Raw genomic sequence first — 144,179 nt, 5'->3', positions numbered from 1 at the left:
TCGCTCTCCTTTTTTAACCCTGTCAGTCTCTCTCTCTCTGTCTTTCTCTCTTCCTCTAACCCTCCCTCTCCCTGTCTCCCTGTGTTTCTCTCTCTCTCTCTCTTAAAACATCTCCAACGTCTTCTCTTTTCTGTAACATACTGTACTGTCATTTTTTTCAACAGCATCACCAGAGACCGTACCCCCACCCAGCCCCAGCGACAGTTTGTGTAAGTACAGTGCATTGTTCTCTCTATCTCTTTTCATTCTCTCTCTCTGTCTCTCTCCATCTTTCTTTCTCTCCTTCCCTATCCCCCTCTCTCTCCCCCTCCCTCTCTCTTTTTCTCCCTCTGTCTGTGTTTGTTTTGTGTTGTTATAGAGGCTCTGTTCAAGATTTATGGTGCGTACACACTAGGCGATAAAGTGGACGACTCAGGGAGCATATCGTGTAGTGTGTACGCACCATTACACAGTTTATGTGTTTCCAAATGGTTTTGATGGAAACTGTTCTTTGTCCACAGTCATTCCACTGCCAACAATGGTGGCAACACCACCACCACCACCCCCACCGACTCGCGTCTCCATGCTGTGTATGTAAAGTACACCACATTGTTTTGTACAGCACTGTATCGCTCTCCTTTTTTAACCTTGTCAGTCTCTCTCTCTCTCTATCTCTCTCTCTCTCTGTCTTTACCTCTTCCTCTAACCCTCCCTCTCCCTGTGTTTCTCTCTCTCTCTCTCTCTTAAAACATCTCCAACATCTTTTCTCATTTCTGTAACATACTGTACTGTCATTTTTTTCAACAGCATCACCAGAGACCGTACCCCCACCCAGCCCCAGCGACAGTTTGCGTAAGTACAGTGCATTGTTCTCTCTATCTCTTTTCATTCTCTCTCTCTGTCTCTCTCCCTCTTTCTTTCTCTCCTTCCCTATCCCCCTCTCTCTCCCCCTCCCGCTCTCTTTTTCTCCCTCTGTCTGTGTTTGTTTTTTGTTGTTATAGAGGCTCTGTTCAAGATTTATGGTCCTTACACACTAGGCGATAAAGTGGACGACTCAGGGAGCATATCGTGTAGTGTGTACACACCATTACACAGTTTATGTGTTTCCAAATGGTTTTGATGGAAACTGTTCTTTGTCCACAGTCATTCCACCGCCAACAATGGTGGCAACACCACCACCACCACCCCCACCGACTCGCGTCTCCATGCCGCGTAAGTAAAGTACACCACATTGTTTTGTACAGCACTGTATCGCTCTCCTTTTTTAACCTTGTCAGTCTCTCTCTCTCTGTCTTTCTCTCTTCCTCTAACCGTCCCTCTCCCTGTCTCCCTGTGTTTCTCTCTCTCTCTCTCTTAAAACATCTCCAACGTCTTCTCTCTTTTCTGTAACATACTGTACTGTCATTTTTTTCAACAGCATCACCAGAGACCGTACCCCCACCCAGCCCCAGCGACAGTTTGCGTAAGTACAGTGCATTGTTCTCTCTATCTCTTTTCATTCTCTCTCTCTGTCTCTCTCCCTCTTTCTTTCTCTCCTTCCCTATCCCCCTCTCTCTCCCCCTCCCTCTCTCTTTTTCTCCCTCTGTCTGTGTTTGTTTTTTGTTGTTATAGAGGCTCTGTTCAAGATTTATGGTCCTTACACACTAGGCGATAAAGTGGACGACTCAGGGAGCATATCGTGTAGTGTGTACGCACCATTACACAGTTTAAGAGTTTCCAAATGGTTTTGATGGAAACTGTTCTTTGTCCACAGTCATTCCACTGCCAACAATGGTGGCAACACCACCACCACCACCCCCACCGCCTCGCGTCTCCATGCCATGTAAGTAAAGTACACCACATTGTTTTGTACAGCACTGTATCGCTCTCCTTTTTTAACCTTGTCAGTCTCTCTCTCTCTCTCTCTCTCTGTCTTTCTCTCTTCCTCTAACCCTCCCTCTCCCTGTGTTTCTCTCTCTCTCTTAAAACATCTCCAATGTCTTCTCTCTTTTCTGTAACATACTTTACTGTCATTTATTTCAACAGCATCACCAGAGACCGTACCCCCACCCAGCCCCAGCGACAGTTTGCGTAAGTTCAGTGCATTGTTCTCTCTATCTCTTTTCATTCTCTCTCTCTGTCTCTCTCCCTCTTTCTTTCTCTCCTTCCCTATCCCCCTCTCTCTCCCCCTCCCTCTCTCTTTTTCTCCCTCTGTCTGTGTTTGTTTTTTGTTGTTATAGAGGCTCTGTTCAAGATTTATGGTGTGTACACACTAGGCGATAAAGTGGACGACTCAGGGAGCATATCGTGTAGTATGTACGCACCATTACACAGTTTATGTGTTTCCAAATGGTTTTGATGGAAACTGTTCTTTGTCCACAGTCATTCCACTGCCAACAATGGTGGCAACACCACCACCACCACCCCCACCGACTCGCGTCTCCATGCTGTGTAAGTAAAGTACACCACATTGTTTTGTACAGCACTGTATCGCTCTCCTTTTTTAACCTTGTCAGTCTCTCTCTCTCTCTGTCTTTACCTCTTCCTCTAACCCTCCCTCTCCCTGTGTTTCTCTCTCTCTCTCTCTTAAAACATCTCCAATGTCTTTTCTCATTTCTGTAACATACTGTACTGTAATTTTTTTCAACAGCATCACCAGAGACCGTACCCCCACCCAGCCCCAGCGACAGTTTGCATAAGTACAGTGCTTTGTTCTCTCTATCTCTTTTCATTCTCTCTCTCTGTCTCTCTCCCTCTTTCTTTCTCTCCTTCCCTATCCCCCTCTCTCTCCCCCTCCCTCTCTCTTTTTCTCCCTCTGTCTGTGTTTGTTTTTTGTTGTTATAGAGGCTCTGTTCAAGATTTATGGTGTGTACACACTAGGCGATAAAGTGGATGACTCATGGAGCATATCGTGTAGTGTGTACGCACCATTACACAGTTTATGTGTTTCCAAATGGTTTTGATGGAAACTGTTCTTTGTCAACAGTCATTCCACCGCCAACAATGGTGGCAACACCACCACCACCACCCCCACTGACTCGCGTCTCCATGCCACGTAAGTAAAGTACACCACATTGTTTTGTACAGCACTGTATCGCTCTCCTTTTTTAACCTTGTCAGTCTCTCTCTCTCTCTCTCTCTGTCTTTCTCTCTTCCTATAACCCTCCCTCTCCCTGTCTCCCTGTGTTTCTCTCTCTCTCTCTCTTAAAACATCTCCAACGTCTTCTCTCTTTTCTGTAACATACTGTACTGTCATTTTTTTCAACAGCATCACCAGAGACCATACCCCCACCCAGCCCCAGCGACAGTTTGCATAAGTACAGTGCATTGTTCTCTCTATCTCTTTTCATTCTCTCTCTCTGTCTCTCTCCCTCTTTCTTTCTCTCCTTCCCTATCCCCCTCTCTCTCCCCCTCCCTCTCTCTTTTTCTCCCTCTGTCTGTGTTTGTTTTTTGTTGTTATAGAGGCTCTGTTCAAGATTTATGGTGCGTACACACTAGGCGATAAAGTGGACGACTCAGGGAGCATATCGTGTAGTGTGTACGCACCATTACACAGTTTATGTGTTTCCAAATGGTTTTGATGGAAACTGTTCTTTGTCCACAGTCATTCCACTGCCAACAATGGTGGCAACACCACCACCACCACCCCCACCGACTCGCGTCTCCATGCTTTGTAAGTAAAGTACACCACATTGTTTTGTACAGCACTGTATCGCTCTCCTTTTTTAACCTTGTCAGTCTCTCTCTCTCTCTCTCTCTCTGTCTTTACCTCTTCCTCTAACCCTCCCTCTCCCTGTGTTTCTCTCTCTCTCTCTCTGAAAACATCTCCAACTTCTTTTCTCAATTCTGTAACATACTGTACTGTCATTTTTTTCAACAGCATCACCAGAGACCGTACCCCCACCCAGCCTCAGCGACAGTTTGCGTAAGTACAGTGCATTGTTCTCTCTATCTCTTTTCATTCTCTCTCTCTGTCTCTCTCCCTCTTTCTTTCTCTCCTTCCCTATCCCCCTCTCTCTTCCCCTCCCTCTCTCTTTTTCTCCCTCTGTCTGTGTTTTTTTTTTGTTGTTATAGAGGCTCTGTTCAAGATTTATGGTCCGTACACACTAGGCGATAAAGTGCACGACTCAGGGAGCATATCGTGTAGTGTGTACGCACCATTACACAGTTTATGTGTTTCCAAATGGTTTTGATGGAAACTGTTCTTTGTCCACAGTCATTCCACCGCCAACAATGGTGGAAACACCACCACCACCACCCCCACCGACTCGCGTCTCCATACCGCGTAAGTAAAGTACACCACATTGTTTTGTACAGCACTGTATCACTCTCCTTTTTTAACCTTGTCAGTCTCTCTCTCTCTCTCTGTCTTTCTCTCTTCCTCTAACCCTCCCTCTCCCTGTCTCCCTGTGTTTCTCTCTCTCTCTCTCTCTTAAAACATCTCCAACGTCTTCTCTCTTTTCTGTAACATACTGTACTGTCATTTTTTTCAACAGCATCACCAGAGGCCGTACCCCCACCCAGCCCCAGCGACAGTTTGCGTAAGTACAGTGCATTGTTCTCTCTATCTCTTTTCATTCTCTCTCTCTGTCTCTCTCCCTCTTTCTTTCTCTCCTTCCCTATCCCCCTCTCTCTCCCCCTCCCTCTCTCTTTTTCTCCCCCTGTCTGTGTTTGTTTTTTGTTGTTATAGAGGCTCTGTTCAAGATTTATGGTGCGTACACACTTGGCGATAAAGTGGACGACTCAGGGAGCATATCGTGTAGTGTGTACGCACCATTACACAGTTTATGTGTTTCCAAATGGTTTTGATGGAAACTGTTCTTTGTCCAGAGTCATTCCACCGCCAACAAAGGTGGCAACACAACCACCACCACCCCCAACAACTCGCATCTCCATGCCGCGTAAGTAAAGTACACCACATTGTTTTGTACTGCACTGTATCGCTCTCCTTTTTTAACCTTTCCAGTCTCTCTCTCTCTCTATCTTTCTCTCTTCCTCTAACCCTCCCTCTCCCTGTCTCCCTGTGTTTCTCTCTCTCTCTCTTAAAACATCTCCAACGTCTTCTCTCTTTTCTGTAACATACTGTACTGTCATTTTTCTCAACAGCATCACCAGAGACCGTACCCCCACCCAGCCCCAGCGACAGTTTGCGTAAGTACAGTGCATTGTTCTCTCTATCTCTTTTCATTCTCTCTCTCTGTCTCTCTCCCTCTTTCTTTCTCTCCTTCCCTATCCCCCTCTCTCTCCCCCTCCCTCTCTCTTTTTCTCCCTCTGTCTGTGTTTGTTTTTTGTTGTTATAGAGGCTCTGTTCAAGATTTATGGTGCGTACACACTAGGCGATAAAGTGGACGACTCAGGGAGCATATCGTGTAGTGTGTACGCACCATTACACAGTTTATGTGTTTCCAAATGGTTTTGATGGAAACTGTTCTTTGTCCACAGTCATTCCACTGCCAACAATGGTGGCAACACCACCACCACCACCCCCACCGACTCGCGTCTCCATGCTGTGTAAGTAAAGTACACCACATTGTTTTGTACAGCACTGTATCGCTCTCCTTTTTTAACCTTGTCAGTCTCTCTCTCTCTCTCTCTGTCTTTACCTCTTCCTCTAACCCTCCCTCTCCCTGTGTTTCTCTCTCTCTCTCTCTTAAATCATCTCCAAAGTCTTTTCTCATTTCTGTAACATACTGTACTGTCGTTTTTTTCAACAGCATCAGCAGAGACCGTACCCCCACCCAGCCCCAGCGACAGTTTGCGTAAGTACAGTGCATTGTTCTCTCTATCTCTTTTCATTCTCTCTCTCTGTCTCTCTCCCTCTTTCTTTCTCTCCTTCCCTATCCCACTCTCTCTCCCCCTCCCTCTCTCTTTTTCTCCCTCTGTCTGTGTTTGTTTTTTTTGTTATAGAGGCTCTGTTCAAGATTTATGGTCCGTACACACTAGGCGATAATGTGGACGACTCATGGAGCATATCGTGTAGTGTGTATGCACCATTACACAGTTTATGTGTTTCCAAATGGTTTTGATGGAAACTGTTCTTTGTCCACAGTCATTCCACTGCCAACAATGGTGGCAACACCACCAACACCACCCCCACCGCCTCGCGTCTCCATGCCGTGTAAGTAAAGTACACCACATTGTTTTGTACAGCACTGTATCGCTCTCCTTTTTTAACCTTGTCAGTCTCTCTCTCTCTCTCTCTCTCTGTCTTTCTCTCTTCCTCTAACCCTCCCTCTCCCTGTGTTTCTCTCTCTCTCTCTCTTAAAACATCTCCAACGTCTTCTCTCTTTTCTGTAACATACTTTACTGTCATTTTTTTCAACAGCATCACCAGAGACCGTACCCCCACCCAGCCCCAGCGACAGTTTGCATAAGTACAGTGCATTGTTCTCTCTATCTCTTTTCATTCTCTCTCTCTGTCTCTCTCCCTCTTTCTTTCTCTCCTTCCCTATCCCCCTCTCTCTCCCCCTCCCTCTCTCTTTTTCTCCCCCTGTCTGTGTTTGTTTTTTGTTGTTATAGAGGCTCTGTTCAAGATTTATGGTGCGTACACACTTGGCGATAAAGTGGACGACTCAGGGAGCATATCGTGTAGTGTGTACGCACCATTACACAGTTTATGTGTTTCCAAATGGTTTTGATGGAAACTGTTCTTTGTCCAGAGTCATTCCACCGCCAACAAAGGTGGCAACACCACCACCACCACCCCCAACAACTCGCATCTCCATGCCGCGTAAGTAAAGTACACCACATTGTTTTGTACTGCACTGTATCGCTCTCCTTTTTTAACCTTTCCAGTCTCTCTCTCTCTCTATCTTTCTCTCTTCCTCTAACCCTCCCTCTCCCTGTCTCCCTGTGTTTCTCTCTCTCTCTCTCTCTTAAAACATCTCCAACGTCTTCTCTCTTTTCTGTAACATACTGTACTGTCATTTTTCTCAACAGCATCACCAGAGACCGTACCCCCACCCAGCCCCAGCGACAGTTTGCGTAAGTACAGTGCATTGTTCTCTCTATCTCTTTTCATTCTCTCTCTCTGTCTCTCTCCCTCTTTCTTTCTCTCCTTCCCTATCCCCCTCTCTCTCCCCCTCCCTCTCTCTTTTTCTCCCTCTGTCTGTGTTTGTTTTTTGTTGTTATAGAGGCTCTGTTCAAGATTTATGGTGCGTACACACTAGGCGATAAAGTGGACGACTCAGGGAGCATATCGTGTAGTGTGTACGCACCATTACACAGTTTATGTGTTTCCAAATGGTTTTGATGGAAACTGTTCTTTGTCCACAGTCATTCCACTGCCAACAATGGTGGCAACACCACCACCACCACCCCCACCGACTCGCGTCTCCATGCTGTGTAAGTAAAGTACACCACATTGTTTTGTACAGCACTGTATCGCTCTCCTTTTTTAACCTTGTCAGTCTCTCTCTCTCTCTCTCTCTGTCTTTACCTCTTCCTCTAACCCTCCCTCTCCCTGTGTTTCTCTCTCTCTCTCTCTTAAAACATCTCCAAAGTCTTTTCTCATTTCTGTAACATACTGTACTGTCGTTTTTTTCAACAGCATCAGCAGAGACCGTACCCCCACCCAGCCCCAGCGACAGTTTGCGTAAGTACAGTGCATTGTTCTCTCTATCTCTTTTCATTCTCTCTCTCTGTCTCTCTCCCTCTTTCTTTCTCTCCTTCCCTATCCCACTCTCTCTCCCCCTCCCTCTCTCTTTTTCTCCCTCTGTCTGTGTTTGTTTTTTTTGTTATAGAGGCTCTGTTCAAGATTTATGGTCCGTACACACTAGGCAATAATGTGGACGACTCATGGAGCATATCGTGTAGTGTGTATGCACCATTACACAGTTTATGTGTTTCCAAATGGTTTTGATGGAAACTGTTCTTTGTCCACAGTCATTCCACTGCCAACAATGGTGGCAACACCACCAACACCACCCCCACCGACTCGCGTCTCCATGCCGCGTAAGTAAAGTACACCACATTGTTTTGTACTGCACTGTATCGCTCTCCTTTTTTAACCTTGTCAGTCTCTCTCTCTCTCTCTGTCTTTCTCTCTTCCTCTAACCCTCCCTCTCCCTGTCTCCCTGTGTTTCTCTCTCTCTCTCTTAAAACATCTCCAACGTCTTCTCTCTTTTCTGTAACATACTGTACTGTCATTTTTTTCAACAGCATCACCAGAGACCGTACCCCCACCCAGCCCCAGCGACAGTTTGCGTAAGTACAGTGCATTGTTCTCTCTATCTCTTTTCATTCTCTCTCTCTGTCTCTCTCCCTCTTTCTTTCTCTCCTTCCCTATCCCCCTCTCTCTCCCCCTCCCTCTCTCTTTTTCTCCCTCTGTCTGTGTTTGTTTTTTGTTGTTATAGAGGCTCTGTTCAAGATTTATGGTGCGTACACACTAGGCGATAAAGTGGACGACTCAGGGAGCATATCGTGTAGTGTGTACGCACCATTACACAGTTTATGTGTTTCCAAATGGTTTTGATGGAAACTGTTCTTTGTCCACAGTCATTCCACCGCCAACAATGGTGGCAACACCACCACCACCACCCCCACCGCCTCGCGTCTCCATGCCGTGTAAGTAAAGTACACCACATTGTTTTGTACAGCACTGTATCGCTCTCCTTTTTTAACCTTGTCAGTCTCTCTCTCTCTCTCTCTCTCTGTCTTTCTCTCTTCCTCTAACCCTCCCTCTCCCTGTGTTTCTCTCTCTCTCTCTCTTAAAACATCTCCAACGTCTTCTCTCTTTTCTGTAACATACTTTACTGTCATTTTTTTCAACAGCATCACCAGAGACCGTACCCCCACCCAGCCCCAGTGACAGTTTGCATAAGTACAGTGCATTGTTCTCTCTATCTCTTTTCATTCTCTCTCTCTGTCTCTCTCCCTCTTTCTTTCTCTCCTTCCCTATCCCCCTCTCTCTCCCCCTCCCTCTCTCTTTTTCTCCCTCTGTCTGTGTTTGTTTTTTGTTGTTATAGAGGCTCTGTTCAAGATTTATGGTGCGTACACACTAGGCGATAAAGTGGACGACTCAGGGAGCATATCGTGTAGTGTGTACGCACCATTACACAGTTTATGTGTTTCCAAATGGTTTTGATGGAAACTGTTCTTTGTCCACAGTTATTCCACTGCCAACAATGGTGGCAACACCAACACCACCACCCCCACCGACTCGCGTCTCCATGCTGTGTAAGTAAAGTACACCACATTGTTTTGTACAGCACTGTATCGCTCTCCTTTTTTAACCTTGTCAGTCTCTCTCTCTCTCTCTCTCTGTCTTTACCTCTTCCTCTAACCCTCCCTCTCCCTGTGTTTCTCTCTCTCTCTCTCTTAAAACATCTCCAACGTCTTTTCTCATTTCTGTAACATACTGTACTGTCGTTTTTTTCAACAGCATCAGAAGAGACCGTACCCCCACCCAGCCCCAGCGACAGTTTGCGTAAGTACAGTGCATTGTTCTCTCTATCTCTTTTCATTCTCTCTCTCTGTCTCTCTCCCTCTTTCTTTCTCTCCTTCCCTATCCCCCTCTCTCTCCCCCTCCCTCTCTCTTTTTCTCCCTCTGTCTGTGTTTGTTTTTTTTGTTATAGAGGCTCTGTTCAAGATTTATGGTCCGTACACACTAGGCGATAATGTGGACGACTCATGGAGCATATCGTGTAGTGTGTATGCACCATTACACAGTTTATGTGTTTCCAAATGGTTTTGATGGAAACTGTTCTTTGTCCACAGTCATTCCACTGCCAACAATGGTGGCAACACCACCAACACCACCCCCACCGACTCGCGTCTCCAAGCCGCGTAAGTAAAGTACACCACATTGTTTTGTACTGCACTGTATCGCTCTCCTTTTTTAACCTTGTCAGTCTCTCTCTCTCTCTCTGTCTTTCTCTCTTCCTCTAACCCTCCCTCTCCCTGTCTCCCTGTGTTTCTCTCTCTCTCTCTCTTAAAACATCTCCAACGTCTTCTCTCTTTTCTGTAACATACTTTACTGTCATTTTTTTCAACAGCATCACCAGAGACCGTCCCCCCACCCAGCCCCAGCGACAGTTTGCGTAAGTACAGTGCATTGTTCTCTCTATCTCTTTTCATTCTCTCTCTCTGTCTCTCTCCCTCTTTCTTTCTCTCCTTCCCTATCCCCCTCTCTCTCCCCCTCCCTCTCTCTTTTTCTCCCTCTGTCTGTGTTTGTTTTTTGTTGTTATAGAGGCTCTGTTCAAGATTTATGGTGTGTACACACTAGGCGATAAAGTGGACGGCTCAGGGAGCATATCGTGTAGTATGTACGCACCATTACACAGTTTATGTGTTTCCAAATGGTTTTGATGGAAACTGTTCTTTGTCCACAGTCATTCCACTGCCAACAATGGTGGCAACACCACCACCACCCCCCCCACCGACTCGCGTCTCCATGCTGTGTAAGTAAAGTACACCACATTGTTTTGTACAGCACTGTATCGCTCTCATTTTTTAACCTTGTCAGTCTCTCTCTCTCTCTCTGTCTTTACCTCTTCCTCTAACCCTCCCTCTCCCTGTGTTTCTCTCTCTCTCTCTCTTAAAACATCTCCAACGTCTTTTCTCATTTCTGTAACATACTGTACTGTCATTTTTTTCAACAGCATCACCAGAGACCGTACCCCCACCCAGCCCCAGCGACAGTTTGCATAAGTACAGTGCATTGTTCTCTCTATCTCTTTTCATTCTCTCTCTCTGTCTCTCTCCCTCTTTCTTTCTCTCCTTCCCTATCCCCCTCTCCCTCCCCCTCCCTCTCTCTTTTTCTCCCTCTGTCTGTGTTTGTTTTTTGTTGTTATAGAGGCTCTGTTCAAGATTTATGGTACGTACACACTAGGCGATAAAGTGGACGACTCATGCAGCATATCGTGTAGTGTGTACGCACCATTACACAGTTTATGTGTTTCCAAATGGTTTTGATGGAAACTGTTCTTTGTCAACAGTCATTCCACCGCCAACAATGGTGGCAACAGCACCACCACCACCCCCACTGACTCGCGTCTCCATGCCGCATAAGTAAAGTACACCACATTGTTTTGTACAGCACTGTATCGCTCTCCTTTTTTAACCTTGTCAGTCTCTCTCTCTCTCTCTGTCTTTCTCTCTTCCTCTAACCCTCCCTCTCCCTGTCTCCCTGTGTTTCTCTCTCTCTCTCTCTTAAAACATCTCCAACGTCTTCTCTCTTTTCTGTAACATACTGTACTGTCATTTTTTTCAACAGCATCACCAGAGACCGTACCCCCACCCAGCCCCAGCGACAGTTTGCGTAAGTACAGTGCATTGTTCTCTCTATCTCTTTTCATTCTCTCTCTCTGTCTCTCTCCATCTTTCTTTCTCTCCTTCCCTATCCCCCTCTCTCTCCCCCTCCCTCTCTCTTTTTCTCCCTCTGTCTGTGTTTGTTTTTGTTGTTATAGAGGCTCTGTTCAAGATTTATGGTGCGTACACACTAGGCGATAAAGTGGACGACTCAGGGAGCATATCGTGTAGTGTGTACGCACCATTACACAGTTTATGTGTTTCCAAATGGTATTGATGGAAACTGTTCTTTGTCCACAGTCATTCCACTGCCAACAATGGTGGCAACACCACCACCACCACCCACACCGACTCGCGTCTCCATGCTGTGTATGTAAAGTACACCACATTGTTTTGTACAGCACTGTATCGCTCTCCTTTTTTAACCTTGTCAGTCTCTCTCTCTCTCTCTCTCTCTCTCTCTGTCTTTACCTCTTCCTCTAACCCTCCCTCTCCCTGTGTTTCTCTCTCTCTCTCTCTTAAAACATCTCCAACGTCTTTTCTCATTTCTGTAACATACTGTACTGTCATTTTTTTCAACAGCATCACCAGAGACCGTACCCCCACCCAGCCCCAGCGACAGTTTGCGTAAGTACAGTGCATTGTTCTCTCTATCTCTTTTCATTCTCTCTCTCTGTCTCTCTCCCTCTTTCTTTCTCTCCTTCCCTATCCCCCTCTCTCTCCCCCTCCCTCTCTCTTTTTCTCCCTCTGTCTGTGTTTGTTTTTTGTTGTTATAGAGGCTCTGTTCAAGATTTATGGTCCTTACACACTAGGCGATAAAGTGGACGACTCAGGGAGCATATCGTGTAGTGTGTACACACCATTACACAGTTTATGTGTTTCCAAATGGTTTTGATGGAAACAGTTCTTTGTCCACAGTCATTCCACCGCCAACAATGGTGGCAACACCACCACCACCACCCCCACCGACTCGCATCTCCATGCCGCGTAAGTAAAGTACACCACATTGTTTTGTACAGCACTGTATCGCTCTCCTTTTTTAACTTTTCCAGTCTCTCTCTCTCTCTGTCTTTCTCTCTTCCTCTAACCCTCCCTCTCCCTGTCTCCCTGTGTTTCTCTCTCTCAATCTTAAAACATCTCCAACGTCTTCTCTCTATTCTGTAACATACTGTACTGTCATTTTTCTCAACAGCATCACCAGAGACCGTACCCCCACCCAGCCCCAGCGACAGTTTGCGTAAGTACATTGCATTGTTCTCTCTATCTCTTTTCATTCTCTCTCTCTGTCTCTCTCCCTCTTTCTTTCTCTCCTTCCCTATCCCCCTCTCTCTCCCCCTCCCTCTCTCTTTTTCTCCCTCTGTCTGTGTTTGTTTTTTGTTGTTATAGAGGCTCTGTTCAAGATTTATGGTACGTACACACTAGGCGATAAAGTGGACGACTCATGCAGCATATCGTGTAGTGTGTACGCACCATTACACAGTTTATGTGTTTCCAAATGGTTTTGATGGAAACTGTTCTTTGTCCACAGTCATTCCACTGCCAACAATGGTGGCAACACCACCACCCCCACTGACTCGCGTCTCCATGCCGCGTAAGTAAAGTACACCACATTGTTTTGTACAGCACTGTATCGCTCTCCTTTTTTAACCTTGTCAGTCTCTCTCTCTCTCTCTGTCTTTCTCTCTTCCTATAACCCTCCCTCTCCCTGTCTCCCTGTGTTTCTCTCTCTCTCTCTCTTAAAACATCTCCAACGTCTTCTCTCTTTTCTGTAACATACTGTACTGTCATTTTTTTCAACAGCATCACCAGAGACCGTACCCCCACCCAGCCCCAGCGACAGTTTGCATAAGTACAGTGCATTGTTCTCTCTATCTCTTTTCATTCTCTCTCTCTGTCTCTCTCCCTCTTTCTTTCTCTCCTTCCCTATCCCCCTCTCTCTCCCCCTCCCTCTCTCTTTTTCTCCCTCTGTCTGTGTTTGTTTTTTGTTGATATAGAGGATCTGTTCAAGATTTATGGTGCGTACACACTAGGCGATAAAGTGGACGACTCAGGGAGCATATCGTGTAGTGTGTACGCACCATTACACAGTTTATGTGTTTCCAAATGGTTTTGATGGAAACTGTTCTTTGTCCACAGTCATTCCACTGCCAACAATGGTGGCAACACCACCACCACCACCCCCACCGACTCGCGTCTCCATGCTGTGTAAGTAAAGTACACCACATTGTTTTGTACAGCACTGTATCGCTCTCCTTTTTTAACCTTGTCAGTCTCTCTCTCTCTCTCTCTCTCTCTCTCTCTCTCTGTCTTTACCTCTTCCTCTAACCCTCCCTCTCCCTGTGTTTCTCTCTCTCTCTCTCTTAAAACATCTCCAACGTCTTTTCTCATTTCTGTAACATACTGTACTGTCATTTTTTTCAACAGCATCACCAGAGACCGTACCCCCACCCAGCCTCAGCGACAGTTTGCGTAAGTACAGTGCATTGTTCTCTCTATCTCTTTTCATTCTCTCTCTCTGTCTCTCTCCCTCTTTCTTTCTCTCCTTCCCTATCCCCCTCTCTCTTCCCCTCCCTCTCTCTTTTTCTCCCTCTGTCTGTGTTTGTTTTTTGTTGTTATAGAGGCTCTGTTCAAGATTTATGGTCCGTACACACTAGGCGATAAAGTGGACGACTCAGGGAGCATATCGTGTAGTGTGTACGCACCATTACACAGTTTATGTGTTTCCAAATGGTTTTGATGGAAACTGTTCTTTGTCCACAGTCATTCCACCGCCAACAATGGTGGCAACACCACCACCACCACCCCCACCGACTCGCGTCTCCATGCCGCGTAAGTAAAGTACACCACATTGTTTTGTACAGCACTGTATCGCTCTCCTTTTTTAACCTTGTCAGTCTCTCTCTCTCTCTCTGTCTTTCTCTCTTCCTCTAACCCTCCCTCTCCCTGTCTCCCTGTGTTTCTCTCTCTCTCTCTCTTAAAACATCTCCAACGTCTTCTCTCTTTTCTGTAACATACTGTACTGTCATTTTTTTCAACAGCATCACCAGAGACCGTACCCCCACCCAGCCCCAGCGACAGTTTGCGTAAGTACAGTGCATTGTTCTCTCTATCTCTTTTCATTCTCTCTCTCTGTCTCTCTCCCTCTTTCTTTCTCTCCTTCCCTATCCCCCTCTCTCTCCCCCTCCCTCTCTCTTTTTCTCCCCCTGTCTGTGTTTGTTTTTTGTTGTTATAGAGGCTCTGTTCAAGATTTATGGTGCGTACACACTTGGCGATAAAGTGGACGACTCAGGGAGCATATCGTGTAGTGTGTACGCACCATTACACAGTTTATGTGTTTCCAAATGGTTTTGATGGAAACTGTTCTTTGTCCAGAGTCATTCCACCGCCAACAAAGGTGGCAACACCACCACCACCACCCCCACCGACTCGCATCTCCATGCCGCGTAAGTAAAGTACACCACATTGTTTTGTACTGCACTGTATCGCTCTCCTTTTTTAACCTTTCCAGTCTCTCTCTCTCTGTCTTTCTCTCTTCCTCTAACCCTCCCTCTCCCTGTCTCCCTGTGTTTCTCTCTCTCTCTCTTAAAACATCTCCAACGTCTTCTCTCTTTTCTGTAACATACTGTACTGTCATTTTTCTCAACAGCATCACCAGAGACCATACCCCCACCCAGCCCCAGCGACAGTTTGCGTAAGTACAGTGCATTGTTCTCTCTATCTCTTTTCATTCTCTCTCTCTGTCTCTCTCCCTCTTTCTTTCTCTCCTTCCCTATCCCCCTCTCTCTCCCCCTCCCTCTCTCTTTTTCTCCCTCTGTCTGTGTTTGTTTTTTGTTGTTATAGAGGCTCTGTTCAAGATTTATGGTGCGTACACACTAGGCGATAAAGTGGACGACTCAGGGAGCATATCATGTAGTGTGTACGCACCATTACACAGTTTATGTGTTTCCAAATGGTTTTGATGGAAACTGTTCTTTGTCCACAGTCATTCCACTGCCAACAATGGTGGCAACACCACCACCACCACCCCCACCGACTCGCGTCTCCATGCTGTGTAAGTAAAGTACACCACATTGTTTTGTACAGCACTGTATCGCTCTCCTTTTTTAACCTTGTCAGTCTCTCTCTCTCTCTCTCTCTCTCTCTGTCTTTACCTCTTCCTCTAACCCTCCCTCTCCCTGTGTTTCTCTCTCTCTCTCTCTTAAAACATCTCCAACGTCTTTTCTCATTTCTGTAACATACTGTACTGTCGTTTTTTTCAACAGCATCAGCAGAGACCGTACCCCCACCCAGCCCCAGCGACAGTTTGCGTAAGTACAGTGCATTGTTCTCTCTATCTCTTTTCATTCTCTCTCTCTGTCTCTCTCCCTCTTTCTTTCTCTCCTTCCCTATCCCCCTCTCTCTCCCCCTCCCTCTCTCTTTTTCTCCCTCTGTCTGTGTTTGTTTTTTTTGTTATAGAGGCTCTGTTCAAGATTTATGGTCCGTACACACTAGGCGATAATGTGGACGACTCATGGAGCATATCGTGTAGTGTGTATGCACCATTACACAGTTTATGTGTTTCCAAATGGTTTTGATGGAAACTGTTCTTTGTCCACAGTCATTCCACTGCCAACAATGGTGGCAACACCACCAACACCACCCCCACCGACTCGCGTCTCCATGCCGCGTAAGTAAAGTACACCACATTGTTTTGTACAGCACTGTATCGCTCTCCTTTTTTAACCTTGTCAGTCTCTCTCTCTCTCTCTCTCTCTGTCTTTCTCTCTTCCTCTAACCCTCCCTCTCCCTGTGTTTCTCTCTCTCTCTCTCTTAAAACATCTCCAACGTCTTCTCTCTTTTCTGTAACATACTTTACTGTCATTTTTTTCAACAGCATCACCAGAGACCGTACCCCCACCCAGCCCCAGCGACAGTTTGCGTAAGTACAGTGCATTGTTCTCTCTATCTCTTTTCATTCTCTCTCTCTGTCTCTCTCCCTCTTTCTTTCTCTCCTTCCCTATCCCCCTCTCTCTCCCCCTCCCTCTCTCTTTTTCTCCCTCTGTCTGTGTTTGTTTTTTGTTGTTATAGAGGCTCTGTTCAAGATTTATGGTGTGTACACACTAGGCGATAAAGTGGACGGCTCAGGGAGCATATCGTGTAGTATGTACGCACCATTACACAGTTTATGTGTTTCCAAATGGTTTTGATGGAAACTGTTCTTTGTCAACAGTCATTCCACCGCCAACAATGGTGGCAACACCACCACCACCACCCCCACTGACTCGCGTCTCCATGCCGCATAAGTAAAGTACACCACATTGTTTTGTACAGCACTGTATTGCTCTCCTTTTTTAACCTTGTCAGTCTCTCTCTCTCTCTCTGTCTTTCTCTCTTCCTCTAACCCTCCCTCTCCCTGTCTCCCTGTGTTTCTCTCTCTCTCTCTCTTAAAACATCTCCAACGTCTTCTCTCTTTTCTGTAACATACTGTACTGTCATTTTTTTCAACAGCATCACCAGAGACCGTACCCCCACCCAGCCCCAGCGACAGTTTGCGTAAGTACAGTGCATTGTTCTCTCTATCTCTTTTCATTCTCTCTCTCTGTCTCTCTCCATCTTTCTTTCTCTCCTTCCCTATCCCCCTCTCTCTCCCCCTCCCTCTCTCTTTTTCTCCCTCTGTCTGTGTTTGTTTTTTGTTGTTATAGAGGCTCTGTTCAAGATTTATGGTGCGTACACACTAGGCGATAAAGTGGACGACTCAGGGAGCATATCGTGTAGTGTGTACGCACCATTACACAGTTTATGTGTTTCCAAATGGTTTTGATGGAAACTGTTCTTTGTCCACAGTCATTCCACTGCCAACAATGGTGGCAACACCACCACCACCACCCACACCGACTCGCGTCTCCATGCTGTGTATGTAAAGTACACCACATTGTTTTGTACAGCACTGTATCGCTCTCCTTTTTTAACCTTGTCAGTCTCTCTCTCTCTCTCTCTCTCTCTCTCTCTCTGTCTTTACCTCTTCCTCTAACCCTCCCTCTCCCTGTGTTTCTCTCTCTCTCTCTCTTAAAACATCTCCAACGTCTTTTCTCATTTCTGTAACATACTGTACTGTCATTTTTTTCAACAGCATCACCAGAGACCGTACCCCCACCCAGCCCCAGCGACAGTTTGCGTAAGTACAGTGCATTGTTCTCTCTATCTCTTTTCATTCTCTCTCTCTGTCTCTCTCCCTCTTTCTTTCTCTCCTTCCCTATCCCCCTCTCTCTCCCCCTCCCTCTCTCTTTTTCTCCCTCTGTTTGTGTTTGTTTTTTGTTGTTATAGAGGCTCTGTTCAAGATTTATGGTCCTTACACACTAGGCGATAAAGTGGACGACTCAGGGAGCATATCGTGTAGTGTGTACACACCATTACACAGTTTATGTGTTTCCAAATGGTTTTGATGGAAACAGTTCTTTGTCCACAGTCATTCCACCGCCAACAATGGTGGCAACACCACCACCACCACCCCCACCGACTCGCATCTCCATGCCGCGTAAGTAAAGTACACCACATTGTTTTGTACAGCACTGTATCGCTCTCCTTTTTTAACCTTTCCAGTCTCTCTCTCTCTCTGTCTTTCTCTCTTCCTCTATCCCTCCCTCTCCCTGTCTCCCTGTGTTTCTCTCTCTCTCTCTTAAAACATCTCCAACGTCTTCTCTCTATTCTGTAACATACTGTACTGTCATTTTTCTCAACAGCATCACCAGAGACCGTACCCCCACCCAGCCCCAGCGACAGTTTGCGTAAGTACATTGCATTGTTCTCTCTATCTCTTTTCATTCTCTCTCTCTGTCTCTCTCCCTCTTTCTTTCTCTCCTTCCCTATCCCCCTCTCTCTCCCCCTCCCTCTCTCTTTTTCTCCCTCTGTCTATGTTTGTTTTTTGTTGTTATAGAGGCTCTGTTCAAGATTTATGGTGCGTACACACTAGGCGATAAAGTGGACGACTCAGGGAGCATATCGTGTAGTGTGTACGCACCATTACACAGTTTATGTGTTTCCAAATGGTTTTGATGGAAACTGTTCTTTGTCCACAGTCATTCCACTGCCAACAATGGTGGCAACACCACCACCACCACCCCCACCGACTCGCGTCTCCATGCTGTGTAAGTAAAGTACACCACATTGTTTTGTACAGCACTGTATCGCTCTCCTTTTTTAACCTTGTCAGTCTCTCTCTCTCTCTCTCTCTCTCTCTCTGTCTTTACCTCTTCCTCTAACCCTCCCTCTCCCTGTGTTTCTCTCTCTCTCTCTCTTAAAACATCTCCAACGTCTTTTCTCATTTCTGTAACATACTGTACTGTCGTTTATTTTCAACAGCATCACCAGAGACCGTACCCCCACCCAGCCCCAGCGACAGTTTGCGTAAGTACAGTGCATTGTTCTCTCTATCTCTTTTCATTCTCTCTCTCTGTCTCTCTCCCTCTTTCTTTCTCTCCTTCCCTATCCCCCTCTCTCTCCCCCTCCCTCTCTCTTTTTCTCCCTCTGTCTGTCTTTGTTTTTTTTGTTATAGAGGCTCTGTTCAAGATTTATGGTCCGTACACACTAGGCGATAAAGTGGACGACTCATGGAGCATATCGTGTAGTGTGTATGCACCATTACACAGTTTATGTGTTTCCAAATGGTTTTGATGGAAACTGTTCTTTGTCCACAGTCATTCCACTGCCAACAATGGTGGCAACACCACCAACACCACCCCCACCGACTCGCGTCTCCATGCCGCGTAAGTAAAGTACACCACATTGTTTTGTACAGCACTGTATCGCTCTCCTTTTTTAACCTTGTCAGTCTCTCTCTCTCTCTCTCTGTCTTTCTCTCTTCCTCTAACCCTCCCTCTCCCTGTGTTTCTCTCTCTCTCTCTCTTAAAACATCTCCAACTTCTTTTCTCTTTTCTGTAACATACTTTACTGTCATTTTTTTCAACAGCATCACCAGAGACCGTACCCCCACCCAGCCCCAGCGACAGTTTGCGTAAGTACAGTGCATTGTTCTCTCTATCTCTTTTCATTCTCTCTCTCTGTCTCTCTCCCTCTTTCTTTCTCTCCTTCCCTATCCCCCTCTCTCTCCCCCTCCCTCTCTCTTTTTCTCCCTCTGTCTGTGTTTGTTTTTTGTTGTTATAGAGGCTCTGTTCAAGATTTATGGTGTGTACACACTAGGCGATAAAGTGGACGGCTCAGGGAGCATATCGTGTAGTATGTACGCACCATTACACAGTTTATGTGTTTCCAAATGGTTTTGATGGAAACTGTTCTTTGTCCACAGTCATTCCACTGCCAACAATGGTGGCAACACCACCACCACCACCCCCACCGACTCGCGTCTCCATGCTGTGTAAGTAAAGTACACCACATTGTTTTGTACAGCACTGTATCGCTCTCCTTTTTTAACCTTGTCAGTCTCTCTCTCTCTCTCTGTCTTTACCTCTTCCTCTAACCCTCCCTCTCCCTGTGTTTCTCTCTCTCTCTCTCTTAAAACATCTCCAACGTCTTTTCTCATTTCTGTAACATACTGTACTGTCATTTTTTTCAACAGCATCACCAGAGACCGTACCCCCACCCAGCCCCAGCGACAGTTTGCATAAGTACAGTGCATTGTTCTCTCTATCTCTTTTCATTCTCTCTCTCTGTCTCTCTCCCTCTTTCTTTCTCTCCTTCCCTATCCCCCTCTCCCTCCCCCTCCCTCTCTCTTTTTCTCCCTCTGTCTGTGTTTGTTTTTTGTTGTTATAGAGGCTCTGTTCAAGATTTATGGTAAGTACACACTAGGCGATAAAGTGGACGACTCATGCAGCATATCGTGTAGTGTGTACGCACCATTACACAGTTTATGTGTTTCCAAATGGTTTTGATGGAAACTGTTCTTTGTCCACAGTCATTCCACTGCCAACAATGGTGGCAACACCACCAACACCACCCCCACCGACTCGCGTCTCCATGCCGCGTAAGTAAAGTACACCACATTGTTTTGTACAGCACTGTATCGCTCTCCTTTTTTAACCTTGTCAGTCTCTCTCTCTCTCTCTGTCTTTCTCTCTTCCTCTAACCCTCCCTCTCCCTGTCTCCCTGTGTTTCTCTCTCTCTCTCTCTTAAAACATCTCCAACGTCTTCTCTCTTTTCTGTAACATACTGTACTGTCATTTTTTTCAACAGCATCACCAGAGACCGTACCCCCACCCAGCCCCAGCGACAGTTTGCGTAAGTACAGTGCATTGTTCTCTCTATCTCTTTTCATTCTCTCTCTCTGTCTCTCTCCCTCTTTCTTTCTCTCCTTCCCTATCCCCCTCTCTCTCCCCCTCCCTCTCTCTTTTTCTCCCTCTGTCTGTGTTTGTTTTTTGTTGTTATAGAGGCTCTGTTCAAGATTTATGGTGCGTACACACTAGGCGATAAAGTGGACGACTCAGGGAGCATATCGTGTAGTGTGTACGCACCATTACACAGTTTATGTGTTTCCAAATGGTTTTGATGGAAACTGTTCTTTGTCCACAGTCATTCCACCGCCAACAATGGTGGCAACACCACCACCACCACCCCCACCGCCTCGCGTCTCCATGCCGTGTAAGTAAAGTACACCACATTGTTTTGTACAGCACTGTATCGCTCTCCTTTTTTAACCTTGTCAGTCTCTCTCTCTCTCTCTCTCTCTGTCTTTATCTCTTCCTCTAACCCTCCCTCTCCCTGTGTTTCTCTCTCTCTCTCTCTTAAAACATCTCCAACGTCTTCTCTCTTTTCTGTAACATACTTTACTGTCATTTTTTTCAACAGCATCACCAGAGACCGTACCCCCACCCAGCCCCAGCGACAGTTTGCATAAGTACAGTGCATTGTTCTCTCTATCTCTTTTCATTCTCTCTCTCTGTCTCTCTCCCTCTTTCTTTCTCTCCTTCCCTATCCCCCTCTCCCTCCCCCTCCCTCTCTCTTTTTCTCCCTCTGTCTGTGTTTGTTTTTTGTTGTTATAGAGGCTCTGTTCAAGATTTATGGTAAGTACACACTAGGCGATAAAGTGGACGACTCATGCAGCATATCGTGTAGTGTGTACGCACCATTACACAGTTTATGTGTTTCCAAATGGTTTTGATGGAAACTGTTCTTTGTCCACAGTCATTCCACTGCCAACAATGGTGGCAACACCACCAACACCACCCCCACCGACTCGCGTCTCCATGCCGCGTAAGTAAAGTACACCACATTGTTTTGTACAGCACTGTATCGCTCTCCTTTTTTAACCTTGTCAGTCTCTCTCTCTCTCTCTGTCTTTCTCTCTTCCTCTAACCCTCCCTCTCCCTGTCTCCCTGTGTTTCTCTCTCTCTCTCTCTCTCTTAAAACATCTCCAACGTCTTCTCTCTTTTCTGTAACATACTGTACTGTCATTTTTTTCAACAGCATCACCAGAGACCGTACCCCCACCCAGCCCCAGCGACAGTTTGCGTAAGTACAGTGCATTGTTCTCTCTATCTCTTTTCATTCTCTCTCTCTGTCTCTCTCCCTCTTTCTTTCTCTCCTTCCCTATCCCCCTCTCTCTCCCCCTCCCTCTCTCTTTTTCTCCCTCTGTCTGTGTTTGTTTTTTGTTGTTATAGAGGCTCTGTTCAAGATTTATGGTGCGTACACACTAGGCGATAAAGTGGACGACTCAGGGAGCATATCGTGTAGTGTGTACGCACCATTACACAGTTTATGTGTTTCCAAATGGTTTTGATGGAAACTGTTCTTTGTCCACAGTCATTCCACCGCCAACAATGGTGGCAACACCACCACCACCACCCCCACCGCCTCGCGTCTCCATGCCGTGTAAGTAAAGTACACCACATTGTTTTGTACAGCACTGTATCGCTCTCCTTTTTTAACCTTGTCAGTCTCTCTCTCTCTCTCTCTCTCTCTGTCTTTCTCTCTTCCTCTAACCCTCCCTCTCCCTGTGTTTCTCTCTCTCTCTCTCTTAAAACATCTCCAACGTCTTCTCTCTTTTCTGTAACATACTTTACTGTCATTTTTTTCAACAGCATCACCAGAGACCGTACCCCCACCCAGCCCCAGCGACAGTTTGCATAAGTACAGTGCATTGTTCTCTCTATCTCTTTTCATTCTCTCTCTCTGTCTCTCTCCCTCTTTCTTTCTCTCCTTCCCTATCCCCCTCTCCCTCCCCCTCCCTCTCTCTTTTTCTCCCTCTGTCTGTGTTTGTTTTTTGTTGTTATAGAGGCTCTGTTCAAGATTTATGGTAAGTACACACTAGGCGATAAAGTGGACGACTCATGCAGCATATCGTGTAGTGTGTACGCACCATTACACAGTTTATGTGTTTCCAAATGGTTTTGATGGAAACTGTTCTTTGTCCACAGTCATTCCACTGCCAACAATGGTGGCAACACCACCAACACCACCCCCACCGACTCGCGTCTCCATGCCGCGTAAGTAAAGTACACCACATTGTTTTGTACAGCACTGTATCGCTCTCCTTTTTTAACCTTGTCAGTCTCTCTCTCTCTCTCTGTCTTTCTCTCTTCCTCTAACCCTCCCTCTCCCTGTCTCCCTGTGTTTCTCTCTCTCTCTCTCTTAAAACATCTCCAACGTCTTCTCTCTTTTCTGTAACATACTGTACTGTCATTTTTTTCAACAGCATCACCAGAGACCGTACCCCCACCCAGCCCCAGCGACAGTTTGCGTAAGTACAGTGCATTGTTCTCTCTATCTCTTTTCATTCTCTCTCTCTGTCTCTCTCCCTCTTTCTTTCTCTCCTTCCCTATCCCCCTCTCTCTCCCCCTCCCTCTCTCTTTTTCTCCCTCTGTCTGTGTTTGTTTTTTGTTGTTATAGAGGCTCTGTTCAAGATTTATGGTGCGTACACACTAGGCGATAAAGTGGACGACTCAGGGAGCATATCGTGTAGTGTGTACGCACCATTACACAGTTTATGTGTTTCCAAATGGTTTTGATGGAAACTGTTCTTTGTCCACAGTCATTCCACCGCCAACAATGGTGGCAACACCACCACCACCACCCCCACCGCCTCGCGTCTCCATGCCGTGTAAGTAAAGTACACCACATTGTTTTGTACAGCACTGTATCGCTCTCCTTTTTTAACCTTGTCAGTCTCTCTCTCTCTCTCTCTCTCTGTCTTTCTCTCTTCCTCTAACCCTCCCTCTCCCTGTGTTTCTCTCTCTCTCTTAAAACATCTCCAACGTCTTTTCTCATTTCTGTAACATACTGTACTGTCATTTTTTTCAACAGCATCACCAGAGACCGTACCCCCACCCAGCCCCAGCGACAGTTTGCATAAGTACAGTGCATTGTTCTCTCTATCTCTTTTCATTCTCTCTCTCTGTCTCTCTCCCTCTTTCTTTCTCTCCTTCCCTATCCCCCTCTCCCTCCCCCTCCCTCTCTCTTTTTCTCCCTCTGTCTGTGTTTGTTTTTTGTTGTTATAGAGGCTCTGTTCAAGATTTATGGTACGTACACACTAGGCGATAAAGTGGACGACTCATGCAGCATATCGTGTAGTGTGTACGCACCATTACACAGTTTATGTGTTTCCAAATGGTTTTGATGGAAACTGTTCTTTGTCAACAGTCATTCCACCGCCAACAATGGTGGCAACACCACCACCACCACCCCCACTGACTCGCGTCTCCATGCCGCATAAGTAAAGTACACCACATTGTTTTGTACAGCACTGTATTGCTCTCCTTTTTTAACCTTGTCAGTCTCTCTCTCTCTCTCTCTCTGTCTTTCTCTCTTCCTCTAACCCTCCCTCTCCCTGTCTCCCTGTGTTTCTCTCTCTCTCTCTCTTAAAACATCTCCAACGTCTTCTCTCTTTTCTGTAACATACTGTACTGTCATTTTTTTCAACAGCATCACCAGAGACCGTACCCCCACCCAGCCCCAGCGACAGTTTGCGTAAGTACAGTGCATTGTTCTCTCTATCTCTTTTCATTCTCTCTCTCTGTCTCTCTCCATCTTTCTTTCTCTCCTTCCCTATCCCCCTCTCTCTCCCCCTCCCTCTCTCTTTTTCTCCCTCTGTCTGTGTTTGTTTTTTGTTGTTATAGAGGCTCTGTTCAAGATTTATGGTGCGTACACACTAGGCGATAAAGTGGACGACTCAGGGAGCATATCGTGTAGTGTGTACGCACCATTACACAGTTTATGTGTTTCCAAATGGTTTTGATGGAAACTGTTCTTTGTCCACAGTCATTCCACTGCCAACAATGGTGGCAACACCACCACCACCACCCACACCGACTCGCGTCTCCATGCTGTGTATGTAAAGTACACCACATTGTTTTGTACAGCACTGTATCGCTCTCCTTTTTTAACCTTGTCAGTCTCTCTCTCTCTCTCTCTCTCTCTCTCTGTCTTTACCTCTTCCTCTAACCCTCCCTCTCCCTGTGTTTCTCTCTCTCTCTCTCTTAAAACATCTCCAACGTCTTTTCTCATTTCTGTAACATACTGTACTGTCATTTTTTTCAACAGCATCACCAGAGACCGTACCCCCACCCAGCCCCAGCGACAGTTTGCGTAAGTACAGTGCATTGTTCTCTCTATCTCTTTTCATTCTCTCTCTGTCTCTCTCCCTCTTTCTTTCTCTCCTTCCCTATCCCCCTCTCTCTCCCCCTCCCTCTCTCTTTTTCTCCCTCTGTTTGTGTTTGTTTTTTGTTGTTATAGAGGCTCTGTTCAAGATTTATGGTCCTTACACACTAGGCGATAAAGTGGACGACTCAGGGAGCATATCGTGTAGTGTGTACACACGATTACACAGTTTATGTGTTTCCAAATGGTTTTGATGGAAACAGTTCTTTGTCCACAGTCATTCCACCGCCAACAATGGTGGCAACACCACCACCACCACCCCCACCGACTCGCATCTCCATGCCGCGTAAGTAAAGTACACCACATTGTTTTGTACAGCACTGTATCGCTCTCCTTTTTTAACCTTTCCAGTCTCTCTCTCTCTCTGTCTTTCTCTCTTCCTCTATCCCTCCCTCTCCCTGTCTCCCTGTGTTTCTCTCTCTCTCTCTTAAAACATCTCCAACGTCTTCTCTCTATTCTGTAACATACTGTACTGTCATTTTTCTCAACAGCATCACCAGAGACCGTACCCCCACCCAGCCCCAGCGACAGTTTGCGTAAGTACATTGCATTGTTCTCTCTATCTCTTTTCATTCTCTCTCTCTGTCTCTCTCCCTCTTTCTTTCTCTCCTTCCCTATCCCCCTCTCTCTCCCCCTCCCTCTCTCTTTTTCTCCCTCTGTCTGTGTTTGTTTTTTGTTGTTATAGAGGCTCTGTTCAAGATTTATGGTGCGTACACACTAGGCGATAAAGTGGACGACTCAGGGAGCATATCGTGTAGTGTGTACGCACCATTACACAGTTTATGTGTTTCCAAATGGTTTTGATGGAAACTGTTCTTTGTCCACAGTCATTCCACCGCCAACAATGGTGGCAACACCACCACCACCACCCCCACCGCCTCGCGTCTCCATACCGTGTAAGTAAAGTACACCACATTGTTTTGTACAGCACTGTATCGCTCTCCTTTTTTAACCTTGTCAGTCTCTCTCTCTCTCTCTCTCTCTGTCTTTCTCTCTTCCTCTAACCCTCCCTCTCCCTGTGTTTCTCTCTCTCTCTCTCTTAAAACATCTCCAACGTCTTCTCTCTTTTCTGTAACATACTTTACTGTCATTTTTTTCAACAGCATCACCAGAGACCGTACCCCCACCCAGCCCCAGCGACAGTTTGCATAAGTACAGTGCATTGTTCTCTCTATCTCTTTTCATTCTCTCTCTCTGTCTCTCTCCCTCTTTCTTTCTCTCCTTCCCTATCCCCCTCTCCCTCCCCCTCCCTCTCTCTTTTTCTCCCTCTGTCTGTGTTTGTTTTTTGTTGTTATAGAGGCTCTGTTCAAGATTTATGGTAAGTACACACTAGGCGATAAAGTGGACGACTCATGCAGCATATCGTGTAGTGTGTACGCACCATTACACAGTTTATGTGTTTCCAAATGGTTTTGATGGAAACTGTTCTTTGTCCACAGTCATTCCACTGCCAACAATGGTGGCAACACCACCAACACCACCCCCACCGACTCGCGTCTCCATGCCGCGTAAGTAAAGTACACCACATTGTTTTGTACAGCACTGTATCGCTCTCCTTTTTTAACCTTGTCAGTCTCTCTCTCTCTCTCTGTCTTTCTCTCTTCCTCTAACCCTCCCTCTCCCTGTCTCCCTGTGTTTCTCTCTCTCTCTCTCTTAAAACATCTCCAACGTCTTCTCTCTTTTCTGTAACATACTGTACTGTCATTTTTTTCAACAGCATCACCAGAGACCGTACCCCCACCCAGCCCCAGCGACAGTTTGCGTAAGTACAGTGCATTGTTCTCTCTATCTCTTTTCATTCTCTCTCTCTGTCTCTCTCCCTCTTTCTTTCTCTCCTTCCCTATCCCCCTCTCTCTCCCCCTCCCTCTCTCTTTTTCTCCCTCTGTCTGTGTTTGTTTTTTGTTGTTATAGAGGCTCTGTTCAAGATTTATGGTGCGTACACACTAGGCGATAAAGTGGACGACTCAGGGAGCATATCGTGTAGTGTGTACGCACCATTACACAGTTTATGTGTTTCCAAATGGTTTTGATGGAAACTGTTCTTTGTCCACAGTCATTCCACCGCCAACAATGGTGGCAACACCACCACCACCACCCCCACCGCCTCGCGTCTCCATGCCGTGTAAGTAAAGTACACCACATTGTTTTGTACAGCACTGTATCGCTCTCCTTTTTTAACCTTGTCAGTCTCTCTCTCTCTCTCTCTCTCTGTCTTTCTCTCTTCCTCTAACCCTCCCTCTCCCTGTGTTTCTCTCTCTCTCTTAAAACATCTCCAACGTCTTTTCTCATTTCTGTAACATACTGTACTGTCATTTTTTTCAACAGCATCACCAGAGACCGTACCCCCACCCAGCCCCAGCGACAGTTTGCATAAGTACAGTGCATTGTTCTCTCTATCTCTTTTCATTCTCTCTCTCTGTCTCTCTCCCTCTTTCTTTCTCTCCTTCCCTATCCCCCTCTCCCTCCCCCTCCCTCTCTCTTTTTCTCCCTCTGTCTGTGTTTGTTTTTTGTTGTTATAGAGGCTCTGTTCAAGATTTATGGTACGTACACACTAGGCGATAAAGTGGACGACTCATGCAGCATATCGTGTAGTGTGTACGCACCATTACACAGTTTATGTGTTTCCAAATGGTTTTGATGGAAACTGTTCTTTGTCAACAGTCATTCCACCGCCAACAATGGTGGCAACACCACCACCACCACCCCCACTGACTCGCGTCTCCATGCCGCATAAGTAAAGTACACCACATTGTTTTGTACAGCACTGTATTGCTCTCCTTTTTTAACCTTGTCAGTCTCTCTCTCTCTCTCTCTCTGTCTTTCTCTCTTCCTCTAACCCTCCCTCTCCCTGTCTCCCTGTGTTTCTCTCTCTCTCTCTCTTAAAACATCTCCAACGTCTTCTCTCTTTTCTGTAACATACTGTACTGTCATTTTTTTCAACAGCATCACCAGAGACCGTACCCCCACCCAGCCCCAGCGACAGTTTGCGTAAGTACAGTGCATTGTTCTCTCTATCTCTTTTCATTCTCTCTCTCTGTCTCTCTCCATCTTTCTTTCTCTCCTTCCCTATCCCCCTCTCTCTCCCCCTCCCTCTCTCTTTTTCTCCCTCTGTCTGTGTTTGTTTTTTGTTGTTATAGAGGCTCTGTTCAAGATTTATGGTGCGTACACACTAGGCGATAAAGTGGACGACTCAGGGAGCATATCGTGTAGTGTGTACGCACCATTACACAGTTTATGTGTTTCCAAATGGTTTTGATGGAAACTGTTCTTTGTCCACAGTCATTCCACTGCCAACAATGGTGGCAACACCACCACCACCACCCACACCGACTCGCGTCTCCATGCTGTGTATGTAAAGTACACCACATTGTTTTGTACAGCACTGTATCGCTCTCCTTTTTTAACCTTGTCAGTCTCTCTCTCTCTCTCTCTCTCTCTCTCTCTCTGTCTTTACCTCTTCCTCTAACCCTCCCTCTCCCTGTGTTTCTCTCTCTCTCTCTCTTAAAACATCTCCAACGTCTTTTCTCATTTCTGTAACATACTGTACTGTCATTTTTTTCAACAGCATCACCAGAGACCGTACCCCCACCCAGCCCCAGCGACAGTTTGCGTAAGTACAGTGCATTGTTCTCTCTATCTCTTTTCATTCTCTCTCTGTCTCTCTCCCTCTTTCTTTCTCTCCTTCCCTATCCCCCTCTCTCTCCCCCTCCCTCTCTCTTTTTCTCCCTCTGTTTGTGTTTGTTTTTTGTTGTTATAGAGGCTCTGTTCAAGATTTATGGTCCTTACACACTAGGCGATAAAGTGGACGACTCAGGGAGCATATCGTGTAGTGTGTACACACGATTACACAGTTTATGTGTTTCCAAATGGTTTTGATGGAAACAGTTCTTTGTCCACAGTCATTCCACCGCCAACAATGGTGGCAACACCACCACCACCACCCCCACCGACTCGCATCTCCATGCCGCGTAAGTAAAGTACACCACATTGTTTTGTACAGCACTGTATCGCTCTCCTTTTTTAACCTTTCCAGTCTCTCTCTCTCTCTGTCTTTCTCTCTTCCTCTATCCCTCCCTCTCCCTGTCTCCCTGTGTCTCTCTCTCTCTCTCTTAAAACATCTCCAACGTCTTCTCTCTATTCTGTAACATACTGTACTGTCATTTTTCTCAACAGCATCACCAGAGACCGTACCCCCACCCAGCCCCAGCGACAGTTTGCGTAAGTACATTGCATTGTTCTCTCTATCTCTTTTCATTCTCTCTCTCTGTCTCTCTCCCTCTTTCTTTCTCTCCTTCCCTATCCCCCTCTCTCTCCCCCTCCCTCTCTCTTTTTCTCCCTCTGTCTATGTTTGTTTTTTGTTGTTATAGAGGCTCTGTTCAAGATTTATGGTGCGTACACACTAGGCGATAAAGTGGACGACTCAGGGAGCATATCGTGTAGTGTGTACGCACCATTACACAGTTTATGTGTTTCCAAATGGTTTTGATGGAAACTGTTCTTTGTCCACAGTCATTCCACTGCCAACAATGGTGGCAACACCACCACCACCACCCCCACCGACTCGCGTCTCCATGCTGTGTAAGTAAAGTACACCACATTGTTTTGTACAGCACTGTATCGCTCTCCTTTTTTAACCTTGTCAGTCTCTCTCTCTCTCTCTGTCTTTACCTCTTCCTCTAACCCTCCCTCTCCCTGTGTTTCTCTCTCTCTCTCTCTTAAAACATCTCCAACGTCTTTTCTCATTTCTGTAACATACTGTACTGTCGTTTATTTTCAACAGCATCACCAGAGACCGTACCCCCACCCAGCCCCAGCGACAGTTTGCGTAAGTACAGTGCATTGTTCTCTCTATCTCTTTTCATTCTCTCTCTCTGTCTCTCTCCCTCTTTCTTTCTCTCCTTCCCTATCCCCCTCTCTCTCCCCCTCCCTCTCTCTTTTTCTCCCTCTGTCTGTCTTTGTTTTTTTTGTTATAGAGGCTCTGTTCAAGATTTATGGTGTGTACACACTAGGCGATAAAGTGGACGGCTCAGGGAGCATATCGTGTAGTATGTACGCACCATTACACAGTTTATGTGTTTCCAAATGGTTTTGATGGAAACTGTTCTTTGTCCACAGTCATTCCACTGCCAACAATGGTGGCAACACCACCACCACCACCCCCACCGACTCGCGTCTCCATGCTGTGTAAGTAAAGTACACCACATTGTTTTGTACAGCACTGTATCGCTCTCCTTTTTTAACCTTGTCAGTCTCTCTCTCTCTCTCTGTCTTTACCTCTTCCTCTAACCCTCCCTCTCCCTGTGTTTCTCTCTCTCTCTCTCTTAAAACATCTCCAACGTCTTTTCTCATTTCTGTAACATACTGTACTGTCATTTTTTTCAACAGCATCACCAGAGACCGTACCCCCACCCAGCCCCAGCGACAGTTTGCATAAGTACAGTGCATTGTTCTCTCTATCTCTTTTCATTCTCTCTCTCTGTCTCTCTCCCTCTTTCTTTCTCTCCTTCCCTATCCCCCTCTCCCTCCCCCTCCCTCTCTCTTTTTCTCCCTCTGTCTGTGTTTGTTTTTTGTTGTTATAGAGGCTCTGTTCAAGATTTATGGTAAGTACACACTAGGCGATAAAGTGGACGACTCATGCAGCATATCGTGTAGTGTGTACGCACCATTACACAGTTTATGTGTTTCCAAATGGTTTTGATGGAAACTGTTCTTTGTCAACAGTCATTCCACCGCCAACAATGGTGGCAACACCACCACCACCACCCCCACTGACTCGCGTCTCCATGCCGCGTAAGTAAAGTACCCCACATTGTTTTGTACAGCACTGTATCGCTCTCCTTTTTTAACCTTGTCAGTCTCTCTATCTCTCTCTGTCTTTCTCTCTTCCTCTAACCCTCCCTCTCCCTGTCTCCCTGTGTTTCTCTCTCTTTCTCTCTTAAAACATCTCCAACGTCTTCTCTCTTTTCTGTAACATACTGTACTGTCATTTTTTTCAACAGCATCACCAGAGACCGTACCCCCACCCAGCCCCAGTGACAGTTTGCGTAAGTACAGTGCATTGTTCTCTCTATCTCTTTTCATTCTCTCTCTCTGTCTCTCTCCATCTTTCTTTCTCTCCTTCCCTATCCCCCTCTCTCTCCCCCTCCCTCTCTCTTTTTCTCCCTCTGTCTGTGTTTGTTTTTTGTTGTTATAGAGGCTCTGTTCAAGATTTATGTGCGTACACACTAGGCGATAAAGTGGACGACTCAGGGAGCATATCGTGTAGTGTGTACGCACCATTACACAGTTTATGTGTTTCCAAATGGTTTTGATGGAAACTGTTCTTTGTCCACAGTCATTCCACTGCCAACAATGGTGGCAACACCACCACCACCACCCCCACCGACTCGCGTCTCCATGCTGTGTATGTAAAGTACACCACATTGTTTTGTACAGCACTGTATCGCTCTCCTTTTTTAACCTTGTCAGTCTCTCTCTCTCTCTCTCTCTCTCTCTCTGTCTTTACCTCTTCCTCTAACCCTCCCTCTCCCTGTGTTTCTCTCTCTCTCTCTTAAAACATCTCCAACGTCTTTTCTCATTTCTGTAACATACTGTACTGTCATTTTTTTCAACAGCATCACCAGAGACCGTACCCCCACCCAGCCCCAGCGACAGTTTGCGTAAGTACAGTGCATTGTTCTCTCTATCTCTTTTCATTCTCTCTCTCTGTCTCTCTCCCTCTTTCTTTCTCTCCTTCCCTATAACCCTCTCTCTCACCCTCCCTCTCTCTTTTTCTCCCTCTGTCTGTGTTTGTTTTTTGTTGTTATAGAGGCTCTGTTCAAGATTTATGGTCCTTACACACTAGGCGATAAAGTGGATGACTCAGGGAGCATATCGTGTAGTGTGTACACACCATTACACAGTTTATGTGTTTCCAAATGGTTTTGATGGAAACAGTTCTTTGTCCACAGTCATTCCACCGCCAACAATGGTGGCAACACCACCACCACCACCCCCACCGACTCGCATCTCCATGCCCGGTAAGTAAAGTACACCACATTGTTTTGTACAGCACTGTATCGCTCTCCTTTTTTAACCTTTCCAGTCTCTCTCTCTCTCTGTCTTTCTCTCTTCCTCTAACCCTCCCTCTCCCTGTCTCCCTGTGTTTCTCTCTCTCTCTCTTAAAACATCTCCAACGTCTTCTCTCTTTTCTGTAACATACTGTACTGTCATTTTTCTCAACAGCATCACCAGAGACCGTACCCCCACCCAGCCCCAGCGACAGTTTGCGTAAGTACATTGCATTGTTCTCTCTATCTCTTTTCATTCTCTCTCTCTGTCTCTCTCCCTCTTTCTTTCTCTCCTTCCCTATCCCCCTCTCTCTCCCCCTCCCTCTCTCTTTTTCTCCCTCTGTCTGTGTTTGTTTTTTGTTGTTATAGAGGCTCTGTTCAAGATTTATGGTGCGTACACACTAGGCGATAAAGTGGACGACTCAGGGAGCATATCGTGTAGTGTGTACGCACCATTACACAGTTTATGTGTTTCCAAATGGTTTTGATGGAAACTGTTCTTTGTCCACAGTCATTCCACTGCCAACAATGGTGGCAACACCACCACCACCACCCCCACCGACTCGCATCTCCATGCTGTGTAAGTAAAGTACACCACATTGTTTTGTACAGCACTGTATCGCTCTCCTTTTTTAACCTTGTCAGTCTCTCTCTCTCTCTCTCTCTCTGTCTTTACCTCTTCCTCTAACCCTCCCTCTCACTGTGTTTCTCTCTCTCTCTCTCTTAAAACATCTCCAACGTCTTTTCTCATTTCTGTAACATACTGTACTGTCGTTTATTTTCAACAGCATCACCAGAGACCGTACCCCCACCCAGCCCCAGCGACAGTTTGCGTAAGTTCAGTGCATTGTTCTCTCTATCTCTTTTCATTCTCTCTCTCTGTCTCTCTCCCTCTTTCTTTCTCTCCTTCCCTATCCCCCTCTCTCTCCCCCTCCCTCTCTCTTTTTCTCCCTCTGTCTGTGTTTGTTTTTTTTGTTATAGAGGCTCTGTTCAAGATTTATGGTCCGTACACACTAGGCGATAAAGTGGACGACTCATGGAGCATATCGTGTAGTGTGTATGCACCATTACACAGTTTATGTGTTTCCAAATGGTTTTGATGGAAACTGTTCTTTGTCCACAGTCTTTCCACTGCCAACAATGGTGGCAACACCACCAACACCACCCCCACCGACTCGCGTCTCCATGCCGTGTAAGTAAAGTACACCACATTGTTTTGTACAGCACTGTATCGCTCTCCTTTTTTAACCTTGTCAGTCTCTCTCTCTCTCTCTGTCTTTCTCTCTTCCTCTAACCCTCCCTCTCCCTGTCTCCCTGTGTTTCTCTCTCTCTCTCTCTTAAAACATCTCCAACGTCTTCTCTCTTTTCTGTAACATACTGTACTGCCATTTTTTTCAACAGCATCACCAGAGACCGTACCCCCACCCAGCCCCAGCGACAGTTTGCGTAAGTACAGTGCATTGTTCTCTCTATCTCTTTTCATTCTCTCTCTCTGTCTCTCTCCCTCTTTCTTTCTCCCCTTCCCTATCCCCCTCTCTCTCCCCCTCCCTCTCTCTTTTTCTCCCTCTGTCTGTGTTTGTTTTTTGTTGTTATAGAGGCTCTGTTCAAGATTTATGGTGCGTACACACTAGGCGATAAAGTGGACGACTCAGGGAGCATATCGTGTAGTGTGTACGCACCATTACACAGTTTCTGTGTTTCCAAATGGTTTTGATGGAAACTGTTCTTTGTCCACAGTCATTCCACTGCCAACAATGGTGGCAACACCACCACCACCACCCCCACCGCCTCGCGTCTCCATGCCGTGTAAGTAAAGTACACCACATTGTTTTGTACAGCACTGTTTCGCTCTCCTTTTTTAACCTTGTCAGTCTCTATCTCTCTCTCTCTGTCTTTCTCTCTTCCTCTAACCCTCCCTCTCCCTGTGTTTCTCTCTCTCTCTCTCTTAAAACATCTCCAACATCTTCTCTCTTTTCTGTAACATACTTTACTGTCATTTTTTTCAACAGCATCACCAGAGACCGTACCCCCACCCAGCCCCAGCGACAGTTTGCGTAAGTACAGTGCATTGTTCTCTCTATCTCTTTTCATTCTCTCTCTCTGTCTCTCTCCCTCTTTCTTTCTCTCCTTCCCTATCCCCCTCTCTCTCCCCCTCCCTCTCTTTTTTTCTCCCTCTGTCTGTGTTTGTTTTTTGTTGTTATAGAGGCTCTGTTCAAGATTTATGGTGTGTACACACTAGGCGATAAAGTGGACGACTCAGGGAGCATATCGTGTAGTATGTACGCACCATTACACAGTTTATGTGTTTCCAAATGGTTTTGATGGAAACTGTTCTTTGTCCACAGTCATTCCACTGCCAACAATGGTGGCAACTCCACCACCACCACCCCCACCGACTCGCGTCTCCATGCTGTGTAAGTAAAGTACACCACATTGTTTTGTGCAGCACTGTATCGCTCTCCTTTTTTAACCTTGTCAGTCTCTCTCTCTCTCTCTGTCTTTACCTCTTCCTCTAACCCTCCCTCTCACTGTGTTTCTCTCTCTCTCTCTCTTAAAACATCTCCAACGTATTTTCTCATTTCTGTAACATACTGTACTGTCATTTTTTTCAACAGCATCACCAGAGACCGTACCCCCACCCAGCCCCAGCGACAGTTTGCATAAGTACAGTGCATTGTTCTCTCTATCTCTTTTCATTCTCTCTCTCTGTCTCTCTCCATCTTTCTTTCTCTCCTTCCCTATCCCCCTCTCTCTCCCCCTCCCTCTCTCTTTTTCTCCATCTGTCTGTGTTTGTTTTTTGTTGTTATAGAGGCTCTGTTCAAGATTTATGGTGCGTACACACTAGGCGATAAAGTGGACGACTCAGGGAGCATATCGTGTAGTGTGTACGCACCATTACACAGTTTATGTGTTTCCAAATGGTTTTGATGGAAACTGTTCTTTGTCCACAGTCATTCCACTGCCAACAATGGTGGCAACACCACCACCACCACCCCCACCGACTCGCGTCTCCATGCTGTGTATGTAAAGTACACCACATTGTTTTGTACAGCACTGTATCGCTCTCCTTTTTTAACCTTGTCAGTCTCTCTCTCTCTCTCTCTCTCTCTCACTCTGTCTTTACCTCTTCCTCTAACCCTCCCTCTCCCTGTGTTTCTCTCTCTCTCTCTCTTAAAACATCTCCAACGTCTTTTCTCATTTCTGTAACATACTGTACTGTAATTTTTTTCAACAGCATCACCAGAGACCGTACCCCCACCCAGCCCCAGTGACAGTTTGCGTAAGTACAGTGCATTGTTCTCTCTATCTCTTTTCATTCTCTCTCTCTGTCTCTCTCCCTCTTTCTTTCTCTCCTTCCCTATCCCCCTCTCCCTCCCCCTCCCTCTCTCTTTTTCTCCCTCTGTCTGTGTTTGTTTTTTGTTGTTATAGAGGCTCTGTTCAAGATTTATGGTAAGTACACACTAGGCGATAAAGTGGACGACTCATGCAGCATATCGTGTAGTGTGTACGCACCATTACACAGTTTATGTGTTTCCAAATGGTTTTGATGGAAACTGTTCTTTGTCAACAGTCATTCCACCGCCAACAATGGTGGCAACACCACCACCACCACCCCCACTGACTCGCGTCTCCATGCCGCGTAAGTAAAGTACCCCACATTGTTTTGTACAGCACTGTATCGCTCTCCTTTTTTAACCTTGTCAGTCTCTCTCTCTCTCTCTGTCTTTCTCTCTTCCTCTAACCCTCCCTCTCCCTGTCTCCCTGTGTTTCTCTCTCTTTCTCTCTTAAAACATCTCCAACGTCTTATCTCTTTTCTGTAACATACTGTACTGTCATTTTTTTCAACAGCATCACCAGAGACCGTACCCCCACCCAGCCCCAGCGACAGTTTGCGTAAGTACATTGCATTGTTCTCTCTATCTCTTTTCATTCTCTCTCTCTGTCTCTCTCCATCTTTCTTTCTCTCCTTCCCTATCCCCCTCTCTCTCCCCCTCCCTCTCTCTTTTTCTCCCTCTGTCTGTGTTTGTTTTTTGTTGTTATAGAGGCTCTGTTCAAGATTTATGTGCGTACACACTAGGCGATAAAGTGGACGACTCAGGGAGCATATCGTGTAGTGTGTACGCACCATTACACAGTTTATGTGTTTCCAAATGGTTTTGATGGAAACTGTTCTTTGTCCACAGTCATTCCACTGCCAACAATGGTGGCAACACCACCACCACCACCCCCACCGACTCGCGTCTCCATGCTGTGTATGTAAAGTACACCACATTGTTTTGTACAGCACTGTATCGCTCTCCTTTTTTAACCTTGTCAGTCTCTCTCTCTCTCTCTCTCTCTCTCTCTCTCTGTCTTTACCTCTTCCTCTAACCCTCCCTCTCCCTGTGTTTCTCTCTCTCTCTCTTAAAACATCTCCAACGTCTTTTCTCATTTCTGTAACATACTGTACTGTCATTTTTTTCAACAGCATCACCAGAGACCGTACCCCCACCCAGCCCCAGCGACAGTTTGCGTAAGTACAGTGCATTGTTCTCTCTATCTCTTTTCATTCTCTCTCTATGTCTCTCTCCCTCTTTCTTTCTCTCCTTCCCTATAACCCTCTCTCTCACCCTCCCTCTCTCTTTTTCTCCCTCTGTCTGTGTTTGTTTTTTGTTGTTATAGAGGCTCTGTTCAAGATTTATGGTCCTTACACACTAGGCGATAAAGTGGATGACTCAGGGAGCATATCGTGTAGTGTGTACACACCATTACACAGTTTATGTGTTTCCAAATGGTTTTGATGGAAACAGTTCTTTGTCCACAGTCATTCCACCGCCAACAATGGTGGCAACACCACCACCACCACCCCCACCGACTCGCATCTCCATGCCCGGTAAGTAAAGTACACCACATTGTTTTGTACAGCACTGTATCGCTCTCCTTTTTTAACCTTTCCAGTCTCTCTCTCTCTCTGTCTTTCTCTCTTCCTCTAACCCTCCCTCTCCCTGTCTCCCTGTGTTTCTCTCTCTCTCTCTTAAAACATCTCCAACGTCTTCTCTCTTTTCTGTAACATACTGTACTGTCATTTTTTTCAACAGCATCACCAGAGACCGTACCCCCACCCAGCCCCAGCGACAGTTTGCGTAAGTACAGTGCATTGTTCTCTCTATCTCTTTTCATTCTCTCTCTCTGTCTCTCTCCATCTTTCTTTCTCTCCTTCCCTATCCCCCTCTCTCTCCCCCTCCCTCTCTCTTTTTCTCCCTCTGTCTGTGTTTGTTTTTTGTTGTTATAGAGGCTCTGTTCAAGATTTATGTGCGTACACACTAGGCGATAAAGTGGACGACTCAGGGAGCATATCGTGTAGTGTGTACGCACCATTACACAGTTTATGTGTTTCCAAATGGTTTTGATGGAAACTGTTCTTTGTCCACAGTCATTCCACTGCCAACAATGGTGGCAACACCACCACCACCACCCCCACCGACTCGCGTCTCCATGCTGTGTATGTAAAGTACACCACATTGTTTTGTACAGCACTGTATCGCTCTCCTTTTTTAACCTTGTCAGTCTCTCTCTCTCTCTCTCTCTCTCTCTCTCTCTCTGTCTTTACCTCTTCCTCTAACCCTCCCTCTCCCTGTGTTTCTCTCTCTCTCTCTTAAAACATCTCCAACGTCTTTTCTCATTTCTGTAACATACTGTACTGTCATTTTTTTCAACAGCATCACCAGAGACCGTACCCCCACCCAGCCCCAGTGACAGTTTGCGTAAGTACAGTGCATTGTTCTCTCTATCTCTTTTCATTCTCTCTCTCTGTCTCTCTCCCTCTTTCTTTCTCTCCTTCCCTATAACCCTCTCTCTCACCCTCCCTCTCTCTTTTTCTCCCTCTGTCTGTGTTTGTTTTTTGTTGTTATAGAGGCTCTGTTCAAGATTTATGGTCCTTACACACTAGGCGATAAAGTGGATGACTCAGGGAGCATATCGTGTAGTGTGTACACACCATTACACAGTTTATGTGTTTCCAAATGGTTTTGATGGAAACAGTTCTTTGTCCACAGTCATTCCACCGCCAACAATGGTGGCAACACCACCACCACCACCCCCACCGACTCGCATCTCCATGCCCGGTAAGTAAAGTACACCACATTGTTTTGTACAGCACTGTATCGCTCTCCTTTTTTAACCTTTCCAGTCTCTCTCTCTCTCTGTCTTTCTCTCTTCCTCTAACCCTCCCTCTCCCTGTCTCCCTGTGTTTCTCTCTCTCTCTCTTAAAACATCTCCAACGTCTTCTCTCTTTTCTGTAACATACTGTACTGTCATTTTTCTCAACAGCATCACCAGAGACCGTACCCCCACCCAGCCCCAGCGACAGTTTGCGTAAGTACATTGCATTGTTCTCTCTATCTCTTTTCATTCTCTCTCTCTGTCTCTCTCCCTCTTTCTTTCTCTCCTTCCCTATCCCCCTCTCTCTCCCCCTCCCTCTCTCTTTTTCTCCCTCTGTCTGTGTTTGTTTTTTGTTGTTATAGAGGCTCTGTTCAAGATTTATGGTGCGTACACACTAGGCGATAAAGTGGACGACTCAGGGAGCATATCGTGTAGTGTGTACGCACCATTACACAGTTTATGTGTTTCCAAATGGTTTTGATGGAAACTGTTCTTTGTCCACAGTCATTCCACTGCCAACAATGGTGGCAACACCACCACCACCACCCCCACCGACTCGCGTCTCCATGCTGTGTAAGTAAAGTACACCACATTGTTTTGTACAGCACTGTATCGCTCTCCTTTTTTAACCTTGTCAGTCTCTCTCTCTCTCTCTCTCTGTCTTTACCTCTTCCTCTAACCCTCCCTCTCACTGTGTTTCTCTCTCTCTCTCTCTTAAAACATCTCCAACGTCTTTTCTCATTTCTGTAACATACTGTACTGTCGTTTATTTTCAACAGCATCACCAGAGACCGTACCCCCACCCAGCCCCAGCGACAGTTTGCGTAAGTTCAGTGCATTGTTCTCTCTATCTCTTTTCATTCTCTCTCTCTGTCTCTCTCCCTCTTTCTTTCTCTCCTTCCCTATCCCCCTCTCTCTCCCCCTCCCTCTCTCTTTTTCTCCCTCTGTCTGTGTTTGTTTTTTTTGTTATAGAGGCTCTGTTCAAGATTTATGGTCCGTACACACTAGGCGATAAAGTGGACGACTCATGGAGCATATCGTGTAGTGTGTATGCACCATTACACAGTTTATGTGTTTCCAAATGGTTTTGATGGAAACTGTTCTTTGTCCACAGTCTTTCCACTGCCAACAATGGTGGCAACACCACCAACACCACCCCCACCGACTCGCGTCTCCATGCCGTGTAAGTAAAGTACACCACATTGTTTTGTACAGCACTGTATCGCTCTCCTTTTTTAACCTTGTCAGTCTCTCTCTCTCTCTCTGTCTTTCTCTCTTCCTCTAACCCTCCCTCTCCCTGTCTCCCTGTGTTTCTCTCTCTCTCTCTCTTAAAACATCTCCAACGTCTTCTCTCTTTTCTGTAACATACTGTACTGCCATTTTTTTCAACAGCATCACCAGAGACCGTACCCCCACCCAGCCCCAGCGACAGTTTGCGTAAGTACAGTGCATTGTTCTCTCTATCTCTTTTCATTCTCTCTCTCTGTCTCTCTCCCTCTTTCTTTCTCCCCTTCCCTATCCCCCTCTCTCTCCCCCTCCCTCTCTCTTTTTCTCCCTCTGTCTGTGTTTGTTTTTTGTTGTTATAGAGGCTCTGTTCAAGATTTATGGTGCGTACACACTAGGCGATAAAGTGGACGACTCAGGGAGCATATCGTGTAGTGTGTACGCACCATTACACAGTTTCTGTGTTTCCAAATGGTTTTGATGGAAACTGTTCTTTGTCCACAGTCATTCCACTGCCAACAATGGTGGCAACACCACCACCACCACCCCCACCGCCTCGCGTCTCCATGCCGTGTAAGTAAAGTACACCACATTGTTTTGTACAGCACTGTTTCGCTCTCCTTTTTTAACCTTGTCAGTCTCTATCTCTCTCTCTCTGTCTTTCTCTCTTCCTCTAACCCTCCCTCTCCCTGTGTTTCTCTCTCTCTCTCTCTTAAAACATCTCCAACATCTTCTCTCTTTTCTGTAACATACTTTACTGTCATTTTTTTCAACAGCATCACCAGAGACCGTACCCCCACCCAGCCCCAGCGACAGTTTGCGTAAGTACAGTGCATTGTTCTCTCTATCTCTTTTCATTCTCTCTCTCTGTCTCTCTCCCTCTTTCTTTCTCTCCTTCCCTATCCCCCTCTCTCTCCCCCTCCCTCTCTCTTTTTCTCCCTCTGTCTGTGTTTGTTTTTTGTTGTTATAGAGGCTCTGTTCAAGATTTATGGTGTGTACACACTAGGCGATAAAGTGGACGACTCAGGGAGCATATCGTGTAGTATGTACGCACCATTACACAGTTTATGTGTTTCCAAATGGTTTTGATGGAAACTGTTCTTTGTCCACAGTCATTCCACTGCCAACAATGGTGGCAACTCCACCACCACCACCCCCACCGACTCGCGTCTCCATGCTGTGTAAGTAAAGTACACCACATTGTTTTGTGCAGCACTGTATCGCTCTCCTTTTTTAACCTTGTCAGTCTCTCTCTCTCTCTCTGTCTTTACCTCTTCCTCTAACCCTCCCTCTCACTGTGTTTCTCTCTCTCTCTCTCTTAAAACATCTCCAACGTATTTTCTCATTTCTGTAACATACTGTACTGTCATTTTTTTCAACAGCATCACCAGAGACCGTACCCCCACCCAGCCCCAGCGACAGTTTGCATAAGTACAGTGCATTGTTCTCTCTATCTCTTTTCATTCTCTCTCTCTGTCTCTCTCCATCTTTCTTTCTCTCCTTCCCTATCCCCCTCTCTCTCCCCCTCCCTCTCTCTTTTTCTCCATCTGTCTGTGTTTGTTTTTTGTTGTTATAGAGGCTCTGTTCAAGATTTATGGTGCGTACACACTAGGCGATAAAGTGGACGACTCAGGGAGCATATCGTGTAGTGTGTACGCACCATTACACAGTTTATGTGTTTCCAAATGGTTTTGATGGAAACTGTTCTTTGTCCACAGTCATTCCACTGCCAACAATGGTGGCAACACCACCACCACCACCCCCACCGACTCGCGTCTCCATGCTGTGTATGTAAAGTACACCACATTGTTTTGTACAGCACTGTATCGCTCTCCTTTTTTAACCTTGTCAGTCTATTCTCTCTCTCTCTCTCTCTCTCTCTCACTCTGTCTTTACCTCTTCCTCTAACCCTCCCTCTCCCTGTGTTTCTCTCTCTCTCTCTCTTAAAACATCTCCAACGTCTTTTCTCATTTCTGTAACATACTGTACTGTAATTTTTTTCAACAGCATCACCAGAGACCGTACCCCCACCCAGCCCCAGTGACAGTTTGCGTAAGTACAGTGCATTGTTCTCTCTATCTCTTTTCATTCTCTCTCTCTGTCTCTCTCCCTCTTTCTTTCTCTCCTTCCCTATCCCCCTCTCCCTCCCCCTCCCTCTCTCTTTTTCTCCCTCTGTCTGTGTTTGTTTTTTGTTGTTATAGAGGCTCTGTTCAAGATTTATGGTAAGTACACACTAGGCAATAAAGTGGACGACTCATGCAGCATATCGTGTAGTGTGTACGCACCATTACACAGTTTATGTGTTTCCAAATGGTTTTGATGGAAACTGTTCTTTGTCAACAGTCATTCCACCGCCAACAATGGTGGCAACACCACCACCACCACCCCCACTGACTCGCGTCTCCATGCCGCGTAAGTAAAGTACCCCACATTGTTTTGTACAGCACTGTATCGCTCTCCTTTTTTAACCTTGTCAGTCTCTCTCTCTCTCTCTGTCTTTCTCTCTTCCTCTAACCCTCCCTCTCCCTGTCTCCCTGTGTTTCTCTCTCTTTCTCTCTTAAAACATCTCCAACGTCTTCTCTCTTTTCTGTAACATACTGTACTGTCATTTTTTTCAACAGCATCACCAGAGACCGTACCCCCACCCAGCCCCAGCGACAGTTTGCGTAAGTACAGTGCATTGTTCTCTCTATCTCTTTTCATTCTCTCTCTCTGTCTCTCTCCATCTTTCTTTCTCTCCTTCCCTATCCCCCTCTCTCTCCCCCTCCCTCTCTCTTTTTCTCCCTCTGTCTGTGTTTGTTTTTTGTTGTTATAGAGGCTCTGTTCAAGATTTATGTGCGTACACACTAGGCGATAAAGTGGACGACTCAGGGAGCATATCGTGTAGTGTGTACGCACCATTACACAGTTTATGTGTTTCCAAATGGTTTTGATGGAAACTGTTCTTTGTCCACAGTCATTCCACTGCCAACAATGGTGGCAACACCACCACCACCACCCCCACCGACTCGCGTCTCCATGCTGTGTATGTAAAGTACACCACATTGTTTTGTATAGCACTGTATCGCTCTCCTTTTTTAACCTTGTCAGTCTCTCTCTCTCTCTCTCTCTCTCTCTCTCTCTCTCTCTGTCTTTACCTCTTCCTCTAACCCTCCCTCTCCCTGTGTTTCTCTCTCTCTCTCTTAAAACATCTCCAACGTCTTTTCTCATTTCTGTAACATACTGTACTGTCATTTTTTTCAACAGCATCACCAGAGACCGTACCCCCACCCAGCCCCAGCGACAGTTTGCGTAAGTACAGTGCATTGTTCTCTCTATCTCTTTTCATTCTCTCTCTCTGTCTCTCTCCCTCTTTCTTTCTCTCCTTCCCTATAACCCTCTCTCTCACCCTCCCTCTCTCTTTTTCTCCCTCTGTCTGTGTTTGTTTTTTGTTGTTATAGAGGCTCTGTTCAAGATTTATGGTCCTTACACACTAGGCGATAAAGTGGATGACTCAGGGAGCATATCGTGTAGTGTGTACACACCATTACACAGTTTATGTGTTTCCAAATGGTTTTGATGGAAACAGTTCTTTGTCCACAGTCATTCCACCGCCAACAATGGTGGCAACACCACCACCACCACCCCCACCGACTCGCATCTCCATGCCCGGTAAGTAAAGTACACCACATTGTTTTGTACAGCACTGTATCGCTCTCCTTTTTTAACCTTTCCAGTCTCTCTCTCTCTCTGTCTTTCTCTCTTCCTCTAACCCTCCCTCTCCCTGTCTCCCTGTGTTTCTCTCTCTCTCTCTTAAAACATCTCCAACGTCTTCTCTCTTTTCTGTAACATACTGTACTGTCATTTTTCTCAACAGCATCACCAGAGACCGTACCCCCACCCAGCCCCAGCGACAGTTTGCGTAAGTACATTGCATTGTTCTCTCTATCTCTTTTCATTCTCTCTCTCTGTCTCTCTCCCTCTTTCTTTCTCTCCTTCCCTATCCCCCTCTCTCTCCCCCTCCCTCTCTCTTTTTCTCCCTCTGTCTGTGTTTGTTTTTTGTTGTTATAGAGGCTCTGTTCAAGATTTATGGTGCGTACACACTAGGCGATAAAGTGGACGACTCAGGGAGCATATCGTGTAGTGTGTACGCACCATTACACAGTTTATGTGTTTCCAAATGGTTTTGATGGAAACTGTTCTTTGTCCACAGTCATTCCACTGCCAACAATGGTGGCAACACCACCACCACCACCCCCACCGACTCGCGTCTCCATGCTGTGTAAGTAAAGTACACCACATTGTTTTGTACAGCACTGTATCGCTCTCCTTTTTTAACCTTGTCAGTCTCTCTCTCTCTCTCTCTCTGTCTTTACCTCTTCCTCTAACCCTCCCTCTCACTGTGTTTCTCTCTCTCTCTCTCTTAAAACATCTCCAACGTCTTTTCTCATTTCTGTAACATACTGTACTGTCGTTTATTTTCAACAGCATCACCAGAGACCGTACCCCCACCCAGCCCCAGCGACAGTTTGCGTAAGTTCAGTGCATTGTTCTCTCTATCTCTTTTCATTCTCTCTCTCTGTCTCTCTCCCTCTTTCTTTCTCTCCTTCCCTATCCCCCTCTCTCTCCCCCTCCCTCTCTCTTTTTCTCCCTCTGTCTGTGTTTGTTTTTTTTTGTTATAGAGGCTCTGTTCAAGATTTATGGTCCGTACACACTAGGCGATAAAGTGGACGACTCATGGAGCATATCGTGTAGTGTGTATGCACCATTACACAGTTTATGTGTTTCCAAATGGTTTTGATGGAAACTGTTCTTTGTCCACAGTCTTTCCACTGCCAACAATGGTGGCAACACCACCAACACCACCCCCACCGACTCGCGTCTCCATGCCGTGTAAGTAAAGTACACCACATTGTTTTGTACAGCACTGTATCGCTCTCCTTTTTTAACCTTGTCAGTCTCTCTCTCTCTCTCTGTCTTTCTCTCTTCCTCTAACCCTCCCTCTCCCTGTCTCCCTGTGTTTCTCTCTCTCTCTCTCTTAAAACATCTCCAACGTCTTCTCTCTTTTCTGTAACATACTGTACTGCCATTTTTTTCAACAGCATCACCAGAGACCGTACCCCCACCCAGCCCCAGCGACAGTTTGCGTAAGTACAGTGCATTGTTCTCTCTATCTCTTTTCATTCTCTCTCTCTGTCTCTCTCCCTCTTTCTTTCTCCCCTTCCCTATCCCCCTCTCTCTCCCCCTCCCTCTCTCTTTTTCTCCCTCTGTCTGTGTTTGTTTTTTGTTGTTATAGAGGCTCTGTTCAAGATTTATGGTGCGTACACACTAGGCGATAAAGTGGACGACTCAGGGAGCATATCGTGTAGTGTGTACGCACCATTACACAGTTTCTGTGTTTCCAAATGGTTTTGATGGAAACTGTTCTTTGTCCACAGTCATTCCACTGCCAACAATGGTGGCAACACCACCACCACCACCCCCACCGCCTCGCGTCTCCATGCCGTGTAAGTAAAGTACACCACATTGTTTTGTACAGCACTGTTTCGCTCTCCTTTTTTAACCTTGTCAGTCTCTATCTCTCTCTCTCTGTCTTTCTCTCTTCCTCTAACCCTCCCTCTCCCTGTGTTTCTCTCTCTCTCTCTCTTAAAACATCTCCAACATCTTCTCTCTTTTCTGTAACATACTTTACTGTCATTTTTTTCAACAGCATCACCAGAGACCGTACCCCCACCCAGCCCCAGCGACAGTTTGCGTAAGTACAGTGGATTGTTCTCTCTATCTCTTTTCATTCTCTCTCTCTGTCTCTCTCCCTCTTTCTTTCTCTCCTTCCCTATCCCCCTCTCTCTCCCCCTCCCTCTCTCTTTTTCTCCCTCTGTCTGTGTTTGTTTTTTGTTGTTATAGAGGCTCTGTTCAAGATTTATGGTGTGTACACACTAGGCGATAAAGTGGACGACTCAGGGAGCATATCGTGTAGTATGTACGCACCATTACACAGTTTATGTGTTTCCAAATGGTTTTGATGGAAACTGTTCTTTGTCCACAGTCATTCCACTGCCAACAATGGTGGCAACTCCACCACCACCACCCCCACCGACTCGCGTCTCCATGCTGTGTAAGTAAAGTACACCACATTGTTTTGTGCAGCACTGTATCGCTCTCCTTTTTTAACCTTGTCAGTCTCTCTCTCTCTCTCTCTCTGTCTTTACCTCTTCCTCTAACCCTCCCTCTCACTGTGTTTCTCTCTCTCTCTCTCTTAAAACATCTCCAACGTATTTTCTCATTTCTGTAACATACTGTACTGTCATTTTTTTCAACAGCATCACCAGAGACCGTACCCCCACCCAGCCCCAGCGACAGTTTGCATAAGTACAGTGCATTGTTCTCTCTATCTCTTTTCATTCTCTCTCTCTGTCTCTCTCCATCTTTCTTTCTCTCCTTCCCTATCCCCCTCTCTCTCCCCCTCCCTCTCTCTTTTTCTCCATCTGTCTGTGTTTGTTTTTTGTTGTTATAGAGGCTCTGTTCAAGATTTATGGTGCGTACACACTAGGCGATAAAGTGGACGACTCAGGGAGCATATCGTGTAGTGTGTACGCACCATTACACAGTTTATGTGTTTCCAAATGGTTTTGATGGAAACTGTTCTTTGTCCACAGTCATTCCACTGCCAACAATGGTGGCAACACCACCACCACCACCCCCACCGACTCGCGTCTCCATGCTGTGTATGTAAAGTACACCACATTGTTTTGTACAGCACTGTATCGCTCTCCTTTTTTAACCTTGTCAGTCTCTCTCTCTCTCTCTCTCTCTCTCTCTCACTCTGTCTTTACCTCTTCCTCTAACCCTCCCTCTCCCTGTGTTTCTCTCTCTCTCTCTCTTAAAACATCTCCAACGTCTTTTCTCATTTCTGTAACATACTGTACTGTAATTTTTTTCAACAGCATCACCAGAGACCGTACCCCCACCCAGCCCCAGTGACAGTTTGCGTAAGTACAGTGCATTGTTCTCTCTATCTCTTTTCATTCTCTCTCTCTGTCTCTCTCCCTCTTTCTTTCTCTCCTTCCCTATCCCCCTCTCCCTCCCCCTCCCTCTCTCTTTTTCTCCCTCTGTCTGTGTTTGTTTTTTGTTGTTATAGAGGCTCTGTTCAAGATTTATGGTAAGTACACACTAGGCAATAAAGTGGACGACTCATGCAGCATATCGTGTAGTGTGTACGCACCATTACACAGTTTATGTGTTTCCAAATGGTTTTGATGGAAACTGTTCTTTGTCAACAGTCATTCCACCGCCAACAATGGTGGCAACACCACCACCACCACCCCCACTGACTCGCGTCTCCATGCCGCGTAAGTAAAGTACCCCACATTGTTTTGTACAGCACTGTATCGCTCTCCTTTTTTAACCTTGTCAGTCTCTCTCTCTCTCTCTGTCTTTCTCTCTTCCTCTAACCCTCCCTCTCCCTGTCTCCCTGTGTTTCTCTCTCTTTCTCTCTTAAAACATCTCCAACGTCTTCTCTCTTTTCTGTAACATACTGTACTGTCATTTTTTTCAACAGCATCACCAGAGACCGTACCCCCACCCAGCCCCAGCGACAGTTTGCGTAAGTACAGTGCATTGTTCTCTCTATCTCTTTTCATTCTCTCTCTCTGTCTCTCTCCATCTTTCTTTCTCTCCTTCCCTATCCCCCTCTCTCTCCCCCTCCCTCTCTCTTTTTCTCCCTCTGTCTGTGTTTGTTTTTTGTTGTTATAGAGGCTCTGTTCAAGATTTATGTGCGTACACACTAGGCGATAAAGTGGACGACTCAGGGAGCATATCGTGTAGTGTGTACGCACCATTACACAGTTTATGTGTTTCCAAATGGTTTTGATGGAAACTGTTCTTTGTCCACAGTCATTCCACTGCCAACAATGGTGGCAACACCACCACCACCACCCCCACCGACTCGCGTCTCCATGCTGTGTATGTAAAGTACACCACATTGTTTTGTATAGCACTGTATCGCTCTCCTTTTTTAACCTTGTCAGTCTCTCTCTCTCTCTCTCTCTCTCTCTCTCTCTCTCTGTCTTTACCTCTTCCTCTAACCCTCCCTCTCCCTGTGTTTCTCTCTCTCTCTCTTAAAACATCTCCAACGTCTTTTCTCATTTCTGTAACATACTGTACTGTCATTTTTTTCAACAGCATCACCAGAGACCGTACCCCCACCCAGCCCCAGCGACAGTTTGCGTAAGTACAGTGCATTGTTCTCTCTATCTCTTTTCATTCTCTCTCTCTGTCTCTCTCCCTCTTTCTTTCTCTCCTTCCCTATAACCCTCTCTCTCACCCTCCCTCTCTCTTTTTCTCCCTCTGTCTGTGTTTGTTTTTTGTTGTTATAGAGGCTCTGTTCAAGATTTATGGTCCTTACACACTAGGCGATAAAGTGGATGACTCAGGGAGCATATCGTGTAGTGTGTACACACCATTACACAGTTTATGTGTTTCCAAATGGTTTTGATGGAAACAGTTCTTTGTCCACAGTCATTCCACCGCCAACAATGGTGGCAACACCACCACCACCACCCCCACCGACTCGCATCTCCATGCCCGGTAAGTAAAGTACACCACATTGTTTTGTACAGCACTGTATCGCTCTCCTTTTTTAACCTTTCCAGTCTCTCTCTCTCTCTGTCTTTCTCTCTTCCTCTAACCCTCCCTCTCCCTGTCTCCCTGTGTTTCTCTCTCTCTCTCTTAAAACATCTCCAACGTCTTCTCTCTTTTCTGTAACATACTGTACTGTCATTTTTCTCAACAGCATCACCAGAGACCGTACCCCCACCCAGCCCCAGCGACAGTTTGCGTAAGTACATTGCATTGTTCTCTCTATCTCTTTTCATTCTCTCTCTCTGTCTCTCTCCCTCTTTCTTTCTCTCCTTCCCTATCCCCCTCTCTCTCCCCCTCCCTCTCTCTTTTTCTCCCTCTGTCTGTGTTTGTTTTTTGTTGTTATAGAGGCTCTGTTCAAGATTTATGGTGCGTACACACTAGGCGATAAAGTGGACGACTCAGGGAGCATATCGTGTAGTGTGTACGCACCATTACACAGTTTATGTGTTTCCAAATGGTTTTGATGGAAACTGTTCTTTGTCCACAGTCATTCCACTGCCAACAATGGTGGCAACACCACCACCACCACCCCCACCGACTCGCGTCTCCATGCTGTGTAAGTAAAGTACACCACATTGTTTTGTACAGCACTGTATCGCTCTCCTTTTTTAACCTTGTCAGTCTCTCTCTCTCTCTCTCTCTCTGTCTTTACCTCTTCCTCTAACCCTCCCTCTCCCTGTGTTTCTCTCTCTCTCTCTCTTAAAACATCTCCAACGTCTTTTCTCATTTCTGTAACATACTGTACTGTCGTTTATTTTCAACAGCATCACCAGAGACCGTACCCCCACCCAGCCCCAGCGACAGTTTGCGTAAGTTCAGTGCATTGTTCTCTCTATCTCTTTTCATTCTCTCTCTCTGTCTCTCTCCCTCTTTCTTTCTCTCCTTCCCTATCCCCCTCTCTCTCCCCCTCCCTCTCTCTTTTTCTCCCTCTGTCTGTGTTTGTTTTTTTTGTTATAGAGGCTCTGTTCAAGATTTATGGTCCGTACACACTAGGCGATAAAGTGGACGACTCATGGAGCATATCGTGTAGTGTGTATGCACCATTACACAGTTTATGTGTTTCCAAATGGTTTTGATGGAAACTGTTCTTTGTCCACAGTCTTTCCACTGCCAACAATGGTGGCAACACCACCAACACCACCCCCACCGACTCGCGTCTCCATGCCGTGTAAGTAAAGTACACCACATTGTTTTGTACAGCACTGTATCGCTCTCCTTTTTTAACCTTGTCAGTCTCTCTCTCTCTCTCTGTCTTTCTCTCTTCCTCTAACCCTCCCTCTCCCTGTCTCCCTGTGTTTCTCTCTCTCTCTCTCTTAAAACATCTCCAACGTCTTCTCTCTTTTCTGTAACATACTGTACTGTCATTTTTTTCAACAGCATCACCAGAGACCGTACCCCCACCCAGCCCCAGCGACAGTTTGCGTAAGTACAGTGCATTGTTCTCTCTATCTCTTTTCATTCTCTCTCTCTGTCTCTCTCCCTCTTTCTTTCTCCCCTTCCCTATCCCCCTCTCTCTCCCCCTCCCTCTCTCTTTTTCTCCCTCTGTCTGTGTTTGTTTTTTGTTGTTATAGAGGCTCTGTTCAAGATTTATGGTGCGTACACACTAGGCGATAAAGTGGACGACTCAGGGAGCATATCGTGTAGTGTGTACGCACCATTACACAGTTTCTGTGTTTCCAAATGGTTTTGATGGAAACTGTTCTTTGTCCACAGTCATTCCACTGCCAACAATGGTGGCAACACCACCACCACCACCCCCACCGCCTCGCGTCTCCATGCCGTGTAAGTAAAGTACACCACATTGTTTTGTACAGCACTGTTTCGCTCTCCTTTTTTAACCTTGTCAGTCTCTATCTCTCTCTCTCTGTCTTTCTCTCTTCCTCTAACCCTCCCTCTCCCTGTGTTTCTCTCTCTCTCTCTCTTAAAACATCTCCAACATCTTCTCTCTTTTCTGTAACATACTTTACTGTCATTTTTTTCAACAGCATCACCAGAGACCGTACCCCCACCCAGCCCCAGCGACAGTTTGCGTAAGTACAGTGCATTGTTCTCTCTATCTCTTTTCATTCTCTCTCTCTGTCTCTCTCCCTCTTTCTTTCTCTCCTTCCCTATCCCCCTCTCTCTCCCCCTCCCTCTCTCTTTTTCTCCCTCTGTCTGTGTTTGTTTTTTGTTGTTATAGAGGCTCTGTTCAAGATTTATTGTGTACACACTAGGCGATAAAGTGGACGACTCAGGGAGCATATCGTGTAGTATGTACGCACCATTACACAGTATATGTGTTTCCAAATGGTTTTGATGGAAACTGTTCTTTGTCCACAGTCATTCCACTGCCAACAATGGTGGCAACTCCACCACCACCACCCCCACCGACTCGCGTCTCCATGCTGTGTAAGTAAAGTACACCACATTGTTTTGTGCAGCACTGTATCGCTCTCCTTTTTTAACCTTGTCAGTCTCTCTCTCTCTCTCTGTCTTTACCTCTTCCTCTAACCCTCCCTCTCCCTGTGTTTCTCTCTCTCTCTCTCTTAAAACATCTCCAACGTATTTTCTCATTTCTGTAACATACTGTACTGTCATTTTTTTCAACAGCATCACCAGAGACCGTACCCCCACCCAGCCCCAGCGACAGTTTGCATAAGTACAGTGCATTGTTCTCTCTATCTCTTTTCATTCTCTCTCTCTGTCTCTCTCCATCTTTCTTTCTCTCCTTCCCTATCCCCCTCTCTCTCCCCCTCCCTCTCTCTTTTTCTCCATCTGTCTGTGTTTGTTTTTTGTTGTTATAGAGGCTCTGTTCAAGATTTATGGTGCGTACACACTAGGCGATAAAGTGGACGACTCAGGGAGCATATCGTGTAGTGTGTACGCACCATTACACAGTTTATGTGTTTCCAAATGGTTTTGATGGAAACTGTTCTTTGTCCACAGTCATTCCACTGCCAACAATGGTGGCAACACCACCACCACCACCCCCACCGACTCGCGTCTCCATGCTGTGTATGTAAAGTACACCACATTGTTTTGTACAGCACTGTATCGCTCTCCTTTTTTAACCTTGTCAGTCTCTCTCTCTCTCTCTCTCTCTCTCACTCTGTCTTTACCTCTTCCTCTAACCCTCCCTCTCCCTGTGTTTCTCTCTCTCTCTCTCTTAAAACATCTCCAACGTCTTTTCTCATTTCTGTAACATACTGTACTGTAATTTTTTTCAACAGCATCACCAGAGACCGTACCCCCACCCAGCCCCAGTGACAGTTTGCGTAAGTACAGTGCATTGTTCTCTCTATCTCTTTTCATTCTCTCTCTCTGTCTCTCTCCCTCTTTCTTTCTCTCCTTCCCTATCCCCCTCTCTCTCCCCCTCCCTCTCTCTTTTTCTCCCTCTGTCTGTGTTTGTTTTTTGTTGTTATAGAGGCTCTGTTCAAGATTTATGGTCCTTACACACTAGGCGATAAAGTGGACGACTCAGGGAGCATATCGTGTAGTGTGTATACACCATTACACAGTTTATGTGTTTCCAAATGGTTTTGATGGAAACTGTTCTTTGTCCACAGTCATTCCACTGCCAACAATGGTGGCAACACCACCACCACCACCCCCACCGACTCGCGTCTCCATGCCGCGTAAGTAAAGTACACCACATTGTTTTGTACAGCACTGTATCGCTCTCCTTTTTTAACCTTGTCAGTCTCTCTCTCTCTCTCTCTCTGTCTTTCTCTCTTCCTCTAACCCTCCCTCTCCCTGTCTCCCTGTGTTTCTCTCACTCTCTCTCTTAAAACATCTCCAACGTCTTCTCTCTTTTCTGTAACATACTGTACTGTCATTTTTTTCAACAGCATCACCAGAGACCGTACCCCCACCCAGCCCCAGCGACAGTTTGCGTAAGTACAGTGCATTGTTCTCTCTATCTCTTTTCATTCTCTCTCTCTGTCTCTCTCCATCTTTCTTTCTCTCCTTCCCTATCCCCCTCTCTCTCCCCCTCCCTCTCTCTTTTTCTCCCTCTGTCTGTGTTTGTTTTTTTTGTTATAGAGGCTCTGTTCAAGATTTATGGTCCGTACACACTAGGCGATAAAGTGGACGACTCATGGAGCATATCGTGTAGTGTGTATGCACCATTACACAGTTTATGTGTTTCCAAATGGTTTTGATGGAAACTGTTCTTTGTCCACAGTCTTTCCACTGCCAACAATGGTGGCAACACCACCAAGACCACCCCCACCGACTCGCGTCTCCATGCCGTGTAAGTAAAGTACACCACATTGTTTTGTACAGCACTGTATCGCTCTCCTTTTTTAACCTTGTCAGTCTCTCTCTCTCTCTCTGTCTTTCTCTCTTCCTCTAACCCTCCCTCTCCCTGTCTCCCTGTGTTTCTCTCTCTCTCTCTCTTAAAACATCTCCAACGTCTTCTCTCTTTTCTGTAACATACTGTACTGTCATTTTTTTCAACAGCATCACCAGAGACCGTACCCCCACCCAGCCCCAGCGACAGTTTGCGTAAGTACAGTGCATTGTTCTCTCTATCTCTTTTCATTCTCTCTCTCTGTCTCTCTCCCTCTTTCTTTCTCCCCTTCCCTATCCCCCTCTCTCTCCCCCTCCCTCTCTCTTTTTCTCCCTCTGTCTGTGTTTGTTTTTTGTTGTTATAGAGGCTCTGTTCAAGATTTATGGTGCGTACACACTAGGCGATAAAGTGGACGACTCAGGGAGCATATCGTGTAGTGTGTACGCACCATTACACAGTTTCTGTGTTTCCAAATGGTTTTGATGGAAACTGTTCTTTGTCCACAGTCATTCCACTGCCAACAATGGTGGCAACACCACCACCACCACCCCCACCGCCTCGCGTCTCCATGCCGTGTAAGTAAAGTACACCACATTGTTTTGTACAGCACTGTTTCGCTCTCCTTTTTTAACCTTGTCAGTCTCTATCTCTCACTCTCTGTCTTTCTCTCTTCCTCTAACCCTCCCTCTCCCTGTGTTTCTCTCTCTCTCTCTCTTAAAACATCTCCAACATCTTCTCTCTTTTCTGTAACATACTTTACTGTCATTTTTTTCAACAGCATCACCAGAGACCGTACCCCCACCCAGCCCCAGCGACAGTTTGCGTAAGTACAGTGCATTGTTCTCTCTATCTCTTTTCATTCTCTCTCTCTGTCTCTCTCCCTCTTTCTTTCTCTCCTTCCCTATCCCCCTCTCTCTCCCCCTCCCTCTCTCTTTTTCTCCCTCTGTCTGTGTTTGTTTTTTGTTGTTATAGAGGCTCTGTTCAAGATTTATTGTGTACACACTAGGCGATAAAGTGGACGACTCAGGGAGCATATCGTGTAGTATGTACGCACCATTACACAGTTTATGTGTTTCCAAATGGTTTTGATGGAAACTGTTCTTTGTCCACAGTCATTCCACTGCCAACAATGGTGGCAACTCCACCACCACCACCCCCACCGACTCGCGTCTCCATGCTGTGTAAGTAAAGTACACCACATTGTTTTGTGCAGCACTGTATCGCTCTCCTATTTTAACCTTGTCAGTCTCTCTCTCTCTCTCTGTCTTTACCTCTTCCTCTAACCCTCCCTCTCCCTGTGTTTCTCTCTCTCTCTCTCTTAAAACATCTCCAACGTATTTTCTCATTTCTGTAACATACTGTACTGTCATTTTTTTCAACAGCATCACCAGAGACCGTACCCCCACCCAGCCCCAGCGACAGTTTGCATAAGTACAGTGCATTGTTCTCTCTATCTCTTTTCATTCTCTCTCTCTGTCTCTCTCCATCTTTCTTTCTCTCCTTCCCTATCCCCCTCTCTCTCCCCCTCCCTCTCTCTTTTTCTCCATCTGTCTGTGTTTGTTTTTTGTTGTTATAGAGGCTCTGTTCAAGATTTATGGTGCGTACACACTAGGCGATAAAGTGGACGACTCAGGGAGCATATCGTGTAGTGTGTACGCACCATTACACAGTTTATGTGTTTCCAAATGGTTTTGATGGAAACTGTTCTTTGTCCACAGTCATTCCACTGCCAACAATGGTGGCAACACCACCACCACCACCCCCACCGACTCGCGTCTCCATGCTGTGTATGTAAAGTACACCACATTGTTTTGTACAGCACTGTATCGCTCTCCTTTTTTAACCTTGTCAGTCTCTCTCTCTCTCTCTCTCTCTCTCTCACTCTGTCTTTACCTCTTCCTCTAACCCTCCCTCTCCCTGTGTTTCTCTCTCTCTCTCTCTTAAAACATCTCCAACGTCTTTTCTCATTTCTGTAACATACTGTACTGTAATTTTTTTCAACAGCATCACCAGAGACCGTACCCCCACCCAGCCCCAGTGACAGTTTGCGTAAGTACAGTGCATTGTTCTCTCTATCTCTTTTCATTCTCTCTCTCTGTCTCTCTCCCTCTTTCTTTCTCTCCTTCCCTATCCCCCTCTCTCTCCCCCTCCCTCTCTCTTTTTCTCCCTCTGTCTGTGTTTGTTTTTTGTTGTTATAGAGGCTCTGTTCAAGATTTATGGTCCTTACACACTAGGCGATAAAGTGGACGACTCAGGGAGCATATCGTGTAGTGTGTATACACCATTACACAGTTTATGTGTTTCCAAATGGTTTTGATGGAAACTGTTCTTTGTCCACAGTCATTCCACTGCCAACAATGGTGGCAACACCACCACCACCACCCCCACCGACTCGCGTCTCCATGCCGCGTAAGTAAAGTACACCACATTGTTTTGTACAGCACTGTATCGCTCTCCTTTTTTAACCTTGTCAGTCTCTCTCTCTCTCTCTGTCTTTCTCTCTTCCTCTAACCCTCCCTCTCCCTGTCTCCCTGTGTTTCTCTCACTCTCTCTCTTAAAACATCTCCAACGTCTTCTCTCTTTTCTGTAACATACTGTACTGTCATTTTTTTCAACAGCATCACCAGAGACCGTACCCCCACCCAGCCCCAGCGACAGTTTGCGTAAGTACAGTGCATTGTTCTCTCTATCTCTTTTCATTCTCTCTCTCTGTCTCTCTCCATCTTTCTTTCTCTCCTTCCCTATCCCCCTCTCTCTCCCCCTCCCTCTCTCTTTTTCTCCCTCTGTCTGTGTTTGTTTTGTGTTGTTATAGAGGCTCTGTTCAAGATTTATGGTGCGTACACACTAGGCGATAAAGTGGACGACTCAGGGAGCATATCGTGTAGTGTGTACGCACCATTACACAGTTTATGTGTTTCCAAATGGTTTTGAAGGAAACTGTTCTTTGTCCACAGTCATTCCACTGCCAACAATGGTGGCAACACCACCACCACCCCCACCGACTCGCGTCTCCATGCTGTGTATGTAAAGTACACCACATTGTTTTGTACAGCACTGTATCGCTTTCCTTTTTTAACCTTGTCAGTCTCTCTCTCTCTCTCTCTCTCTCTCTCTCTGTCTTTACCTCTTCCTCTAACCCTCCCTCTCCCTGTGTTTCTCTCTCTCTCTCTCTTAAAACATCTCCAACGTCTTTTCTCATTTCTGTAACATACTGTACTGTCATTATTTTCAACAGCATCACCAGAGACCGTACCCCCACCCAGCCCCAGCGACAGTTTGCGTAAGTACAGTGCATTGTTCTCTCTATCTCTTTTCATTCTCTCTCTCTGTCTCTCTCCCTCTTTCTTTCTCTCCTTCCCTATCCCCCTCTCTCTCCCCCTCCCTCTCTCTTTTTCTCCCTCTGTCTGTGTTTGTTTTTTGTTGTTATAGAGGCTCTGTTCAAGATTTATGGTCCTTACACACTAGGCGATAAAGTGGACGACTCAGGGAGCATATCGTGTAGTGTGTACACACCATTACACAGTTTATGTGTTTCCAAATGGTTTTGATGGAAACAGTTCTTTGTCCACAGTCATTCCACCGCCAACAATGGTGGCAACACCACCACCACCACCCCCACCGACTCGCATCTCCATGCCGCGTAAGTAAAGTACACCACATTGTTTTGTACAGCACTGTATCGCTCTCCTTTTTTAACCTTTCCAGTCTCTCTCTCTCTCTGTCTTTCTCTCTTCCTCTAACCCTCCCTCTCCCTGTCTCCCTGTGTTTCTCTCTCTCTCTCTTAAAACATCTCCAACGTCTTCTCTCTTTTCTGTAACATACTGTACTGTCATTTTTCTCAACAGCATCACCAGAGACCGTACCCCCACCCAGCCCCAGCGACAGTTTGCGTAAGTACATTGCATTGTTCTCTCTATCTCTTTTCATTCTCTCTCTCTGTCTCTCTCCCTCTTTCTTTCTCTCCTTCCCTATCCCCCTCTCTCTCCCCCTCCCTCTCTCTTTTTCTCCCTCTGTCTGTGTTTGTTTTTTGTTGTTATAGAGGCTCTGTTCAAGATTTATGGTGCATACACACTAGGCGATAAAGTGGACGACTCAGGGAGCATATCGTGTAGTGTGTACGCACCATTACACAGTTTATGTGTTTCCAAATGGTTTTGATGGAAACTGTTCTTTGTCCACAGTCATTCCACTTCCAACAATGGTGGCAACACCACCACCACCACCCCCACCGACTCGCGTCTCCATGCTGTGTAAGTAAAGTACACCACATTGTTTTGTACAGCACTGTATCGCTCTCCTTTTTTAACCTTGTCAGTCTCTCTCTCTCTCTCTCTCTCTGTCTTTACCTCTTCCTCTAACCCTCCCTCTCCCTGTGTTTCTCTCTCTCTCTCTCTTAAAACATCTCCAACGTCTTTTCTCATTTCTGTAACATACTGTACTGTAATTTTTTTCAACAGCATCACCAGAGACCGTACCCCCACCCAGCCCCAGCGACAGTTTGCGTAAGTACAGTGCATTGTTCTCTCTATCTCTTTTCATTCTCTCTCTCTGTCTCTCTCCCTCTTTCTTTCTCTCCTTCCCTATCCCCCTCTCTCTCCCCCTCCCTCTCTCTTTTTCTCCCTCTGTCTGTGTTTGTTTTTTTTGTTATAGAGGCTCTGTTCAAGATTTATGGTCCGTACACACTAGGCGATAAAGTGGACGACTCATGGAGCATATCGTGTAGTGTGTATGCACCATTACACAGTTTATGTGTTTCCAAATGGTTTTGATGGAAACTGTTCTTTGTCCACAGTCATTCCACTGCCAACAATGGTGGCAACACCACCAACACCACCCCCACCGACTCGCGTCTCCATGCCGCGTAAGTAAAGTACACCACATTGTTTTGTACAGCACTGTATCGCTCTCCTTTTTTAACCTTGTCAGTCTCTCTCTCTCTCTCTGTCTTTCTCTCTTCCTCTAACCCTCCCTCTCCCTGTCTCCCTGTGTTTCTCTCTCTCTCTCTCTTAAAACATCTCCAACGTCTTCTCTCTTTTCTGTAACATACTGTACTGTCATTTTTTTCAACAGCATCACCAGAGACCGTACCCCCACCCAGCCCCAGCGACAGTTTGCGTAAGTACAGTGCATTGTTCTCTCTATCTCTTTTCATTCTCTCTCTCTGTCTCTCTCCCTCTTTCTTTCTCTCCTTCCCTATCCCCCTCTCTCTCCCCCTCCCTCTCTCTTTTTCTCCCTCTGTCTGTGTTTGTTTTTTGTTGTTATAGAGGCTCTGTTCAAGATTTATGGTGCGTACACACTAGGCGATAAAGTGGACGACTCAGGGAGCATATCGTGTAGTGTGTACGCACCATTACACAGTTTATGTGTTTCCAAATGGTTTTGATGGAAACTGTTCTTTGTCCACAGTCATTCCACTGCCAACAATGGTGGCAACACCACCAGCACCACCCCCACCGCCTCGCGTCTCCATGCCGTGTAAGTAAAGTACACCACATTGTTTTGTACAGCACTGTATCGCTCTCCTTTTTTAACCTTGTCAGTCTCTCTCTCTCTCTCTCTGTCTTTCTCTCTTCCTCTAACCCTCCCTCTCCCTGTGTTTCTCTCTCTCTCTCTCTCTTAAAACATCTCCAACGTCTTCTCTCTTTTCTGTAACATACTTTACTGTCATTTTTTTCAACAGCATAACCAGAGACCGTACCCCCACCCAGCCCCAGCGACAGTTTGCGTAAGTACAGTGCATTGTTCTCTCTATCTCTTTTCATTATCTCTCTCTGTCTCTCTCCCTCTTTCTTTCTCTCCTTCCCTATCACCCTCTCTCTCCCCCTCCCTCTCTCTTTTTCTCCCTCTGTCTGTGTTTGTTTTTTGTTGTTATAGAGGCTCTGTTCAAGATTTATGGTGTGTACACACTAGGCGATAAAGTGGACGGCTCAGGGAGCATATCGTGTAGTATGTACGCACCATTACACAGTTTATGTGTTTCCAAATGGTTTTGATGGAAACTGTTCTTTGTCCACAGTCATTCCACTGCCAACAATGGTGGCAACACCACCACCACCACCCCCACCGACTCGCGTCTCCATGCTGTGTAAGTAAAGTACACCACATTGTTTTGTACAGCACTGTATCACTCTCCTTTTTTAACCTTGTCAGTCTCTCTCTCTCTGTCTTTACCTCTTCCTCTAACCCTCCCTCTCCCTGTGTTTCTCTCTCTCTCTCTCTTAAAACATCTCCAACGTCTTTTCTCATTTCTGTAACATACTGTACTGTCATTTTTTTCAACAGCATCACCAGAGACCGTACCCCCACCCAGCCCCAGCGACAGTTTGCATAAGTACAGTGCATTGTTCTCTCTATCTCTTTTCATTCTCTCTCTCTGTCTCTCTCCCTCTTTCTTTCTCTCCTTCCCTATCCCCCTCTCTCTCCCCCTCCCTCTCTCTTTTTCTCCCTCTGTCTGTGTTTGTTTTTTTTGTTATAGAGGCTCTGTTCAAGATTTATGGTCCGTACACACTAGGCGATAAAGTGGACGACTCATGGAGCATATCGTGTAGTGTGTATGCACCATTACACAGTTTATGTGTTTCCAAATGGTTTTGATGGAAACTGTTCTTTGTCCACAGTCATTCCACTGCCAACAATGGTGGCAACACCACCAACACCACCCCCACCGACTCGCGTCTCCATGCCGCGTAAGTAAAGTACACCACATTGTTTTGTACAGCACTGTATCGCTCTCCTTTTTTAACCTTGTCAGTCTCTCTCTCTCTCTCTGTCTTTCTCTCTTCCTCTAACCCTCCCTCTCCCTGTCTCCCTGTGTTTCTCTCTCTCTCTCTCTTAAAACATCTCCAACGTCTTCTCTCTTTTCTGTAACATACTGTACTGTCATTTTTTTCAACAGCATCACCAGAGACCGTACCCCCACCCAGCCCCAGCGACAGTTTGCGTAAGTACAGTGCATTGTTCTCTCTATCTCTTTTCATTCTCTCTCTCTGTCTCTCTCCCTCTTTCTTTCTCTCCTTCCCTATCCCCCTCTCTCTCCCCCTCCCTCTCTCTTTTTCTCCCTCTGTCTGTGTTTGTTTTTTGTTGTTATAGAGGCTCTGTTCAAGATTTATGGTCCTTACACACTAGGCGATAAAGTGGACGACTCAGGGAGCATATCGTGTAGTGTGTACGCACCATTACACAGTTTATGTGTTTCCAAATGGTTTTGATGGAAACTGTTCTTTGTCCACAGTCATTCCACTTCCAACAATGGTGGCAACACCACCACCACCACCCCCACCGACTCGCGTCTCCATGCTGTGTAAGTAAAGTACACCACATTGTTTTGTACAGCACTGTATCGCTCTCCTTTTTTAACCTTGTCAGTCTCTCTCTCTCTCTCTCTCTCTCTCTGTCTTTACCTCTTCCTCTAACCCTCCCTCTCCCTGTGTTTCTCTCTCTCTCTCTCTTAAAACATCTCCAACGTCTTTTCTCATTTCTGTAACATACTGTACTGTAATTTTTTTCAACAGCATCACCAGAGACCGTACCCCCACCCAGCCCCAGCGACAGTTTGCGTAAGTACAGTGCATTGTTCTCTCTATCTCTTTTCATTCTCTCTCTCTGTCTCTCTCCCTCTTTCTTTCTCTCCTTCCCTATCCCCCTCTCTCTCCCCCTCCCTCTCTCTTTTTCTCCCTCTGTCTGTGTTTGTTTTTTTTGTTATAGAGGCTCTGTTCAAGATTTATGGTCCGTACACACTAGGCGATAAAGTGGACGACTCATGGAGCATATCGTGTAGTGTGTATGCACCATTACACAGTTTATGTGTTTCCAAATGGTTTTGATGGAAACTGTTCTTTGTCCACAGTCATTCCACTGCCAACAATGGTGGCAACACCACCAACACCACCCCCACCGACTCGCGTCTCCATGCCGCGTAAGTAAAGTACACCACATTGTTTTGTACAGCACTGTATCGCTCTCCTTTTTTAACCTTGTCAGTCTCTCTCTCTCTCTCTGTCTTTCTCTCTTCCTCTAACCCTCCCTCTCCCTGTCTCCCTGTGTTTCTCTCTCTCTCTCTCTTAAAACATCTCCAACGTCTTCTCTCTTTTCTGTAACATACTGTACTTTCATTTTTTTCAACAGCATCACCAGAGACCGTACCCCCACCCAGCCCCAGCGACAGTTTGCGTAAGTACAGTGCATTGTTCTCTCTATCTCTTTTCATTCTCTCTCTCTGTCTCTCTCCCTCTTTCTTTCTCTCCTTCCCTATCCCCCTCTCTCTCCCCCTCCCTCTCTCTTTTTCTCCCTCTGTCTGTGTTTGTTTTTTGTTGTTATAGAGGCTCTGTTCAAGATTTATGGTGCGTACACACTAGGCGATAAAGTGGACGACTCAGGGAGCATATCGTGTAGTGTGTACGCACCATTACACAGTTTATGTGTTTCCAAATGGTTTTGATGGAAACTGTTCTTTGTCCACAGTCATTCCACTGCCAACAATGGTGGCAACACCACCAGCACCACCCCCACCGCCTCACGTCTCCATGCCGTGTAAGTAAAGTACACCACATTGTTTTGTACAGCACTGTATCGCTCTCCTTTTTTAACCTTGTCAGTCTCTCTCTCTCTCTCTCTGTCTTTCTCTCTTCCTCTAACCCTCCCTCTCCCTGTGTTTCTCTCTCTCTCTCTCTCTTAAAACATCTCCAACGTCTTCTCTCTTTTCTGTAACATACTTTACTGTCATTTTTTTCAACAGCATAACCAGAGACCGTACCCCCACCCAGCCCCAGCGACAGTTTGCGTAAGTACAGTGCATTGTTCTCTCTATCTCTTTTCATTCTCTCTCTCTGTCTCTCTCCCTCTTTCTTTATCTCCTTCCCTATCCCCCTCTCTCTCCCCCTCCCTCTCTCTTTTTCTCCCTCTGTCTGTGTTTGTTTTTTGTTGTTATAGAGGCTCTGTTCAAGATTTATGGTGTGTACACACTAGGCGATAAAGTGGACGGCTCAGGGAGCATATCGTGTAGTATGTACGCACCATTACACAGTTTATGTGTTTCCAAATGGTTTTGATGGAAACTGTTCTTTGTCCACAGTCATTCCACTGCCAACAATGGTGGCAACACCACCACCACCACCCCCACCGACTCGCGTCTCCATGCTGTGTAAGTAAAGTACACCACATTGTTTTGTACAGCACTGTATCACTCTCCTTTTTTAACCTTGTCAGTCTCTCTCTCTCTGTCTTTACCTCTTCCTCTAACCCTCCCTCTCCCTGTGTTTCTCTCTCTCTCTCTCTTAAAACATCTCCAACGTCTTTTCTCATTTCTGTAACATACTGTACTGTCATTTTTTTCAACAGCATCACCAGAGACCGTACCCCCACCCAGCCCCAGCGACAGTTTGCATAAGTACAGTGCATTGTTCTCTCTATCTCTTTTCATTCTCTCTCTCTGTCTCTCTCCCTCTTTCTTTCTCTCCTTCCCTATCCCCCTCTCTCTCCCCCTCCCTCTCTCTTTTTCTCCCTCTGTCTGTGTTTGTTTTTTTTGTTATAGAGGCTCTGTTCAAGATTTATGGTCCGTACACACTAGGCGATAAAGTGGACGACTCATGGAGCATATCGTGTAGTGTGTATGCACCATTACACAGTTTATGTGTTTCCAAATGGTTTTGATGGAAACTGTTCTTTGTCCACAGTCATTCCACTGCCAACAATGGTGGCAACACCACCAACACCACCCCCACCGACTCGCGTCTCCATGCCGCGTAAGTAAAGTACACCACATTGTTTTGTACAGCACTGTATCGCTCTCCTTTTTTAACCTTGTCAGTCTCTCTCTCTCTCTCTGTCTTTCTCTCTTCCTCTAACCCTCCCTCTCCCTGTCTCCCTGTGTTTCTCTCTCTCTCTCTCTTAAAACATCTCCAACGTCTTCTCTCTTTTCTGTAACATACTGTACTGTCATTTTTTTCAACAGCATCACCAGAGACCGTACCCCCACCCAGCCCCAGCGACAGTTTGCGTAAGTACAGTGCATTGTTCTCTCTATCTCTTTTCATTCTCTCTCTCTGTCTCTCTCCCTCTTTCTTTCTCTCCTTCCCTATCCCCCTCTCTCTCCCCCTCCCTCTCTCTTTTTCTCCCTCTGTCTGTGTTTGTTTTTTGTTGTTATAGAGGCTCTGTTCAAGATTTATGGTGCGTACACACTAGGCGATAAAGTGGACGACTCAGGGAGCATATCGTGTAGTGTGTACGCACCATTACACAGTTTATGTGTTTCCAAATGGTTTTGATGGAAACTGTTCTTTGTCCACAGTCATTCCACTGCCAACAATGGTGGCAACACCACCAGCACCACCCCCACCGCCTCACGTCTCCATGCCGTGTAAGTAAAGTACACCACATTGTTTTGTACAGCACTGTATCGCTCTCCTTTTTTAACCTTGTCAGTCTCTCTCTCTCTCTCTCTGTCTTTCTCTCTTCCTCTAACCCTCCCTCTCCCTGTGTTTCTCTCTCTCTCTCTCTCTTAAAACATCTCCAACGTCTTCTCTCTTTTCTGTAACATACTTTACTGTCATTTTTTTCAACAGCATAACCAGAGACCGTACCCCCACCCAGCCCCAGCGACAGTTTGCGTAAGTACAGTGCATTGTTCTCTCTATCTCTTTTCATTCTCTCTCTCTGTCTCTCTCCCTCTTTCTTTCTCTCCTTCCCTATCCCCCTCTCTCTCCCCCTCCCTCTCTCTTTTTCTCCCTCTGTCTGTGTTTGTTTTTTGTTGTTATAGAGGCTCTGTTCAAGATTTATGGTGTGTACACACTAGGCGATAAAGTGGACGGCTCAGGGAGCATATCGTGTAGTATGTACGCACCATTACACAGTTTATGTGTTTCCAAATGGTTTTGATGGAAACTGTTCTTTGTCCACAGTCATTCCACTGCCAACAATGGTGGCAACACCACCACCACCACCCCCACCGACTCGCGTCTCCATGCTGTGTAAGTAAAGTACACCACATTGTTTTGTACAGCACTGTATCACTCTCCTTTTTTAACCTTGTCAGTCTCTCTCTCTCTGTCTTTACCTCTTCCTCTAACCCTCCCTCTCCCTGTGTTTCTCTCTCTCTCTCTCTTAAAACATCTCCAACGTCTTTTCTCATTTCTGTAACATACTGTACTGTCATTTTTTTCAACAGCATCACCAGAGACCGTACCCCCACCCAGCCCCAGCGACAGTTTGCATAAGTACAGTGCATTGTTCTCTCTATCTCTTTTCATTCTCTCTCTCTGTCTCTCTCCCTCTTTCTTTCTCTCCTTCCCTATCCCCCTCTCTCTCCCCCTCCCTCTCTCTTTTTCTCCCTCTGTCTGTGTTTGTTTTTTTTGTTATAGAGGCTCTGTTCAAGATTTATGGTCCGTACACACTAGGCGATAAAGTGGACGACTCATGGAGCATATCGTGTAGTGTGTATGCACCATTACACAGTTTATGTGTTTCCAAATGGTTTTGATGGAAACTGTTCTTTGTCCACAGTCATTCCACTGCCAACAATGGTGGCAACACCACCAACACCACCCCCACCGACTCGCGTCTCCATGCCGCGTAAGTAAAGTACACCACATTGTTTTGTACAGCACTGTATCGCTCTCCTTTTTTAACCTTGTCAGTCTCTCTCTCTCTCTCTGTCTTTCTCTCTTCCTCTAACCCTCCCTCTCCCTGTCTCCCTGTGTTTCTCTCTCTCTCTCTCTTAAAACATCTCCAACGTCTTCTCTCTTTTCTGTAACATACTGTACTGTCATTTTTTTCAACAGCATCACCAGAGACCGTACCCCCACCCAGCCCCAGCGACAGTTTGCGTAAGTACAGTGCATTGTTCTCTCTATCTCTTTTCATTCTCTCTCTCTGTCTCTCTCCCTCTTTCTTTCTCTCCTTCCCTATCCCCCTCTCTCTCCCCCTCCCTCTCTCTTTTTCTCCCTCTGTCTGTGTTTGTTTTTTGTTGTTATAGAGGCTCTGTTCAAGATTTATGGTCCTTACACACTAGGCGATAAAGTGGACGACTCAGGGAGCATATCGTGTAGTGTGTACGCACCATTACACAGTTTATGTGTTTCCAAATGGTTTTGATGGAAACTGTTCTTTGTCCACAGTCATTCCACTTCCAACAATGGTGGCAACACCACCACCACCACCCCCACCGACTCGCGTCTCCATGCTGTGTAAGTAAAGTACACCACATTGTTTTGTACAGCACTGTATCGCTCTCCTTTTTTAACCTTGTCAGTCTCTCTCTCTCTCTCTCTCTCTCTCTGTCTTTACCTCTTCCTCTAACCCTCCCTCTCCCTGTGTTTCTCTCTCTCTCTCTCTTAAAACATCTCCAACGTCTTTTCTCATTTCTGTAACATACTGTACTGTAATTTTTTTCAACAGCATCACCAGAGACCGTACCCCCACCCAGCCCCAGCGACAGTTTGCGTAAGTACAGTGCATTGTTCTCTCTATCTCTTTTCATTCTCTCTCTCTGTCTCTCTCCCTCTTTCTTTCTCTCCTTCCCTATCCCCCTCTCTCTCCCCCTCCCTCTCTCTTTTTCTCCCTCTGTCTGTGTTTGTTTTTTTTGTTATAGAGGCTCTGTTCAAGATTTATGGTCCGTACACACTAGGCGATAAAGTGGACGACTCATGGAGCATATCGTGTAGTGTGTATGCACCATTACACAGTTTATGTGTTTCCAAATGGTTTTGATGGAAACTGTTCTTTGTCCACAGTCATTCCACTGCCAACAATGGTGGCAACACCACCAACACCACCCCCACCGACTCGCGTCTCCATGCCGCGTAAGTAAAGTACACCACATTGTTTTGTACAGCACTGTATCGCTCTCCTTTTTTAACCTTGTCAGTCTCTCTCTCTCTCTCTGTCTTTCTCTCTTCCTCTAACCCTCCCTCTCCCTGTCTCCCTGTGTTTCTCTCTCTCTCTCTCTTAAAACATCTCCAACGTCTTCTCTCTTTTCTGTAACATACTGTACTGTCATTTTTTTCAACAGCATCACCAGAGACCGTACCCCCACCCAGCCCCAGCGACAGTTTGCGTAAGTACAGTGCATTGTTCTCTCTATCTCTTTTCATTCTCTCTCTCTGTCTCTCTCCCTCTTTCTTTCTCTCCTTCCCTATCCCCCTCTCTCTCCCCCTCCCTCTCTCTTTTTCTCCCTCTGTCTGTGTTTGTTTTTTGTTGTTATAGAGGCTCTGTTCAAGATTTATGGTGCGTACACACTAGGCGATAAAGTGGACGACTCAGGGAGCATATCGTGTAGTGTGTACGCACCATTACACAGTTTATGTGTTTCCAAATGGTTTTGATGGAAACTGTTCTTTGTCCACAGTCATTCCACTGCCAACAATGGTGGCAACACCACCAGCACCACCCCCACCGCCTCACGTCTCCATGCCGTGTAAGTAAAGTACACCACATTGTTTTGTACAGCACTGTATCGCTCTCCTTTTTTAACCTTGTCAGTCTCTCTCTCTCTCTCTCTGTCTTTCTCTCTTCCTCTAACCCTCCCTCTCCCTGTGTTTCTCTCTCTCTCTCTCTCTTAAAACATCTCCAACGTCTTCTCTCTTTTCTGTAACATACTTTACTGTCATTTTTTTCAACAGCATAACCAGAGACCGTACCCCCACCCAGCCCCAGCGACAGTTTGCGTAAGTACAGTGCATTGTTCTCTCTATCTCTTTTCATTCTCTCTCTCTGTCTCTCTCCCTCTTTCTTTCTCTCCTTCCCTATCCCCCTCTCTCTCCCCCTCCCTCTCTCTTTTTCTCCCTCTGTCTGTGTTTGTTTTTTGTTGTTATAGAGGCTCTGTTCAAGATTTATGGTGTGTACACACTAGGCGATAAAGTGGACGGCTCAGGGAGCATATCGTGTAGTATGTACGCACCATTACACAGTTTATGTGTTTCCAAATAGTTTTGATGGAAACTGTTCTTTGTCCACAGTCATTCCACTGCCAACAATGGTGGCAACACCACCACCACCACCCCCACCGACTCGCGTCTCCATGCTGTGTAAGTAAAGTACACCACATTGTTTTGTACAGCACTGTATCACTCTCCTTTTTTAACCTTGTCAGTCTCTCTCTCTCTGTCTTTACCTCTTCCTCTAACCCTCCCTCTCCCTGTGTTTCTCTCTCTCTCTCTCTTAAAACATCTCCAACGTCTTTTCTCATTTCTGTAACATACTGTACTGTCATTTTTTTCAACAGCATCACCAGAGACCGTACCCCCACCCAGCCCCAGCGACAGTTTGCATAAGTACAGTGCATTGTTCTCTCTATCTCTTTTCATTCTCTCTCTCTGTCTCTCTCCCTCTTTCTTTCTCTCCTTCCCTATCCCCCTCTCTCTCCCCCTCCCTCTCTCTTTTTCTCCCTCTGTCTGTGTTTGTTTTTTTTGTTATAGAGGCTCTGTTCAAGATTTATGGTCCGTACACACTAGGCGATAAAGTGGACGACTCATGGAGCATATCGTGTAGTGTGTATGCACCATTACACAGTTTATGTGTTTCCAAATGGTTTTGATGGAAACTGTTCTTTGTCCACAGTCATTCCACTGCCAACAATGGTGGCAACACCACCAACACCACCCCCACCGACTCGCGTCTCCATGCCGCGTAAGTAAAGTACACCACATTGTTTTGTACAGCACTGTATCGCTCTCCTTTTTTAACCTTGTCAGTCTCTCTCTCTCTCTCTGTCTTTCTCTCTTCCTCTAACCCTCCCTCTCCCTGTCTCCCTGTGTTTCTCTCTCTCTCTCTCTTAAAACATCTCCAACGTCTTCTCTCTTTTCTGTAACATACTGTACTGTCATTTTTTTCAACAGCATCACCAGAGACCGTACCCCCACCCAGCCCCAGCGACAGTTTGCGTAAGTACAGTGCATTGTTCTCTCTATCTCTTTTCATTCTCTCTCTCTGTCTCTCTCCCTCTTTCTTTCTCTCCTTCCCTATCCCCCTCTCTCTCCCCCTCCCTCTCTCTTTTTCTCCCTCTGTCTGTGTTTGTTTTTTGTTGTTATAGAGGCTCTGTTCAAGATTTATGGTGCGTACACACTAGGCGATAAAGTGGACGACTCAGGGAGCATATCGTGTAGTGTGTACGCACCATTACACAGTTTATGTGTTTCCAAATGGTTTTGATGGAAACTGTTCTTTGTCCACAGTCATTCCACTGCCAACAATGGTGGCAACACCACCAGCACCACCCCCACCGCCTCACGTCTCCATGCCGTGTAAGTAAAGTACACCACATTGTTTTGTACAGCACTGTATCGCTCTCCTTTTTTAACCTTGTCAGTCTCTCTCTCTCTCTCTCTGTCTTTCTCTCTTCCTCTAACCCTCCCTCTCCCTGTGTTTCTCTCTCTCTCTCTCTCTTAAAACATCTCCAACGTCTTCTCTCTTTTCTGTAACATACTTTACTGTCATTTTTTTCAACAGCATAACCAGAGACCGTACCCCCACCCAGCCCCAGCGACAGTTTGCGTAAGTACAGTGCATTGTTCTCTCTATCTCTTTTCATTCTCTCTCTCTGTCTCTCTCCCTCTTTCTTTCTCTCCTTCCCTATCCCCCTCTCTCTCCCCCTCCCTCTCTCTTTTTCTCCCTCTGTCTGTGTTTGTTTTTTGTTGTTATAGAGGCTCTGTTCAAGATTTATGGTGTGTACACACTAGGCGATAAAGTGGACGGCTCAGGGAGCATATCGTGTAGTATGTACGCACCATTACACAGTTTATGTGTTTCCAAATGGTTTTGATGGAAACTGTTCTTTGTCCACAGTCATTCCACTGCCAACAATGGTGGCAACACCACCACCACCACCCCCACCGACTCGCGTCTCCATGCTGTGTAAGTAAAGTACACCACATTGTTTTGTACAGCACTGTATCACTCTCCTTTTTTAACCTTGTCAGTCTCTCTCTCTCTGTCTTTACCTCTTCCTCTAACCCTCCCTCTCCCTGTGTTTCTCTCTCTCTCTCTCTTAAAACATCTCCAACGTCTTTTCTCATTTCTGTAACATACTGTACTGTCATTTTTTTCAACAGCATCACCAGAGACCGTACCCCCACCCAGCCCCAGCGACAGTTTGCATAAGTACAGTGCATTGTTCTCTCTATCTCTTTTCATTCTCTCTCTCTGTCTCTCTCCCTCTTTCTTTCTCTCCTTCCCTATCCCCCTCTCTCTCCCCCTCCCTCTCTCTTTTTCTCCCTCTGTCTGTGTTTGTTTTTTTTGTTATAGAGGCTCTGTTCAAGATTTATGGTCCGTACACACTAGGCGATAAAGTGGACGACTCATGGAGCATATCGTGTAGTGTGTATGCACCATTACACAGTTTATGTGTTTCCAAATGGTTTTGATGGAAACTGTTCTTTGTCCACAGTCATTCCACTGCCAACAATGGTGGCAACACCACCAACACCACCCCCACCGACTCGCGTCTCCATGCCGCGTAAGTAAAGTACACCACATTGTTTTGTACAGCACTGTATCGCTCTCCTTTTTTAACCTTGTCAGTCTCTCTCTCTCTCTCTGTCTTTCTCTCTTCCTCTAACCCTCCCTCTCCCTGTCTCCCTGTGTTTCTCTCTCTCTCTCTCTTAAAACATCTCCAACGTCTTCTCTCTTTTCTGTAACATACTGTACTGTCATTTTTTTCAACAGCATCACCAGAGACCGTACCCCCACCCAGCCCCAGCGACAGTTTGCGTAAGTACAGTGCATTGTTCTCTCTATCTCTTTTCATTCTCTCTCTCTGTCTCTCTCCCTCTTTCTTTCTCTCCTTCCCTATCCCCCTCTCTCTCCCCCTCCCTCTCTCTTTTTCTCCCTCTGTCTGTGTTTGTTTTTTGTTGTTATAGAGGCTCTGTTCAAGATTTATGGTGCGTACACACTAGGCGATAAAGTGGACGACTCAGGGAGCATATCGTGTAGAGTGTACGCACCATTACACAGTTTATGTGTTTCCAAATGGTTTTGATGGAAACTGTTCTTTGTCCACAGTCATTCCACTGCCAACAATGGTGGCAACACCACCACCACCACCCCCACCGCCTCGCGTCTCCATGCCGTGTAAGTAAAGTACACCACATTGTTTTGTACAGCACTGTATCGCTCTCCTTTTTTAACCTTGTCAGTCTCTCTCTCTCTCTCTCTGTCTTTCTCTCTTCCTCTAACCCTCCCTCTCCCTGTGTTTCTCTCTCTCTCTCTCTCTTAAAACATCTCCAACGTCTTCTCTCTTTTCTGTAACATACTTTACTGTCATTTTTTTCAACAGCATCACCAGAGACCGTACCCCCACCCAGCCCCAGCGACAGTTTGCGTAAGTACAGTGCATTGTTCTCTCTATCTCTTTTCATTCTCTCTCTCTGTCTCTCTCCCTCTTTCTTTCTCTCCTTCCCTATCCCCCTCTCTCTCCCCCTCCCTCTCTCTTTTTCTCCCTCTGTCTGTGTTTGTTTTTTGTTGTTATAGAGGCTCTGTTCAAGATTTATGGTGTGTACACACTAGGCGATAAAGTGGACGGCTCAGGGAGCATATCGTGTAGTATGTACGCACCATTACACAGTTTATGTGTTTCCAAATGGTTTTGATGGAAACTGTTCTTTGTCCACAGTCATTCCACTGCCAACAATGGTGGCAACACCACCACCACCACCCCCACCGACTCGCGTCTCCATGCTGTGTAAGTAAAGTACACCACATTGTTTTGTACAGCACTGTATCGCTCTCCTTTTTTAACCTTGTCAGTCTCTCTCTCTCTGTCTTTACCTCTTCCTCTAACCCTCCCTCTCCCTGTGTTTCTCTCTCTATCTCTCTTAAAACATCTCCAACGTCTTTTCTCATTTCTGTAACATACTGTACTGTCATTTTTTTCAACAGCATCACCAGAGACCGTACCCCCACCCAGCCCCAGCGACAGTTTGCATAAGTACAGTGCATTGTTCTCTCTATCTCTTTTCATTCTCTCTCTCTGTCTCTCTCCCTCTTTCTTTCTCTCCTTCCCTATCCCCCTCTCCCTCCCCCTCCCTCTCTCTTTTTCTCCCTCTGTCTGTGTTTGTTTTTTGTTGTTATAGAGGCTCTGTTCAAGATTTATGGTACGTACACACTAGGCGATAAAGTGGACGACTCATGCAGCATATCGTGTAGTGTGTACGCACCATTACACAGTTTATGTGTTTCCAAATGGTTTTGATGGAAACTGTTCTTTGTCAACAGTCATTCCACCGCCAACAATGGTGGCAACACCACCACCACCACCCCCACTGACTCGCGTCTCCATGCCGCGTAAGTAAAGTACACCACATTGTTTTGTACAGCACTGTATCGCTCTCCTTTTTTAACCTTGTCAGTCTCTCTCTCTCTCTCTGTCTTTCTCTCTTCCTCTAACCCTCCCTCTCCCTGTCTCCCTGTGTTTCTCCCTCTCTCTCTCTTAAAACATCTCCAACGTCTTCTCTCTTTTCTGTAACATACTGTACTGTCATTTTTTTCAACAGCATCACCAGAGACCGTACCCCCACCCAGCCCCAGCGACAGTTTGCGTAAGTACAGTGCATTGTTCTCTCTATCTCTTTTCATTCTCTCTCTCTGTCTCTCTCCATCTTTCTTTCTCTCCTTCCCTATCCCCCTCTCTCTCCCCCTCCCTCTCTCTTTTTCTCCCTCTGTCTGTGTTTGTTTTTTGTTGTTATAGAGGCTCTGTTCAAGATTTATGGTGCATACACACTAGGCGATAAAGTGGACGACTCAGGGAGCATATCGTGTAGTGTGTACGCACCATTACACAGTTTATATGTTTCCAAATGGTTTTGATGGAAACTGTTCTTTGTCCACAGTCATTCCACTGCCAACAATGGTGGCAACACCACCACCACCACCCCCACCAACTCGCGTCTCCATGCTGTGTATGTAAAGTACACCACATTGTTTTGTACAGCACTGTATCGCTCTCCTTTTTTAACCTTGTCAGTCTCTCTCTCTCTCTCTCTCTGTCTTTACCTCTTCCTCTAACCCTCCCTCTCCCTGTGTTTCTCTCTCTCTCTCTCTTAAAACATCTCCAACGTCTTTTCTCATTTCTGTAACATACTGTACTGTCATTTTTTTCAACAGCATCACCAGAGACCGTACCCCCACCCAGCCCCAGTGACAGTTTGCGTAAGTACAGTGCATTGTTCTCTCTATCTCTTTTCATTCTCTCTCTCTGTCTCTCTCCCTCTTTCTTTCTCTCCTTCCCTATCCCCCTCTCTCTCCCCCTCCCTCTCTCTTTTTCTCCCTCTGTCTGTGTTTGTTTTTTGTTGTTATAGAGGCTCTGTTCAAGATTTATGGTCCTTACACACTAGGCGATAAAGTGGACGACTCAGGGAGCATATCGTGTAGTGTGTACACACCATTACACAGTTTATGTGTTTTCAAATGGTTTTGATGAAAACAGTTCTTTGTCCACAGTCATTCCACTGCCAACAATGGTGGCAACACCACCACCACCACCCCCACTGACTCGCATCTCCATGCCGCGTAAGTAAAGTACACCACATTGTTTTGTACAGCACTGTATCGCTCTCCTTTTTTAACCTTTCCAGTCTCTCTCTCTCTGTCTTTCTCTCTTCCTCTAACCCTCCCTCTCCCTGTCTCCCTGTGTTTCTCTCTCTCTCTCTTAAAACATCTCCAACGTCTTCTCTCTTTTCTGTAACATACTGTACTGTCATTTTTTTCAACAGCATCACCAGAGACCGTACCCCCACCCAGCCCCAGCGACAGTTTGCGTAAGTACATTGCATTGTTCTCTCTATCTCTTTTCATTCTCTCTCTCTGTCTCTCTCCCTCTTTCTTTCTCTCCTTCCCTATCCCCCTCTCTCTCCCCCTCCCTCTCTCTTTTTCTCCCTCTGTCTGTGTTTGTTTTTTGTTGTTATAGAGGCTCTGTTCAAGATTTATGGTGCGTACACACTAGGCGATAGAGTGGACGACTCAGGGAGCATATCGTGTAGTGTGTACGCACCATTTCACAGTTTATGTGTTTCCAAATGGTTTTGATGGAAACTGTTCTTTGTCCACAGTCATTCCACTGCCAACAATGGTGGCAACACCACCACCACCACCCCCACCGACTCGCGTCTCCATGCTGTGTAAGTAAAGTACACCACATTGTTTTGTACAGCACTGTATCGCTCTCCTTTTTTAACCTTGTCAGTCTCTCTCTCTCTCTCTCTCTCTCTGTCTTTACCTCTTCCTCTAACCCTCCCTCTCCCTGTGTTTCTCTCTCTCTCTCTCTTAAAACATCTCCAACGTCTTTTCTCATTTCTGTAACATACTGTACTGTTGTTTATTTTCAACAGCATCACCAGAGACCGTACCCCCACCCAGCCCCAGCGACAGTTTGCGTAAGTACAGTGCATTGTTCTCTCTATCTCTTTTCATTCTCTCTCTCTGTCTCTCTCCCTCTTTCTTTCTCTCCTTCCCTATCCCCCTCTCTCTCCCCCTCCCTCTCTCTTTTTCTCCCTCTGTCTGTGTTTGTTTTTTGTTGTTATAGAGGCTCTGTTCAAGATTTATGGTGTGTACACACTAGGCGATAAAGTGGACGACTCAGGGAGCATATCGTGTAGTATGTACGCACCATTACACAGTTTATGTGTTTCCAAATGGTTTTGATGGAAACTGTTCTTTGTCCACAGTCATTCCACTGCCAACAATGGTGGCAACACCACCAACACCACCCCCACCGACTCGCGTCTCCATGCCGCGTAAGTAAAGTACACCACATTGTTTTGTACAGCACTGTATCGCTCTCCTTTTTTAACCTTGTCAGTCTCTCTCTCTCTCTCTGTCTTTCTCTCTTCCTCTAACCCTCCCTCTCCCTGTCTCCCTGTGTTTCTCTCTCTCTCTCTCTTAAAACATCTCCAACGTCTTCTCTCTTTTCTGTAACATACTGTACTGTCATTTTTTTCAACAGCATCACCAGAGACCGTACCCCCACCCAGCCCCAGCGACAGTTTGCGTAAGTACAGTGCATTGTTCACTCTATCTCTTTTCATTCTCTCTCTCTGTCTCTCTCCCTCTTTCTTTCTCTCCTTCCCTATCCCCCTCTCTCTCCCCCTCCCTCTCTCTTTTTCTCCCTCTGTCTGTGTTTGTTTTTTGTTGTTATAGAGGCTCTGTTCAAGATTTATGGTGCGTACACACTAGGCGATAAAGTGGACGACTCAGGGAGCATATCGTGTAGTGTGTACGCACCATTACACAGTTTATGTGTTTCCAAATGGTTTTGATGGAAACTGTTCTTTGTCCACAGTCATTCCACTGCCAACAATGGTGGCAACACCACCACCACCACCCCCACCGCCTCGCGTCTCCATGCCGTGTAAGTAAAGTACACCACATTGTTTTGTACAGCACTGTATCGCTCTCCTTTTTTAACCTTGTCAGTCTCTCTCTCTCTCTCTCTGTCTTTCTCTCTTCCTCTAACCCTCCCTCTCCCTGTGTTTCTCTCTCTCTCTCTCTCTTAAAACATCTCCAACGTCTTCTCTCTTTTCTGTAACATACTTTACTGTCATTTTTTTCAACAGCATCACCAGAGACCGTACCCCCACCCAGCCCCAGTGACAGTTTGCGTAAGTACAGTGCATTGTTCTCTCTATCTCTTTTCATTCTCTCTCTCTGTCTCTCTCCCTCTTTCTTTCTCTCCTTCCCTATCCCCCTCTCTCTCCCCCTCCCTCTCTCTTTTTCTCCCTTGGTCTGTGTTTGTTTTTTGTTGTTATAGAGGCTCTGTTCAAGATTTATGGTGTGTACACACTAGGCGATAAAGTGGACGGCTCAGGGAGCATATCGTGTAGTATGTACGCACCATTACACAGTTTATGTGTTTCCAAATGGTTTTGATGGAAACTGTTCTTTGTCCACAGTCATTCCACTGCCAACAATGGTGGCAACACCACCACCACCACCCCCACCGACTCGCGTCTCCATGCTGTGTAAGTAAAGTACACCACATTGTTTTGTACAGCACTGTATCACTCTCCTTTTTTAACCTTGTCAGTCTCTCTCTCTCTGTCTTTACCTCTTCCTCTAACCCTCCCTCTCCCTGTGTTTCTCTCTCTCTCTCTCTTAAAACATCTCCAACGTCTTTTCTCATTTCTGTAACATACTGTACTGTCATTTTTTTCAACAGCATCACCAGAGACCGTACCCCCACCCAGCCCCAGCGACAGTTTGCATAAGTACAGTGCATTGTTCTCTCTATCTCTTTTCATTCTCTCTCTCTGTCTCTCTCCCTCTTTCTTTCTCTCCTTCCCTATCCCCCTCTCTCTCCCCCTCCCTCTCCCCCTCCCTCTCTCTTTTTCTCCCTCTGTCTGTGTTTGTTTTTTTTGTTATAGAGGCTCTGTTCAAGATTTATGGTCCGTACACACTAGGCGATAAAGTGGACGACTCATGGAGCATATCGTGTAGTGTGTATGCACCATTACACAGTTTATGTGTTTCCAAATGGTTTTGATGGAAACTGTTCTTTGTCCACAGTCATTCCACTGCCAACAATGGTGGCAACACCACCAACACCACCCCCACCGACTCGCGTCTCCATGCCGCGTAAGTAAAGTACACCACATTGTTTTGTACAGCACTGTATCGCTCTCCTTTTTTAACCTTGTCAGTCTCTCTCTCTCTCTCTGTCTTTCTCTCTTCCTCTAACCCTCCCTCTCCCTGTCTCCCTGTGTTTCTCTCTCTCTCTCTTAAAACATCTCCAACGTCTTCTCTCTTTTCTGTAACATACTTTACTGTCATTTTTTTCAACAGCATCACCAGAGACCGTACCCCCACCCAGCCCCAGCGACAGTTTGCGTAAGTACAGTGCATTGTTCTCTCTATCTCTTTTCATTCTCTCTCTCTGTTTCTCTCCCTCTTTCTTTCTCTCCTTCCCTATCCCCCTCTCTCTCCCCCTCCCTCTCTCTTTTTCTCCCTCTGTCTGTGTTTGTTTTTTGTTGTTATAGAGGCTCTGTTCAAGATTTATGGTGTGTACACACTAGGCGATAAAGTGGACGGCTCAGGGAGCATATCGTGTAGTATGTACGCACCATTACACAGTTTATGTGTTTCCAAATGGTTTTGATGGAAACTGTTCTTTGTCCACAGTCATTCCACTGCCAACAATGGTGGCAACACCACCACCACCACCCCCACCGACTCGCGTCTCCATGCTGTGTAAGTAAAGTACACCACATTGTTTTGTACAGCACTGTATCGCTCTCCTTTTTTAACCTTGTCAGTCTCTCTCTCTCTGTCTTTACCTCTTCCTCTAACCCTCCCTCTCCCTGTGTTTCTCTCTCTCTCTCTCTTAAAACATCTCCAACGTCTTTTCTCATTTCTGTAACATACTGTACTGTCATTTTTTTCAACAGCATCACCAGAGACCGTACCCCCACCCAGCCCCAGCGACAGTTTGCATAAGTACAGTGCATTGTTCTCTCTATCTCTTTTCATTCTCTCTCTCTGTCTCTCTCCCTCTTTCTTTCTCTCCTTCCCTATCCCCCTCTCCCTCCCCCTCCCTCTCTCTTTTTCTCCCTCTGTCTGTGTTTGTTTTTTGTTGTTATAGAGGCTCTGTTCAAGATTTATGGTACGTACACACTAGGCGATAAAGTGGACGACTCATGCAGCATATCGTGTAGTGTGTACGCACCATTACACAGTTTATGTGTTTCCAAATGGTTTTGATGGAAACTGTTCTTTGTCAACAGTCATTCCACCGCCAACAATGGTGGCAACACCACCACCACCACCCCCACTGACTCGCGTCTCCATGCCGCGTAAGTAAAGTACACCACATTGTTTTGTACAGCACTGTATCGCTCTCCTTTTTTAACCTTGTCAGTCTCTCTCTCTCTCTCTCTGTCTTTCTCTCTTCCTCTAACCCTCCCTCTCCCTGTCTCTCTGTGTTTCTCTCTCTCTCTCTCTTAAAACATCTCCAACGTCTTCTCTCTTTTCTGTAACATACTGTACTGTCATTTTTTTCAACAGCATCACCAGAGACCGTACCCCCACCCAGCCCCAGCGACAGTTTGCGTAAGTACAGTGCATTGTTCTCTCTATCTCTTTTCATTCTCTCTCTCTGTCTCTCTCCATCTTTCTTTCTCTCCTTCCCTATCCCCCTCTCTCTCCCCCTCCCTCTCTCTTTTTCTCCCTCTGTCTGTGTTTGTTTTTTGTTGTTATAGAGGCTCTGTTCAAGATTTATGGTGCGTACACACTAGGCGATAAAGTGGACGACTCAGGGAGCATATCGTGTAGTGTGTACGCACCATTACACAGTTTATGTGTTTCCAAATGGTTTTGATGGAAACTGTTCTTTGTCCACAGTCATTCCACTGCCAACAATGGTGGCAACACCACCACCACCACCCCCACCGACTCACGTCTCCATGCTGTGTATGTAAAGTACACCACATTGTTTGTACAGCACTGTATCGCTCTCCTTTTTTAACCTTGTCAGTCTCTCTCTCTCTCTCTCTCTCTCTCTGTCTTTACCTCTTCCTCTAACCCTCCCTCTCCCTGTGTTTCTCTCTCTCTCTCTCTTAAAACATCTCCAACGTCTTTTCTCATTTCTGTAACATACTGTACTGTCATTTTTTTCAACAGCATCACCAGAGACCGTACCCCCACCCAGCCCCAGTGACAGTTTGCGTAAGTACAGTGCATTGTTCTCTCTATCTCTTTTCATTCTCTCTCTCTGTCTCTCTCCCTCTTTCTTTCTCTCCTTCCCTATCACCCTCTCTCTCCCCCTCCCTCTCTCTTTTTCTCCCTCTGTCTGTGTTTGTTTTTTGTTGTTATAGAGGCTCTGTTCAAGATTTATGGTCCTTACACACTAGGCGATAAAGTGGATGACTCAGGGAGCATATCGTGTAGTGTGTACACACCATTACACAGTTTATGTGTTTCCAAATGGTTTTGACGAAAACAGTTCTTTGTCCACAGTCATTCCACCGCCAACAATGGTGGCAACACCACCACCACCACCCCCACCGACTCGCATCTCCATGCCGCGTAAGTAAAGTACACCACATTGTTTTGTACAGCACTGTATCGCTCTCCTTTTTTAACCTTTCCAGTCTCTCTCTCTCTCTGTCTTTCTCTCTTCCTCTAACCCTCCCTCTCCCTGTCTCCCTGTGTTTCTCTCTCTCTCTCTTAAAACATCTCCAACGTCTTCTCTCTTTTCTGTAACATACTGTACTGTCATTTTTCTCAACAGCATCACCAGAGACCGTACCCCCACCCAGCCCCAGCGACAGTTTGCGTAAGTACATTGCATTGTTCTCTCTATCTCTTTTCATTCTCTCTCTCTGTCTCTCTCCCTCTTTCTTTCTCTCCTTCCCTATCCCCCTCTCTCTCCCCCTCCCTCTCTCTTTTTCTCCCTCTGTCTGTGTTTGTTTTTTGTTGTTATAGAGGCTCTGTTCAAGATTTATGGTGCGTACACACTAGGCGATAAAGTGGACGACTCAGGGAGCATATCGTGTAGTGTGTACGCACCATTTCACAGTTTATGTGTTTCCAAATGGTTTTGATGGAAACTGTTCTTTGTCCACAGTCATTCCACTGCCAACAATGGTGGCAACACCACCACCACCACCCCCACCGACTCGCGTCTCCATGCTGTGTAAGTAAAGTACACCACATTGTTTTGTACAGCACTGTATCGCTCTCCTTTTTTAACCTTGTCAGTCTCTCTCTCTCTCTCTGTCTTTACCTCTTCCTCTAACCCTCCCTCTCCCTGTGTTTCTCTCTCTCTCTCTCTTAAAACATCTCCAACGTCTTTTCTCATTTCTGTAACATACTGTACTGTCGTTTATTTTCAACAGCATCACCAGAGACCGTACCCCCACCCAGCCCCAGCGACAGTTTGCGTAAGTACAGTGCATTGTTCTCTCTATCTCTTTTCATTCTCTCTCTCTGTCTCTCTCCCTCTTTCTTTCTCTCCTTCCCTATCCCCCTCTCTCTCCCCCTCCCTCTCTCTTTTTCTCCCTCTGTCTGTGTTTGTTTTTTGTTGTTATAGAGGCTCTGTTCAAGATTTATGGTGTGTACACACTAGGCGATAAAGTGGACGACTCAGGGAGCATATCGTGTAGTATGTACGCACCATTACACAGTTTATGTGTTTCCAAATGGTTTTGATGGAAACTGTTCTTTGTCCACAGTCATTCCACTGCCAACAATGGTGGCAACACCACCACCACCACCCCCACCGACTCGCTTCTCCATGCTGTGTAAGTAAAGTACACCACATTGTTTTGTACAGCACTGTATCGCTCTCCTTTTTTAACCTTGTCAGTCTCTCTCTCTCTCTCTGTCTTTACCTCTTCCTCTAACCCTCCCTCTCCCTGTGTTTCTCTCTCTCTCTCTCTTAAAACATCTCCAACGTCTTTTCTCATTTCTGTAACATACTGTACTGTCATTTTTTTCAACAGCATCACCAGAGACCGTACCCCCACCCAGCCCCAGCGACAGTTTGCGTAAGTACAGTGCATTGTTCTCTCTATCTCTTTTCATTCTCTCTCTCTGTCTCTCTCCATCTTTCTTTCTCTCCTTCCCTATCCTCCTCTCTCTCCCCCTCCCTCTCTCTTTTTCTCCCTCTGTCTGTGTTTGTTTTTTGTTGTTATAGAGGCTCTGTTCAAGATTTATGGTGCGTACACACTAGGCGATAAAGTGGACGACTCAGGGAGCATATCGTGTAGTGTGTACGCACCATTACACAGTTTATGTGTTTCCAAATGGTTTTGATGGAAACTGTTCTTTGTCCACAGTCATTCCACCGCCAACAATGGTGGCAACACCACCACCACCACCCCCACCGACTCGCGTCTCCATGCTGTGTATGTAAAGTACACCACATTGTTTTGTACAGCACTGTATCGCTCTCCTTTTTTAACCTTGTCAGTCTCTCTCTCTCTCTCTCTCTCTCTCTCTCTCTCTGTCTTTACCTCTTCCTCTAACCCTCCCTCTCCCTGTGTTTCTCTCTCTCTCTCTCTTAAAACATCTCCAACGTCTTTTGTCATTTCTGTAACATACTGTACTGTCGTTTTTTTCAACAGCATCACCAGAGACCGTACCCCCACCCAGCCCCAGCGACAGTTTGCGTAAGTACAGTGCATTGTTCTCTCTATCTCTTTTCATTCTCTCTCTCTGTCTCTCTCCCTCTTTCTTTCTCTCCTTCATTATCCCCCTCTCTCTCCCCCTCCCTCTCTCTTTTTCTCCCTCTGTCTGTATTTGTTTTTTGTTGTTATAGAGGCTCTGTTCAAGATTTATGGTCCGTACACACTAGGCGATAAAGTGGACGACTCATGGAGCATATCGTGTAGTGTGTACGCACCATTACACAGTTTATGTGTTTCCAAATGGTTTTGATGGAAACTGTTCTTTGTCAACAGTCATTCCACCGCCAACAATGGTGGCAACACCACCACCACCACCCCCACTGACTCGCGTCTCCATGCCGCGTAAGTAAAGTACACCACATTGTTTTGTACAGCACTGTATCGCTCTCCTTTTTTAACCTTGTCAGTCTCTCTCTCTCTCTCTGTCTTTCTCTCTTCCTCTAACCCTCCCTCTCCCTGTCTCCCTGTGTTTCTCTCTCTCTCTCTCTTAAAACATCTCCAACGTCTTCTCTCTTTTCTGTAACATACTGTACTGTCATTTTTTTCAACAGCATCACCAGAGACCGTACCCCCACCCAGCCCCAGCGACAGTTTGCGTAAGTACAGTGCATTGTTCTCTCTATCTCTTTTCATTCTCTCTCTCTGTCTCTCTCCATCTTTCTTTCTCTCCTTCCCTATCCCCCTCTCTCTCCCCCTCCCTCTCTCTTTTTCTCCCTCTGTCTGTGTTTGTTTTTTGTTGTTATAGAGGCTCTGTTCAAGATTTATGGTGCGTACACACTAGGCGATATAGTGGACGACTCAGGGAGCATATCGTGTAGTGTGTACGCACCATTACACAGTTTATGTGTTTCCAAATGGTTTTGATGGAAACTGTTCTTTGTCCACAGTCATTCCACTGCCAACAATGGTGGCAACACCACCACCACCACCCCCACCGACTCGCGTCTCCATGCTGTGTATGTAAAGTACACCACATTGTTTTGTACAGCACTGTATCGCTCTCCTTTTTTAACCTTGTCAGTCTCTCTCTCTCTCTCTCTCTCTCTGTCTTTACCTCTTCCTCTAACCCTCCCTCTCCCTGTGTTTCTCTCTCTCTCTCTCTTAAAACATCTCCAACGTCTTTTCTCATTTCTGTAACATACTGTACTGTCATTTTTTCCAACAGCATCACCAGAGACCGTACCCCCACCCAGCCCCAGCGACAGTTTGCGTAAGTACAGTGCATTGTTCTCTCTATCTCTTTTCATTCTCTCTCTCTGTCTCTCTCCCTCTTTCTTTCTCTCCTTCCCTATCCCCCTCTCTCTCCCCCTCCCTCTCTCTTTTTCTCCCTCTGTCTGTGTTTGTTTTTTGTTGTTATAGAGGCTCTGTTCAAGATTTATGGTCCTTACACACTAGGCGATAAAGTGGACGACTCAGGGAGCATATCGTGTAGTGTGTATACACCATTACACAGTTTATGTGTTTCCAAATGGTTTTGATGGAAACTGTTCTTTGTCCACAGTCATTCCACCGCCAACAATGGTGGCAACACCACCACCACCACCCCCACCGACTCGCGTCTCCATGCCGCGTAAGTAAAGTACACCACATTGTTTTGTACAGCACTGTATCGCTCTCCTTTTTTAACCTTGTCAGTCTCTCTCTCTCTCTCTGTCTTTCTCTCTTCCTCTAACCCTCCCTCTCCCTGTCTCCCTTTGTTTCTCTCTCTCTCTCTCTCTTAAAACATCTCCAACGTCTTCTCTCTTTTCTGTAACATACTGTACTGTCATTTTTTTCAACAGCATCACCAGAGACCGTACCCCCACCCAGCCACAGCGACAGTTTGCGTAAGTACAGTGCATTGTTCTCTCTATCTCTTTTCATTCTCTCTCTCTGTCTCTCTCCCTCTTTCTTTCTCTCCTTCCCTATCCCCCTCTCTCTCCCCCTCCCTCTCTCTTTTTCTCCCCCTGTCTGTGTTTGTTTTTTGTTGTTATAGAGGCTCTGTTCAAGATTTATGGTGCGTACACACTTGGCGATAAAGTGGACGACTCAGGGAGCATATCGTGTAGTGTGTACGCACCATTACACAGTTTATGTGTTTCCAAATGGTTTTGATGGAAACTGTTCTTTGTCCAGAGTCATTCCACTGCCAACAAAGGTGGCAACACCACCACCACCACCCCCACCGACTCGCATCTCCATGCCGCGTAAGTAAAGTACACCACATTGTTTTGTACTGCACTGTATCGCTCTCCTTTTTTAACCTTTCCAGTCTCTCTCTCTCTCTGTCTTTCTCTCTTCCTCTAACCCTCCCTCTCCCTGTCTCCCTGTGTTTCTCTCTCTCTCTCTTAAAACATCTCCAACGTCTTCTCTCTTTTCTGTAACATACTGTACTGTCATTTTTCTCAACAGCATCACCAGAGACCGTACCCCCACCCAGCCCCAGCGACAGTTTGCGTAAGTACAGTGCATTGTTCTCTCTATCTCTTCTCATTCTCTCTCTCTGTCTCTCTCCCTCTTTCTTTCTCTCCTTCCCTATCCCCCTCTCTCTCCCCCTCCCTCTCTCTTTTTCTCCCTCTGTCTGTGTTTGTTTTTTGTTGTTATAGAGGCTCTGTTCAAGATTTATGGTGCGTACACACTAGGCGATAAAGTGGACGACTCAGGGAGCATATCGTGTAGTGTGTACGCACCATTACACAGTTTATGTGTTTCCAAATGGTTTTGATGGAAACTGTTCTTTGTCCACAGTCATTCCACTGCCAACAATGGTGGCAACACCACCACCACCACCCCCACCGACTCGCGTCTCCATGCTGTGTAAGTAAAGTACACCACATTGTTTTGTACAGCACTGTATCGCTCTCCTTTTTTAACCTTGTCAGTCTCTCTCTCTCTCTCTGTCTTTACCTCTTCCTCTAACCCTCCCTCTCCCTGTGTTTCTCTCTCTCTCTCTCTCTTAAAACATCTCCAACGTCTTTTCTCATTTCTGTAACATACTGTACTGTCGTTTTTTTCAACAGCATCACCAGAGACCGTACCCCCACCCAGCCCCAGCGACAGTTTGCGTAAGTACAGTGCATTGTTCTCTCTATCTCTTTTCATTCTCTCTCTCTGTCTCTCTCCCTCTTTCTTTCTCTCCTTCCCTATCCCCCTCTCTCTCCCCCTCCCTCTCTCTTTTTCTCCCTCTGTCTGTATTTGTTTTTTGTTGTTATAGAGGCTCTGTTCAAGATTTATGGTCCGTACACACTAGGCGATAAAGTGGACGACTCAGGGAGCATATCGTGTAGTGTGTATGCACCATTACACAGTTTATGTGTTTCCAAATGGTTTTGATGGAAACTGTTCTTTGTCCACAGTCATTCCACTGCCAACAATGGTGGCAACACCACCACCACCACCCCCACTGACTCGCGTCTCCATGCCGCGTAAGTAAAGTACACCACATTGTTTTGTACAGCACTGTATCGCTCTCCTTTTTTAACCTTGTCAGTCTCTCTCTCTCTGTCTTTCTCTCTTCCTTTAACGCTCCCTCTCCCTGTCTCCCTGTGTTTCTCTCTCTCTCTCTCTTAAAACATCTCCAACGTCTTCTCTCTTTTCTGTAACATACTGTACTGTCATTTATTTCAACAGCATCACCAGAGACCGTACCCCCACCCAGCCCCTGCGGCAGTTTGCGTAAGTACAGTGCATTGTTCTCTCTATCTCTTTTCATTCTCTCTCTCTGTCTCTCTCCCTCTTTCTTTCTCTCCTTCCCTATCCCCCTCTCTCTCCCCCTCCCTCTCTCTTTTTCTCCCTCTGTCTGTGTTTGTTTTTTGTTGTTATAGAGGCTCTGTTCAAGATTTGTGGTGCGTACACACTAGGCGATAAAGTGGACGACTCAGGGAGCATATCGTGTAGTGTGTACGCACCATTACACAGTTTAAGAGTTTCCAAATGGTTTTGATGGAAACTGTTCTTTGTCCACAGTCATTCCACTGCCAACAATGGTGGCAACACCACCACCACCACCCCCACCGCCTCGCGTCTCCATGCCGTGTAAGTAAAGTACACCACATTGTTTTGTACAGCACTGTATCGCTCTCCTTTTTTAACCTTGTCAGTCTCTCTCTCTCTCTCTCTGTCTTTCTCTCTTCCTCTAACCCTCCCTCTCCCTGTGTTTCTCTCTCTCTCTCTCTCTCTCTCTTAAAACATCTCCAACGTCTTCTCTCTTTTCTGTAACATACTTTACTGTCATTTTTTTCAACAGCATCACCAGAGACCGTACCCCCACCCAGCCCCAGCGACAGTTTGCGTAAGTACAGTGCATTGTTCTCTCTATCTCTTTTCATTCTCTCTCTCTGTCTCTCTCCCTCTTTCTTTCTCTCCTTCGCTATCCCCCTCTCTCTCCCCCTCCCTCTCTCTTTTTCTCCCTCTGTCTGTGTTTGTTTTTTGTTGTTATAGAGGCTCTGTTCAAGATTTATGGTGTGTACACACTAGGCGATAAAGTGGACGACTCAGGGAGCATATCGTGTAGTATGTACGCACCATTACACAGTTTATGTGTTTCCAAATGGTTTTGATGGAAATTGTTCTTTGTCCACAGTCATTCCACTGCCAACAATGGTGGCAACACCACCACCACCACCCCCACCGACTCGCGTCTCCATGCTGTGTAAGTAAAGTACACCACATTGTTTTGTACAGCACTGTATCGCTCTCCTTTTTTAACCTTGTCAGTCTCTCTCTCTCTCTCTGTCTTTACCTCTTCCTCTAACCCTCCCTCTCCCTGTGTTTCTTTCTCTCTCTCTCTTAAAACATCTCCAACGCCTTTTCTCATTTCTGTAACATACTGTACTGTAATTTTTTTCAACAGCATCACCAGAGACCGTACCCCAACCCAGCCCCAGCGACAGTTTGCATAAGTACAGTGCATTGTTATCTCTATCTCTTTTCATTCTCTCTCTCTGTCTCTCTCCCTCTTTCTTTCTCTCCTTCCCTATCCCCCTCTCTCTCCCCCTCCCTCTCTCTTTTTCTTCCTCTGTCTGTGTTTGTTTTTTGTTGTTATAGAGGCTCTGTTCAAGATTTATGGTCCGTACACACTAGGCGATAAAGTGGACGACTCATGGAGCATATCGTGTAGTGTGTACGCACCATTACACAGTTTATGTGTTTCCAAATGGTTTTGATGGAAACTGTTCTTTGTCAACAGTCATTCCACCGCCAACAATGGTGGCAACACCACCACCACCACCCCCACTGACTCGCGTCTCCATGCCGCGTAAGTAAAGTACACCACATTGTTTTGTACAGCACTGTATCGCTCTCCTTTTTTAACCTTGTCAGTCTCTCTCTCTCTCTCTGTCTTTCTCTCTTCCTATAACCCTCCCTCTCCCTGTCTCCCTGTGTTTCTCTCTCTCTCTCTTAAAACATCTCCAACGTCTTCTCTCTTTTCTGTAACATACTGTACTGTCATTTTTTTCAACAGCATCACCAGAGACCGTACCCCCACCCAGCCCCAGCGACAGTTTGCGTAAGTACAGTGCATTGTTCTCTCTATCTCTTTTCATTCTCTCTCTCTGTCTCTCTCCCTCTTTCTTTCTCTCCTTCCCTATCCCCCTCTCTCTCCCCCTCCCTCTCTCTTTTTCTCCCTCTGTCTGTGTTTGTTTTTTGTTGTTATAGAGGCTCTGTTCAAGATTTATGGTGTGTACACACTAGGCGATAAAGTGGACGACTCAGGGAGCATATCGTGTAGTATGTACGCACCATTACACAGTTTATGTGTTTCCAAATGGTTTTGATGGAAACTGTTCTTTGTCCACAGTCATTCCACTGCCAACAATGGTGGCAACACCACCACCACCACCCCCACCGACTCGCGTCTCCATGCTGTGTAAGTAAAGTACACCACATTGTTTTGTACAGCACTGTATCGCTCTCCTTTTTTAACCTTGTCAGTCTCTCTCTCTCTGTCTTTACCTCTTCCTCTAACCCTCCCTCTCCCTGTGTCTCTCTCTCTCTCTCTCTTAAAACATCTCCAACGCCTTTTCTCATTTCTGTAACATACTGTACTGTAATTTTTTTCAACAGCATCACCAGAGACCGTACCCCCACCCAGCCCCAGCGACAGTTTGCATAAGTACAGTGCATTGTTCTCTCTATCTCTTTTCATTCTCTCTCTCTGTCTCTCTCCCTCTTTCTTTCTCTCCTTCCCTATCCCCCTCTCTCTCCCCCTCCCTCTCTCTTTTTCTCCCTCTGACTGTGTTTGTTTTTTGTTGTTATAGAGGCTCTGTTCAAGATTTATGGTGCGTACACACTAGGCGATAAAGTGGACGACTCAGGGAGCATATCGTGTAGTGTGTACGCACCATTACACAGTTTAAGAGTTTCCAAATGGTTTTGATGGAAACTGTTCTTTGTCCACAGTCATTCCACTGCCAACAATGGTGGCAACACCACCACCACCACCCCCACCGCCTCGCGTCTCCATGCCGTGTAAGTAAAGTACACCACATTGTTTTGTACAGCACTGTATCGCTCTCCTTTTTTAACCTTGTCAGTCTCTCTCTCTCTCTGTCTTTCTCTCTTCCTCTAACCCTCCCTCTCCCTGTGTTTCTCTCTCTCTCTCTCTCTATTAAAACATCTCCAACGTCTTCTCTCTTTTCTGTAACATACTTTACTGTCATTTTTTTCAACAGCATCACCAGAGACCGTACCCCCACCCAGCCCCAGCGACAGTTTGCTTAAGTACAGTGCATTGTTCTCTCTATCTCTTTTCATTCTCTCTCTCTGTCTCTCTCCCTCTTTCTTTGTCTCCTTCCCTATCCCCCTCTCTCTCCCCCTCCCTCTCTCTTTTTCTCCCTCTGTCTGTGTTTGTTTTTTGTTGTTATAGAGGCTCTGTTCAAGATTTATGGTGTGTACACACTAGGCGATAAAGTGGACGACTCAGGGAGCATATCGTGTAGTATGTACGCACCATTACACAGTTTATGTGTTTCCAAATGGTTTTGATGGAAACTGTTCTTTGTCCACAGTCATTCCACTGCCAACAATGGTGGCAACACCACCACCACCACCCCCACCGACTCGCGTCTCCATGCTGTGTAAGTAAAGTACACCACATTGTTTTGTACAGCACTGTATCGCTCTCCTTTTTTAACCTTGTCAGTCTCTCTCTCTCTCTCAGTCTTTACCTCTTCCTCTAACCCTCCCTCTCCCTGTGTTTCTCTCTCTCTCTCTCTTAAAACATCTCCAACGCCTTTTCTCATTTCTGTAACATACTGTACTGTAATTTTTTTCAACAGCATCACCAGAGACCGTACCCCCACCCAGCCCCAGCGACAGTTTGCATAAGTACAGTGCATTGTTCTCTCTATCTCTTTTCATTCTCTCTCTCTGTCTCTCTCCCTCTTTCTTTCTCTCCTTCCCTATCCCCCTCTCTCTCCCCCTCCCTCTCTCTTTTTCTCCCTCTGTCTGTGTTTGTTTTTTGTTGTTATAGAGGCTCTGTTCAAGATTTATGGTGCGTACACACTAGGCGATAAAGTGGACGACTCAGGGAGCATATCGTGTAGTGTGTACGCACCATTACACAGTTTAAGAGTTTCCAAATGGTTTTGATGGAAACTGTTCTTTGTCCACAGTCATTCCACTGCCAACAATGGTGGCAACACCACCACCACCACCCCCACCGCCTCGCGTCTGCATGCCGTGTAAGTAAAGTACACCACATTGTTTTGTACAGCACTGTATCGCTCTCCTTTTTTAACCTTGTCAGTCTCTCTCTCTCTCTCTCTCTCTGTCTTTCTCTCTTCCTCTAACCCTCCCTCTCCCTGTGTTTCTCTCTCTCTCTCTCTCTCTCTCTCTTAAAACATCTCCAACGTCTTCTCTCTTTTCTGTAACATACTTTACTGTCATTTTTTTCAACAGCATCACCAGAGACCGTACCCCCACCCAGCCCCAGTGACAGTTTGCATAAGTACAGTGCATTGTTCTCTCTATCTCTTTTCATTCTCTCTCTCTGTCTCTCTCCCTCTTTCTTTCTCTCCTTCCCTATCCCCCTCTCTCTCCCCCTCCCTCTCTCTTTTTCTCCCTCTGTCTGTGTTTGTTTTTTGTTGTTATAGAGGCTCTGTTCAAGATTTATGGTGTGTACACACTAGGCGATAAAGTGGACGACTCAGGGAGCATATCGTGTAGTATGTACGCACCATTACACAGTTTATGTGTTTCCAAATGGTTTTGATGGAAACTGTTCTTTGTCCACAGTCATTCCACTGCCAACAATGGTGGCAACACCACCACCACCACCCCCACCGACTCGCGTCTCCATGCTGTGTAAGTAAAGTACACCACATTGTTTTGTACAGCACTGTATCGCTCTCCTTTTTTAACCTTGTCAGTCTGACTCTCTCTCTCTCTCTGTCTTTACCTCTTCCTCTAACCCTCCCTCTCCCTGTGTTTCTCTCTCTCTCTCTCTTAAAACATCTCCAACGCCTTTTCTCATTTCTGTAACATACTGTACTGTAATTTTTTTCAACAGCATCACCAGAGACCGTACCCCCACCCAGCCCCAGCGACAGTTTGCATAAGTACAGTGCATTGTTATCTCTATCTCTTTTCATTCTCTCTCTCTGTCTCTCTCCCTCTTTCTTTCTCTCCTTCCCTATCCCCCTCTCTCTCCCCCTCCCTCTCTCTTTTTCTCCCTCTGTCTGTGTTTGTTTTTTGTTGTTATAGAGGCTCTGTTCAAGATTTATGGTCCGTACACACTAGGCGATAAAGTGGACGACTCATGGAGCATATCGTGTAGTGTGTACGCACCATTACACAGTTTATGTGTTTCCAAATGGTTTTGATGGAAACTGTTCTTTGTCAACAGTCATTCCACCGCCAACAATGGTGGCAACACCACCACCACCACCCCCACTGACTCGCGTCTCCATGCCGCGTAAGTAAAGTACACCACATTGTTTTGTACAGCACTGTATCGCTCTCCTTTTTTAACCTTGTCAGTCTCTCTCTCTCTCTCTGTCTTTCTCTCTTCCTATAACCCTCCCTCTCCCTGTCTCCCTGTGTTTCTCTCTCTCTTAAAACATCTCCAACGTCTTCTCTCTTTTCTGTAACATACTGTACTGTCATTTTTTTCAACAGCATCACCAGAGACCGTACCCCCACCCAGCCCCAGCGACAGTTTGCGTAAGTACAGTGCATTGTTCTCTCTATCTCTTTTCATTCTCTCTCTCTGTCTCTCTCCCTCTTTCTTTCTCTCCTTCCCTATCCCCCTCTCTCTCCCCCTCCCTCTCTCTTTTTCTCCCTCTGTCTGTGTTTGTTTTTTGTTGTTATAGAGGCTCTGTTCAAGATTTATGGTGTGTACACACTAGGCGATAAAGTGGACGACTCAGGGAGCATATCGTGTAGTATGTATGCACCATTACACAGTTTATGTGTTTCCAAATGGTTTTGATGGAAACTGTTCTTTGTCCACAGTCATTCCACTGCCAACAATGGTGGCAACACCACCACCACCACCCCCACCGACTCGCGTCTCCATGCTGTGTAAGTAAAGTACACTACATTGTTTTGTACAGCACTGTATCGCTCTCCTTTTTTAACCTTGTCAGTCTCTCTCTCTCTGTCTTTACCTCTTCCTCTAACCCTCCCTCTCCCTGTGTTTCTCTCTCTCTCTCTCTTAAAACATCTCCACGCCTTTTCTCATTTCTGTAACATACTGTACTGTAATTTTTTTCAACAGCATCACCAGAGACCGTACCCCCACCCAGCCCCAGCGACAGTTTGCATAAGTACAGTGCATTGTTCTCTCTATCTCTTTTCATTCTCTCTCTCTGTCTCTCTCCCTCTTTCTTTCTCTCCTTCCCTATCCCCCTCTCTCTCCCCCTCCCTCTCTCTTTTTCTCCCTCTGACTGTGTTTGTTTTTTGTTGTTATAGAGGCTCTGTTCAAGATTTATGGTGCGTACACACTAGGCGATAAAGTGGACGACTCAGGGAGCATATCGTGTAGTGTGTACGCACCATTACACAGTTTAAGAGTTTCCAAATGGTTTTGATGGAAACTGTTCTTTGTCCACAGTCATTCCACTGCCAACAATGGTGGCAACACCACCACCACCACCCCCACCACCTCGCGTCTCCATGCCGTGTAAGTAAAGTACACCACATTGTTTTGTACAGCACTGTATCGCTCTCCTTTTTTAACCTTGTCAGTCTCTCTCTCTCTCTCTCTCTCTGTCTTTCTCTCTTCCTCTAACCCTCCCTCTCCCTGTGTTTCTCTCTATCTCTCTCTCTCTCTTAAAACATCTCCAACGTCTTCTCTCTTTTCTGTAACATACTTTACTGTCATTTTTTTCAACAGCATCACCAGAGACCGTACCCCCACCCAGCCCCAGCGACAGTTTGCGTAAGTACAGTGCATTGTTCTCTCTATCTCTTTTCATTCTCTCTCTCTGTCTCTCTCCCTCTTTCTTTGTCTCCTTCCCTATCCCCCTCTCTCTCCCCCTCCCTCTCTCTTTTTCTCCCTCTGTCTGTGTTTGTTTTTTGTTGTTATAGAGGCTCTGTTCAAGATTTATGGTGTGTACACACTAGGCGATAAAGTGGACGACTCAGGGAGCATATCGTGTAGTATGTACGCACCATTACACAGTTTATGTGTTTCCAAATGGTTTTGATGGAAACTGTTCTTTGTCCACAGTCATTCCACTGCCAACAATGGTGGCAACACCACCACCACCACCCCCACCGACTCGCGTCTCCATGCTGTGTAAGTAAAGTACACCACATTGTTTTGTACAGCACTGTATCGCTCTCCTTTTTTAACCTTGTCAGTCTCTCTCTCTCTCTCTGTCTTTCTCTCTTCCTCTAACCCTCCCTCTCCCTGTGTTTCTCTCTCTCTCTCTCTCTCTCTTAAAACATCTCCAACGTCTTCTCTCTTTTCTGTAACATACTTTACTGTCATTTTTTTCAACAGCATCACCAGAGACCGTACCCCCACCCAGCCCCAGCGACAGTTTGCGTAAGTACAGTGCATTGTTCTCTCTATCTCTTTTCATTCTCTCTCTCTGTCTCTCTCCCTCTTTCTTTGTCTCCTTCCCTATCCCCCTCTCTCTCCCCCTCCCTCTCTCTTTTTCTCCCTCTGTCTGTGTTTGTTTTTTGTTGTTATAGAGGCTCTGTTCAAGATTTATGGTGTGTACACACTAGGCGATAAAGTGGACGACTCAGGGAGCATATCGTGTAGTATGTACGCACCATTACACAGTTTATGTGTTTCCAAATGGTTTTGATGGAAACTGTTCTTTGTCCACAGTCATTCCACTGCCAACAATGGTGGCAACACCACCACCACCACCCCCACCGACTCGCGTCTCCATGCTGTGTAAGTAAAGTACACCACATTGTTTTGTACAGCACTGTATCGCTCTCCTTTTTTAACCTTGTCAGTCTGTCTCTCTCTCTCTCTCTGTCTTTACCTCTTCCTCTAACCCTCCCTCTCCCTGTGTTTCTCTCTCTCTCTCTCTTAAAACATCTCCAACGCCTTTTCTCATTTCTGTAACATACTGTACTGTAATTTTTTTCAACAGCATCACCAGAGACCGTACCCCCACCCAGCCCCAGCGACAGTTTGCATAAGTACAGTGCATTGTTCTCTCTATCTCTTTTCATTCTCTCTCTCTGTCTCTCTCCCTCTTTCTTTCTCTCCTTCCCTATCCCCCTCTCTCTCCCCCTCCCTCTCTCTTTTTCTCCCTCTGTCTGTGTTTGTTTTTTGTTGTTATAGAGGCTCTGTTCAAGATTAATGGTGCGTACACACTAGGCGATAAAGTGGACGACTCAGGGAGCATATCGTGTAGTGTGTACGCACCATTACACAGTTTAAGAGTTTCCAAATGGTTTTGATGGAAACTGTTCTTTGTCCACAGTCATTCCACTGCCAACAATGGTGGCAACACCACCACCACCACCCCCACCGCCTCGCGTCTGCATGCCGTGTAAGTAAAGTACACCACATTGTTTTGTACAGCACTGTATCGCTCTCCTTTTTTAACCTTGTCAGTCTCTCTCTCTCTCTCTGTCTTTCTCTATTCCTCTAACCCTCCCTCTCCCTGTGTTTCTCTCTCTCTCTCTCTCTCTCTTAAAACATCTCCAACGTCTTCTCTCTTTTCTGTAACATACTTTACTGTCATTTTTTTCAACAGCATCACCAGAGACCGTACCCCCACCCAGCCCCAGTGACAGTTTGCATAAGTACAGTGCATTGTTCTCTCTATCTCTTTTCATTCTCTCTCTCTGTCTCTCTCCCTCTTTCTTTGTCTCCTTCCCTATCCCCCTCTCTCTCCCCCTCCCTCTCTCTTTTTCTCCCTCTGTCTGTGTTTGTTTTTTGTTGTTATAGAGGCTCTGTTCAAGATTTATGGTGTGTACACACTAGGCGATAAAGTGGACGACTCAGGGAGCATATCGTGTAGTATGTACGCACCATTACACAGTTTATGTGTTTCCAAATGGTTTTGATGGAAACTGTTCTTTGTCCACAGTCATTCCACTGCCAACAATGGTGGCAACACCACCACCACCACCCCCACCGACTCGCGTCTCCATGCTGTGTAAGTAAAGTACACCACATTGTTTTGTACAGCACTGTATCGCTCTCCTTTTTTAACCTTGTCAGTCTCTCTCTCTCTCTCTGTCTTTACCTCTTCCTCTAACCCTCCCTCTCCCTGTGTTTCTCTCTCTCTCTCTCTTAAAACATCTCCAACGCCTTTTCTCATTTCTGTAACATACTGTACTGTAATTTTTTTCAACAGCATCACCAGAGACCGTACCCCCACCCAGCCCCAGCGACAGTTTGCATAAGTACAGTGCATTGTTCTCTCTATCTCTTTTCATTCTCTCTCTCTGTCTCTCTCCCTCTTTCTTTCTCTCCTTCCCTATCCCCCTCTCTCTCCCCCTCCCTCTCTCTTTTTCTCCCTCTGTCTGTGTTTGTTTTTTGTTGTTATAGAGGCTCTGTTCAAGATTTATGGTCCGTACACACTAGGCGATAAAGTGGATGACTCATGGAGCATATCGTGTAGTGTGTACGCACCATTACACAGTTTATGTGTTTCCAAATGGTTTTGATGGAAACTGTTCTTTGTCAACAGTCATTCCACCGCCAACAATGGTGGCAACACCACCACCACCACCCCCACTGACTCGCGTCTCCATGCCGCGTAAGTAAAGTACACCACATTGTTTTGTACAGCACTGTATCGCTCTCCTTTTTTAACCTTGTCAGTCTCTCTCTCTCTCTCTGTCTTTCTCTCTTCCTATAACCCTCCCTCTCCCTGTCTCCCTGTGTTTCTCTCTCTCTCTCTTAAAACATCTCCAACGTCTTCTCTCTTTTCTGTAACATACTGTACTGTCATTTTTCTCAACAGCATCACCAGAGACCGTACCCCCACCCAGCCGCAGCGACAGTTTGCGTAAGTACAGTGCATTGTTCTCTCTATCTCTTTTCATTCTCTCTCTCTGTCTCTCTCCCTCTTTCTTTCTCTCCTTCCCTATCCCCCTCTCTCTCCCCCTCCCTCTCTCTTTTTCTCCCTCTGTCTGTGTTTGTTTTTTGTTGTTATAGAGGCTCTGTTCAAGATTTATGGTGCGTACACACTAGGCGATAAAGTGGACGACTCAGGGAGCATATCGTGTAGTGTGTACGCACCATTTCACAGTTTATGTGTTTCCAAATGGTTTTGATGGAAACTGTTCTTTGTCCACAGTCATTCCACTGCCAACAATGGTGGCAACACCACCACCACCACCCCCACCGACTCGCGTCTCCATGCTGTGTAAGTAAAGTACACCACATTGTTTTGTACAGCACTGTATCGCTCTCCTTTTTTAACCTTGTCAGTCTCTCTCTCTCTCTCTGTCTTTACCTCTTCCTCTAACCCTCCCTCTCCCTGTGTTTCTCTTTCTCTCTCTCTTAAAACATCTCCAACGTCTTTTCTCATTTCTGTAACATACTGTACTGTCGTTTTTTTCAACAGCATCACCAGAGACCGTACCCCCACCCAGCCCCAGCGACAGTTTGCGTAAGTACAGTGCATTGTTCTCTCTATCTCTTTTCATTCTCTCTCTCTGTCTCTCTCCCTCTTTCTTTCTCTCCTTCCCTATCCCCCTCTCTCTCCCCCTCCCTCTCTCTTTTTCTCCCTCTGTCTGTATTTGTTTTTTGTTGTTATAGAGGCTCTGTTCAAGATTTATGGTCCGTACACACTAGGCGATAAAGTGGACGACTCATGGAGCATATCGTGTAGTGTGTACGCACCATTACACAGTTTATGTGTTTCCAAATGGTTTTGATGGAAACTGTTCTATGTCCACAGTCATTCCACTGCCAACAATGGTGGCAACACCACCACCACCACCCCCACTGACTCGCGTCTCCATGCCGCGTAAGTAAAGTACACCACATTGTTTTGTACAGCACTGTATCGCTCTCCTTTTTTAACCTTGTCAGTCTCTCTCTCTCTGTCTTTCTCTCTTCCTTTAACGCTCCCTCTCCCTGTCTCCCTGTGTTTCTCTCTCTTTCTCTCTTAAAACATCTCCAACGTCTTCTCTCTTTTCTGTAACATACTGTACTATCATTTTTTTCAACAGCATCACCAGAGACCGTACCCCCACCCAGCCCCTGCAGCAGTTTGCGTAAGTACAGTGCATTGTTCTCTCTATCTCTTTTCATTCTCTCTCTCTGTCTCTCTCCCTCTTTCTTTCTCTCCTTCCCTATCCCCCTCTCTCTCCCCCTCCCTCTCTCTTTTTCTCCCTCTGTCTGTGTTTGTTTTTTGTTGTTATAGAGGCTCTGTTCAAGATTTATGGTGCGTACACACTAGGCGATAAAGTGGACGACTCAGGGAGCATATCGTGTAGTGTGTACGCACCATTACACAGTTTAAGAGTTTCCAAATGGTTTTGATGGAAACTGTTCTTTGTCCACAGTCATTCCACTGCCAACAATGGTGGCAACACCACCACCACCACCCCCACCGCCTCGCGTCTCCATGCCGTGTAAGTAAAGTACACCACATTGTTTTGTACAGCACTGTATCGCTCTCCTTTTTTAACCTTGTCAGTCTCTCTCTCTCTCTCTGTCTTTCTCTCTTCCTCTAACCCTCCCTCTCCCTGTGTTTCTCTCTCTCTCTCTCTTAAAACATCTCCAACGTCTTCTCTCTTTTCTGTAACATACTTTACTGTCATTTTTTTCAACAGCATCACCAGAGACCGTACCCCCACCCAGCCCCAGCGACAGTTTGTGTAAGTACAGTGCATTGTTCTCTCTATCTCTTTTCATTCTCTCTCTCTGTCTCTCTCCCTCTTTCTTTCTCTCCTTCCCTATCCCCCTCTCTCTCCCCCTCCCTCTCTCTTTTTCTCCCTCTGTCTGTGTTTGTTTTTTGTTGTTATAGAGGCTCTGTTCAAGATTTATGGTGTGTACACACTAGGCGATAAAGTGGACGACTCAGGGAGCATATCGTGTAGTATGTATGCACCATTACACAGTTTATGTGTTTCCAAATGGTTTTGATGGAAACTGTTCTTTGTCCACAGTCATTCCACTGCCAACAATGGTGGCAACACCACCACCACCACCCCCACCGACTCGCGTCTCCATGCTGTGTAAGATAAGTACACCACATTGTTTTGTACAGCACTGTATCGCTCTCCTTTTTTAACCTTGTCAGTCTCTCTCTCTCTCTCTGTCTTTACCTCTTCCTCTAACCCTCCCTCTCCCTGTGTTTCTCTCTCTCTCTCTCTTAAAACATCTCCAACGCCTTTTCTCATTTCTGTAACATACTGTACTGTAATTTTTTTCAACACCATCACCAGAGACCGTACCCCCACCCAGCCCCAGCGACAGTTTGCATAAGTACAGTGCATTGTTATCTCTATCTCTTTTCATTCTCTCTCTCTGTCTCTCTCCCTCTTTCTTTCTCTCCTTCCCTATCCCCCTCTCTCTCCCCCTCCCTCTCTCTTTTTCTCCCTCTGTCTGTGTTTGTTTTTTGTTGTTATAGAGGCTCTGTTCAAGATTTATGGTCCGTACACACTAGGCGATAAAGTGGACGACTCATGGAGCATATCGTGTAGTGTGTACGCACCATTACACAGTTTATGTGTTTCCAAATGGTTTTGATGGAAACTGTTCTTTGTCAACAGTCATTCCACCGCCAACAATGGTGGCAACACCACCACCACCACCCCCACTGACTCGCGTCTCCATGCCGCGTAAGTAAAGTACACCACATTGTTTTGTACAGCACTGTATCGCTCTCCTTTTTTAACCTTGTCAGTCTCTCTCTCTCTCTCTGTCTTTCTCTCTTCCTATAACCCTCCCTCTCCCTGTCTCCCTGTGTTTCTCTCTCTCTCTCTTAAAACATCTCCAACGTCTTCTCTCTTTTCTGTAACATACTGTACTGTCATTTTTTTCAACAGCATCACCAGAGACCGTACCCCCACCCAGCCCCAGCGACAGTTTGCGTAAGTACAGTGCATTGTTCTCTCTATCTCTTTTCATTCTCTCTCTCTGTCTCTCTCCCTCTTTCTTTCTCTCCTTCCCTATCCCCCTCTCTCTCCCCCTCCCTCTCTCTTTTTCTCCCTCTGTCTGTGTTTGTTTTTTGTTGTTATAGAGGCTCTGTTCAAGATTTATGATGTGTACACACTAGGCGATAAAGTGGACGACTCAGGGAGCATATCGTGTAGTATGTATGCACCATTACACAGTTTATGTGTTTCCAAATGGTTTTGATGGAAACTGTTCTTTGTCCACAGTCATTCCACTGCCAACAATGGTGGCAACACCACCACCACCACCCCCACCGACTCGCGTCTCCATGCTGTGTAAGTAAAGTACACTACATTGTTTTGTACAGCACTGTATCGCTCTCCTTTTTTAACCTTGTCAGTCTCTCTCTCTCTCTGTCTTTACCTCTTCCTCTAACCCTCCCTCTCCCTGTGTTTCTCTCTCTCTCTCTCTTAAAACATCTCCAACGCCTTTTCTCATTTCTGTAACATACTGTACTGTAATTTTTTTCAACAGCATCACCAGAGACCGTACCCCCACCCAGCCCCAGCGACAGTTTGCATAAGTACAGTGCATTGTTCTCTCTATCTCTTTTCATTCTCTCTCTCTGTCTCTCTCCCTCTTTCTTTCTCTCCTTCCCTATCCCCCTCTCTCTCCCCCTCCCTCTCTCTTTTTCTCCCTCTGACTGTGTTTGTTTTTTGTTGTTATAGAGGCTCTGTTCAAGATTTATGGTGCGTACACACTAGGCGATAAAGTGGACGACTCAGGGAGCATATCGTGTAGTGTGTACGCACCATTACACAGTTTAAGAGTTTCCAAATGGTTTTGATGGAAACTGTTCTTTGTCCACAGTCATTCCACTGCCAACAATGGTGGCAACACCACCACCACCACCCCCACCGCCTCGCGTCTCCATGCCGTGTAAGTAAAGTACACCACATTGTTTTGTACAGCACTGTATCGCTCTCCTTTTTTAACCTTGTCAGTCTCTCTCTCTCTCTCTCTCTCTGTCTTTCTCTCTTCCTCTAACCCTCCCTCTCCCTGTGTTTCTCTCTCTCTCTCTCTCTCTCTCTTAAAACATCTCCAACGTCTTCTCTCTTTTCTGTAACATACTTTACTGTCATTTTTTTCAACAGCATCACCAGAGACCGTACCCCCACCCAGCCCCAGCGACAGTTTGCGTAAGTACAGTGCATTGTTCTCTCTATCTCTTTTCATTCTCTCTCTCTGTCTCTCTCCCTCTTTCTTTGTCTCCTTCCCTATCCCCCTCTCTCTCCCCCTCCCTCTCTCTTTTTCTCCCTCTGTCTGTGTTTGTTTTTTGTTGTTACAGAGGCTCTGTTCAAGATTTATGGTGTGTACACACTAGGCGATAAAGTGGACGACTCAGGGAGCATATCGTGTAGTATGTACGCACCATTACACAGTTTATGTGTTTCCAAATGGTTTTGATGGAAACTGTTCTTTGTCCACAGTCATTCCACTGCCAACAATGGTGGCAACACCACCACCACCACCCCCACCGACTCGCGTCTCCATGCTGTGTAAGTAAAGTACACCACATTGTTTTGTACAGCACTGTATCGCTCTCCTTTTTTAACCTTGTCAGTCTCTCTCTCTCTCTCTGTCTTTCTCTCTTCCTCTAACCCTCCCTCTCCCTGTGTTTCTCTCTCTCTCTCTCTCTCTTAAAACATCTCCAACGTCTTCTCTCTTTTCTGTAACATACTTTACTGTCATTTTTTTCAACAGCATCACCAGAGACCGTACCCCCACCCAGCCCCAGTGACAGTTTGCGTAAGTACAGTGCATTGTTCTCTCTATCTCTTTTCATTCTCTCTCTCTGTCTCTCTCCCTCTTTCTTTGTCTCCTTCCCTATCCCCCTCTCTCTCCCCCTCACTCTCTCTTTTTCTCCCTCTGTCTGTGTTTGTTTTTTGTTGTTATAGAGGCTCTGTTCAAGATTTATGGTGTGTACACACTAGGCGATAAAGTGGACGACTCAGGGAGCATATCGTGTAGTATGTACGCACCATTACACAGTTTATGTGTTTCCAAATGGTTTTGATGGAAACTGTTCTTTGTCCACAGTCATTCCACTGCCAACAATGGTGGCAACACCACCACCACCACCCCCACCGACTCGCGTCTCCATGCTGTGTAAGTAAAGTACACCACATTGTTTTGTACAGCACTGTATCGCTCTCCTTTTTTAACCTTGTCAGTCTGTCTCTCTCTCTCTCTCTGTCTTTACCTCTTCCTCTAACCCTCCCTCTCCCTGTGTTTCTCTCTCTCTCTCTCTTAAAACATCTCCAACGCCTTTTCTCATTTCTGTAACATACTGTACTGTAATTTTTTTCAACAGCATCACCAGAGACCGTACCCCCACCCAGCCCCAGCGACAGTTTGCATAAGTACAGTGCATTGTTCTCTCTATCTCTTTTCATTCTCTCTCTCTGTCTCTCTCCCTCTTTCTTTCTCTCCTTCCCTATCCCCCTCTCTCTCCCCCTCCCTCTCTCTTTTTCTCCCTCTGTCTGTGTTTGTTTTTTGTTGTTATAGAGGCTCTGTTCAAGATTTATGGTGCGTACACACTAGGCGATAAAGTGGACGACTCAGGGAGCATATCGTGTAGTGTGTACGCACCATTACACAGTTTAAGAGTTTCCAAATGGTTTTGATGGAAACTGTTCTTTGTCCACAGTCATTCCACTGCCAACAATGGTGGCAACACCACCACCACCACCCCCACCGCCTCGCGTCTCCATGCCGTGTAAGTAAAGTACACCACATTGTTTTGTACAGCACTGTATCGCTCTCCTTTTTTAACCTTGTCAGTCTCTCTCTCTCTCTCTGTCTTTCTCTCTTCCTCTAACCCTCCCTCTCCCTGTGTTTCTCTCTCTCTCTCTCTCTCTCTTAAAACATCTCCAACGTCTTCTCTCTTTTCTGTAACATACTTTACTGTCATTTTTTTCAACAGCATCACCAGAGACCGTACCCCCACCCAGCCCCAGCGACAGTTTGTGTAAGTACAGTGCATTGTTCTCTCTATCTCTTTTCATTCTCTCTCTCTGTCTCTCTCCCTCTTTCTTTCTCTCCTTCCCTATCCCCCTCTCTCTCCCCCTCCCTCTCTCTTTTTCTCCCTCTGTCTGTGATTGTTTTTTGTTGTTATAGAGGCTCTGTTCAAGATTTATGGTGTGTACACACTAGGCGATAAAGTGGACGACTCAGGGAGCATATCGTGTAGTATGTATGCACCATTACACAGTTTATGTGTTTCCAAATGGTTTTGATGGAAACTGTTCTTTGTCCACAGTCATTCCACTGCCAACAATGGTGGCAACACCACCACCACCACCCCCACCGACTCGCGTCTCCATGCTGTGTAAGATAAGTACACCACATTGTTTTGTACAGCACTGTATCGCTCTCCTTTTTTAACCTTGTCAGTCTCTCTCTCTCTCTCTGTCTTTACCTCTTCCTCTAACCCTCCCTCTCCCTGTGTTTCTCTCTCTCTCTCTCTTAAAACATCTCCAACGCCTTTTCTCATTTCTGTAACATACTGTACTGTAATTTTTTTCAACAGCATCACCAGAGACCGTACCCCCACCCAGCCCCAGCGACAGTTTGCATAAGTACAGTGCATTGTTCTCTCTATCTCTTTTCATTCTCTCTCTCTGTCTCTCTCCCTCTTTCTTTCTCTCCTTCCCTATCCCCCTCTCTCTCCCCCTCCCTCTCTCTTTTTCTCCCTCTGTCTGTGTTTGTTTTTTGTTGTTATAGAGGCTCTGTTCAAGATTTATGGTGCGTACACACTAGGCGATAAAGTGGACGACTCAGGGAGCATATCGTGTAGTGTGTACGCACCATTACACAGTTTAAGAGTTTCCAAATGGTTTTGATGGAAACTGTTCTTTGTCCACAGTCATTCCACTGCCAACAATGGTGGCAACACCACCACCACCACCCCCACCGCCTCGCGTCTGCATGCCGTGTAAGTAAAGTACACCACATTGTTTTGTACAGCACTGTATCGCTCTCCTTTTTTAACCTTGTCAGTCTCTCTCTCTCTCTCTCTATCTCTCTGTCTTTCTCTCTTCCTCTAACCCTCCCTCTCCCTGTGTTTCTCTCTCTCTCTCTCTCTCTCTCTCTCTCTCTTAAAACATCTCCAACGTCTTCTCTCTTTTCTGTAACATACTTTACTGTCATTTTTTTCAACAGCATCACCAGAGACCGTACCCCCACCCAGCCCCAGTGACAGTTTGCATAAGTACAGTGCATTGTTCTCTCTATCTCTTTTCATTCTCTCTCTCTGTCTCTCTCCCTCTTTCTTTGTCTCCTTCGCTATCCCCCTCTCTCTCCCCCTCCCTCTCTCTTTTTCTCCCTCTGTCTGTGTTTGTTTTTTGTTGTTATAGAGGCTCTGTTCAAGATTTATGGTGTGTACACACTAGGCGATAAAGTGGACGACTCAGGGAGCATATCGTGTAGTATGTACGCACCATTACACAGTTTATGTGTTTCCAAATGGTTTTGATGGAAACTGTTCTTTGTCCACAGTCATTCCACTGCCAACAATGGTGGCAACACCACCACCACCACCCCCACCGACTCGCGTCTCCATGCTGTGTAAGTAAAGTACACCACATTGTTTTGTACAGCACTGTATCGCTCTCCTTTTTTAACCTTGTCAGTCTCTCTCTCTCTCTCTGTCTTTACCTCTTCCTCTAACCCTCCCTCTCCCTGTGTTTCTCTCTCTCTCTCTCTTAAAACATCTCCAACGCCTTTTCTCATTTCTGTAACATACTGTACTGTAATTTTTTTCAACAGCATCACCAGAGACCGTACCCCCACCCAGCCCCAGCGACAGTTTGCATAAGTACAGTGCATTGTTCTCTCTATCTCTTTTCATTCTCTCTCTCTGTCTCTCTCCCTCTTTCTTTCTCTCCTTCCCTATCCCCCTCTCTCTCCCCCTCCCTCTCTCTTTTTCTCCCTCTGTCTGTGTTTGTTTTTTGTTGTTATAGAGGCTCTGTTCAAGATTTATGGTCCGTACACACTAGGCGATAAAGTGGACGACTCATGGAGCATATCGTGTAGTGTGTACGCACCATTACACAGTTTATGTGTTTCCAAATGGTTTTGATGGAAACTGTTCTTTGTCAACAGTCATTCCACCACCAACAATGGTGGCAACACCACCACCACCACCCCCACTGACTCGCGTCTCCATGCCGCGTAAGTAAAGTACACCACATTGTTTTGTACAGCACTGTATCGCTCTCCTTTTTTAACCTTGTCAGTCTCTCTCTCTCTCTCTGTCTTTCTCTCTTCCTATAACCCTCCCTCTCCCTGTCTCCCTGTGTTTCTCTCTCTCTCTCTTAAAACATCTCCAACGTCTTCTCTCTTTTCTGTAACATACTGTACTGTCATTTTTCTCAACAGCATCACCAGAGACCGTACCCCCACCCAGCCGCAGCGACAGTTTGCGTAAGTACAGTGCATTGTTCTCTCTATCTCTTTTCATTCTCTCTCTCTGTCTCTCTCCCTCTTTCTTTCTCTCCTTCCCTATCCCCCTCTCTCTCCCCCTCCCTCTCTCTTTTTCTCCCTCTGTCTGTGTTTGTTTTTTGTTGTTATAGAGGCTCTGTTCAAGATTTATGGTGCGTACACACTAGGCGATAAAGTGGACGACTCAGGGAGCATATCGTGTAGTGTGTACGCACCATTTCACAGTTTATGTGTTTCCAAATGGTTTTGATGGAAACTGTTCTTTGTCCACAGTCATTCCACTGCCAACAATGGTGGCAACACCACCACCACCACCCCCACCGACTCGCGTCTCCATGCTGTGTAAGTAAAGTACACCACATTGTTTTGTACAGCACTGTATCGCTCTCCTTTTTTAACCTTGTCAGTCTCTCTCTCTCTCTCTGTCTTTACCTCTTCCTCTAACCCTCCCTCTCCCTGTGTTTCTCTTTCTCTCTCTCTTAAAACATCTCCAACGTCTTTTCTCATTTCTGTAACATACTGTACTGTCGTTTTTTTCAACAGCATCACCAGAGACCGTACCCCCACCCAGCCCCAGCGACAGTTTGCATAAGTACAGTGCATTGTTCTCTCTATCTCTTTTCATTCTCTCTTTCTGTCTCTCTCCCTCTTTCTTTCTCTCCTTCCCTATCCCCCTCTCTCTCCCCCTCCCTCTCTCTTTTTCTCCCTCTGTCTGTATTTGTTTTTTGTTGTTATAGAGGCTCTGTTCAAGATTTATGGTCCGTACACACTAGGCGATAAAGTGGACGACTCATGGAGCATATCGTGTAGTGTGTACGCACCATTACACAGTTTATGTGTTTCCAAATGGTTTTGATGGAAACTGTTCTATGTCCACAGTCATTCCACTGCCAACAATGGTGGCAACACCACCACCACCACCCCCACTGACTCGCGTCTCCATGCCGCGTAAGTAAAGTACACCACATTGTTTTGTACAGCACTGTATCGCTCTCCTTTTTTAACCTTGTCAGTCTCTCTCTCTCTGTCTTTCTCTCTTCCTTTAACGCTCCCTCTCCCTGTCTCCCTGTGTTTCTCTCTCTTTCTCTCTTAAAACATCTCCAACGTCTTCTCTCTTTTCTGTAACATACTGTACTGTCATTTTTTTCAACAGCATCACCAGAGACCGTACCCCCACCCAGCCCCTGCAGCAGTTTGCGTAAGTACAGTGCATTGTTCTCTCTATCTCTTTTCATTCTCTCTCTCTGTCTCTCTCCCTCTTTCTTTCTCTCCTTCCCTATCCCCCTCTCTCTCCCCCTCCCTCTCTCTTTTTCTCCCTCTGTCTGTGTTTGTTTTTTGTTGTTATAGAGGCTCTGTTCAAGATTTATGGTGCGTACACACTAGGCGATAAAGTGGACGACTCAGGGAGCATATCGTGTAGTGTGTACGCACCATTACACAGTTTAAGAGTTTCCAAATGGTTTTGATGGAAACTGTTCTTTGTCCACAGTCATTCCACTGCCAACAATGGTGGCAACACCACCACCACCACCCCCACCGCCTCGCGTCTCCATGCCGTGTAAGTAAAGTACACCACATTGTTTTGTACAGCACTGTATCGCTCTCCTTTTTTAACCTTGTCAGTCTCTCTCTCTCTCTCTCTGTCTTTCTCTCTTCCTCTAACCCTCCCTCTCCCTGTGTTTCTCTCTCTCTCTCTCTCTCTTAAAACATCTCCAACGTCTTCTCTCTTTTCTGTAACATACTTTACTGTCATTTTTTTCAACAGCATCACCAGAGACCGTACCCCCACCCAGCCCCAGCGACAGTTTGTGTAAGTACAGTGCATTGTTCTCTCTATCTCTTTTCATTCTCTCTCTCTGTCTCTCTCCCTCTTTCTTTCTCTCCTTCCCTATCCCCCTCTCTCTCCCCCTCCCTCTCTCTTTTTCTCCCTCTGTCTGTGTTTGTTTTTTGTTGTTATAGAGGCTCTGTTCAAGATTTATGGTGTGTACACACTAGGCGATAAAGTGGACGACTCAGGGAGCATATTGTGTAGTATGTATGCACCATTACACAGTTTATGTGTTTCCAAATGGTTTTGATGGAAACTGTTCTTTGTCCACAGTCATTCCACTGCCAACAATGGTGGCAACACCACCACCACCACCCCCACCGACTCGCGTCTCCATGCTGTGTAAGATAAGTACACCACATTGTTTTGTACAGCACTGTATCGCTCTCCTTTTTTAACCTTGTCAGTCTCTCTCTCTCTCTCTGTCTTTACCTCTTCCTCTAACCCTCCCTCTCCCTGTGTTTCTCTCTCTCTCTCTCTTAAAACATCTCCAACGCCTTTTCTCATTTCTGTAACATACTGTACTGTAATTTTTTTCAACAGCATCACCAGAGACCGTACCCCCACCCAGCCCCAGCGACAGTTTGCATAAGTACAGTGCATTGTTCTCTCTATCTCTTTTCATTCTCTCTCTCTGTCTCTCTCCCTCTTTCTTTCTCTCCTTCCCTATCCCCCTCTCTCTCCCCCTCCCTCTCTCTTTTTCTCCCTCTGTCTGTGTTTGTTTTTTGTTGTTATAGAGGCTCTGTTCAAGATTTATGGTGCGTACACACTAGGCGATAAAGTGGACGACTCAGGGAGCATATCGTGTAGTGTGTACGCACCATTACACAGTTTAAGAGTTTTCAAATGGTTTTGATGGAAACTGTTCTTTGTCCACAGTCATTCCACTGCCAACAATGGTGGCAACACCACCACCACCACCCCCACCGCCTCGCGTCTGCATGCCGTGTAAGTAAAGTACACCACATTGTTTTGTACAGCACTGTATCGCTCTCCTTTTTTAACCTTGTCAGTCTCTCTCTCTCTCTCTATCTCTCTGTCTTTCTCTCTTCCTCTAACCCTCCCTCTCCCTGTGTTTCTCTCTCTCTCTCTCTCTCTCTCTCTCTCTCTCTTAAAACATCTCCAACGTCTTCTCTCTTTTCTGTAACATACTTTACTGTCATTTTTTTCAACAGCATCACCAGAGACCGTACCCCCACCCAGCCCCAGTGACAGTTTGCATAAGTACAGTGCATTGTTCTCTCTATCTCTTTTCATTCTCTCTCTCTGTCTCTCTCCCTCTTTCTTTCTCTCCTTCCCTATCCCCCTCTCTCTCCCCCTCCCTCTCTCTTTTTCTCCCTCTGTCTGTGTTTGTTTTTTGTTGTTATAGAGGCTCTGTTCAAGATTTATGGTGTGTACACACTAGGCGATAAAGTGGACGACTCAGGGAGCATATCGTGTAGTATGTACGCACCATTACACAGTTTATGTGTTTCCAAATGGTTTTGATGGAAATTGTTCTTTGTCCACAGTCATTCCACTGCCAACAATGGTGGCAACACCACCACCACCACCCCCACCGACTCGCGTCTCCATGCTGTGTAAGTAAAGTACACCACATTGTTTTGTACAGCACTGTATCGCTCTCCTTTTTTAACCTTGTCAGTCTCTCTCTCTCTCTCTGTCTTTCTCTCTTCCTATAACCCTCCCTCTCCCTGTCTCCCTGTGTTTCTCTCTCTCTCTCTTAAAACATCTCCAACGTCTTCTCTCTTTTCTGTAACATACTGTACTGTCATTTTTCTCAACAGCATCACCAGAGACCGTACCCCCACCCAGCCGCAGCGACAGTTTGCGTAAGTACAGTGCATTGTTCTCTCTATCTCTTTTCATTCTCTCTCTCTGTCTCTCTCCCTCTTTCTTTCTCTCCTTCCCTATCCCCCTCTCTCTCCCCCTCCCTCTCTCTTTTTCTCCCTCTGTCTGTGTTTGTTTTTTGTTGTTATAGAGGCTCTGTTCAAGATTTATGGTGCGTACACACTAGGCGATAAAGTGGACGACTCAGGGAGCATATCGTGTAGTGTGTACGCACCATTTCACAGTTTATGTGTTTCCAAATGGTTTTGATGGAAACTGTTCTTTGTCCACAGTCATTCCACTGCCAACAATGGTGGCAACACCACCACCACCACCCCCACCGACTCGCGTCTCCATGCTGTGTAAGTAAAGTACACCACATTGTTTTGTACAGCACTGTATCGCTCTCCTTTTTTAACCTTGTCAGTCTCTCTCTCTCTCTCTGTCTTTACCTCTTCCTCTAACCCTCCCTCTCCCTGTGTTTCTCTTTCTCTCTCTCTTAAAACATCTCCAACGTCTTTTCTCATTTCTGTAACATACTGTACTGTCGTTTTTTTCAACAGCATCACCAGAGACCGTACCCCCACCCAGCCCCAGCGACAGTTTGCATAAGTACAGTGCATTGTTCTCTCTATCTCTTTTCATTCTCTCTTTCTGTCTCTCTCCCTCTTTCTTTCTCTCCTTCCCTATCCCCCTCTCTCTCCCCCTCCCTCTCTCTTTTTCTCCCTCTGTCTGTATTTGTTTTTTGTTGTTATAGAGGCTCTGTTCAAGATTTATGGTCCGTACACACTAGGCGATAAAGTGGACGACTCATGGAGCATATCGTGTAGTGTGTACGCACCATTACACAGTTTATGTGTTTCCAAATGGTTTTGATGGAAACTGTTCTATGTCCACAGTCATTCCACTGCCAACAATGGTGGCAACACCACCACCACCACCCCCACTGACTCGCGTCTCCATGCCGCGTAAGTAAAGTACACCACATTGTTTTGTACAGCACTGTATCGCTCTCCTTTTTTAACCTTGTCAGTCTCTCTCTCTCTGTCTTTCTCTCTTCCTTTAACGCTCCCTCTCCCTGTCTCCCTGTGTTTCTCTCTCTTTCTCTCTTAAAACATCTCCAACGTCTTCTCTCTTTTCTGTAACATACTGTACTGTCATTTTTTTCAACAGCATCACCAGAGACCGTACCCCCACCCAGCCCCTGCAGCAGTTTGCGTAAGTACAGTGCATTGTTCTCTCTATCTCTTTTCATTCTCTCTCTCTGTCTCTCTCCCTCTTTCTTTCTCTCCTTCCCTATCCCCCTCTCTCTCCCCCTCCCTCTCTCTTTTTCTCCCTCTGTCTGTGTTTGTTTTTTGTTGTTATAGAGGCTCTGTTCAAGATTTATGGTGCGTACACACTAGGCGATAAAGTGGACGACTCAGGGAGCATATCGTGTAGTGTGTACGCACCATTACACAGTTTAAGAGTTTCCAAATGGTTTTGATGGAAACTGTTCTTTGTCCACAGTCATTCCACTGCCAACAATGGTGGCAACACCACCACCACCACCCCCACCGCCTCGCGTCTCCATGCCGTGTAAGTAAAGTACACCACATTGTTTTGTACAGCACTGTATCGCTCTCCTTTTTTAACCTTGTCAGTCTCTCTCTCTCTCTCTCTGTCTTTCTCTCTTCCTCTAACCCTCCCTCTCCCTGTGTTTCTCTCTCTCTCTCTCTCTCTTAAAACATCTCCAACGTCTTCTCTCTTTTCTGTAACATACTTTACTGTCATTTTTTTCAACAGCATCACCAGAGACCGTACCCCCACCCAGCCCCAGCGACAGTTTGTGTAAGTACAGTGCATTGTTCTCTCTATCTCTTTTCATTCTCTCTCTCTGTCTCTCTCCCTCTTTCTTTCTCTCCTTCCCTATCCCCCTCTCTCTCCCCCTCCCTCTCTCTTTTTCTCCCTCTGTCTGTGTTTGTTTTTTGTTGTTATAGAGGCTCTGTTCAAGATTTATGGTGTGTACACACTAGGCGATAAAGTGGTCGACTCAGGGAGCATATCGTGTAGTATGTATGCACCATTACACAGTTTATGTGTTTCCAAATGGTTTTGATGGAAACTGTTCTTTGTCCACAGTCATTCCACTGCCAACAATGGTGGCAACACCACCACCACCACCCCCACCGACTCGCGTCTCCATGCTGTGTAAGATAAGTACACCACATTGTTTTGTACAGCACTGTATCGCTCTCCTTTTTTAACCTTGTCAGTCTCTCTCTCTCTCTCTGTCTTTACCTCTTCCTCTAACCCTCCCTCTCCCTGTGTTTCTCTCTCTCTCTCTCTTAAAACATCTCCAACGCCTTTTCTCATTTCTGTAACATACTGTACTGTAATTTTTTTCAACAGCATCACCAGAGACCGTACCCCCACCCAGCCCCAGCGACAGTTTGCATAAGTACAGTGCATTGTTCTCTCTATCTCTTTTCATTCTCTCTCTCTGTCTCTCTCCCTCTTTCTTTCTCTCCTTCCCTATCCCCCTCTCTCTCCCCCTCCCTCTCTCTTTTTCTCCCTCTGTCTGTGTTTGTTTTTTGTTGTTATAGAGGCTCTGTTCAAGATTTATGGTGCGTACACACTAGGCGATAAAGTGGACGACTCAGGGAGCATATCGTGTAGTGTGTACGCACCATTACACAGTTTAAGAGTTTTCAAATGGTTTTGATGGAAACTGTTCTTTGTCCACAGTCATTCCACTGCCAACAATGGTGGCAACACCACCACCACCACCCCCACCGCCTCGCGTCTGCATGCCGTGTAAGTAAAGTACACCACATTGTTTTGTACAGCACTGTATCGCTCTCCTTTTTTAACCTTGTCAGTCTCTCTCTCTCTCTCTATCTCTCTGTCTTTCTCTCTTCCTCTAACCCTCCCTCTCCCTGTGTTTCTCTCTCTCTCTCTCTCTCTCTCTCTTAAAACATCTCCAACGTCTTCTCTCTTTTCTGTAACATACTTTACTGTCATTTTTTTCAACAGCATCACCAGAGACCGTACCCCCACCCAGCCCCAGTGACAGTTTGCATAAGTACAGTGCATTGTTCTCTCTATCTCTTTTCATTCTCTCTCTCTGTCTCTCTCCCTCTTTCTTTCTCTCCTTCCCTATCCCCCTCTCTCTCCCCCTCCCTCTCTCTTTTTCTCCCTCTGTCTGTGTTTGTTTTTTGTTGTTATAGAGGCTCTGTTCAAGATTTATGGTGTGTACACACTAGGCGATAAAGTGGACGACTCAGGGAGCATATCGTGTAGTATGTACGCACCATTACAGTTTATGTGTTTCCAAATGGTTTTGATGGAAATTGTTCTTTGTCCACAGTCATTCCACTGCCAACAATGGTGGCAACACCACCACCACCACCCCCACCGACTCGCGTCTCCATGCTGTGTAAGTAAAGTACACCACATTGTTTTGTACAGCACTGTATCGCTCTCCTTTTTTAACCTTGTCAGTCTCTCTCTCTCTCTCTGTCTTTACCTCTTCCTCTAACCCTCCCTCTCCCTGTGTTTCTCTCTCTCTCTCTCTTAAAACATCTCCAACGCCTTTTCTCATTTCTGTAACATACTGTACTGTAATTTTTTTCAACAGCATCACCAGAGACCGTACCCCCACCCAGCCCCAGCGACAGTTTGCATAAGTACAGTGCATTGTTCTCTCTATCTCTTTTCATTCTCTCTCTCTGTCTCTCTCCCTCTTTCTTTCTCTCCTTCCCTATCCCCCTCTCTCTCCCCCTCCCTCTCTCTTTTTCTCCCTCTGTCTGTGTTTGTTTTTTGTTGTTATAGAGGCTCTGTTCAAGATTTATGGTGCGTACACACTAGGCGATAAAGTGGACGACTCAGGGAGCATATCGTGTAGTGTGTACGCACCATTACACAGTTTAAGAGTTTCCAAATGGTTTTGATGGAAACTGTTCTTTGTCCACAGTCATTCCACTGCCAACAATGGTGGCAACACCACCACCACCACCCCCACCGCCTCGCGTCTGCATGCCGTGTAAGTAAAGTACACCACATTGTTTTGTACAGCACTGTATCGCTCTCCTTTTTTAACCTTGTCAGTCTCTCTCTCTCTCTCTCTCTCTCTGTCTTTCTCTCTTCCTCTAACCCTCCCTCTCCCTGTGTTTCTCTCTCTCTCTCTCTCTCTTAAAACATCTCCAACGTCTTCTCTCTTTTCTGTAACATACTTTACTGTCATTTTTTTCAACAGCATCACCAGAGACCGTACCCCCACCCAGCCCCAGTGACAGTTTGCATAAGTACAGTGCATTGTTCTCTCTATCTCTTTTCATTTTCTCTCTCTGTCTCTCTCCCTCTTTCTTTCTCTCCTTCCCTATCCCCCTCTCTCTCCCCCTCCCTCTCTCTTTTTCTCCCTCTGTCTGTGTTTGTTTTTTGTTGTTATAGAGGCTCTGTTCAAGATTTATGGTGTGTACACACTAGGCGATAAAGTGGACGACTCAGGGAGCATATCGTGTAGTATGTACGCACCATTACACAGTTTATGTGTTTCCAAATGGTTTTGATGGAAACTGTTCTTTGTCCACAGTCATTCCACTGCCAACAATGGTGGCAACACCACCACCACCACCCCCACCGACTCGCGTCTCCATGCTGTGTAAGTAAAGTACACCACATTGTTTTGTACAGCACTGTATCGCTCTCCTTTTTTAACCTTGTCAGTCTCTCTCTCTCTCTCTCTCTGTCTTTACCTCTTCCTCTAACCCTCCCTCTCCCTGTGTTTCTCTCTCTCTCTCTCTTAAAACATCTCCAACGCCTTTTCTCATTTCTGTAACATACTGTACTGTAATTTTTTTCAACAGCATCACCAGAGACCGTACCCCAACCCAGCCCCAGCGACAGTTTGCATAAGTACAGTGCATTGTTATCTCTATCTCTTTTCATTCTCTCTCTCTGTCTCTCTCCCTCTTTCTTTCTCTCCTTCCCTATCCCCCTCTCTCTCCCCCTCCCTCTCTCTTTTTCTTCCTCTGTCTGTGTTTGTTTTTTGTTGTTATAGAGGCTCTGTTCAAGATTTATGGTCCGTACACACTAGGCGATAAAGTGGACGACTCATGGAGCATATCGTGTAGTGTGTATGCACCATTACACAGTTTATGTGTTTCCAAATGGTTTTGATGGAAACTGTTCTTTGTCAACAGTCATTCCACCGCCAACAATGGTGGCAACACCACCACCACCACCCCCACTGACTCGCGTCTCAATGCCGCGTAAGTAAAGTACACCACATTGTTTTGTACAGCACTGTATCGCTCTCCTTTTTTAACCTTGTCAGTCTCTCTCTCTCTCTCTGTCTTTCTCTCTTCCTATAACCCTCCCTCTCCCTGTCTCCCTGTGTTTCTCTCTCTCTCTCTTAAAACATCTCCAACGTCTTCTCTCTTTTCTGTAACATACTGTACTGTCATTTTTTTCAACAGCATCACCAGAGACCGTACCCCCACCCAGCCCCAGCGACAGTTTGCGTAAGTACAGTGCATTGTTCTCTCTATCTCTTTTCATTCTCTCTCTCTGTCTCTCTCCCTCTTTCTTTCTCTCCTTCCCTATCCCCCTCTCTCTCCCCCTCCCTCTCTCTTTTTCTCCCTCTGTCTGTGTTTGTTTTTTGTTGTTATAGAGGCTCTGTTCAAGATTTATGGTGTGTACACACTAGGCGATAAAGTGGACGACTCAGGGAGCATATCGTGTAGTATGTACGCACCATTACACAGTTTATGTGTTTCCAAATGGTTTTGATGGAAACTGTTCTTTGTCCACAGTCATTCCACTGCCAACAATGGTGGCAACACCACCACCACCACCCCCACCGACTCGCGTCTCCATGCTGTGTAAGTAAAGTACACCACATTGTTTTGTACAGCACTGTATCGCTCTCCTTTTTTAACCTTGTCAGTCTCTCTCTCTCTGTCTTTACCTCTTCCTCTAACCCTCCCTCTCCCTGTGTTTCTCTCTCTCTCTCTCTTAAAACATCTCCAACGCCTTTTCTCATTTCTGTAACATACTGTACTGTAATTTTTTTCAACAGCATCACCAGAGACCATACCCCCACCCAGCCCCAGCGACAGTTTGCATAAGTACAGTGCATTGTTCTCTCTATCTCTTTTCATTCTCTCTCTCTGTCTCTCTCCCTCTTTCTTTCTCTCCTTCCCTATCCCCCTCTCTCTCCCCCTCCCTCTCTCTTTTTCTCCCTCTGACTGTGTTTGTTTTTTGTTGTTATAGAGGCTCTGTTCAAGATTTATGGTGCGTACACACTAGGCGATAAAGTGGACGACTCAGGGAGCATATCGTGTAGTGTGTACGCACCATTACACAGTTTAAGAGTTTCCAAATGGTTTTGATGGAAACTGTTCTTTGTCCACAGTCATTCCACTGCCAACAATGGTGGCAACACCACCACCACCACCCCCACCGCCTCGCGTCTCCATGCCGTGTAAGTAAAGTACACCACATTGTTTTGTACAGCACTGTATCGCTCTCCTTTTTTAACCTTGTCAGTCTCTCTCTCTCTCTGTCTTTCTCTCTTCCTCTAACCCTCCCTCTCCCTGTGTTTCTCTCTCTCTCTCTCTCTCTATTAAAACATCTCCAACGTCTTCTCTCTTTTCTGTAACATACTTTACTGTCATTTTTTTCAACAGCATCACCAGAGACCGTACCCCCACCCAGCCCCAGCGACAGTTTGCGTAAGTACAGTGCATTGTTCTCTCTATCTCTTTTCAATCTCTCTCTCTGTCTCTCTCCCTCTTTCTTTGTCTCCTTCCCTATCCCCCTCTCTCTCCCCCTCCCTCTCTCTTTTTCTCCCTCTGTCTGTGTTTGTTTTTTGTTGTTATAGAGGCTCTGTTCAAGATTTATGGTGCGTACACACTAGGCGATAAAGTGGACGACTCAGGGAGCATATCGTGTAGTATGTATGCACCATTACACAGTTTATGTGTTTCCAAATGGTTTTGATGGAAACTGTTCTTTGTCCACAGTCATTCCACTGCCAACAATGGTGGCAACACCACCACCACCACCCCCACCGACTCGCGTCTCCATGCTGTGTAAGATAAGTACACCACATTGTTTTGTACAGCACTGTATCGCTCTCCTTTTTTAACCTTGTCAGTCTCTCTCTCTCTCTCTGTCTTTACCTCTTCCTCTAACCCTCCCTCTCCCTGTGTTTCTCTCTCTCTCTCTCTTAAAACATCTCCAACGCCTTTTCTCATTTCTGTAACATACTGTACTGTAATTTTTTTCAACAGCATCACCAGAGACCGTACCCCCACCCAGCCCCAGCGACAGTTTGCATAAGTACAGTGCATTGTTCTCTCTATCTCTTTTCATTCTCTCTCTCTGTCTCTCTCCCTCTTTCTTTCTCTCCTTCCCTATCCCCCTCTCTCTCCCCCTCCCTCTCTCTTTTTCTCCCTCTGTCTGTGTTTGTTTTTTGTTGTTATAGAGGCTCTGTTCAAGATTTATGGTGCGTACACACTAGGCGATAAAGTGGACGACTCAGGGAGCATATCGTGTAGTGTGTACGCACCATTACACAGTTTAAGAGTTTCCAAATGGTTTTGATGGAAACTGTTCTTTGTCCACAGTCATTCCACTGCCAACAATGGTGGCAACACCACCACCACCACCCCCACCGCCTCGCGTCTGCATGCCGTGTAAGTAAAGTACACCACATTGTTTTGTACAGCACTGTATCGCTCTCCTTTTTTAACCTTGTCAGTCTCTCTCTCTCTCTCTATCTCTCTGTCTTTCTCTCTTCCTCTAACCCTCCCTCTCCCTGTGTTTCTCTCTCTCTCTCTCTCTCTCTCTCTCTTAAAACATCTCCAACGTCTTCTCTCTTTTCTGTAACATACTTTACTGTCATTTTTTTCAACAGCATCACCAGAGACCGTACCCCCACCCAGCCCCAGTGACAGTTTGCATAAGTACAGTGCATTGTTCTCTCTATCTCTTTTCATTTTCTCTCTCTGTATCTCTCCCTCTTTCTTTCTCTCCTTCCCTATCCCCCTCTCTCTCTCCCCCTCCCTCTCTCTTTTTCTCCCTCTGTCTGTGTTTGTTTTTTGTTGTTATAGAGGCTCTGTTCAAGATTTATGGTGTGTACACACTAGGCGATAAAGTGGACGACTCAGGGAGCATATCGTGTAGTATGTACGCACCATTACACAGTTTATGTGTTTCCAAATGGTTTTGATGGAAACTGTTCTTTGTCCACAGTCATTCCACTGCCAACAATGGTGGCAACACCACCACCACCACCCCCACCGACTCGCGTCTCCATGCTGTGTAAGTAAAGTACACCACATTGTTTTGTACAGCACTGTATCGCTCTCCTTTTTTAACCTTGTCAGTCTCTCTCTCTCTCTCTCTCTGTCTTTACCTCTTCCTCTAACCCTCCCTCTCCCTGTGTTTCTCTCTCTCTCTCTCTTAAAACATCTCCAACGCCTTTTCTCATTTCTGTAACATACTGTACTGTAATTTTTTTCAACAGCATCACCAGAGACCGTACCCCAACCCAGCCCCAGCGACAGTTTGCATAAGTACAGTGCATTGTTATCTCTATCTCTTTTCATTCTCTCTCTCTGTCTCTCTCCCTCTTTCTTTCTCTCCTTCCCTATCCCCCTCTCTCTCCCCCTCCCTCTCTCTTTTTCTTCCTCTGTCTGTGTTTGTTTTTTGTTGTTATAGAGGCTCTGTTCAAGATTTATGGTCCGTACACACTAGGCGATAAAGTGGACGACTCATGGAGCATATCGTGTAGTGTGTATGCACCATTACACAGTTTATGTGTTTCCAAATGGTTTTGATGGAAACTGTTCTTTGTCAACAGTCATTCCACCGCCAACAATGGTGGCAACACCACCACCACCACCCCCACTGACTCGCGTCTCCATGCCGCGTAAGTAAAGTACACCACATTGTTTTGTACAGCACTTTATCGCTCTCCTTTTTTAACCTTGTCAGTCTCTCTCTCTCTCTCTGTCTTTCTCTCTTCCTATAACCCTCCCTCTCCCTGTCTCCCTGTGTTTCTCTCTCTCTCTCTTAAAACATCTCCAACGTCTTCTCTCTTTTCTGTAACATACTGTACTGTCATTTTTTTCAACAGCATCACCAGAGACCGTACCCCCACCCAGCCCCAGCGACAGTTTGCGTAAGTACAGTGCATTGTTCTCTCTATCTCTTTTCATTCTCTCTCTCTGTCTCTCTCCCTCTTTCTTTCTCTCCTTCCCTATCCCCCTCTCTCTCCCCCTCCCTCTCTCTTTTTCTCCCTCTGTCTGTGTTTGTTTTTTGTTGTTATAGAGGCTCTGTTCAAGATTTATGGTGTGTACACACTAGGCGATAAAGTGGACGACTCAGGGAGCATATCGTGTAGTATGTACGCACCATTACACAGTTTATGTGTTTCCAAATGGTTTTGATGGAAACTGTTCTTTGTCCACAGTCATTCCACTGCCAACAATGGTGGCAACACCACCACCACCACCCCCACCGACTCGCGTCTCCATGCTGTGTAAGTAAAGTACACCACATTGTTTTGTACAGCACTGTATCGCTCTCCTTTTTTAACCTTGTCAGTCTCTCTCTCTCTGTCTTTACCTCTTCCTCTAACCCTCCCTCTCCCTGTGTTTCTCTCTCTCTCTCTCTTAAAACATCTCCAACGCCTTTTCTCATTTCTGTAACATACTGTACTGTAATTTTTTTCAACAGCATCACCAGAGACCGTACCCCCACCCAGCCCCAGCGACAATTTGCATAAGTACAGTGCATTGTTCTCTCTATCTCTTTTCATTCTCTCTCTCTGTCTCTCTCCCTCTTTCTTTCTCTCCTTCCCTATCCCCCTCTCTCTCCCCCTCCCTCTCTCTTTTTCTCCCTCTGACTGTGTTTGTTTTTTGTTGTTATAGAGGCTCTGTTCAAGATTTATGGTGCGTACACACTAGGCGATAAAGTGGACGACTCAGGGAGCATATCGTGTAGTGTGTACGCACCATTACACAGTTTAAGAGTTTCCAAATGGTTTTGATGGAAACTGTTCTTTGTCCACAGTCATTCCACTGCCAACAATGGTGGCAACACCACCACCACCACCCCCACCGCCTCGCGTCTCCATGCCGTGTAAGTAAAGTACACCACATTGTTTTGTACAGCACTGTATCGCTCTCCTTTTTTAACCTTGTCAGTCTCTCTCTCTCTCTGTCTTTCTCTCTTCCTCTAACCCTCCCTCTCCCTGTGTTTCTCTCTCTCTCTCTCTCTCTATTAAAACATCTCCAACGTCTTCTCTCTTTTCTGTAACATACTTTACTGTCATTTTTTTCAACAGCATCACCAGAGACCGTACCCCCACCCAGCCCCAGCGACAGTTTGCGTAAGTACAGTGCATTGTTCTCTCTATCTCTTTTCATTCTCTCTCTCTGTCTCTCTCCCTCTTTCTTTGTCTCCTTCCCTATCCCCCTCTCTCTCCCCCTCCCTCTCTCTTTTTCTCCCTCTGTCTGTGTTTGTTTTTTGTTGTTATAGAGGCTCTGTTCAAGATTTATGGTGTGTACACACTAGGCGATAAAGTGGACGACTCAGGGAGCATATCGTGTAGTATGTATGCACCATTACACAGTTTATGTGTTTCCAAATGGTTTTGATGGAAACTGTTCTTTGTCCACAGTCATTCCACTGCCAACAATGGTGGCAACACCACCACCACCACCCCCACCGACTCGCGTCTCCATGCTGTGTAAGATAAGTACACCACATTGTTTTGTACAGCACTGTATCGCTCTCCTTTTTTAACCTTGTCAGTCTCTCTCTCTCTCTCTGTCTTTACCTCTTCCTCTAACCCTCCCTCTCCCTGTGTTTCTCTCTCTCTCTCTCTTAAAACATCTCCAACGCCTTTTCTCATTTCTGTAACATACTGTACTGTAATTTTTTTCAACAGCATCACCAGAGACCGTACCCCCACCCAGCCCCAGCGACAGTTTGCATAAGTACAGTGCATTGTTCTCTCTATCTCTTTTCATTCTCTCTCTCTGTCTCTCTCCCTCTTTCTTTCTCTCCTTCCCTATCCCCCTCTCTCTCCCCCTCCCTCTCTCTTTTTCTCCCTCTGTCTGTGTTTGTTTTTTGTTGTTATAGAGGCTCTGTTCAAGATTTATGGTGCGTACACACTAGGCGATAAAGTGGACGACTCAGGGAGCATATCGTGAAGTGTGTACGCACCATTACACAGTTTAAGAGTTTCCAAATGGTTTTGATGGAAACTGTTCTTTGTCCACAGTCATTCCACTGCCAACAATGGTGGCAACACCACCACCACCACCCCCACCGCCTCGCGTCTGCATGCCGTGTAAGTAAAGTACACCACATTGTTTTGTACAGCACTGTATCGCTCTCCTTTTTTAACCTTGTCAGTCTCTCTCTCTCTCTGTCTTTCTCTCTTCCTCTAACCCTCCCTCTCCCTGTGTTTCTCTCTCTCTCTCTCTCTCTATTAAAACATCTCCAACGTCTTCTCTCTTTTCTGTAACATACTTTACTGTCATTTTTTTCAACAGCATCACCAGAGACCGTACCCCCACCCAGCCCCAGCGACAGTTTGCGTAAGTACAGTGCATTGTTCTCTCTATCTCTTTTCATTCTCTCTCTCTGTCTCTCTCCCTCTTTCTTTGTCTCCTTCCCTATCCCCCTCTCTCTCCCCCTCCCTCTCTCTTTTTCTCCCTCTGTCTGTGTTTGTTTTTTGTTGTTATAGAGGCTCTGTTCAAGATTTATGGTGTGTACACACTAGGCGATAAAGTGGACGACTCAGGGAGCATATCGTGTAGTATGTATGCACCATTACACAGTTTATGTGTTTCCAAATGGTTTTGATGGAAACTGTTCTTTGTCCACAGTCATTCCACTGCCAACAATGGTGGCAACACCACCACCACCACCCCCACCGACTCGCGTCTCCATGCTGTGTAAGATAAGTACACCACATTGTTTTGTACAGCACTGTATCGCTCTCCTTTTTTAACCTTGTCAGTCTCTCTCTCTCTCTCTGTCTTTACCTCTTCCTCTAACCCTCCCTCTCCCTGTGTTTCTCTCTCTCTCTCTCTTAAAACATCTCCAACGCCTTTTCTCATTTCTGTAACATACTGTACTGTAATTTTTTTCAACAGCATCACCAGAGACCGTACCCCCACCCAGCCCCAGCGACAGTTTGCATAAGTACAGTGCATTGTTCTCTCTATCTCTTTTCATTCTCTCTCTCTGTCTCTCTCCCTCTTTCTTTCTCTCCTTCCCTATCCCCCTCTCTCTCCCCCTCCCTCTCTCTTTTTCTCCCTCTGTCTGTGTTTGTTTTTTGTTGTTATAGAGGCTCTGTTCAAGATTTATGGTGCGTACACACTAGGCGATAAAGTGGACGACTCAGGGAGCATATCGTGAAGTGTGTACGCACCATTACACAGTTTAAGAGTTTCCAAATGGTTTTGATGGAAACTGTTCTTTGTCCACAGTCATTCCACTGCCAACAATGGTGGCAACACCACCACCACCACCCCCACCGCCTCGCGTCTGCATGCCGTGTAAGTAAAGTACACCACATTGTTTTGTACAGCACTGTATCGCTCTCCTTTTTTAACCTTGTCAGTCTCTCTCTCTCTCTCTATCTCTCTGTCTTTCTCTCTTCCTCTAACCCTCCCTCTCCCTGTGTTTCTCTCTCTCTCTCTCTCTCTCTCTCTCTTAAAACATCTCCAACGTCTTCTCTCTTTTCTGTAACATACTTTACTGTCATTTTTTTCAACAGCATCACCAGAGACCGTACCCCCACCCAGCCCCAGTGACAGTTTGCATAAGTACAGTGCATTGTTCTCTCTATCTCTTTTCATTCTCTCTCTCTGTCTCTCTCCCTCTTTCTTTCTCTCCTTCCCTATCCCCCTCTCTCTCCCCCTCCCTCTCTCTTTTTCTCCCTCTGTCTGTGTTTGTTTTTTGTTGTTATAGAGGCTCTGTTCAAGATTTATGGTGTGTACACACTAGGCGATAAAGTGGACGACTCAGGGAGCATATCGTGTAGTATGTACGCACCATTACACAGTTTATGTGTTTCCAAATGGTTTTGATGGAAATTGTTCTTTGTCCACAGTCATTCCACTGCCAACAATGGTGGCAACACCACCACCACCACCCCCACCGACTCGCGTCTCCATGCTGTGTAAGTAAAGTACACCACATTGTTTTGTACAGCACTGTATCGCTCTCCTTTTTTAACCTTGTCAGTCTCTCTCTCTCTCTCTGTCTTTACCTCTTCCTCTAACCTTCCCTCTCCCTGTGTTTCTCTCTCTCTCTCTCTTAAAACATCTCCAACGCCTTTTCTCATTTCTGTAACATACTGTACTGTAATTTTTTTCAACAGCATCACCAGAGACCGTACCCCCACCCAGCCCCAGCGACAGTTTGCATAAGTACAGTGCATTGTTCTCTCTATCTCTTTTCATTCTCTCTCTCTGTCTCTCTCCCTCTTTCTTTCTCTCCTTCCCTATCCCCCTCTCTCTCCCCCTCCCTCTCTCTTTTTCTCCCTCTGTCTGTGTTTGTTTTTTGTTGTTATAGAGGCTCTGTTCAAGATTTATGGTGCGTACACACTAGGCGATAAAGTGGACGACTCAGGGAGCATATCGTGTAGTGTGTACGCACCATTACACAGTTTAAGAGTTTCCAAATGGTTTTGATGGAAACTGTTCTTTGTCCACAGTCATTCCACTGCCAACAATGGTGGCAACACCACCACCACCACCCCCACCGCCTCGCGTCTGCATGCCGTGTAAGTAAAGTACACCACATTGTTTTGTACAGCACTGTATCGCTCTCCTTTTTTAACCTTGTCAGTCTCTCTCTCTCTCTCTCTCTGTCTTTCTCTCTTCCTCTAACCCTCCCTCTCCCTGTGTTTCTCTCTCTCTCTCTCTCTCTCTTAAAACATCTCCAACGTCTTCTCTCTTTTCTGTAACATACTTTACTGTCATTTTTTTCAACAGCATCACCAGAGACCGTACCCCCACCCAGCCCCAGTGACAGTTTGCATAAGTACAGTGCATTGTTCTCTCTATCTCTTTTCATTTTCTCTCTCTGTCTCTCTCCCTCTTTCTTTCTCTCCTTCCCTATCCCCCTCTCTCTCCCCCTCCCTCTCTCTTTTTCTCCCTCTGTCTGTGTTTGTTTTTTGTTGTTATAGAGGCTCTGTTCAAGATTTATGGTGTGTACACACTAGGCGATAAAGTGGACGACTCAGGGAGCATATCGTGTAGTATGTACGCACCATTACACAGTTTATGTGTTTCCAAATGGTTTTGATGGAAACTGTTCTTTGTCCACAGTCATTCCACTGCCAACAATGGTGGCAACACCACCACCACCACCCCCACCGACTCGCGTCTCCATGCTGTGTAAGTAAAGTACACCACATTGTTTTGTACAGCACTGTATCGCTCTCCTTTTTTAACCTTGTCAGTCTCTCTCTCTCTCTCTCTCTGTCTTTACCTCTTCCTCTAACCCTCCCTCTCCCTGTGTTTCTCTCTCTCTCTCTCTTAAAACATCTCCAACGCCTTTTCTCATTTCTGTAACATACTGTACTGTAATTTTTTTCAACAGCATCACCAGAGACCGTACCCCAACCCAGCCCCAGCGACAGTTTTCATAAGTACAGTGCATTGTTATCTCTATCTCTTTTCATTCTCTCTCTCTGTCTCTCTCCCTCTTTCTTTCTCTCCTTCCCTATCCCCCTCTCTCTCCCCCTCCCTCTCTCTTTTTCTTCCTCTGTCTGTGTTTGTTTTTTGTTGTTATAGAGGCTCTGTTCAAGATTTATGGTCCGTACACACTAGGCGATAAAGTGGACGACTCATGGAGCATATCGTGTAGTGTGTATGCACCATTACACAGTTTATGTGTTTCCAAATGGTTTTGATGGAAACTGTTCTTTGTCAACAGTCATTCCACCGCCAACAATGGTGGCAACACCACCAACACCACCCCCACTGACTCGCGTCTCCATGCCGCGTAAGTAAAGTACACCACATTGTTTTGTACAGCACTTTATCGCTCTCCTTTTTTAACCTTGTCAGTCTCTCTCTCTCTCTCTGTCTTTCTCTCTTCCTATAACCCTCCCTCTCCCTGTCTCCCTGTGTTTCTCTCTCTCTCTCTTAAAACATCTCCAACGTCTTCTCTCTTTTCTGTAACATACTGTACTGTCATTTTTTTCAACAGCATCACCAGAGACCGTACCCCCACCCAGCCCCAGCGACAGTTTGCGTAAGTACAGTGCATTGTTCTCTCTATCTCTTTTCATTCTCTCTCTCTGTCTCTCTCCCTCTTTCTTTCTCTCCTTCCCTATCCCCCTCTCTCTCCCCCTCCCTCTCTCTTTTTCTCCCTCTGTCTGTGTTTGTTTTTTGTTGTTATAGAGGCTCTGTTCAAGATTTATGGTGTGTACACACTAGGCGATAAAGTGGACGACTCAGGGAGCATATCGTGTAGTATGTACGCACCATTACACAGTTTATGTGTTTCCAAATGGTTTTGATGGAAACTGTTCTTTGTCCACAGTCATTCCACTGCCAACAATGGTGGCAACACCACCACCACCACCCCCACCGACTCGCGTCTCCATGCTGTGTAAGTAAAGTACACCACATTGTTTTGTACAGCACTGTATCGCTCTCCTTTTTTAACCTTGTCAGTCTCTCTCTCTCTGTCTTTACCTCTTCCTCTAACCCTCCCTCTCCCTGTGTTTCTCTCTCTCTCTCTCTTAAAACATCTCCAACGCCTTTTCTCATTTCTGTAACATACTGTACTGTAATTTTTTTCAACAGCATCACCAGAGACCGTACCCCCACCCAGCCCCAGCGACAGTTTGCATAAGTACAGTGCATTGTTCTCTCTATCTCTTTTCATTCTCTCTCTCTGTCTCTCTCCCTCTTTCTTTCTCTCCTTCCCTATCCCCCTCTCTCTCCCCCTCCCTCTCTCTTTTTCTCCCTCTGACTGTGTTTGTTTTTTGTTGTTATAGAGGCTCTGTTCAAGATTTATGGTGCGTACACACTAGGCGATAAAGTGGACGACTCAGGGAGCATATCGTGTAGTGTGTAAGCACCATTACACAGTTTAAGAGTTTCCAAATGGTTTTGATGGAAACTGTTCTTTGTCCACAGTCATTCCACTGCCAACAATGGTGGCAACACCACCACCACCACCCCCACCGCCTCGCGTCTCCATGCCGTGTAAGTAAAGTACACCACATTGTTTTGTACAGCACTGTATCGCTCTCCTTTTTTAACCTTGTCAGTCTCTCTCTCTCTCTGTCTTTCTCTCTTCCTCTAACCCTCCCTCTCCCTGTGTTTCTCTCTCTCTCTCTCTCTCTATTAAAACATCTCCAACGTCTTCTCTCTTTTCTGTAACATACTTTACTGTCATTTTTTTCAACAGCATCACCAGAGACCGTACCCCCACCCAGCCCCAGCGACAGTTTGCGTAAGTACAGTGCATTGTTCTCTCTATCTCTTTTCATTCTCTCTCTCTGTCTCTCTCCCTCTTTCTTTGTCTCCTTCCCTATCCCCCTCTCTCTCCCCCTCCCTCTCTCTTTTTCTCCCTCTGTCTGTGTTTGTTTTTTGTTGTTATAGAGGCTCTGTTCAAGATTTATGGTGTGTACACACTAGGCGATAAAGTGGACGACTCAGGGAGCATATCGTGTAGTATGTACGCACCATTACACAGTTTATGTGTTTCCAAATGGTTTTGATGGAAACTGTTCTTTGTCCACAGTCATTCCACTGCCAACAATGGTGGCAACACCACCACCACCACCCCCACCGACTCGCGTCTCCATGCTGTGTAAGTAAAGTACACCACATTGTTTTGTACAGCACTGTATCGCTCTCCTTTTTTAACCTTGTCAGTCTCTCTCTCTCTCTCTCTCTCTGTCTTTACCTCTTCCTCTAACCCTCCCTCTCCCTGTGTTTCTCTCTCTCTCTCTCTTAAAACATCTCCAACGCCTTTTCTCATTTCTGTAACATACTGTACTGTAATTTTTTTCAACAGCATCACCAGAGACCGTACCCCCACCCAGCCCCAGCGACAGTTTGCATAAGTACAGTGCATTGTTCTCTCTATCTCTTTTCATTCTCTCTCTCTGTCTCTCTCCCTCTTTCTTTCTCTCCTTCCCTATCCCCCTCTCTCTCCCCCTCCCTCTCTCTTTTTCTCCCTCTGTCTGTGTTTGTTTTTTGTTGTTATAGAGGCTCTGTTCAAGATTTATGGTGCGTACACACTAGGCGATAAAGTGGACGACTCAGGGAGCATATCGTGTAGTGTGTACGCACCATTACACAGTTTAAGAGTTTCCAAATGGTTTTGATGGAAACTGTTCTTTGTCCACAGTCATTCCACTGCCAACAATGGTGGCAACACCACCACCACCACCCCCACTGCCTCGCGTCTGCATGCCGTGTAAGTAAAGTACACCACATTGTTTTGTACAGCACTGTATCGCTCTCCTTTTTTAACCTTGTCAGTCTCTCTCTCTCTCTCTCTCTCTGTCTTTCTCTCTTCCTCTAACCCTCCCTCTCCCTGTGTTTCTCTCTCTCTCTCTCTCTCTCTCTCTCTTAAAACATCTCCAACGTCTTCTCTCTTTTCTGTAACATACTTTACTGTCATTTTTTTCAACAGCATCACCAGAGACCGTACCCCCACCCAGCCCCAGTGACAGTTTGCATAAGTACAGTGCATTGTTCTCTCTATCTCTTTTCATTCTCTCTCTCTGTCTCTCTCCCTCTTTCTTTCTCTCCTTCCCTATCCCCCTCTCTCTCCCCCTCCCTCTCTCTTTTTCTCCCTCTGTCTGTGTTTGTTTTTTGTTGTTATAGAGGCTCTGTTCAAGATTTATGGTGTGTACACACTAGGCGATAAAGTGGACGACTCAGGGAGCATATCGTGTAGTATGTACGCACCATTACACAGTTTATGTGTTTCCAAATGGTTTTGATGGAAACTGTTCTTTGTCCACAGTCATTCCACTGCCAACAATGGTGGCAACACCACCACCACCACCCCCACCGACTCGCGTCTCCATGCTGTGTAAGTAAAGTACACCACATTGTTTTGTACAGCACTGTATCGCTCTCCTTTTTTAACCTTGTCAGTCTCTCTCTCTCTCTCTGTCTTTACCTCTTCCTCTAACCCTCCCTCTCCCTGTGTTTCTCTCTCTCTCTCTCTTAAAACATCTCCAACGCCTTTTCTCATTTCTGTAACATACTGTACTGTAATTTTTTTCAACAGCATCACCAGAGACCGTACCCCCACCCAGCCCCAGCGACAGTTTGCATAAGTACAGTGCATTGTTATCTCTATCTCTTTTCATTCTCTCTCTCTGTCTCTCTCCCTCTTTCTTTCTCTCCTTCCCTATCCCCCTCTCTCTCCCCCTCCCTCTCTCTTTTTCTCCCTCTGTCTGTGTTTGTTTTTTGTTGTTATAGAGGCTCTGTTCAAGATTTATGGTGTGTACACACTAGGCGATAAAGTGGACGACTCAGGGAGCATATTGTGTAGTATGTACGCACCATTACACAGTTTATGTGTTTCCAAATGGTTTTGATGGAAACTGTTCTTTGTCCACAGTCATTCCACTGCCAACAATGGTGGCAACACCACCACCACCACCCCCACCGACTCGCGTCTCCATGCTGTGTAAGTAAAGTACACCACATTGTTTTGTACAGCACTGTATCGCTCTCCTTTTTTAACCTTGTCAGTCTCTCTCTCTCTGTCTTTACCTCTTCCTCTAACCCTCCCTCTCCCTGTGTTTCTCTCTCTCTCTCTCTTAAAACATCTCCAACGCCTTTTCTCATTTCTGTAACATACTGTACTGTAATTTTTTTCAACAGCATCACCAGAGACCGTACCCCCACCCAGCCCCAGCGACAGTTTGCATAAGTACAGTGCATTGTTCTCTCTATCTCTTTTCATTCTCTCTCTCTGTCTCTCTCCCTCTTTCTTTCTCTCCTTCCCTATCCCCCTCTCTCTCCCCCTCCCTCTCTCTTTTTCTCCCTCTGACTGTGTTTGTTTTTTGTTGTTATAGAGGCTCTGTTCAAGATTTATGGTGCGTACACACTAGGCGATAAAGTGGACGACTCAGGGAGCATATCGTGTAGTGTGTACGCACCATTACACAGTTTAAGAGTTTCCAAATGGTTTTGATGGAAACTGTTCTTTGTCCACAGTCATTCCACTGCCAACAATGGTGGCAACACCACCACCACCACCCCCACCGCCTCGCGTCTCCATGCCGTGTAAGTAAAGTACACCACATTGTTTTGTACAGCACTGTATCGCTCTCCTTTTTTAACCTTGTCAGTCTCTCTCTCTCTCTCTGTCTTTACCTCTTCCTCTAACCCTCCCTCTCCCTGTGTTTCTCTCTCTCTCTCTCTTAAAACATCTCCAACGCCTTTTCTCATTTCTGTAACATACTGTACTGTAATTTTTTTCAACAGCATCACCAGAGACCGTACCCCCACCCAGCCCCAGCGACAGTTTGCGTAAGTACAGTGCATTGTTCTCTCTATCTCTTTTCATTCTCTCTCTCTGTCTCTCTCCCTCTTTCTTTCTCTCCTTCCCTATCCCCCTCTCTCTCCCCCTCCCTCTCTCTTTTTCTCCCTCTGTCTGTGTTTGTTTTTTGTTGTTATAGAGGCTCTGTTCAAGATTTATGGTGCGTACACACTAGGCGATAAAGTGGACGACTCAGGGAGCATATCGTGTAGTGTGTACGCACCATTACACAGTTTAAGAGTTTCCAAATGGTTTTGATGGAAACTGTTCTTTGTCCACAGTCATTCCACTGCCAACAATGGTGGCAACACCACCACCACCACCCCCACTGCCTCGCGTCTGCATGCCGTGTAAGTAAAGTACACCACATTGTTTTGTACAGCACTGTATCGCTCTCCTTTTTTAACCTTGTCAGTCTCTCTCTCTCTCTCTCTCTCTGTCTTTCTCTCTTCCTCTAACCCTCCCTCTCCCTGTGTTTCTCTCTCTCTCTCTCTCTCTTAAAACATCTCCAACGTCTTCTCTCTTTTCTGTAACATACTTTACTGTCATTTTTTTCAACAGCATCACCAGAGACCGTACCCCCACCCAGCCCCAGTGACAGTTTGCATAAGTACAGTGCATTGTTCTCTCTATCTCTTTTCATTCTCTCTCTCTGTCTCTCTCCCTCTTTCTTTCTCTCCTTCCCTATCCCCCTCTCTCTCCCCCTCCCTCTCTCTTTTTCTCCCTCTGTCTGTGTTTGTTTTTTGTTGTTATAGAGGCTCTGTTCAAGATTTATGGTGTGTACACACTAGGCGATAAAGTGGACGACTCAGGGAGCATATCGTGTAGTATGTACGCACCATTACACAGTTTATGTGTTTCCAAATGGTTTTGATGGAAACTGTTCTTTGTCCACAGTCATTCCACTGCCAACAATGGTGGCAACACCACCACCACCACCCCCACCGACTCGCGTCTCCATGCTGTGTAAGTAAAGTACACCACATTGTTTTGTACAGCACTGTATCGCTCTCCTTTTTTAACCTTGTCAGTCTCTCTCTCTCTCTCTGTCTTTACCTCTTCCTCTAACCCTCCCTCTCCCTGTGTTTCTCTCTCTCTCTCTCTTAAAACATCTCCAACGCCTTTTCTCATTTCTGTAACATACTGTACTGTAATTTTTTTCAACAGCATCACCAGAGACCGTACCCCCACCCAGCCCCAGCGACAGTTTGCATAAGTACAGTGCATTGTTATCTCTATCTCTTTTCATTCTCTCTCTCTGTCTCTCTCCCTCTTTCTTTCTCTCCTTCCCTATCCCCCTCTCTCTCCCCCTCCCTCTCTCTTTTTCTCCCTCTGTCTGTGTTTGTTTTTTGTTGTTATAGAGGCTCTGTTCAAGATTTATGGTCCGTACACACTAGGCGATAAAGTGGACGACTCATGGAGCATATCGTGTAGTGTGTACGCACCATTACACAGTTTATGTGTTTCCAAATGGTTTTGATGGAAACTGTTCTTTGTCAACAGTCATTCCACCGCCAACAATGGTGGCAACACCACCACCACCACCCCCACTGACTCGCGTCTCCATGCCGCGTAAGTAAAGTACACCACATTGTTTTGTACAGCACTGTATCGCTCTCCTTTTTTAACCTTGTCAGTCTCTCTCTCTCTCTCTGTCTTTCTCTCTTCCTATAACCCTCCCTCTCCCTGTCTCCCTGTGTTTCTCTCTCTCTCTCTTAAAACATCTCCAACGTCTTCTCTCTTTTCTGTAACATACTGTACTGTCATTTTTTTCAACAGCATCACCAGAGACCGTACCCCCACCCAGCCCCAGCGACAGTTTGCGTAAGTACAGTGCATTGTTCTCTCTATCTCTTTTCATTCTCTCTCTCTGTCTCTCTCCCTCTTTCTTTCTCTCCTTCCCTATCCCCCTCTCTCTCCCCCTCCCTCTCTCTTTTTCTCCCTCTGTCTGTGTTTGTTTTTTGTTGTTATAGAGGCTCTGTTCAAGATTTATGGTGTGTACACACTAGGCGATAAAGTGGACGACTCAGGGAGCATATCGTGTAGTATGTACGCACCATTACACAGTTTATGTGTTTCCAAATGGTTTTGATGGAAACTGTTCTTTGTCCACAGTCATTCCACTGCCAACAATGGTGGCAACACCACCACCACCACCCCCACCGACTCGCGTCTCCATGCTGTGTAAGTAAAGTACACTACATTGTTTTGTACAGCACTGTATCGCTCTCCTTTTTTAACCTTGTCAGTCTCTCTCTCTCTGTCTTTACCTCTTCCTCTAACCCTCCCTCTCCCTGTGTTTCTCTCTCTCTCTCTCTTAAAACATCTCCAACGCCTTTTCTCATTTCTGTAACATACTGTACTGTAATTTTTTTCAACAGCATCACCAGAGACCGTACCCCCACCCAGCCCCAGCGACAGTTTGCATAAGTACAGTGCATTGTTCTCTCTATCTCTTTTCATTCTCTCTCTCTGTCTCTCTCCCTCTTTCTTTCTCTCCTTCCCTATCCCCCTCTCTCTCCCCCTCCCTCTCTCTTTTTCTCCCTCTGACTGTGTTTGTTTTTTGTTGTTATAGAGGCTCTGTTCAAGATTTATGGTGCGTACACACTAGGCGATAAAGTGGACGACTCAGGGAGCATATCGTGTTGTGTGTACGCACCATTACACAGTTTAAGAGTTTCCAAATGGTTTTGATGGAAACTGTTCTTTGTCCACAGTCATTCCACTGCCAACAATGGTGGCAACACCACCACCACCACCCCCACCGCCTCGCGTCTCCATGCCGTGTAAGTAAAGTACACCACATTGTTTTGTACAGCACTGTATCGCTCTCCTTTTTTAACCTTGTCAGTCTCTCTCTCTCTCTCTCTCTCTCTGTCTTTCTCTCTTCCTCTAACCCTCCCTCTCCCTGTGTTTCTCTCTCTCTCTCTCTCTCTTAAAACATCTCCAACGTCTTCTCTCTTTTCTGTAACATACTTTACTGTCATTTTTTTCAACAGCATCACCAGAGACCGTACCCCCACCCAGCCCCAGCGACAGTTTGCGTAAGTACAGTGCATTGTTCTCTCTATCTCTTTTCATTCTCTCTCTCTGTCTCTCTCCCTCTTTCTTTGTCTCCTTCCCTATCCCCCTCTCTCTCCCCCTCCCTCTCTCTTTTTCTCCCTCTGTCTGTGTTTGTTTTTTGTTGTTATAGAGGCTCTGTTCAAGATTTATGGTGTGTACACACTAGGCGATAAAGTGGACGACTCAGGGAGCATATCGTGTAGTATGTACGCACCATTACACAGTTTATGTGTTTCCAAATGGTTTTGATGGAAACTGTTCTTTGTCCACAGTCATTCCACTGCCAACAATGGTGGCAACACCACCACCACCACCCCCACCGACTCGCGTCTCCATGCTGTGTAAGTAAAGTACACCACATTGTTTTGTACAGCACTGTATCGCTCTCCTTTTTTAACCTTGTCAGTCTCTCTCTCTCTCTGTCTTTCTCTCTTCCTCTAACCCTCCCTCTCCCTGTGTTTCTCTCTCTCTCTCTCTCTCTTAAAACATCTCCAACGTCTTCTCTCTTTTCTGTAACATACTTTACTGTCATTTTTTTCAACAGCATCACCAGAGACCGTACCCCCACCCAGCCCCAGTGACAGTTTGCGTAAGTACAGTGCATTGTTCTCTCTATCTCTTTTCATTCTCTCTCTCTGTCTCTCTCCCTCTTTCTTTGTCTCCTTCCCTATCCCCCTCTCTCTCCCCCTCCCTCTCTCTTTTTCTCCCTCTGTCTGTGTTTGTTTTTTGTTGTTATAGAGGCTCTGTTCAAGATTTATGGTGTGTACACACTAGGCGATAAAGTGGACGACTCAGGGAGCATATCGTGTAGTATGTACGCACCATTACACAGTTTATGTGTTTCCAAATGGTTTTGATGGAAACTGTTCTTTGTCCACAGTCATTCCACTGCCAACAATGGTGGCAACACCACCACCACCACCCCCACCGACTCGCGTCTCCATGCTGTGTAAGTAAAGTACACCACATTGTTTTGTACAGCACTGTATCGCTCTCCTTTTTTAACCTTGTCAGTCTCTCTCTCTCTCTCTCTGTCTTTACCTCTTCCTCTAACCCTCCCTCTCCCTGTGTTTCTCTCTCTCTCTCTCTTAAAACATCTCCAACGCCTTTTTTCATTTCTGTAACATACTGTACTGTAATTTTTTTCAACAGCATCACCAGAGACCGTACCCCCACCCAGCCCCAGCGACAGTTTGCATAATTACAGTGCATTGTTCTCTCTATCTCTTTTCATTCTCTCTCTCTGTCTCTCTCCCTCTTTCTTTCTCTCCTTCCCTATCCCCCTCTCTCTCCCCCTCCCTCTCTCTTTTTCTCCCTCTGTCTGTGTTTGTTTTTTGTTGTTATAGAGGCTCTGTTCAAGATTTATGGTGCGTACACACTAGGCGATAAAGTGGACGACTCAGGGAGCATATCGTGTAGTGTGTACGCACCATTACACAGTTTAAGAGTTTCCAAATGGTTTTGATGGAAACTGTTCTTTGTCCACAGTCATTCCACTGCCAACAATGGTGGCAACACCACCACCACCACCCCCACCGCCTCGCGTCTGCATGCCGTGTAAGTAAAGTACACCACATTGTTTTGTACAGCACTGTATCGCTCTCCTTTTTTAACCTTGTCAGTCTCTCTCTCTCTCTCTGTCTTTCTCTATTCCTCTAACCCTCCCTCTCCCTGTGTTTCTCTCTCTCTCTCTCTCTCTCTCTCTCTTAAAACATCTCCAACGTCTTCTCTCTTTTCTGTAACATACTTTACTGTCATTTTTTTCAACAGCATCACCAGAGACCGTACCCCCACCCAGCCCCAGTGACAGTTTGCATAAGTACAGTGCATTGTTCTCTCTATCTCTTTTCATTCTCTCTCTCTGTCTCTCTCCCTCTTTCTTTGTCTCCTTCCCTATCCCCCTCTCTCTCCCCCTCCCTCTCTCTTTTTCTCCCTCTGTCTGTGTTTGTTTTTTGTTGTTATAGAGGCTCTGTTCAAGATTTATGGTGTGTACACACTAGGCGATAAAGTGGACGACTCAGGGAGCATATCGTGTAGTATGTACGCACCATTACACAGTTTATGTGTTTCCAAATGGTTTTGATGGAAACTGTTCTTTGTCCACAGTCATTCCACTGCCAACAATGGTGGCAACACCACCACCACCACCCCCACCGACTCGCGTCTCCATGCTGTGTAAGTAAAGTACACCACATTGTTTTGTACAGCACTGTATCGCTCTCCTTTTTTAACCTTGTCAGTCTCTCTCTCTCTCTCTGTCTTTACCTCTTCCTCTAACCCTCCCTCTCCCTGTGTTTCTCTCTCTCTCTCTCTTAAAACATCTCCAACGCCTTTTCTCATTTCTGTAACATACTGTACTGTAATTTTTTTCAACAGCATCACCAGAGACCGTGCCCCCACCCAGCCCCAGCGACAGTTTGCATAAGTACAGTGCATTGTTCTCTCTATCTCTTTTCATTCTCTCTCTCTGTCTCTCTCCCTCTTTCTTTCTCTCCTTCCCTATCCCCCTCTCTCTCCCCCTCCCTCTCTCTTTTTCTCCCTCTGTCTGTGTTTGTTTTTAGTTGTTATAGAGGCTCTGTTCAAGATTTATGGTCCGTACACACTAGGCGATAAAGTGGACGACTCATGGAGCATATCGTGTAGTGTGTACGCACCATTACACAGTTTATGTGTTTCCAAATGGTTTTGATGGAAACTGTTCTTTGTCAACAGTCATTCCACCGCCAACAATGGTGGCAACACCACCACCACCACCCCCACTGACTCGCGTCTCCATGCCGCCTAAGTAAAGTACACCACATTGTTTTGTACAGCACTGTATCGCTCTCCTTTTTTAACCTTGTCAGTCTCTCTCTCTCTCTCTCTCTGTCTTTCTCTCTTCCTATAACCCTCCCTCTCCCTGTCTCCCTGTGTTTCTCTCTCTCTCTCTTAAAACATCTCCAACATCTTCTCTCTTTTCTGTAACATACTGTACTGTCATTTTTCTCAACAGCATCACCAGAGACCGTACCCCCACCCAGCCGCAGCGACAGTTTGCGTAAGTACAGTGCATTGTTCTCTCTATCTCTTTTCATTCTCTCTCTCTGTCTCTCTCCCTCTTTCTTTCTCTCCTTCCCTATCCCCCTCTCTCTCCCCCTCCCTCTCTCTTTTTCTCCCTCTGTCTGTGTTTGTTTTTTGTTGTTATAGAGGCTCTGTTCAAGATTTATGGTGCGTACACACTAGGCGATAAAGTGGACGACTCAGGGAGCATATCGTGTAGTGTGTACGCACCATTTCACAGTTTATGTGTTTCCAAATGGTTTTGATGGAAACTGTTCTTTGTCCACAGTCATTCCACTGCCAACAATGGTGGCAACACCACCACCACCACCCCCACCGACTCGCATCTCCATGCTGTGTAAGTAAAGTACACCACATTGTTTTGTACAGCACTGTATCGCTCTCCTTTTTTAACCTTGTCAGTCTCTCTCTCTCTCTCTGTCTTTACCTCTTCCTCTAACCCTCCCTCTCCCTGTGTTTCTCTTTCTCTCTCTCTTAAAACATCTCCAACGTCTTTTCTCATTTCTGTAACATACTGTACTGTCGTTTTTTTCAACAGCATCACCAGAGACCGTACCCCCACCCAGCCCCAGCGACAGTTTGCGTTAGTACAGTGCATTGTTCTCTCTATCTCTTTTCATTCTCTCTCTCTGTCTCTCTCCCTCTTTCTTTCTCTCCTTCCCTATCCCCCTCTCTCTCCCCCTCCCTCTCTCTTTTTCTCCCTCTGTCTGTATTTGTTTTTTGTTGTTATAGAGGCTCTGTTCAAGATTTATGGTCCGTACACACTAGGCGATAAAGTGGACGACTCAGGGAGCATATCGTGTAGTGTGTATGCACCATTACACAGTTTATGTGTTTCCAAATGGTTTTGATGGAAACTGTTCTTTGTCCACAGTCATTCCACTGCCAACAATGGTGGCAACACCACCACCACCACCCCCACTGACTCGCGTCTCCATGCCGCGTAAGTAAAGTACACCACATTGTTTTGTACAGCACTGTATCGCTCTCCTTTTTTAACCTTGTCAGTCTCTCTCTCTCTGTCTTTCTCTCTTCCTTTAACGCTCCCTCTCCCTGTCTCCCTGTGTTTCTCTCTCTTTCTCTCTTAAAACATCTCCAACGTCTTCTCTCTTTTCTGTAACATACTGTACTGTCGTTTTTTTCAACAGCATCACCAGAGACCGTACCCCCACCCAGCCCCTGCAGCAGTTTGCGTAAGTACAGTGCATTGTTCTCTCTATCTCTTTTCATTCTCTCTCTCTGTCTCTCTCCCTCTTTCTTTCTCTCCTTCCCTATCCCCCTCTCTCTCCCCCTCCCTCTCTCTTTTTCTCCCTCTGTCTGTGTTTGTTTTTTGTTGTTATAGAGGCTCTGTTCAAGATTTATGGTGCGTACACACTAGGCGATAAAGTGGGCGACTCAGGGAGCATATCGTGTAGTGTGTACGCACCATTACACAGTTTAAGAGTTTCCAAATGGTTTTGATGGAAACTGTTCTTTGTCCACAGTCATTCCACTGCCAACAATGGTGGCAACACCACCACCACCACCCCCACCGCCTCGCGTCTCCATGCCGTGTAAGTAAAGTACACCACATTGTTTTGTACAGCACTGTATCGCTCTCCTTTTTTAACCTTGTCAGTCTCTATCTCTCTCTCTCTGTCTTTCTCTCTTCCTCTAACCCTCCCTCTCCCTGTGTTTCTCTCTCTCTCTCTCTTAAAACATCTCCAACGTCTTCTCTCTTTTCTGTAACATACTTTACTGTCATTTTTTTCAACAGCATCACCAGAGACCGTACCCCCACCCAGCCCCAGCGACAGTTTGCGTAAGTACAGTGCATTGTTCTCTCTATCTCTTTTCATTCTCTCTCTCTGTCTCTCTCCCTCTTTCTTTCTCTCCTTCCCTATCCCCCTCTCTCTCCCCCTCCCTCTCTCTTTTTCTCCCTCTGTCTGTGTTCGTTTTTTGTTGTTATAGAGGCTCTGTTCAAGATTTATGGTGTGTACACACTAGGCGATAAAGTGGACGACTCAGGGAGCATATCGTGTAGTGTGTACGCACCATTACACAGTTTATGTGTTTCCAAATGGTTTTGATGGAAACTGTTCTTTGTCCACAGTCATTCCACTGCCAACAATGGTGGCAACACCACCACCACCACCCCCACCGACTCGCGTCTCCATGCTGTGTAAGTAAAGTACACCACATTGTTTTGTACAGCACTGTATCGCTCTCCTTTTTTAACCTTGTCAGTCTCTCTCTCTCTCTCTGTCTTTACCTCTTCCTCTAACCCTCCCTCTACCTGTGTTTCTTTCTCTCTCTCTCTTAAAACATCTCCAACGCCTTTTCTCATTTCTGTAACATACTGTACTGTAATTTTTTTCAACAGCATCACCAGAGACCGTACCCCCACCCAGCCCCAGCGACAGTTTGCATAAGTACAGTGCATTGTTCTCTCTATCTCTTTTCATTCTCTCTCTCTGTCTCTCTCCCTCTTTCTTTCTCTCCTTCCCTATCCCCCTCTCTCTCCCCCTCCCTCTCTCTTTTTCTCCCTCTGTCTGTGTTTGTTTTTTGTTGTTATAGAGGCTCTGTTCAAGATTTATGGTGCGTACACACTAGGCGATAAAGTGGACGACTCAGGGAGCATATCGTGTAGTGTGTACGCACCATTACACAGTTTAAGAGTTTCCAAATGGTTTTGATGGAAACTGTTCTTTGTCCACAGTCATTCCACTGCCAACAATGGTGGCAACACCACCACCACCACCCCCACCGCCTCGCGTCTGCATGCCGTGTAAGTAAAGTACACCACATTGTTTTGTACAGCACTGTATCGCTCTCCTTTTTTAACCTTGTCAGTCTCTCTCTCTCTCTCTCTCTGTCTTTCTCTCTTCCTCTAACCCTCCCTCTCCCTGTGTTTCTCTCTCTCTCTCTCTCTCTTAAAACATCTCCAACGTCTTCTCTCTTTTCTGTAACATACTTTACTGTCATTTTTTTCAACAGCATCACCAGAGACCGTACCCCCACCCAGCCCCAGTGACAGTTTGCATAAGTACAGTGCATTGTTCTCTCTATCTCTTTTCATTCTCTCTCTCTGTCTCTCTCCCTCTTTCTTTCTCTCCTTCCCTATCCCCCTCTCTCTCCCCCTCCCTCTCTCTTTTTCTCCCTCTGTCTGTGTTTGTTTTTTGTTGTTATAGAGGCTCTGTTCAAGATTTATGGTGTGTACACACTAGGCGATAAAGTGGACGACTCAGGGAGCATATCGTGTAGTATGTACGCACCATTACACAGTTTATGTGTTTCCAAATGGTTTTGATGGAAACTGTTCTTTGTCCACAGTCATTCCACTGCCAACAATGGTGGCAACACCACCACCACCACCCCCACCGACTCGCGTCTCCATGCTGTGTAAGTAAAGTACACCACATTGTTTTGTACAGCACTGTATCGCTCTCCTTTTTTAACCTTGTCAGTCTCTCTCTCTCTCTCTGTCTTTACCTCTCCCTCTAACCCTCCCTCTCCCTGTGTTTCTCTCTCTCTCTCTCTTAAAACATCTCCAACGCCTTTTCTCATTTCTGTAACATACTGTACTGTAATTTTTTTCAACAGCATCACCAGAGACCGTACCCCCACCCAGCCCCAGCGACAGTTTGCATAAGTACAGTGCATTGTTATCTCTATCTCTTTTCATTCTCTCTCTCTGTCTCTCTCCCTCTTTCTTTCTCTCCTTCCCTATCCCCCTCTCTCTCCCCCTCCCTCTCTCTTTTTCTCCCTCTGTCTGTGTTTGTTTTTTGTTGTTATAGAGGCTCTGTTCAAGATTTATGGTCCGTACACACTAGGCGATAAAGTGGACGACTCATGGAGCATATCGTGTAGTGTGTACGCACCATTACACAGTTTATGTGTTTCCAAATGGTTTTGATGGAAACTGTTCTTTGTCAACAGTCATTCCACCGCCAACAATGGTGGCAACACCACCACCACCACCCCCACTGACTCGCGTCTCCATGCCGCGTAAGTAAAGTACACCACATTGTTTTGTACAGCACTGTATCGCTCTCCTTTTTTAACCTTGTCAGTCTCTCTCTCTCTCTCTGTCTTTCTCTCTTCCTATAACCCTCCCTCTCCCTGTCTCCCTGTGTTTCTCTCTCTCTCTCTTAAAACATCTCCAACGTCTTCTCTCTTTTCTGTAACATACTGTACTGTCATTTTTTTCAACAGCATCACCAGAGACCGTACCCCCACCCAGCCCCAGCGACAGTTTGCGTAAGTACAGTGCATTGTTCTCTCTATCTCTTTTCATTCTCTCTCTCTGTCTCTCTCCCTCTTTCTTTCTCTCCTTCCCTATCCCCCTCTCTCTCCCCCTCCCTCTCTCTTTTTCTCCCTCTGTCTGTGTTTGTTTTTTGTTGTTATAGAGGCTCTGTTCAAGATTTATGGTGTGTACACACTAGGCGATAAAGTGGACGACTCAGGGAGCATATCGTGTAGTATGTACGCACCATTACACAGTTTATGTGTTTCCAAATGGTTTTGATGGAAACTGTTCTTTGTCCACAGTCATTCCACTGCCAACAATGGTGGCAACACCACCACCACCACCCCCACCGACTCGCGTCTCCATGCTGTGTAAGTAAAGTACACCACATTGTTTTGTACAGCACTGTATCGCTCTCCTTTTTTAACCTTGTCAGTCTCTCTCTCTCTCTCTCTGTCTTTCTCTCTTCCTCTAACCCTCCCTCTCCCTGTGTTTCTCTCTCTCTCTCTCTCTCTTAAAACATCTCCAACGTCTTCTCTCTTTTCTGTAACATACTTTACTGTCATTTTTTTCAACAGCATCACCAGAGACCGTACCCCCACCCAGCCCCAGCGACAGTTTGCGTAAGTACAGTGCATTGTTCACTCTATCTCTTTTCATTCTCTCTCTCTGTCTCTCTCCCTCTTTCTTTCTCTCCTTCCCTATCCCCCTCTCTCTCCCCCTCCCTCTCTCTTTTTCTCCCTCTGTCTGTGTTTGTTTTTTGTTGTTATAGAGGCTCTGTTCAAGATTTATGGTGTGTACACACTAGGCGATAAAGTGGACGACTCAGGGAGCATATCGTGTAGTATGTACGCACCATTACACAGTTTATGTGTTTCCAAATGGTTTTGATGGAAACTGTTCTTTGTCCACAGTCATTCCACTGCCAACAATGGTGGCAACACCACCACCACCACCCCCACCGACTCGCGTCTCCATGCTGTGTAAGTAAAGTACACCACATTGTTTTGTACAGCACTGTATCGCTCTCCTTTTATAACCTTGTCAGTCTCTCTCTCTCTCTCTGTCTTTACCTCTTCCTCTAACCCTCCCTCTCCCTGTGTTTCTCTCTCTCTCTCTCTTAAAACATCTCCAACGCCTTTTCTCATTTCTGTAACATACTGTACTGTAATTTTTTTCAACAGCATCACCAGAGACCGTACCCCCACCCAGCCCCAGCGACAGTTTGCATAAGTACAGTGCATTGTTATCTCTATCTCTTTTCATTCTCTCTCTCTGTCTCTCTCCCTCTTTCTTTCTCTCCTTCCCTATCCCCCTCTCTCTCCCCCTCCCTCTCTCTTTTTCTCCCTCTGTCTGTGTTTGTTTTTTGTTGTTATAGAGGCTCTGTTCAAGATTTATGGTCCGTACACACTAGGCGATAAAGTGGACGACTCATGGAGCATATCGTGTAGTGTGTACGCACCATTACACAGTTTATGTGTTTCCAAATGGTTTTGATGGAAACTGTTCTTTGTCCAGAGTCATTCCACCGCCAACAAAGGTGGCAACACCACCACCACCACCCCCACCGACTCGCATCTCCATGCCGCGTAAGTAAAGTACACCACATTGTTTTGTACTGCACTGTATCGCTCTCCTTTTTTAACCTTTCCAGTCTCTCTCTCTCTCTGTCTTTCTCTCTTCCTCTAACCCTCCCTCTCCCTGTCTCCCTGTGTTTCTCTCTCTCTCTCTTAAAACATCTCCAACATCTTCTCTCTTTTCTGTAACATACTGTACTGTCATTTTTCTCAACAGCATCACCAGAGACCGTACCCCCACCCAGCCCCAGCGACAGTTTGCGTAAGTACAGTGCATTGTTCTCTCTATCTCTTTTCATTCTCTCTCTCTGTCTCTCTCCCTCTTTCTTTCTCTCCTTCCCTATCCCCCTCTCTCTCCCCCTCCCTCTCTCTTTTTCTCCCTCTGTCTGTGTTTGTTTTTTGTTGTTATAGAGGCTCTGTTCAAGATTTATGGTGCGTACACACTAGGCGATAAAGTGGACGACTCAGGGAGCATATCGTGTAGTGTGTACGCACCATTACACAGTTTATGTGTTTCCAAATGGTTTTGATGGAAACTGTTCTTTGTCCACAGTCATTCCACTGCCAACAATGGTGGCAACACCACCACCACCACCCCCACCGACTCGCGTCTCCATGCTGTGTAAGTAAAGTACACCACATTGTTTTGTACAGCACTGTATCGCTCTCCTTTTTTAACCTTGTCAGTCTCTCTCTCTCTCTCTGTCTTTACCTCTTCCTCTAACCCTCCCTCTCCCTGTGTTTCTCTCTCTCTCTCTCTTAAAACATCTCCAACGTCTTTTCTCATTTCTGTAACATACTGTACTGTCGTTTTTTTCAACAGCATCACCAGAGACCGTACCCCCACCCAGCCCCAGCGACAGTTTGCGTAAGTACAGTGCATTGTTCTCTCTATCTCTTTTCATTCTCTCTCTCTGTCTCTCTCCCTCTTTCTTTCTCTCCTTCCCTATCCCCCTCTCTCTCCCCCTCCCTCTCTCTTTTTCTCCCTCTGTCTGTATTTGTTTTTTGTTGTTATAGAGGCTCTGTTCAAGATTTATGGTCCGTACACACTAGGCGATAAAGTGGACGACTCAGGGAGCATATCGTGTAGTGTGTATGCACCATTACACAGTTTATGTGTTTCCAAATGGTTTTGATGGAAACTGTTCTTTGTCCACAGTCATTCCACTGCCAACAATGGTGGCAACACCACCACCACCACCCCCACTGACTCGCGTCTCCATGCCGCGTAAGTAAAGTACACCACATTGTTTTGTACAGCACTGTATCGCTCTCCTTTTTTAACCTTGTCAGTCTCTCTCTCTCTGTCTTTCTCTCTTCCTTTAACGCTCCCTCTCCCTGTCTCCCTGTGTTTCTCTCTCTCTCTCTCTTAAAACATCTCCAACGTCTTCTCTCTTTTCTGTAACATACTGTACTGTCATTTTTTTCAACAGCATCACCAGAGACCGTACCCCCACCCAGCCCCTGCGGCAGTTTGCGTAAGTACAGTGCATTGTTCTCTCTATCTCTTTTCATTCTCTCTCTCTGTCTCTCTCCCTCTTTCTTTCTCTCCTTCCCTATCCCCCTCTCTCTCCCCCTCCCTCTCTCTTTTTCTCCCTCTGTCTGTGTTTGTTTTTTGTTGTTATAGAGGCTCTGTTCAAGATTTATGGTGCGTACACACTAGGCGATAAAGTGGACGACTCAGGGAGCATATCGTGTAGTGTGTACGCACCATTACACAGTTTAAGAGTTTCCAAATGGTTTTGATGGAAACTGTTCTTTGTCCACAGTCATTCCACTGCCAACAATGGTGGCAACACCACCACCACCACCCCCACCGCCTCGCGTCTCCATGCCGTGTAAGTAAAGTACACCACATTGTTTTGTACAGCACTGTATCGCTCTCCTTTTTTAACCTTGTCAGTCTCTCTCTCTCTCTCTCTGTCTTTCTCTCTTCCTCCAACCCTCCCTCTCCCTGTGTTTCTCTCTCTCTCTCTCTCTTAAAACATCTCCAACATCTTCTCTCTTTTCTGTAACATACTTTACTGTCATTTTTTTCAACAGCATCACCAGAGACCGTACCCCCACCCAGCCCCAGCGACAGTTTGCGTAAGTACAGTGCATTGTTCTCTCTATCTCTTTTCATTCTCTCTCTCTGTCTCTCTCCCTCTTTCTTTCTCTCCTTCCCTATCCCCCTCTCTCTCCCCCTCCCTCTCTCTTTTTCTCCCTCTGTCTGTGTTTGTTTTTTGTTGTTATAGAGGCTCTGTTCAAGATTTATGGTGTGTACACACTAGGCGATAAAGTGGACGACTCAGGGAGCATATCGTGTAGTATGTACGCACCATTACACAGTTTATGTGTTTCCAAATGGTTTTGATGGAAACTGTTCTTTGTCCACAGTCATTCCACTGCCAACAATGGTGGCAACACCACCACCACCACCCCCACCGACTCGCGTCTCCATGCTGTGTAAGTAAAGTACACCACATTGTTTTGTACTGCACTGTATCGCTCTCCTTTTTTAACCTTGTCAGTCTCTCTCTCTCTCTCTGTCTTTACCTCTTCCTCTAACCCTCCCTCTCCCTGTGTTTCTCTCTCTCTCTCTTAAAACATCTCCAACGCCTTTTCTCATTTCTGTAACATACTGTACTGTAATTTTTTTCAACAGCATCACCAGAGACCGTACCCCCACCCAGCCCCAGCGACAGTTTGCATAAGTACAGTGCATTGTTATCTCTATCTCTTTTCATTCTCTCTCTCTGTCTCTCTCCCTCTTTCTTTCTCTCCTTCCCTATCCCCCTCTCTCTCCCCCTCCCTCTCTCTTTTTCTCCCTCTGTCTGTGTTTGTTTTTTGTTGTTATAGAGGCTCTGTTCAAGATTTATGGTCCGTACACACTAGGCGATAAAGTGGACGACTCATGGAGCATATCGTGTAGTGTGTACGCACCATTACACAGTTTATGTGTTTCCAAATGGTTTTGATGGAAACTGTTCTTTGTCCAGAGTCATTCCACCGCCAACAAAGTTGGCAACACCACCACCACCACCCCCACCGACTCGCATCTCCATGCCGCGTAAGTAAAGTACACCACATTGTTTTGTACTGCACTGTATCGCTCTCCTTTTTTAACCTTTCCAGTCTCTCTCTCTCTCTGTCTTTCTCTCTTCCTCTAACCCTCCCTCTCCCTGTCTCCCTGTGTTTCTCTCTCTCTCTCTTAAAACATCTCCAACGTCTTCTCTCTTTTCTGTAACATACTGTACTGTCATTTTTCTCAACAGCATCACCAGAGACCGTACCCCCACCCAGCCCCAGCGACAGTTTGCGTAAGTACAGTGCATTGTTCTCTCTATCTCTTTTCATTCTCTCTCTCTGTCTCTCTCCCTCTTTCTTTCTCTCCTTCCCTATCCCCCTCTCTCTCCCCCTCCCTCTCTCTTTTTCTCCCTCTGTCTGTATTTGTTTTTTGTTGTTATAGAGGCTCTGTTCAAGATTTATGGTCCGTACACACTAGGCGATAAAGTGGACGACTCAGGGAGCATATCGTGTAGTGTGTATGCACCATTACACAGTTTATGTGTTTCCAAATGGTTTTGATGGAAACTGTTCTTTGTCCACAGTCATTCCACTGCCAACAATGGTGGCAACACCACCACCACCACCCCCACTGACTCGCGTCTCCATGCCGCGTAAGTAAAGTACACCACATTGTTTTGTACAGCACTGTATCGCTCTCCTTTTTTAACCTTGTCAGTCTCTCTCTCTCTGTCTTTCTCTCTTCCTTTAACGCTCCCTCTCCCTGTCTCCCTGTGTTTCTCTCTCTCTCTCTCTTAAAACATCTCCAACGTCTTCTCTCTTTTCTGTAACATACTGTACTGTCATTTTTTTCAACAGCATCACCAGAGACCTTCCCCCCACCCAGCCCCTGCAGCAGTTTGCGTAAGTACAGTGCATTGTTCTCTCTATCTCTTTTCATTCTCTCTCTCTGTCTCTCTCCCTCTTTCTTTCTCTCCTTCCCTATCCCCCTCTCTCTCCCCCTCCCTCTCTCTTTTTCTCCCTCTGTCTGTGTTTGTTTTTTGTTGTTATAGAGGCTCTGTTCAAGATTTATGGTGCGTACACACTAGGCGATAAAGTGGACGACTCAGGGAGCATATCGTGTAGTGTGTACGCACCATTACACAGTTTAAGAGTTTCCAAATGGTTTTGATGGAAACTGTTCTTTGTCCACAGTCATTCCACTGCCAACAATGGTGGCAACACCACCACCACCACCCCCACCGCCTCGCGTCTCCATGCCGTGTAAGTAAAGTACACCACATTGTTTTGTACAGCACTGTATCGCTCTCCTTTTTTAACCTTGTCAGTCTCTCTCTCTCTCTCTCTGTCTTTCTCTCTTCCTCTAACCCTCCCTCTCCCTGTGTTTCTCTCTCTCTCTCTCTCTCTTAAAACATCTCCAACGTCTTCTCTCTTTTCTGTAACATACTTTACTGTCATTTTTTTCAACAGCATCACCAGAGACCGTACCCCCACCCAGCCCCAGCGACAGTTTGTGTAAGTACAGTGCATTGTTCTCTCTATCTCTTTTCATTCTATCTCTCTGTCTCTCTCCCTCTTTCTTTCTCTCCTTCCCTATCCCCCTCTCTCTCCCCCTCCCTCTCTCTTTTTCTCCCTCTGTCTGTGTTTGTTTTTTGTTGTTATAGAGGCTCTGTTCAAGATTTATGGTGTGTACACACTAGGCGATAAAGTGGACGACTCAGGGAGCATATCGTGTAGTATGTATGCACCATTACACAGTTTATGTGTTTCCAAATGGTTTTGATGGAAACTGTTCTTTGTCCACAGTCATTCCACTGCCAACAATGGTGGCAACACCACCACCACCACCCCCACCGACTCGCGTCTCCATGCTGTGTAAGTAAAGTACACCACATTGTTTTGTACAGCACTGTATCGCTCTCCTTTTTTAACCTTGTCAGTCTCTCTCTCTCTGTCTTTACCTCTTCCTCTAACCCTCCCTCTCCCTGTGTTTCTCTCTCTCTCTCTCTTAAAACATCTCCAACGCCTTTTCTCATTTCTGTAACATACTGTACTGTAATTTTTTTCAACAGCATCACCAGAGACCGTACCCCCACCCAGCCCCAGCGACAGTTTGCATAAGTACAGTGCATTGTTCTCTCTATCTCTTTTCATTCTCTCTCTCTGTCTCTCTCCCTCTTTCTTTCTCTCCTTCCCTATCCCCCTCTCTCTCCCCCTCCCTCTCTCTTTTTCTCCCTCTGACTGTGTTTGTTTTTTGTTGTTATAGAGGCTCTGTTCAAGATTTATGGTGCGTACACACTAGGCGATAAAGTGGACGACTCAGGGAGCATATCGTGTAGTGTGTACGCACCATTACACAGTTTAAGAGTTTCCAAATGGTTTTGATGGAAACTGTTCTTTGTCCACAGTCATTCCACTGCCAACAATGGTGGCAACACCACCACCACCACCCCCACCGCCTCGCGTCTCCATGCCGTGTAAATAAAGTACACCACATTGTTTTGTACAGCACTGTATCGCTCTCCTTTTTTAACCTTGTCAGTCTCTCTCTCTCTCTCTCTCTCTCTCTGTCTTTCTCTCTTCCTCTAACCCTCCCTCTCCCTGTGTTTCTCTCTCTCTCTCTCTCTCTCTCTCTTAAAACATCTCCAACGTCTTCTCTCTTTTCTGTAACATACTTTACTGTCATTTTTTTCAACAGCATCACCAGAGACCGTACCCCCACCCAGCCCCAGCGACAGTTTGCGTAAGTACAGTGCATTGTTCTCTCTATCTCTTTTCATTCTCTCTCTCTGTCTCTCTCCCTCTTTCTTTGTCTCCTTCCCTATCCCCCTCTCTCTCCCCCTCCCTCTCTCTTTTTCTCCCTCTGTCTGTGTTTGTTTTTTGTTGTTATAGAGGCTCTGTTCAAGATTTATGGTGTGTACACACTAGGCGATAAAGTGGACGACTCAGGGAGCATATCGTGTAGTATGTACGCACCATTACACAGTTTATGTGTTTCCAAATGGTTTTGATGGAAACTGTTCTTTGTCCACAGTCATTCCACTGCCAACAATGGTGGCAACACCACCACCACCACCCCCACCGACTCGCGTCTCCATGCTGTGTAAGTAAAGTACACCACATTGTTTTGTACAGCACTGTATCGCTCTCCTTTTTTAACCTTGTCAGTCTCTCTCTCTCTCTCTGTCTTTACCTCTTCCTCTAACCCTCCCTCTCCCTGTGTTTCTCTCTCTCTCTCTCTTAAAACATCTCCAACGCCTTTTCTCATTTCTGTAACATACTGTACTGTAATTTTTTTCAACAGCATCACCAGAGACCGTACCCCCACCCAGCCCCAGCGACAGTTTGCATAAGTACAGTGCATTGTTATCTCTATCTCTTTTCATTCTCTCTCTCTGTCTCTCTCCCTCTTTCTTTCTCTCCTTCCCTATCCCCCTCTCTCTCCCCCTCCCTCTCTCTTTTTCTCCCTCTGTCTGTTTTTGTTTTTTGTTGTTATAGAGGCTCTGTTCAAGATTTATGGTCCGTACACACTAGGCGATAAAGTGGACGACTCATGGAGCATATCGTGTAGTGTGTACGCACCATTACACAGTTTATGTGTTTCCAAATGGTTTTGATGGAAACTGTTCTTTGTCCAGAGTCATTCCACCGCCAACAAAGGTGGCAACACCACCACCACCACCCCCACCGACTCGCATCTCCATGCCGCGTAAGTAAAGTACACCACATTGTTTTGTACTGCACTGTATCGCTCTCCTTTTTTAACCTTTCCAGTCTCTCTCTCTCTCTGTCTTTCTCTCTTCCTCTAACCCTCCCTCTCCCTGTCTCCCTGTGTTTCTCTCTCTCTCTCTTAAAACATCTCCAACGTCTTCTCTCTTTTCTGTAACATACTGTACTGTCATTTTTCTCAACAGCATCACCAGAGACCGTACCCCCACCCAGCCCCAGCGACAGTTTGCGTAAGTACAGTGCATTGTTCTCTCTATCTCTTTTCATTCTCTCTCTCTGTCTCTCTCCCTCTTTCTTTCTCTCCTTCCCTATCCCCCTCTCTCTCCCCCTCCCTCTCTCTTTTTCTCCCTCTGTCTGTGTTTGTTTTTTGTTGTTATAGAGGCTCTGTTCAAGATTTATGGTCCGTACACACTAGGCGATAAAGTGGACGACTCAGGGAGCATATCGTGTAGTGTGTATGCACCATTACACAGTTTATGTGTTTCCAAATGGTTTTGATGGAAACTGTTCTTTGTCCACAGTCATTCCACTGCCAACAATGGTGGCAACACCACCACCACCACCCCCACTGACTCGCGTCTCCATGCCGCGTAAGTAAAGTACACCACATTGTTTTGTACAGCACTGTATCGCTCTCCTTTTTTAACCTTGTCAGTCTCTCTCTCTCTGTCTTTCTCTCTTCCTTTAACGCTCCCTCTCCCTGTCTCCCTGTGTTTCTCTCTCTCTCTCTCTTAAAACATCTCCAACGTCTTCTCTCTTTTCTGTAACATACTTTACTGTCATTTTTTTCAACAGCATCACCAGAGACCTTACCCCCACCCAGCCCCTGCAGCAGTTTGCGTAAGTACAGTGCATTGTTCTCTCTATCTCTTTTCATTCTCTCTCTCTGTCTCTCTCCCTCTTTCTTTCTCTCCTTCCCTATCCCCCTCTCTCTCCCCCTCCCTCTCTCTTTTTCTCCCTCTGTCTGTGTTTGTTTTTTGTTGTTATAGAGGCTCTGTTCAAGATTTATGGTGCGTACACACTAGGCGATAAAGTGGACGACTCAGGGAGCATATCGTGTAGTGTGTACGCACCATTACACAGTTTAAGAGTTTCCAAATGGTTTTGATGGAAACTGTTCTTT

Source organism: Taudactylus pleione, unplaced genomic scaffold (assembly GCF_031769625.1).
Source record: "Taudactylus pleione unplaced genomic scaffold, aTauple2 ptg000032l, whole genome shotgun sequence".
NCBI classification, from domain to species: domain Eukaryota; kingdom Metazoa; phylum Chordata; class Amphibia; order Anura; family Myobatrachidae; genus Taudactylus; species Taudactylus pleione.
The sequence above is the reverse complement of the archived record's forward strand: the minus strand, read 5'-3'. Positions refer to the sequence as shown.